The 121,896-nt window shown below is 38.8% G+C and overlaps 1 protein-coding gene across 2 annotated transcripts; it reads left to right on the top strand.

Moving 5' to 3' along the window:
- Positions 1-5,780: 5,780 nt before the first annotated feature.
- On the top strand, positions 5,781-90,695 carry PTPN2 (protein tyrosine phosphatase non-receptor type 2). 2 transcript variants are annotated; one of them, XM_046671906.1, is made up of 10 exons: positions 5,785-6,032; positions 25,780-25,870; positions 53,691-53,791; positions 56,457-56,555; positions 61,633-61,770; positions 68,922-69,131; positions 70,519-70,671; positions 76,841-77,022; positions 82,733-82,834; positions 90,326-90,695. In XM_046671906.1, exons 1-10 carry the CDS (start codon positions 5,964-5,966, stop codon positions 90,345-90,347), a joined length of 1,167 nt encoding a protein of 388 aa, XP_046527862.1. In that variant the 5' UTR covers positions 5,785-5,963; the 3' UTR covers positions 90,348-90,695. The 2 variants fall into 2 exon arrangements, with proteins under 2 accessions (XP_046527861.1, XP_046527862.1); XM_046671905.1 differs by lacking the exon at positions 90,326-90,695 and having other exon boundaries at positions 5,781-6,032; positions 82,733-86,636.
- Positions 90,696-121,896: the final 31,201 nt, after the last annotated feature.

Here is a 121,896-nt window from a genome sequence, read left to right as displayed (position 1 = left end):
TATGAGCCTGTTTTTGGACTTTCTATTTAGTTCCGCTTGTCAGCAGGTCCACCCTTGCGTCAATACCACATTGTCTTTATAGCAGATCCTGATATCTAGAGTGATATACTTATTCTTGGCTACTCTTGGAACCTTGAGTTTGTTTCTGGATTATGTTCTGTTTCATTGTATTTGTCTATCTTTGCATGGTTTTAATTATTGTAGCTTTAGAATACATTTTAATATCTGGTAGAGTTAAAACTCCAGATTTCTCTTCCTCAAGATTATTTTGGCTATTCTTGGCCCCTTGAATTTTTATATAAATGTTAGATTCAGCTTGTCAATTTCCACTGTTAAAGTGTCCAGACTAGGCCCAAGAGCGAGTCACTCATGCTGAGCCCCACGTCAGCAAACCAGGATTTACTTAAGTTTCTGCACTTGGCTCTCCAGGAAAACGAAGGCCTAGGTCAACCAATCAGCACTTGCCTGCTCAGCACACATTCTCTGACCCTTCTCCAAGGCCTCCCTCTGCTCCAGATAAGGAAAGTAACCCTGCTGTAACCAGTCAGCAAATGCCCTATATAACTTCCTTGTTACTGCTCACTTTGGTCTATAAAAATGTCACCTTGTACAGCAATTCAGAGCTCCTTTCTATGTGCTAGCCTGGACGCTACTCAATTCATGAATCGTTGAATAAACCTTACTAGATCAGTAAGTTATCTGTGGAAAATTTTCTTTTAATACCACAAAATAAAATTTGGCTGAGACTGCATTGAATCCACAGTTACTTTCAGAAATATTGGTAACTTTACAATCTTAAAGTTTTCAAGCCATGAACATCATATATCCTTCCATTTATTTAGTACTTCTTTTGTTCCTTTCAGTAATAGTTCGTGATTTTCAGCCTAGAGGACTAGCTAATCTTTTGTGAAATTTTTTCCTGAATAATTTATATTAAAAATGTTTAATTTTCTATTTGTTGCTGTTATATAGACTTACAATTGATTTTTTTAAATATTGATTTTATATTCAGTGACGTTGCTAAATCACTTATCAATCTAATAGTTTTCCTGTAGGTTATTTCAGATTTTATGTTTGAATAATCAATTGGCTGTAATAATGTCAACTTTGTTTCATTCTTTGCATTCATTACACAGTTTCTTAATTTTTCTCACCTATTGCTATGGCTATATAATGTTGAACGTAAGTGATGATACTGGGCATCGTTATTCTGTGTCCAATCTCAAGGGAGTGGTTGTAACCACTCAGAAAACTGCTCAGCAATATACGGTAGAGCTGAACATACATAAGCACTATGATCCAGAGCCCGCTCCTAGATAAGTCTCCAAGAAAAATGAGTGTATATGTCTACCACAAGACAAGCAAAAGAATGTTCATAACAGTACTCTTCATGATAACCCCAAAGTGGAAACAACCAAATTTAGAACAAATAAATAAATTGTGATAAAATAATGAATACTATTTAGCAGTGAGAATAAATGAACTATTTTACATGCAACAATATGGATGAATCTCACAAACATGTTGAGACTATCGACTGAGGAAAAATCACTACGATTTGAACAGCAGATATTTATCTGGGCAACTAGAATTGCAATTTGGGAGACATAGATTCAGGCAGAAACCCAATCACAGAAGAGGCGCTTAGGATTTTTAGGAGAAAAAGGGAGGATGAGGTGAGTGGTATTAAAGAAGAGTTCATTGTTGCTAGATGAGGTAAGGCTGGGTTTTTACTTTATAGATTGGCCTGAGATTCAATTATCAGGCAAAAGGGTAGACTTGTACTTCATTGATTGGTTAATGATTTGCTCATCAGCAACGTCCAGCTTTATCAGGCCTTACAAACAGGATATTCTTGTCCTTATTGACTTCTTGGAATGTTGGTGTTTTGGTCCAGTTTGTAACATAAAGAAAACAAGACACGCAAGGCAATCTCTCTGAAATGGCTCTGGTTCTATTTTAATATGGCTCCACTCATGTCATCTTTCACAAGCTAAAGAAGTTAGACACAAAAAAGTATACATTGTATAATTAAATACAGTTCAAAAAGGCGAAACTAATCTGCTGTGTTAGAGGACAGGGTGCTTGTTACTCAGGGTGAGGGTGGTATCTCAGATGGAGCTAGAGGGGGTTTCTGGAGGACGGCTAAAGTTTCTGCTCTTGACCTGAGTAGGGGTATACAGCTGTGTTCATTTTGAGACTATATACGTATTTATTTATTTTAAAAATATACATGTACTTAACTGAAGTTCCATTCTCACTGAAAACTGTGAAACACAGCAAATGTCTGCCCAGCTCTGTAAATGCACATCTCCCACACAGACAGTTGACTTTTGGGTTGTATTTTGATATGTTTGTCCCTTTGAAGTTCCAGCTATGAGGGTTAAGAGTAGTAAGTAGAGTTTGCCCTGAAAAGGGTATAAATTCCTGATGTTAATCATTTGGAGAAGAGGAGCTTCTTAGATAGGAAACTGAAAATTAGAAGGCAGGCCTTGTTCCAGTGAAAGAAGGGATTCTAAACTCTGGTTGTGTCTTTTTTCCTTTGGTCTAGACTAGTGGTTCCCAACCTGTGGGCTGCAGAAGCTGAAGAGGCCAAGACATTGCTATGAATTTGAATATGCAATCCAGCAAGCATTATCCGTAAAGTGAATAAATGTCTCATACATATGTTACTATTATTTTAAAATACACATGGCTGCTTTTTAAAGAAATAAGAATGCATTAGAAAAGAATTTCTAAATTAATTGTAGACTTTATTATGTATTTTCTCAAATATATAAAAAATATATACATATAAGTACAGCTACTATCAAGGAAACTCTAGCAAAAGCCTAGGTATGGGATCCTTGGAAATGGAAAAGCAGGAACTAGTTGGATTGGGCATTATATGCCAGAGAGAACAAGCTACTTGTATGTATGTAAACAAAATACTTACATATTTTGTAAGTAGAATATCTAGAAGCAAGTTACTCTGTTGTTTTCATCCTTGAGCTTTAAGAAAACCTTGTATATCTGTTTTAGATCAATAGTTTTCAAACGTCAACATGCATAAGAATCCCCTGGAAAGCTTTTCAAAGCAGTTTCGTGGATGCCTTCACCAGATTCTGATTCAGTGGGTTGGGGTGGGGCCTTAAATTTGGCTTTCTAATAAGCTCATAGTGGATGCAAATAATGCTTATGTGAGAACCACTGCCTTAGAATCTTAACTGCACTCAGCAAACTAAGACAAACTGTTAGAGGGGCAAGTACTACTCCCCCAGACAGGGAGGTTGACAAGTGAGTTCCAAAGAGATGGTAAATACCTAGTGACAAGAATTGTTGCTTTGAGACCAAAACGCCCTTGCTTTGAGGGAAACATCCCACCACTGCTAACCTTGGGGGAAATCAGTTGATTTTAAGTGGGCAAATGGGTTGCCTTTCCTTCATAGAATAGTATGTATTTTCAGGCTGGCAAGCAATCTGATGAGCTGATTGATGCCAGCAATCATGGGGTACACTGGGAGATACCATGCTTTTAATCTAAATGATCAGTTTCAATGACAGAATTTCAGAAACCAGGACAATTAGATTGTGGGATATTTCTGGAAGGAGCTTTCATGTATTCCTTAATTACACTATGTAAGTAGAATGGTTGGTTGACTGCTTAATTTTCTGTTATTACGATTTCTTCTAGCTCCTATAGCTTACTCTTTTCTCTGATCAGTTTTCATTATTTTACATGTATGTGGGTTTTTTTGCCCAACTACTTTTCTGCCCAAGTATTTTAATCCTCTCAGGCAGCTCTATCTCATAGAACTTCAATGATATATGCCCTCTGCAATACATTAGCCACTAGCCACATGTGGCTATTGAGCATTTGAAATGTGGCTAGTGCAACTGAGGAACTGAATTCTTAACTTCTGTTAAAGAAAAGAATTATTCATGACACTTGTTGAAGAGGATAAGGTGGAGAAGACCTTATTCAAGGTGTGGGGGAGGAGCAGTGTGATAGTATAAGGACCACTGCCATGGGTCTTGCAGTGGGAGAGAGATTGGGCTCAACTCTGAATACAAAATGGGCAAGTGGGAATTCATAGCTGCAGCGCAGGGTAGGGGGTCAGTGGATGGAAAATTACAAAGAGGTGTTTAAATACAAAATTCAACTGAGTAAATTTTAAAGATCTTATCGGCTTTATTCAATGATTCACGAATCTGGTAGCAATCCAATCCAGCAGGTAGAAAGGAGCTCTGAGGAACCATACAAAATGAAAGACTTTTATAGGCAGAAGGGAACAGGAACAAGTTAGTTATACCAGGCAAACAATTGGATTGATTTATTGCAAGGGCACTTTCCTCTAGGAGATGGCAGGGCTCTATCAAGGCAGATCACCTACCTAGTACTCACCAGGTGATTCCTGATTGACTTGTTTAAGATTCCATTTCTGGGAGAGCCTAAACTGTAATTATGTCTAGGTTTGGTGATGTGGAGCTCAACAAGCAACTCCATTTTGGGCCTACTGTCTTGTTTTTAACAGAGGAAACATCAGGAGGACTCTGGCTAAACCGACCTAACAGGATTCTTGCTGAAGGCAGGCCACTATGATCAGATATCACCTAAGGGACGTTGGAGGATGAAGAACCTGATTAAATATCAAAGTGACCAGATATTGAGAATTGGCAATTCTGGCTAAACTGACTTAGCAGGATTCTTGCTAAAACTGGACAATGCAGAAACAGGGAAATCCAAGAGTCAAGGCCTAGTCGAAAAAGAACTCAAGAGAAACCTGAGTCGAGGAGAGAATCTTTATTTCCTTAATCGAAATTTAAATTTCAATATTGGACTGCACAGCTAAAATTTTTCTAAGCCTTCACACTTCTTATGGAGATGATATAAGATATTACAAGCACATGAGTTTACCAACAATGAATTATCTTACTCCGAAGCAAGATGACTTTCATAACCGTCACATTTGTTTGGTAAAAGATGATGTTCTTTTTTTTTCTCTTAAGATTGGCACCTGAGCTAACAACTGTGGCCAAACTTTCTTTTTTTTTCTGCTCTATCTCCCCAAATCCCCCCAGGTACATAGTTGTATATCTTAGCTCCAGGTCCTTCTGGTGGTGCTATGTGGGATGCTGCCTCAACGCGGCCTGACGAGGTGTGCCATGTCCGCGCCCAGGATCTGAACCAGCGAAACCCTGGGCCGCTGCAGCGGAGCGTGGGAACTCAACCACTCGGCCACCGGGCTGGCCCCCTTGTTCTTTTTATAGGTAACACTAACTTTTAAGTTGTGTAACGTTTACTTAACAAGCTGTATTTTCCCTAACTCTAGGAGTGGTTGCCTCTCCTTTTGCCATAGTGGTTTATTTGGCACAAAACCCGCAGGCATACAGGAATTAGCATCAAGGATGGTTTACATTCTCTGAAAGGGCTGAGAAATCTGTCCCAAAGTTGAACACAGGTCACCAAACTGACCTAGATGATGTTTAAAATAAATTTCAAATACCGCATTAAAAAAAAATCAAGACTAGGAAGGAAAAGAGAACTGGGACGGCAAGAAGGAAGGAGGTCTTCTCACGGGACTTCCTTGGCCTGCTGCACTCCTGGGAACCTCGCGGTACTCCACCTCCTCCCTCCGACCAGCCCGAGCGAGTCCTGGGGGCGGGCCACCTTCGACCCAGACTCTCGGGACAGCAGCCTCTGGGTGGGGCCTTTGGCCCCGCCCCCTATCCACCTGGGCTCCCTCTGGACCACGCCTCCCCGAGCGCCCCGCCCAGCCGCAGTCGGACCGGCTCGGCGCGAGTCAGCGCGCTGACGTCCGACGCTCCAGGTACTTTCCCCGCGGACGGCCCGGACAGGCGTGGGGGCGGGGCGGCGAGCGGAGCGCGCATGCGCCGCAGCGCCAGCGCTCTCCCCGGATCCTGAGGGGCCTGAGCCTCTCCGCCGGCGCAGGCTCCGCTCGCGCCAGCTCGCTCCCGCCGCCATGTCTTCTACCATCGAGCGGGAGTTTGAGGAGCTGGATGCTCAGAATCGCTGGCAGCAGTTGTACCTGGTGAGTCGCGGGCTCGCGCGGCAGCCGCTGTCCTCCTCGAGGACCCAGGCTCGCGCCCAGCGGCTCTCGCCCGCCTCCCCCGCCTCCCGCTCGGGGCGGAAGTGGCGGCGCGCGGGCCGCGTCAGGGGCGCGCTTGCGCCGACCGAGTCTCCGGTTCCTTTTGAAAAAAAGCCTCGTTGAGGGTGCTAGTCTTAAGCGCAAGCGCAGAGTTAGTTCTGGAAGGTGGCGCCACAGCGGCGCCTTGTGGCGGGCGCGGACGTGTTCTGCGGCCCCTGGGGACCCAGGGGGGCGGGGGGCGACCGGTGAGACCTGGGAGCGATCAGAGGGGCCGCGGGGGGCGGTGGGGCCGCGGGGGGCGGTGGGGCCGCGGGGGGGCGGTGGGGCCGCGGGGAAGCGTGGGGAGGGGCGGGGGTGGCGGGGAGCCGGCGGCAGCCTCGCGGTCGCTCGCACGCCCCTGCGCCTGGCTCTGCCCACGGACCCCTTTTCCCCTGGCCAGGTGTCCTGGCCGAGCGGGCGGAGGCCGGCCGCGGCGCCCAGTTCCGAAGCCGCGGCCGCTCGTGCCTCGGGTGCTGGCGGTGGCTCCCGGGCCTCTCGGAGCGGCAGTGCCGAAGCCGCAGAGTCGGCCAGAGCTCCTGGCGCCTCAGCTGTTAATTTTCTCAGAGCCCCGTGTCAGCGTGTGGGTCGTCCTCCACAAAGAGCTTGCAGGAACGAGGATAGGTTTTGTTTGTATTAGTTAAATAATAAGGATGTTGTTCTATTTGAATTTGTTTTACTAAGGCATACTTTACGTACAGTAAAAGACATGTATGTAGTTAAGCAAGTTTCATAAATGTATACATCTGTGCGAGCGCTACTCAAATCACAATAAAGAACCTTTCCACCACCCCAGAAGGTGCCCTCATGCCCCCTTCTCCACCCTATAGGCCACCACTGTTCAGATTTCTTATCACCATAGAATAATCTTGGCTTTTCTCGAACTCATAAGTGGAATCATGTATGTAGTTGAACTCTTGTGACTAGCTTCTCTAGATCAACTAGAGAACCTTTTAATTAAAACAAGTTTGTCTCTGTTAAAATGATTTAACTGCCTGTTCTTTACTGTTTAATTATTAGTATAGTATTCCCAAGGTTGAATTGAGTGGTTGACGAGTTAAGTGCTGCTCCTGCTGTTCGGTTCAGTCTGTGTACAGTAAAAGGGAAAAAAGAAAAGGGCTTTCCTGTAAATCTGGATGATCCTGGGTTTTTCCCCCTTCCATTTAATTAGATGACAGTAAAAAATGTTTCTTTTGTCATTATGTTTAGAATCTAACATTTTCTTCTTGAACACATTAGCAGGAAGTAGAGTAAATACCCTGACTCACATGGGTACAGAGTATGTTAGAATAGGGTACTAACTTTGAAGAATGCTGGTAAGGACTTTCCCAATTATAGAAAATTTTAAATGCAAATTTTAGTAGGAATCTTAAAGTGAGAGCCTGCCAGCTGTCTTCTCTAGTTACATTTGTTTTAGTAGAGGCTGCTGTCTCCAAGTTGCTAGTGATATATCAAAATACTGATTTGAGAACAGAAAGGTGAAGGCTACAACTTAATTCAGCTTAACATTTTGGTTAAGCAATTTGATTTTTTTTGTTTGGTATCTTTAATATCCTTGAAAATTCAATGAAAACTGTAATCCCTCACGAGAAAAAGGCATTGACTTACATCTGCTGAAAATTTCACGTTCAGTTTCGAGGAGTTCAGGAAATCCTTCCATGGACTTGTGCCTCAGAATCCTTTAGTTTAGTGGGTTGGTCAATGCTCTTATTTTTATTTTTTCCTAATGGAAGAACAAGAGCATTGGTTTGGTCAGTAGAAATCATGCAGTACACACTGGTGTTATAGTAAAAGTAGGTCACAAACCAAGAAAGTTAGTAACAAAAAGCAAGTCTAGGAAGAGTTTAGACTAAGTGTTTTCCTCTGACCCTGGAGTATCCATTCAGCCCTTCTATAGCTATGTACTGAGCATCAGTGGCATGCCAGCCCCTGCTCTGGGCCTTGGAGATTCAGCAGAGAATGCCACAGACGAAGCTCCTGCTCTTGAGGAGCTTACATTCTAGGGCTTGTTCTCTTGAGGGCCTCCTTGCAATTGCATAATTTCATTCATTCACTCTTAACACACCTGTTATGTGCTAGTGTTAGACTGAGTCCCTGCTCTCAAGGATCCAGACTCATGGGGAGTAGTAAATACGTAAGCATGTTAAAACATAAAAGTAATAAATGCAAAAGCTGTGTTAAGCACGGGGTGCTGTACATTCCCAAAGGGGCACACCTGGGAGTTCTGGTGACACTTCCTGGAGGAGAGAGGGCCTTACCTAAGTCTTGAAGGACAAGTAGGCCAGGTGAAGCGAATGAGGGAGGAAGAGAGAATTAGTGTTCCCGAGAAGGAAGAAATGTGTGTAAAGTTCCAGTTCATAGAATGCCAAGAGAACTACCAACAATTTAGCCTGGCGAGGAATGGGGTGTGAAGTTGAGGAGCTAGAGAGAGAAGGCCAGAGAGTAAGACAGAGCCTATGAGGCCCTTGAAGATCAGACTCAGGAATCTGAGCTACTCCATAGGACTCACCAAGGAATTTTAAGCCTGGAAGTACCGTGATCTTAGTATTTACTTTTTAGTGTGATCATTCTACCAGTGGGTTGGATGGGACTAACTAAAGGCCCGTAGCACAGGGAAATGGTCTGTTGGAGTAAACCTGAAGAGAAATGTTGAGCCCTTGAGCTAAGGCAGTAGCAGGAGGAATGAAGGGGAGATCGAGATTTGAAATGGTAAGGGGATAGATGTGTTTGGTTTTGAAACTGTTCAATTCAGTTTAAGGTACCTGTAAGACATCGAAATGGAAATAGTTTAACATATAAATTTGGAGTTCAGGAGAAGTCTGAGCTATAAATGTGATTTTGGAAGTCATGAGCACGTAGGTGATGTTTCAGGTCCTAGACATGGATAAGATCACCCAGGGAAAATATAGAGGGTTTAGAAATGCTAAAGTCCAAGGACAGAATCCTGACAGACAACAACATTTAAAAGCGTAGGTAGAGAAAGAAGAGCTTGCAAAAAAGACTGGAGAGGAATAGTCATGGAAATGAGGAGAAAATCAGTGGTGGGGTGTGGAGGGAGTTGATGGTCAGCAGGACTGCATGCTGTGGATGGGACAAATGAGTTCAAAACTGAGAGGCTCCATTGAATTAACGACTAGAAGATCAACAGGTATCTTAAAGAGAGGAATTTCAATGGGGTACAGAAGTCAGATGCCAGGCGTTGAGAAGAGAAGGTGGAAAGAAGTAGAAACCAGCAAGAACAAGTGTAGACCACTCTTTTAAGAAACCCAACTTGATGGGATAGAGTGAGGAAAGGTAGCTAAAATGAAGCATGATTATGTGACTTCTCTACTTAAAACTTTCAGTGGTTTCCCATTGCTCATAAAGTAAAATTACACCCCTCCTATGGCTCACGAGACCACATGTCCTGCCTCTCCATATGACTTTCTTCCCTGTTTTCCAGTGGGTTCTGTTCCTTGAAATGTGCAAGTCCATTCTCCCTTAGAGCCTTTATAAATGTAGTTTTCTTTACCTTAGTACAACTCTTCCCAACCCCCCCCCCCCCGCCCCGTTTCTTTTCCCTTTTGCTTAACTGCCTCCTACTCATCCTTGAAGTCTCACTTCCTTAAGGGGGCCTTCCCAACCCTCCCATGCAGCGTATGATCCCCTGTTACATACTTCTATGGGATCCCATGGACTTCCTCTTTCATAGCAGCACATTGGATCTAATGGAGCAGCAGATTAGGGAACATAATTTGCATTAAGCAAACTGCTATTGCTTGAGTAGGGAAAAAGTAGTTAAGTGGGCTGTCTGCTTTGTATATCCTAACAGTGGGTGATATTTATGATAATGTTTGAGGAGAGTTGTGCTTTTTTGGCAATGCTAATTAGACTAGGAAAAGAAAGGCTTTACACTTGAGCAGAAACTAGATATAACTAAAAGCTAGACTTGCTTAGTGGTATGAGAACTTTACACCTTATTGATAGTCTTGTAGGAAAAGCGAATTTATTATTTTGAGTCTGAAACACTCTGGCCCCTTACTCCTTTTTACTCCCTTTGAACAGTTGCGTTTGTGTGTGTGTATGTGTGTGTGTGAGGAAGATTGTCCCTGAGCTAACATCTGTTGCCAATCTTTCTCTTTGTTTTTGCTTGAGGAAGATTGTCACTGAGCTAACATCTGTGCCAGTTTTCCTCTATTTTATGTGGGATGCCGCCACAGTGTGGCTTGACGAGCAGTGCTAGATACGCACCTGGGATCCAAACCTGTGAACCCCAGGCTGGCAAAGTGGCGTGTGTGAACTTAACCACTACGTCACTGGGCGGGCCCAACAGTTGCCTTTATAACATAACTTTCGATAATAGGAGGTTTCTTGGGAATGAATTACTGAGTTGGGGCAGAACAGACTATTAGTTTGAGTTTATCTTCACTACCTCATCAGAGCTTCATGTAGGCAATGCCAGTACCTTTTGCAAATTAGGCACTTAGTAGGCACTGGATAAATATTTGTTGAATAATGACTTCTTACTAGAGAAGGATGACTTGATATGTTTACATCATTAGGGGATAAACCTAAAGAGAGAGGTTGGAGGTTGAAGAAATAGAAGGGATGATTGTTGGAGCCAGAAACCTCAGAAAGCAGGAGCTGACGGGATCAAGAGCTCACAGGAAAGGGCACAATTGGCAGAGGTGATATTACTGGAAAAGTCTAATTTGATCTGACTGACAAACTAGTAGCATTATTTTAGTCTGAGGTTAATTCTGGCTTTTTGGGAAATGTTCATGATTGCCTTTTTGCCTTTCCTTTAGTCACTGCTGATTGCCGTCTGAATCAGGCTGCAGCATGAGAAGGGCAGAGAAAAGGAACGGAGTTTAGTAAGCCTGTTGGGGAAGCGAGTAAAACTGTAGGGAAATGGGAAAAGCTAAGTCATGGAATAATGTTCCTAGTAAGTGGTGGCTCAGAAAGAATTTGGTTGATTAATCAGAGTTTAGGAACCATGTTCTTAACTGTTCATTTTTTTTCTTTCTTTTTTTTGGTGAGGAAAATTGGCCCTGAGCTAACATCTGTTGCCAGTGTTCCTCTTTTTACTTGAGGAAGATTGTCACTGAGCTAACATCTGTGCCAGTTTTCCTCTGTTTTCTATGTGGGATGCTGCCACAGCATGGCTTGATGAGTGGTGTGTAGGTCCACGCCCAGGGTCCAAACCTGTGAACCCTAGGCTTCCAGAGCAGAGTGCACGAACTTAACCACTATGCCACTGGGCTGGCCTCTGGTCATTTTTCTTTATTAGAAATTCATAGTTCAAATATTGTCAGAGTAGCAGCAGTTTTTACCATTTGTGGGTCAGCTAATTTTTAGAAGTAAGATATCAACCAAGCTTTATTCTTTTAGTACTTACAGTGGGCAGCCAGTTAGGCAGGATGAATTAAAGCTGTTTTGTTGTAAAACACTCCCCAGTAGACATTCTCCTCCTGTTGTTTAATCTTAGTGCTCAGTGCTTTTACATGGTTGCACAGGCTCTTCCTGTATCAAATTCCTTGAATTTCCTTGAAGATCGCCTGCTTTGTCACACAGTAGAGTCTTTGCACGTGTTGGATATACTCTGTGCCTGCCTTGTCTATCTGGGAAACATTTTCCAGGCTAGACTCTAGTCTCCTCAGGCAAAGCTATATGCTCCTTTTTCTCTGATTCCTGAGCCCTCTCTATTCTTTTATTAGGGTATGAGTCACATTGTTTTATAACTGCTTGTCTGTGTAGCTCCTTGAGAGTTGCCTCATTTTTTTGTTTCACCACCATCTGCTTGTAGGCCTGAGAACCTGTGTAGATGCTCAGTAAGTATTCACTAAACAAAAGAATACTGCTCACTTTCTAGAATGTCAGCACCTTGGTTTATTCCATTTCCACCTCCACCCCATTCACAGCTGAGGAAACACTCTTCCAGCATGAAGTTGTGACTTACGTAAAGTTACCGTATCCATTAGTGACACAACTGGGAGCCAAATCTAGTCCTTGTGATTCTCATTTCAGCGTTATCCTAATTTGCCAGTGTGACCGCCTATGTTGTTTTCTTATGATCTACTTGAGATTAACAGCACTGAGGGAATCACTTAAATTTTTGTGGCAAGGAGGGAGTGGAATATGTTATAATGAATAGGGTCATTTTGGGACTGGGGGCCTTTAAAACAGTATCTGGGATCCATGAATCAGACTGGAAAGGGATTTCCAAGTCCCCTGAAACTGTATGCTAAATTATATATATGTACCTGGGTATTTAGTTTCTAGGTGATTCCATAGGTTTTGGGAGATTCTTAAGTGGATCTCTGTGACTTCTCAAAAGGACCACTGCTTTAAGGGAAAGCAGCCTTGGGAATGGTGACCCAACAGAGAATACATCACTAGAAATCAGACTGTGTTTTGCCTTTGACATACTTTATGTAGGTTACTGATACCTATAATTATGGAAATCCAGCTTGTGTTTGTCTCCCAGCCTTTTTAGCTTGCCTCTTGTTCAGTTTCCTGATTTTAACCAGAATCTCCAACAGCTCTTTTTGGCTTCTCCCACGTCATTACTATGCACAGGATTCCCTAGTCCCAGTTGGAGAACTGTTACGGGTCTTTTGCAGTCTCCTGCTCTTCTGTCTCCCTGCTTAATCTCTTTGTTCTGTTACGCTGCTCACTCTCTTCCAGAGAGTAAACCAGAGATAGGGACAGATGAGATCTAGGAAAGAGAAATTAAAATGAACACAAGTGTGCTCTTCACTTTCTCAAATAAGCATACATTTGATTTGTTTCCCCTCGGAGTTCTTATCTAGCTTCTCTATGCTCTCTTCCCTGTCAGCAGCCTGGTAGTTCCACTTAACACTCCATTATGGTCTTTATTTTTTGTTGGTAAGCTGTTAGGGACAGAGAACATTTAAACCAACTGCTGTATTTTTTTTTTTTTTTTTAAGATTTTATTTTTTCCTTTTTCTTCCCAAAGCCCCTCGGTACATAGTTGTATATTTTTTGTTGTGGGTCCTTCTAGTTGTGGCATGTGGGACGCTGCCTCAGCGTGGTTTGATGAGCAGTGCCAGTCTGAGTCCAGGATTTGAACCAGCGAAACACTGGGCCACCTGCAGCGGAGCGTGTGAGCTTAACCACTTGGCCACGGGGCCAGCCCCACCAACTACTGTATGTTTTACCACAAAAATATTTAATTGGATGTCTACCTCATTCCTTATACCTAAATAAAATCCTGGTTGAGCAATGATATAAACAAAAGAAATGAAGCCATAAAACTGGATAAGAAAACACTGGAGAAAATTTTTTGTAATCGTAGAATAGGGAAGGCCTTTCTGAGCCATGATGCAAAAAATCTTGAAAAGGCTGATAGAAATCTGATTTTATGAAAATTTAAATTTTCTACATGAAAAAATACCATAAGCAAGGTCAGAAGATAATAAATTGAAAAAATATTTGCAATATATGACAAAGGCTTAACTTCCTTAATATGTAAAGAGCTCCTACATGTCAAAAAGAGAAAGGAAGTACCAATGGCTTTTAAAAATAAGGGAAGCTGGGGGCTGGCCCCATGGACTAGTGGTTAAGTTTGGCACGCTCTGCTTCCACAGCCCAGGTTCGGTTCCTGGCCATGGACCTCTTCCACTCGTTGGTGGCCATGCTGTGGCGGTGACCCGCATACGAAATAGAGGAAGATTGGCACAGATATTAGCTTAAGGCAAATCTTCCTCAAGCAAAAAGAGGAGGATTGGCAACAGATGTTAGCTCAGGCTGAATCTTCCTCAGCAAAAAAAAAAAAGTGAAGCTGTTCAACTTCATTCATAATGATAATTGCAAACTATAAGTACAATAAGACCATTTTTCACCTATCAAAGATCAAAAAGTTTGACAGTATAACAGCAGATGAAGGTATGGGGAAACAGCTATTATAGAAGTGTACATTGATACTGCTTCTTTGGAGGGTTATCCCATGCAGCATTATTTGTAGTAGCTAAAGACTGGAAATAACCTACATGTCCATTGTAGAAGAGTGGTTAAATAATGAATACTATTCAAGTGTTAAAATAGACATGTGAGATCTATGTGGAAGGATTTCCAATATATGTTAAGTGAAAAAAGCAGGGTGCAAAACAGTATGCTAATATTTGTTTCATAGGGGTGGGATAGATAGAAGGAGGGAGGGAGGGAGGAAGGCAGGTGACCACTTATATATGGATAAAGTATCTCTGGGAAGAAGAAACTAGTTAGTATAACGAAATTTGCCATTTTAACCATTTTTAAGTATACGATTCAATGTCGTTGATTACATTTACATTGTTGTGCAACCAACACCACTATTTCCAAAACCCTTTGAGCACCCCAAACAGAAACTCTGTATCCATGAAGCAATAACTCCCTCTTCCCCCCTCTGCTAGCCTCTGGTAACATCTACTCTACTTTCTATCTGTGAATTTATCTATTCTAGGTATCTCATACAAGTGAAGTCATACAGTATTTGTCCCTTTGTGTCTGGCTTATTTCACTTAGCATAATGTTGTCAAGGTTGAACTATGTTCTAGCCTATATCAACTTCATTCCTTTTTATGGCTTACTAGTATTTTTTTGTATGTATAATACCACATTTTGTTTATCCATTCCTCTGTTAGTGGACAGTTGGGTTCTTTCCACCTTTTAACTGTTGTGAATAATGCTGCTATGAACATTAGTGTGCAAATATCCATTAGAGTTTCTGTTTTTAATTCTTTTGGACTTAGACCTAGAAGTGGAATTGCTGGATAATGTGGTAATTGTATGTTTAGCTTTTTGAGGAACTGCTAAACTGTTTTCCACAGTGGCTGCAACATTTTACATTCCCACCAGCAATGTTTGAGGATTCTGATTTCTGCACATCCTCACTAACGCCTGTTTTCCACTTTTTAAATTATAGACATGCTAGTGGGTATGAAGTGGTATCTCCTTGTGGTTTAGATTTGCATTTCTCTAATCACTAAGGATGTTGAGCATCTTTTTAAGGTGCTTATTGACCATTTGTATATCTTCAGAGAAATGTCTATTCAAGTCTTTTGCCTTTTTTTTAATGAAGACTTTATTTTTTTAGAGCAGTTTTAGGTCCACAGCAAATTTGAGGGGAAAGATACAGATATTCTGATATACCCTCTGTCCCAACACATATACAGCCTCACCCATTATCAAAATCTCCCGTCAGAGTGATACATTTGTTACAATTGATGAACCTACGTTGACATTGACACATCATAATCATTCCAAGTCCTTAGTTTACCTTGGGGTTCACTTTTGGTGGTATACATTCTATGGGTTTTGACAAATGTACGTGTATCCATCATTATGACATCAGAATATTTTCACTGCCCTAAAAATCCTCTCTGGTCTGCCTGTTCATCCCCCCTCCCCATCTCCCAGCCTCTTACAACCACACTGATCTTTTTACTGTCTCCATAGTTTTGCCTTTTCCAGAATGTCGTATAGTTGGAATCATACAGTATGTAGTCTTTTCAGATTGGTTTCTTTCATTTAGCAATATGCATTTAAGTTTCCTCCATGTCTTCATGGCTTGATAACTCATTTCTTTTTGGCACTGAGTAATATTCCACTATCTGGACGTAACACATTTTATTTATCCATTCACCTACTGCAGGACATCCTGGTTACTTCCAAGTTTTGGCAATTATGAATAAAGCTGCTATAAACATCCATGTGTAGGTTTCTGTGTGGACATAAGTTTTGAGCTCCTTTGGTGTAAATACCAAGGAGTGCAATTGCTGGATCATATCGTAAAAGTATGTTTTGTTTTATAAGAAACTGGTAAACTGTCTTCCAAAGTGGCTGTACCATTTTGTCTTTCTACCAGCAGTGAATGAAAGTCACCGGTGCTCTACATCCTTGTCAGCGTTTGGTGCTGGTCCAGATTTTGGCCATTCTAATAAGTATCTTTGCCAATTTTAAAATTTTTGTCCTTTTGTTGTTGAATTGTAGGATTTTTTAATGTATTTTGGTTATTAATCCCTTGTCAGATATATGATATGCAAATATTTCCTCCTGATCTGTGGGTTTTCTTTTCACTCTATAGTGTCGTGTGATGCACAAAAGTTTGTAATTTTGATGAAGTCTAATTTATCTATTTTTCTTTTGTCACCTGTGCTTTTGGTGTCATAATTTAAGAAACTATTGCCAAATCCAAAATCATGAATGTTTTCAATCTCTATGTTTTCTTCTAAGAGTCTTATAGTTTTAGCACTTACATTTAGGTCTTTGATTCATTTTCAGTTAATTTTTGTATATGATAAGGGTCCAATTTCTTTCTTTTGGATGTGGATATCCAGTTTTCCCAACACTATTTGTTGAAAAGACTGTCATTTTCACATTGAATGGTCTTAGCCCCATTGTTGAATATCAATTGACCATGAATCTAAGGGTTTATTTCTGAACTTTGTACTCTATTCCATTGATTTATATGTCTGTCTTTATGCCAAACTACACTAATTTGATTACTGTAGCTTTGTAGTAAGTTTTGTAATCAGGAAGTTTGAGTCCTCCAACTTTGTTACTCCTTTTCAAGATTGTTTTGGCTATTCAAGGGTCCCTTGAAATTCCATATAAATTTTGGGATGAGTTTTTCCATTTCTGCAAAAATTGTCATTGGAATTTTGATAGGGCTTCTATTGAATCAGTATACAGGTAGACCTCAGAGATGCAATCACATGAACTTAAAGTAAGTCACATGAATTTTTTTGGTTTCCTAGTGCATATAAAAGTTATGTTTACACTATACTGTAGTCTGTTGAGCATACAATAGCATTATGTCTAAAAAAACAATGAACATACCTTAATTAAGAAATGCTTCACTGGGGGGCCGGCTAAGTGGCATAGTGGTTAAGTTTGTGTCCTCCGCTTCGGTGGCCCAGGGTTTGCAGGTTTGGATACTTGGCATGGACCTACACACCACTCGTCAAGCCATGTTGTGGCGACATCCCACATACAAAATAGAGGAAGATTGGCATAGATGTTAGCTCAGGGACAATCCTCCTCATAGAAAAAACCCCAAAACAAACAAAAAACTTTATTGGGGTTTGCTGGATGGTGTAATGGTTAAGTTTGCGTGCGCCACTTTGGCAGCCCAGGGTTCGCGGGTTTGGATACCAAGTGTGGACCTACACACTGCTCATCAAGCCATGCTGTGGCAATGTCTCACCTACAACATGGAAGAAAATTGGCACAGATGTTAGCTCAGGGACAATCTTCCTCTCCAAAAAAAATTCTTTATTGCTAAAAAATGCTAACCATCACCTGAGCCTTCAGTGAGTTGTAATCTTTTTGCTGGTGGAGGGTCTTGCCTGGATGTTGATGGCTGCTGACTGATCAGGGTGGTGATTGCTGAAGGTTGGGGTGGCTGTGACAATTTCTTAAAATAAGACAACAGTGAAGTTTGCTGCATCGATTGACTCTTCCTTTCATGAACGATTTCTCTGTAGCATGAGATACTTTTTGATAGCATTTTACCCACAATAGAACTTCTTTCAAAATTGGAGTCAGTCCTGCTGCTGCTTTATCAACTAAGTTTATGTCATGTTTGAAATCTTTTCTTGATATTTGAACAGTCATCACAGCATCTTCACCAGGAGTAGATTCCATCTCAAGAAACCACTTTCTTTGCTCATCCGTAAGAAGCAACTCCTCATCTGTTCAAGTTTTATCATGAGATTGCAGCAATTCAGTCGTATCTTCAGGCACCACTTCTAGTTCTCTTGCTGTTTCCACCACGTCTGCAGTTACTTCATCCACTGATGTTTTGAATCTTTCAAAGTCATCTGCGAGGGTTGGAATCAACTTCTTCCAAACTCCTGTTAATATTGATATCTGACCTCTTCCCATGAATCACGAATGTTCTTAATGGCATTTAGAATGGTGAATTCTTTCCTGAAGGTTTTTAATTTACTTTGCCCAGATTCATCAGAGGAATCATTGTCTATGGTAGCTATAGCCTTATGAAATGTATTTCCTAAATAATAAGACTTGAAAGTCGAAATTCCTCCTTGAGCCATGGGCTGCAGAATGGATGTTGTGTTGGCAGGCATGAAAACAACATTAATCTTATTGTACATCTCCATCAGAGCTCTTGGGTGACCAGGTGCATTGTCAATGAGCAGTAAAATTTTGAAAGGAATCTTTTCTCTGAGCAATAGGTCTCAATGGTGGGCTTAAAATATTCAGTAAACCATGTTGGAAACAGGTGTCCTGTCATCCAGGCTTTATTGTCCCATTTATAGAGCCCAGGCAGAGTAGATTTAGCATAATTCTTAAGGACTCTAGGATTTTTGGAATGATAGGTGAATGCTGGCTTCACCTTAAAGTCACCAGCTGCATTAGTCCTTAACAAGAGAATCCGCCTGTTCTTTGAAGCCAGGCATTGACTTCTCTCTAGGCGGCATCTTCAGCCAACCTTTGCCAGCCTCAAACTTTTCTTCTGCAGCTTCCTCACCTCCTAGCCTTCATAGAATCGAAGAGAATTATGGCCTGGGTTTGGATTAGCTTTGGCTTACGGGAATGCTGTGGCTGGTTTGATCTTCTATCCAGACCACTAAACGTTTCCATATCAATAATAAGGCTGTTTTGCTTTCTTTTCATTTGTGTCTTCAATAGAGTAGCACTTTTAATTTCCTTCAAGAACTTCTCCTTTGCCTTCCCAACTTGGCTGTTTGGTGCAAGAAGCCTAGCTTTCGGCCTATCTTGGCTTTCAACATTCCTTCCTCACTAACCTTAATCATTTTAGCTTTTGACTTAAAGTGAGAGATGTGCAATTCTTCCTTTCACTTGAACACTCAGAGGCCCTTGTAGGGTTGTTAATAACTTCAATATTCATGTGTCTCAAGGAATAGGGAGGCCTAAGGAGAGTGGGAGAGATGCAGGAATGACTGGTCAGTAGAGTAGTCAGAACACACACAACATTTATCAATTAAGTTTGCTGTCTTGTGAGCATGGTTCATTGTGCCCCAAAACAGTTACAATAGTAACATCAAAAATCACTGTTCACAGATCACCATAACAAATATAATAGTAATGAATAAGTTTGAAATATTGTGAGAATTACCAAAATGTGACACAGACACAAAGTGACCAAATACTTTTGGAAAACCGCGCCAATAGACTTGCTCAATGCAGGGTTGTCGCATACCTTCAATTTATGAAAAATGCAGTATCTGGGAAGTGCAATAAAATGAAGTGCAATAAAATGAGGTATGTCTGTATTGCTTTGGGTAGTTTTGTCATCTTCATATTAAGTCTTCAAAGTCATGAACATAGGGTGTCTTTCTGCTTGTTTAGATTGCCTTTAATTTCTTTCAGCAACCTTTTGTAGCTTTCAGTGTACAAGTCTTTTACCTTCTTGGTTAAGTTTGTTCTTAAGTATTTTATTCTTTTTGATTTACCATTGTAAATGAGATTGTTTTCTTAATTTCCTTTTTTGGATTTTTCATTGCTAGTGTATAGAAATAGAACTGATTTTTGTGTGTTGATTTTGTGTTTTGCAACTTTCCTGAATTTGTTTGTTAGCTCTGACAGTTTTTGTGGAATAAGTTTTCTACAAGATTATGTCACTCGTGAGTACAGATAGTTTAACAACCCTCTTTCCAATTTGGATGCTTGTTATTTCTTTTTTTTTTTGCCTTATTGCTCTGGCTAGAACTTCCAGTACTATGTTGAATAGAAGTGGTGAAAGTGGGAATCCTTGTCTTGTTCCTAATTTTTTTCTAAATAACTGCTTGCTTTTATAATACTGTTTGTTGAATAATCTATTCCTCCTTCCCCCTCCCTCTTCATTTACAATACCATCTTTATAATTTGCAGGACTCTTTTATGTGTATTGGGTGAGTGAAGCGTGAACAAATGGCTGCATTATCTGATCTCTCTCCACCTGTTCATCCTCATTTCTTCCATTTCCCTCTCTCGGGTGCCACAAGTCTTGTGTTGCTTATACTTCTTGCAAGACATCAGTTATTCGTTCTCTGATTCATTTATTTTTCATGTACTTTGACATCTTTGTGACTTTGCATAAGCCATTTTGTTTGCTTGGACCTGTCTTTCCCTGCTTGTTTACATGGCATACTCCTGCTCATTCTTCAGGTCTGTTCATGCACTGTACTCCTCACACCCTCAGGCGAAAATAAATTCTTTTTTTTTTTTTGGAGGAAGATTAGCCCTGAGCTAACATCTGCTGTCAATCCTCCTCTTTTTGCTGAGGAAGACTGGCCCTGAGCTAACATCCGTGCCCATCTTCCTCTAATTTATACGTGGGACGCCTACCACAGCATGGCGTGCCAAGTGGTGCCATGTCCGCACCCGAGATCCAAACCAGTGAACTCTGGGCTGCCGAAGCAGATCGTGCACACTTAACCACTGTGCCACCAGGCCGGCCCCTAAATTCTCTTTTGGTGTTTACTTTAAATGTGAGCATACTTTTATTATGGCACTTATTAGACTGGCTCCTTGATAGCCTGAAGGGAAATTCTGAGGTCTGATTTAAAAAAAGGGGGAAAGTTGTCAGACACAGTTGTACTAATAGCAGTAAAAATTGACACCAAGAATAGTGATAGAAAATGAGAAATGGATATAATTTTCCAGGTCCTTAATCCTATGCAGTAGAAGCTTTTTTGTTGTTGTTCTTATTTATCATTGACATGACCAAAATGAAATGATAAGAAAAAAATCTACATTGTTATTTGACCCCAGAGAAGGCCTCACCCACGTGTATGAGACTCAGAGGATTTTGGTAGTAAACAGTGTGAGCGAGCGTCCAGAAGAGCGTGGGCAAGGGCTGACGCCTGCACTTTCTCTCTGTAAAGATGAACAAACAAATGTTAGAAAATTCTGAAAAATTCAGCACCTCAAGAAAATGAGACTAGTTCGATCATTTAGAACATGTAAAATAGTGTAAGAAATAGAGAAAATTGAAATTCAGATTCTCAAAATGACAAGAGTGGGTTGTAAAGATAAACTGAGAACAGGAAAAAGTCTTAAAGTTATAAAAAATAATTGTTTAAAAGTTCAGGACTCTCTAGCAAAATAGATAGTGCAGAATACCAAGTGAGGTTGAGAAAAATGCGCATTCAGGAAAAAGATCTTAAAAATGAATATTGTGAGAGAGCATTTAAAATACACGAAGGAGGATCTCAAATCTCTGTGATAGGAGTTACTGAAAGAGAGAACAGAGGAAATTGAGATGAAGCAATAACCAAAGAAAAAGCAGAAGAATATCTCTGGCTGAAGAAAGCCTTGAACCTCCAGATCAAAGGGGACTGCAAAGTCTTCACCAGGAATATATTTAAAAAGCATAACAACCTAGGTGCATCTGTTACTGAACCTGGTTGGTTTTTGCCCATAACCCAGAAAGCCAAACACCGAGATGACGAGATTGTAGCAGAGAGAGTTTTAATCACAAGGCAGCAAAGTGGGGAAGTGGGGGAATGAGTCTCAAATTCATCTCTTCAGAAATGGGGACTCAGGGATATTTATGGGGTAGGGGGCAAGGTGGTTTGAAATGTGGAGATAGATGATTGGAGGTAAGGAGAAGTGAGGTAATGGATGATCTGTGCAAGCACAGACCAACTTCATGCCTCTTCATAGGACACATGTTCACAAAATGGCAGTGTTAGCATGATCTGTGGGTGAAGTTTTTAGCCTCTTGATGTCAGAAGGTCACTTATCAGGCATTTGCACAGGCCCAGTTGATGGGTTGGGGTCTCGGCCAGCCTGAACTGGACAGGGGCTTCCTAATTCCTGAAAAACAGCTCAAACATCCATTACCATGGTGACCCAGGCACCAGGGAGATTTTATCTATATGAACCTAGTTGGAGTCAGCTAGCATATTGCCTAAACAGCACAGTTAACAGTGGGCAGAGGAATAACTAAAAGCTATTATCAGTAATTGCAAAAAAGAAAAAAAAAAAATCTAGTTACCAGCTACCTACTCATCAATGGCTAACTGTTTACCAGTCTCACATCCTGATGAGTGTTCTAAATATTTAGCATAAAGAAAAAACCCTGCAACGTAGAAAAACAAATTATCTTTAGAGAAGAACAAATCAGATTTGCATCACTCTTATGTACTCTGGTATTGGATGCCTGAAGATAATGAAGAAGCGTCACCTAAATGCTGTGAGAAATGGAATAGATATAGAAAGTAGGTTTGGTCAGTGAAGCCAAGTAGAATCTAGAGTTAACTCTAAATAATTATGGTTGCGAACTTTAAGTTGTGAATGTTAAGAAATATTTTTGAAGTAATTGAAAATTTAAAAAACTCTGTATCCAAAGTTTTGGATTATTTCAAGAAAATATGGAGGATTGAGCTGTAGGAAGAGGAAAGTAAAACCCATGGTAATTGTACCATATATTTTACTAATAGAGATTTATTAGTAGATGCTTTTATTAGTAGAAAAATACAAGTTCAATGTGCTTTTTACAAAATTTTAAGACTAATCTCCAATAGAATAGAAATGATATTTTTACTTCTAAATTACTAGAGGGAAAGAGGAACAAAGAAAACCTTGATTAATACAGTAAAAAAAAAAATGGGGAAAAGGAATTAAGCATAATATGTAGAAAACAGCGGTCTTATCACTTTTGGATGAAAGAAGAAATCAGTACTGCCATTAGAGACTCTAGAAAATAATGAGATGACAGTATTCTAAACTTAGAGGATTTGGCCAGTCTTTATTAAAGCAAGAAAAAAAAAGAATACTAATGAACTAAGCATTTTATTTAAGCTAGGAAAATAACAGTAAAATGAAACAAAGCTTTAGAAAGGACAGATCGAATACAAATGAAAAGCAGAAGTAAATGAGTTAGCATCTCCTTTCCCCCTTGCAAACAGGCAGTTCAATTTGACCTACAATTATCCTTCCAAAATTCTAATATATCATCAACAAATACTGTTATCAAACCTGAAGTGAGCTCCCTCACCCATCGCGCAGCAAGCTAATCTCTGACACGAAGTGTAGTGGAAGAAAGGAGGAATTTTATTGTAAAGCGCTGAGCAAGGAGAGTGGGCAGCTAACACTGTAATCCTGAACTCCCCGCAAAGCTAGAAGCAAGGGTTTTTCTTTGGGGTTTTAGGGAAGGAAGGGGAAGTGTGTGGCTAAAGTTTACAGTCATTGTAGCTTCTCAGTGCCCCTGCTAGATGCTTAGTCAGGCACGGGCTGTCAGCAAGCTACTCAGTCATCACTGGTCCTCCTGCTGTTCTGCAAGGCAAGCTCAGAAATTTTGGTTATTTGTTTCCCAAGTTAACCTTGTGGGTACCAGGCATGGTTTCACCCTAATCCAGGGAAATTTTAACTCCTTCATCCTCAGTTTCGATATTATCTAGAAATACAGTATAAACACCATTCCCAAACTTATCCTGGGAATATAAAAATGGTCAATATGAGGGAGTCTGATTCTGTAATTCACCATAATAGATTAAGGAGAAAAAACAAGTAGTCATGTTGATGTCAGTTAAAATAGCAACAAAAAAAATTTTTTTTTTGAAGATTTTATTTTTCCTTTTTCTCCCCAAAGCCCCCCGGTACATAGTTGTGTATTTTTTAAATTGTAGATCCTTCTAGTTGTGGCATGTGGGATGCTGCCTCAGCATGGTCTGATGAGTGGTGCCATGTCTGCACCCAGGATTCGAACCGGTGAAACCCTGTGCTGCTGAAGCACAGCATGCGAACTTAACCACTTGGCCCCGGGGCCAGCCCCAGCAACAAAAAATTTTTAATACTTAAGAATAAACTTAACAAGAAATGTGTTGGGTTTATTTAAATTAAAAAAGCGACAAGGAAGACTTAGATAAATGAAGAAAAATACCTGGTTCTTGATGGAAGAATTGGTATTATAAAGCTGTCAGTCCTCCATGAATTGACATATATGTGTAATATTTATATGTAATTAGAAAAAACAACTCAGCCTAAAGAAGATTTAAATTTAAGGTTTGTCTGAAAGAGTAAACAGTCCAGAAAAATCAAGATAATATTTGAGGACAAAAAAAAGATAGGACTTTAGTCCAACTGGTGTTGAGAGTGAGACAAAACCTCATTCCCAGACCTTCTTGAGAAATATTGGTAAAATATGCCCTTGATCCGGGAGTTCCATTCTTATAGGGTTATCAAGAAATACTTGGACATGTATGTATGATCATATTTAAGGGTGTTCATCACATTGTTTTTAATAAAGGGTGTTGACTGGAAACCTAAAGCAAATATTACACTTCGTGATTGAACCTTAGAAGCAGTTCTTTCAAAATCAGAGGAAAAAATGTTTCTATTTGACGCTGAATAGGAAGTCCTAGTCAATGCAATTAGATAAGAAAAATAAGAGGTAAGGATAAATAAGAAATATGAAGTCTAAGGAAGAGACAGAATTATCAATTTTTGCTCATATTAAGAAGTTCAGAACCAGCTACAAAATATTAGAGAGCTCAGCAAGGTTGCTGGATGTGAGATAGCTTTCAGAAGTCAGTAGCAACAGTTGTAACGTGCATGTATGTATTTGTTTCTTTTTCTGTCTGTGTGGCAAATTGCGTTTTCCAAAATGGCTGTACCAACGTATGTTTAATCCCACTTGCTCTTTGCACACTGTGACTGAGATTCCTCCCACTGAGAGGTGGTCTGTGTTCCCTACTCTAGCATCTTGGAAAGCCCACTGGCTAAAAATATGAACTAGAAAGTTACCTGTCATTGGGCTGGTGGGAGTGGTGGCAGGCAAGAGGATGAGGAAACAACTATAAGGGCATTCCTTAAGAAATGACTTGAGTAATTTATGCTTAATTTATAGAACTGTCTGGTACCTAAATTTTAAAATGCTTTTTCTCACACGTGGTAGTGTGAGCAAAAGCCCAAAATAATTTTTGCTGTTAATACACAGCTTTTTTGGGGTATGTTTTTGTTTTTACCAGAATTCTTAGAATAGTATTCCAATTTGGAGAAAAAAACCTGGTCATAGTGGATACACTAGATAGCTGAGTGCCTAGTGCAGGCATACTTTCACAGAATCTCCTCCGTAGTAGAATGCAGAGAACCATAAGTGTCCTAAAATGAGCCTGAGGCCTAGTGATTGTTGCTAAGTATTTATGGCTCTAGAAATAAAATTTTAGGATATTTCTGAGCTCAAAATAAAGTACCAGTTAAATGCCACGAAGATCAAGGAACAGATTAAAATTTTAAGATAGAAACTCCAAAATACAGGTAGATTAAGAGAGTTTGGTCAGCAATTTGAGTATGATGTGGTTAACCTTAGATACCTCCATTGCATTAATTCTCTTATATAAAGTGTTTGATCATGCTTGTAGGTGTTGAATATATCATGGCAGTAAATAAAGATATCAAAAGCAGAGACTTTGGTGTCTGAAGGTCCCTGATTCAGTCCTGGGATCTGCCACGTACTTGTGACCTTTGGCAGATTATTTAACTTCTCAAAGCCTATCATCCCTCACATATAAAATGGGGAAGATAACCATTCCCATTGGTGTTGTGAGAATTGAATGCGATAATGTAGATAATGTGCTTTGCATAGTATTTGGCATATCGTAAGTGCTCAATAAATATTATTTTGTACTGGCTGGGAAAGTATCTGTTTTGCTGTATAAAATTTAAGAGATATATTAAAATATATTTTTGTTATTTTAAGGAAATTCGCAATGAATCCCATGACTATCCTCATAGAGTGGCCAAGTTTCCAGAAAACAGAAATCGAAACAGATACAGAGATGTAAGCCCCTGTAAGTACTTGAAGGTTTGTGTGCGTGTGTTTGTTTGATGGTTTGTTTTAGGAGGCAGGATATGGTGGAACAGAAGGTTTGGGGTCAGAGTTGATAAGTACAGTAATTTTTTTCAATATTAAGGTAATACATGTTCTTTAATGAAAAATTTCAAGGCATAGAATAGTAGAAGGAAAAAAATTGCTCATAATTATTTCATCCTTAAAACGCAGCCACCGTTATTTTGATGTATTTCCTACCAACCTTTTTTTCTTTTCTTATGCATAATTTTTTAAAAAATAATTGTAATCATATATGTATGTGTATTCATATACATATACACTTCCTTTTCACATTATTCTGTAGCTTTTATAAGTGTTATTTAATATATTTATCAGTGTAGTTGGTTTTTTCCTTCCAAATTACAAAAGTAGCATGTAGTCACTGTGGAAAACTTGTAAAACATAGAAACGTGTTGTCAGGGAGGGAGAAATTTTCTCCTTAACCCTCTCGATTTCTTATGGTTCTAATAAAATTGACACAAGACCAGATTAATAGGAGAAAAACTGGTTTAATACATGCACATAGGAGGTCATAGAGAAATGATGCCCTCTGGGATGGGCAAAGCAGGCTGCTTTTATATCTTTTACATAAAGAAATAATAAATTTGTAAGGAATTGACAGGACAAAAAAACAGGTTTGGAATATGTAATTAATGAGGAATTAGAGCAGTATTAGCAGTCTTAAGGTAGTAAATTAATAAAAGTAACAAGGTGTGTTTATATAGGGTTCTCAGCCCTGAATGCTCTAGCTCTGGTGCAGGGAAGGTACCTTTCGCATGGGAGATTTATTTCCTGCCTTGAGGGGGAACAGAAAAAGGAGGGTCCAAACTTTACTTTAAGTCAACACAGGTAACTTTAATTCAAAATAATCAATATGCTGTTGTGGGATATTTGGGGGCAACCTGCCCTGGGCCCCAATAGTGTAAAGGAAAAAAACCTCATTATTTAAGAACAAAAATTGGGTTTATTTTCTTTTGGTATTTTTTTCTGTATGAACATATACAAATATTCTTTTATACTCAAAATAGAATCCTGCACATACTAATTTGTAGCTCTTAAGCTACTTAGCAGTATATTGTAAACGTTTGCCTATCCTAAACACAGTCTTTTAGTAGCTTTGGATATGCCATTCTTTTACATAGCACTTCCGCCCGGTTGGACATTTGGATTCTGATGTGTACACACACACAAACACACACACACAATTATGTGTGCAATTGTAATACCAGGGTTTTAAAAATGAGTTCATCATAAGGTCATTTTATGTTTTGTTCTGATTGATACCATTTGTTGAGGTATTAAATCAGGTTGCCTTACTACTCCAAAATGTTTCCCTATGTTTGATTTTAGTGGGTTAAACATAGACATTCTCTGTAGGGCTGCTTGTTAGTAGGAACTTTTAAAAAAATATTGAATCTATTGCATTTTGGCTTCTGCTCTTTTGTGTTTCCTTCTTTTAGTTGACAAGGGTGTAGTGTTAGTGTGCCAAGGCTTCCAGTATAGGCTGAATAATCTCATTCTACTCAAGGCCACAGGCTGCATACCTTTATAGATGATGTACTCCTTGTTAGGAGAATTTGGATATACCACTGAACATCTATCAATTACTGGGGAAAAAATCTGTACTTTTATTCTTATATGAATAGAATGTTTTTCTTTATGTTGATCAAGTACATTTTCATGAAGAACGTATTGGCTGATTTTAGACAAATCAAATGAGCACTTATCTCTTAAACTATTTCATGTTTGTTATACATTACTTATTAAATGTTATGTTTCTCTTGCATGCTTTTTTCCTTACGAATTAGAAGTGTTTGTAAAGATTAAGTAGCTATGAGAGAGTGGTTTTTCATTCTCCTTCAGTTGCATACTTGAAGACATGACAAACTTCCTCTGAAACCTGTGGCTTCCCATGGCAACAATTCTGGTGTGGGTATATGTTCATGGAATGGAGGTTCAGGCAGTAGTTCTAATATTTAGGGGCCCCTTCATCACCTCCAAATTTCTGGTTGAGGATCACTGAGCTAGAGAGACTGATTCTCTAGTCTTTACCAAGAGTTTTGAAGATGGTATTTTCCAATCGTACACCTTGCCTTTAATTAAAAAAAAAACCAACAACTTTATTTTGATAATTGTAGATTTGCATGTGATTGTAAGCAATAATACTCAGACATGGTCTATACCCTTTACCCAGTTTCCCCCACTGGTAAAATCTTGTATTACTAGGAGCTGGCCACCAGTGGTTAAGTTTGGTGCACTCTGTTTCAGCAGCCCCAGGTCCCAGGTTCGGTTCCCGGGAGCAGGCCTACATCACTCATTGGCTGTGCTATGGCAGCAACCCACATATAAAGTGGAGGAGGATTGGCCTGGATGTTAGCTCAGGGCTGATCTCCCTCGAGCAAAAAAAGAGGAAGATTGGCAGTAGATATTAGCTCAGGGCTAGTCTTCCCCCGGGGGGAAAAAAAATCTTGCATAACTATAGTATAATAGCGCAACTAGGAAATCGACAGTGATACAATCCATCCAGATTTCACTGGTTTTATATGGACTCATTTGTGGATGTGTTTAGTGTGTGCAGTTTTATCACATGTGTAGATTTGTGTGATCTTCACCACAGTCCGGATACAGGTGAGTAGAATAGTTCTATCGCAAAATCCCTCCTACTATCCTTCTATAGCCACAGACCTCTCCCTCCCTCCCTCCCTCCTGGTTGCATTTAATTTTTTATGTATCTGTTGTAATTGCAGTCATTAGATGTGATAAACTACATTTGAATTCCCTCATTAGTTTTATCAAATTGATCTAAATGGAGGAACTTTTAAAAATTGGAACTGAGACATTTTTAAAAGTAAGACATTTGTGACTTAAATTACTCTCAAGTATACAAATCAATAAAACTCTTGTGATTTGTCTCCTAAGCATTAGACTTCTATATCCAACTGCCTGTTGGACATCTCCAGTTGAAAGCTGCAAGGAGACCTCTGTTTACAATGTACTTACCAGCCCGCCTCCATCGTCATTAGCTTGGGCTGTTTTCCCTGTACCCCTTCTTAGGAAGAGAGCGTTCACCTTGTCTTGGTACCTAGTGTTAGGAAGAGGCATTTCTTTCTCGGAGGAGATGCTGCCTAGTGCCTCCTCCTGCCACCTGGTCCCCTCTGCTGCCTTTCTTGCCACCATTTCCAGTGTTCACAGGAGCTGCACTCTGCTGTGAACATGCCACTCTGAATACTCTCAACCCTTCTTCATCCTAGTTGAAGTCTGGCTCTCCCCTGAGTTAACTGTCTTTCTTTCTTCCTCCGGTGGAGGCTGCTCATTCTTGCTTCCTACATGGCCAGAGTTTCCTAGTCTAAGCTATTACTCTCCAGCTTGCAAATTAAAATGATCTCCTCTAAGGCTTGTGCTGTCCGGATGCATCACATTATTGCTCTTATATCTATTCTTTCCTGAATTCATAGTCAGTACTTGTCTTGTAGCCTCCTCTCAGACATTTGCTGAAGGCTGGAGTGCTGAGGATGCCGTACACTATCTTTCTCTTTGCCCTCGTCTTCTCCCTGTACCTTCTTCATTCTGGGTGACATCGTGTCTCTGGGAAGGAAACATACAACACTTGCCTCATAGTCCTAGACCTCTTCAGCTCTCAGCCTTCAGTCATCTTCACCCGTGCAATCTTAAACACTGCTACCTGAAGGGCTACTCTGTCTTTCCAGTTCTTTGACTTCATCAAGATCTTTAGTTCTGACTTTTTCATTTATTGTAGTATATTACTTCCTTTCTTATCTTATTACTTGTTAAGTTTCTTGCTGTTCTTATCTGTTAAAAAATAATCTCTGTGGGCCTTTAATTTTACCCATGCTATGAAAGCCCAACCTTGGAATAATCAGTCATTCAGCTTCTCTAACGTTTGGGCTAGTGTGTGTATGCTGGGTAGACTCCAGTATGAGCCAGGCCTGCTGTTGCCTTGATGTCCTCCTACATGTCCTCATCAATTCACTGCCGTTTAATCTGGTTCTTCCCTGCCTAAACCATAACTCGAACCCCACCCACCCCCTCTCTCACTCAGAATGTGATCTTGCCTTCAATTCTGCAGAGAAAAATTTTGAAAATCAGGAAATAGCTATTCAACTTCATGTTCTACCACCTGGAAACTTGTTTTTCTTCACACTCATCCTTTCCTGAAGTCCTGGGAGAAAAACCTTCCCTCCTCCTGTCCTAGGTTTGTACCCCAATTCCTCGTTCCTCCTCATGGACCTCACTCTCTCATCGCCACTCTTCTTGTGTCTTCAACCTCTTTCTCTCTAATACTCTTTTCCCTTGTTATATAAATGTGCTCCAGTCTTTTCAGATCTCAACCCTCATATCCCACCTCAGCCCCCACTTACTTTATTGCCTACATGGACACATCCACATGTGTGCATACACATATGTACACACAGAATCTTAAAAGAATACACCATACTATTTGTCTCTCCATTCTTATCACCTATGCATTGTTCAGCCCAAGATTCTACCCCAGCCTCCTCACTGAAACTTTTATTCTAAAGTACTATTAGCTTTCTAGTTTTCAGATGCAATGAGGGACTTTCCATTGGTTTCCTTTCTTATCCGTCTGTGACTTTTGACATTGTTGACCATGCCTTCTTCCCTAACACCATATTTTTTTCTAATTTTGCTATTACTTCTCTGGCTGATCACCCATTTTCAGAACTTCTCTTCCTAAGTTTGCCTTTGTCGTCTTCAGAATTCTCTCTCTGTCTCTCCCTCCTTCTCACTCCAAGACTTGTATGAATGATCTCATCTTTGATGGGTTCAGTTACCATCTCTCTGCTTATGACCATAAATCTCATCTGCAGCCTAGGTCTCCCTTCTTAGCTATAGATGCATTTTTGTAAGTCTCTCTGTACAGATGTCCTCAGACTCAGTATGTCTAGACATTGAGCTAACATTCTTCCTGAACACAATCCTTTGGTCTCAACCCTAAAACCTGCTCTTTGTGCTTTATTCCCCATATTCATAAATGGTACCACTATTCACACATTTGCTGAAGCTAGAAACTCAGACTACTCTCTCACTTATCTCCCACCTCTAGTTAGTAACTAAGTAATTATAATTCCATTTCCACAATATATTTCAAATCTGCTCTCTACTCTGTTCATATTGGTTTGGTTCAGGCCCTTAGTATTCTTTTCCTGAATTAGTACAACAGTCTCTTAATTAGTCTCCTTGTCTCCATTCTATTCCCACTTCAGTCTGTTCTACACATGGTATCCAGAGTAATCTTTGTATAATGCAAGACTTTTTTCCACTCCTCTCTCCAGTAATGCTTCTTAAGTTTTATGAAACGTTAAAGTTCTTTAGCATTATCATACGAACCTTTTGGGGACTGACCCTTTAAACATCTCTCTAGAATTTTTGTAGCCATTTTTCTACAAATTAGTCATTTTGGTAAAACTGAATCACTTGGGGTTCTCCCGCTGTGAGTGGGTTTTAATACCTCAGCGTCTGAATGTCATTCCCTTTTTGGAATATCCTTCTCTCCCTGACTCACTTCAGTCAAAGTCCTCTTCCTCTAAATATCATATCAAGGACCTCTTTCCCATGGGTGTTATTCTCACCTGATAGAGAAGGTCTTGGAACTGGTGAGTCTCATTAGATTTAGATGGACCCAGGAATGCGTATTTTTTAAAAGCTCACAGGATGATGCTGTTATACCTTTCTTGATTGATAGTCATTAGTTCATTTAAAAATGTATTTCCATACATAGTAGATACTTCACAATTAATTGGTTTGACTCAGGAAATGTGTATTGTGAACCAGCTACATATCTAACGCTATGCTGTGCACCAAGAATGCAACTAATATAGTGACAAAGGCATCAAGGCAGAGTGAGCTCTTCCCTTAGATTCTCCCCTCTAAGATACAATGAAAAGGACATTCATAAACCAACAGAGGACATTCACACAACACAGAAGATATCTGAGAGACCCACACAGCCATACACCTGAAGGTGGGGGTGATGGACCCCTGAGAGGGAGTGGAAGAGGGTAAGGGGATCTCCTCTTCCTCCCGCAGTGGCAGCAACCCAGGGAGTGGGACCACATGCAGCTCTGAGAAAAGAGCGGGGAGCGTTATCTCTCCACAGGAACACCTTCACTCTCCAAGTTCCCTCACAGCCTAGGGGAGAGCCCCACACAGAGGTGGCTAAGCTGTTGCAGGGATGTCTTCTTCAAGCCAGGACACCAGAAGAGCAGATAGTGAGGGCAGAGTGAGAACGCCCCCGGGATCACACAGGCGAAAGAAAGTACCCTTCCCCCTATCTGGTGGTCCAGGATAACTGGTTGGCCAGAGTGCCCACACATATGTTAGAAAAGCAGGATCTCTGAGTGAGCAAGCTGGGGATCACAGCAGCCTCACAATACACAGCTCTTGACCCACACCCAGTGGCAGCAGGTGGAAACTGTGACAAGATAATATCACTCTTTGGAGGCACAAATCCAGACTGTCAAACAGTATGACAAGTTATATTAAATCTCCAGACAAGAAGGAACGTGACAAGCACCCAGAAATCAATCCTGAAGGGACAGAAATTTATAATCTAAATGACAGAGAATTCAAAATAGCTATCATAAAAAAACTCAACTCTTGTAACTTTACAAAAAAATACAGATAGTTCCATGAAATCAGAACAAAATTAATGAACAGAGGGAATTCTTCACAACAGAGATGAAACTATAAAGAAAAACCAGAAAAACCAATCAGAAATGTTGGAAGTGAAAAACACAATGGATAAGATAAAGAAAAATCTGGATGCCCTCAATAACAGATCTGATATTATGCAGGAGAGAATTAGCAATCTGGAGGACAGAAATATAGAAATGTTTCAGATGGAGGAGGAGCGAGAACTAAGACTAAAACGAAATTAAGAAATTCTTCAAGAAATATCTGACTCCCTTAGGAAATGCAACATAAATATTCTAAGTGTTCCAGAGGGAGAAGGGAGGGAGAATGGAGCAGAAAACTTCTTCAAAGAAATAATAGCTGAGAACTTCCCAAGCCTGGGGAAGGAGCTGGAAATACAGGTAAAAGAAGCTAATAGAACTCCTAATTATATTAATGTCAAAAGACCTTCTCCAGGGCATGTAGCAGTAAAGCTGTCAAAAGTCAATGACAAAGGAAAAATATGAAGGGCAGTAAGGTAGAAGAAAATAACTTGCAAAGAAACCCCTATCAGGCTTTCAGTAGATTCCTCAGCAGAAAACTTACAGGCTAGGAGAGAGTGGAATGATATAATCAAAATTCTGAAAGACGAAAACTTTCAGCCAAGAATACTGTATCCAGTGAAAATATCCTTCAGATATGATAGACAAATAAAAACTTTCCCAGATAAACAAAAGTTAAGGGATTTTATAACTGCAAGAGCCCACCTACAAGAAATGTTCAAAAAGGACTTCATAATTGAAGAAAAAACAGAGGGGGAATACAAAACCTGGGGCAAGGAGATGAATAGGCAGACACAGTCAGAAAATTGCTGCTCTCTATCAGAACAGGTTAGCAAAAACTTAACTATAACATTAAAGATAAAGGGAGTGTTGGCCCCATGGCCAAGTGGTTAAGTTCACACGATCTGCTTTGGTGGCCTGGAGTTTCACTGGTTCGGATCCTGGGTGCGGACATGGCACCACTCCTCAGGCCATGTTGAGGCAGCATCCCATATGCCACAACTAGAGCAACCCACAACTAAAATATACAACTGTGTACTGGAGGGATTTGGGGAGATAGAGCAGAAAAAGAGAGAAGATTGGCAACAGTTGTTAGCTCAGGTGCCAATCTTTAAAAAAGATAAAAGGAAGGAAAACATCAAAAATAAATATAATCTTGTCATTTTAACCACAGACTCGCAACCAAAATAGAATAAGTTGTGACAATAATAACATAGAAGGGGAAGAGGAATGGAATGGAATTGGCTTAGATTAAGGAAATAAGAGGCTATCAGAAAATGGACTATCTCATCTATGAGATTTTTTTTATACAAACCTCATGGTAACTACTAAACAAATAATCAGAACAGAGACAAAAATGATAAATAAAGAGAAAACTCAGAAAACCATCACAGAGAACTGCCAAACCGAATTGGTAGTCCAAAATACATGGGATAAGAAACAAGAGAAATGCAGAAGAACTGGAGAACGAGTGAATAAATTGGCAGCATTAAGCCCACATATAACAATAATCACTCTAAATGTAAATAGATTGAATTCTCCAATCAAAAGACACAGAGTGGAGGGATGGATTAAAAAACAAGACCCAACAATATGCTGCCTCTAGGAAACTCAGCTCTAAAGACAGACACAGGCTCAGAGGGAAGGGATGGAAGATGATACTCCAAGCAAATGGCAAACAAAAGAAAGCAGGTGTTGCCACACTTACATCAGACAAAGTAGGCTTCAAGATGAAACAGGTAATGAGAGACAAAGAGGGACCGTATATAATGATAAAAGGGATACTCCACCAAGAAGACATAACACTTAAAAATATATATGCTCCCAACACAGGAACATCAAAGTACATAAAGCAACTATTAATAAACCTAAAGGGAGATATTAACAACAACACAATAATAGTAGGGGACCTTAACACCCCACTTCCATCAATGGATAGATCATCCACACGGAAAGTCAACAAGAAAATAGTGGATTTAAACAAAAATCTAGACCAGATGGATGTAATAGATATGTCCATCTAAAAACAGCCAAGTACATAATCTTCTCAAGTGCACATGGAACACTCTCAAGGATAGACCATATGTTGGGAAACAAGACAAGCCTCAGTAAATTTAAGAAGATTGAAATCATATCAAACATCTTTTCCAACCATAATGCTGTGAAACTAGAAATCACCAACAAAAACAAATCTGGGAAAGTGACAGATGGAAACTAAACAACATATACTAAACAACCAGTGGATCATTGAAGAAATTAAAGGAGAAGTCACAAAATATCTGGAGACAAATGAAAATGAAAACACACCATACCAACTTAAATGGGAGGCAGCAAAAGCAGTACTAAGAGGGAAATTCATAGCAATACAGGCCCATCTTAATAAACAAGAAAAATCTCCAATAAGCAATCTCAAACTACATGTAGCATAATTAGAGAAAGAAGAAACAAAGCCCAAAGTCAGCAGAAGGAGGGAAATAATAAAAATTAGAGCAGAAATAAGTGAAATTGAAACCAAAAACCAATAGAAAGGATCAGTGAAACTAAGAGCTGGTTCTTTGAGAACATAAACAAAATTGACAAACACTAGCTGGACTCATTAAGAAAAAGGGAGAGGAGGTTCAAATAAATAAAATTAGAAATGAAAGAGGAGAAATTACAATGGCTCGACAGAAATACAAAGGGTTGTAAGAGAATACTGTGAAAATTATATGCCAACAAATTGGACAATTTAGAAGAAATGGACAAATTCTTAGACTTATACAACCTCCACAAACTGAAGCAAGAAGAAATAGAGGATCTGAACAGACCAATCACAAGTAAAGGGATCAAATCAAAAACCTCCCAAAAAATAAAAGTCCAGGACCAGATGGCTTTTCTGGAGAATTCTACCAAACATTCAAAAAAGATTTAATGCCTATCCTTCTCAAATTATTCCAGATACTTGAAGAAGATGGAACACTTCCTAACACATTTTATGAGGCCAACATCACCCTGATCCCAAAGGCAGACAGGGACAACACAAAGAAGGAAAATTACAGGCCAATATCGCTGATGAACATAGGAGCAAAAATCCTCAACAAAATATTGGCAAACCAAATACAGCAATACATTAAAAGCATCATACACCATGATCAAGTGGGATTTATACCAGGGATGCAGGGAGGGTTGAACATCCACAAATCGACCAGTGTGATACACCACATTAACAAAATGGGGAATAAAAACCACATGATCATCTTAGTAGACGCAGAGAAAGCATTTGACAAGATCCAACGTCCATTTATAATAAAAACTCTCAATAAAATGGGTGCAGAAGGAAAGTACCTCTATATCATAAAGCCTATATGTGACAAACCCATAGCCAACATCATACTCAACAGAGAAAAACTGAAAACCATCCATCTGAGAACAGGAACAAGACAAAGGTGCCCACACTTGCCACTCTTACTCAACATAGCACTGGAGGTTATTGCCAGAGCAATTAGTAAGAAAAAGAAATAAAAGGGATCCAAATAGGCAGTGAAGGAGTGAAACTCTTGCTCTTTCTAGATGGCATGATTTTGTACACAGAAAACCCTAAAGAATCCATCAGATAACTGTTAGAAATAATCAACAACTACAGCAAAGTTGCAGGGCACAAAATCAACTTACAAAAATCAGTTGCATTCCTATACTCTAATAACGAACTAATAGAAAGATAATTCAAGAATACCATTCCATTTACAGTTGCAACAAAAAGAATAAAATACCTAGGAATTAATTTAACCAAGGAGGTGAAAGACCTATACAATGAAAACTATAAGACATTATTGGAAGAAATTGATGATGACATAAAGAAATAGAAAGATAATCCATGCAGATGGATGGGAAGAATAAACATAGGTAAAATCTCCATACTACCTAAAGCAATCGACAGATTCAGTGCAATCCCAATCAGAATTCCAGTGACATTCTTCATGGAAATAGAACAAAGAATTCTGAAATTCGTATGGGGCAACAAAACACCCTGAATAGATAAAGCAATCCTGACAAAAAAGAACAAAGCTGGAGGTATCACAATCCCTGACTTAAGATTATACTACAAAGCTATAGTAGTCAAAACAGCACGGTGCTGGCACAAAAACAGGCACACAGATCAATAGAACAGAATTGAAAGCCCAGTAATTAAACCACATGTCTACAGACAGCTAATCTTCGACAAAGGAGCTAAAAACAGGCAATGGGGAAAGGAAAGTCTCTTCAATAAAGGGTGCTGGGAAAACTGGACAGCCACATGCAAAAGAATGAAAGTAGACCATTGTCTTTTGCCATACACAAAAATTAACTCAAAATCGATCAAAGACTTGAAGGTAAGTCCTGAAACCATAAAACTCCTAGAAAAAAATAGGCAGCACACTCTTTGATGTCAGTTTTAGGAGGATCGTTTTGGATACCATGTCTACTCGGACAAGGGAAAGAAAAGAAAAAACAAACAAATGGGACTTCTTCAGACTAAAGAGCTTCTGCAAGGCGAAGAAAAACAGGAGCAAAACGAAAAGACAACCTACCAGCTGGGAGAAAATGTTTGCAAATCATATATCTGACAATTGGTTAATCTCCAAAATATATAAAAAATTCACACAACAATAAAAAAAATCGAACATGGGCCAGCCCACTGGCACAGCAGCTAAGTGCGCACGTTCCCCTTCAGCGGCCCGGGGTTCACTAGTTCGGATCCCAGGTGCGGACATGGCACCGCTTGGCATGCCATGCTATATGGTAGGCGTCCCACGTATAAAGTAGAGGAAGATGGGTGTGGATGTTAGCTCAGGGCCAGTCTGCCTCAAAAAAATGTATAAACAAACAAAAAATGAACAACCTGATCAAAAAATGGGCAGAGGATCTGAACAGACATTTTTCTAGAGAACATATACAGATGACCAATAGGCACATGAAAAGATGTTCAACATCACTAATCATCAGGGAAATGCAAATGAGAACTACACTGAGATATCACCTTACACCCGTTAGAATGGTTATAATCACCAAGACTAAAATGTTGGAGAGGATGTGCAGAAAAGGGAACTGTCATTCACTGCTGGTAGGGATACAAACTGGAGCAGCCACTATGGAAAACATTGTGGAGATTTCTCATAAAATTGAAAATAGAAATACCATGCGACCCAGCTAACCCAGTACTGGGTATTTATCCACAGAACTTGAAATCAACAATTCAAAAAGACTTGTGCGCTTCTGTGTTCACTGTAACATTGTTCACTATAGCCAAGAAGTAGAAACAACCCAGGTGCCCATCAACTAATGATTGGATAAAGAAGATGTGGTGTATATATGTACAATGGAATACTACTTGGCCGTAAAAAACGATAAAATCATCCCGTTTGCAACAATGTGGATGGACCTTGAGGGTATTATGTTAAGTGACATAAGCCAAACAGAGAGACAAGCACTGTATGTTTTCACTCATGTGGGAGGTAAACTAACACATGAACAAAGAGAACAGTTTAGTGGTTACCAGAGGGGAAGAGAGTTGTGGGTGTGCACAAGGGGTGAAGGGGCATGTTTATACAGTGACTCACAATAAGGTACAACTGAAATTTCACAATGTTATAAACTATTATGACCTCAGTAAGGTTTTAAAAAGAAGACTACAGCAAATATATGCACTTTGCCCTGTAATAATTTACATCGTAGTAGGGGAGATACATACCTATTGTATATATCATGAGATGACAGTGTACTGAGAAGTGGAACTGAGAAGAGGCCCTCAGCCCTGCCCAGGGAATCAGGGATGGCTTTTAAGAGAATGAGCAGTAGTCAGCTAGATAGATAAAGGGGAACTGAAAAGGAGTTTTTTTTTAAATTCAGAGTCCTAAGTCTTTTCTAAATTTTGATTCAGTGGTTCTGGAAATCTGTATTTTTAAGTCTCTTTACATGATTCTTGTATACCCAGCTTGGTACCAGTCCTTAGACTGATATGTAGAAGCTACATTTCTAGGTATGAAGATGAGAAACATTCAAAGAGGGACATTTTGAAATAGAAAAAATTTGAAGAAGTCCACCATCTTCGTATAATTGCCATGACCAAAAGATGCCTCAGTTGTCTCAATTAACTGAGACAATTGTCTAAGAGATAATAGGCAAGAACTTGTTTGGTTGAGAAGGAAGAAATAGGTTGTAATAATCACTTTGAGAATCACATTTATGCTATTAGAGACTACTGCTGAATTTTGAAATCTTCTTTACTATTTGTTTTACAGGTGGAAATCCCAGTTTACTATTTGGTCTAAAAGGAAGTGCCAGCAGTTTCTTAGTGAATGTTATCTCTTTGTTGGCCATGAAACAGTTTTTTGGTTTTTTTTTTAATTATATAAAAAACATAACATAAATTGACTCTCTTAATTTTTAGGTGCACATTATAGTATTATTAACTATGTGCACATTGTTGTACAGCCGAGCTTTTCGTCTTACGTGACTGAAACTGTACCCATTGAATAGCAACTCCCCATTTTCCCTCCCTCTAGCCTCTGACAACCACCATTCTGCTTTCTGTTTCTAAGAGTTTGATTACTTTAGATACCTCATATAAGTAGAATCATGCAGTATTTGTCTTTTGTGGTTTGCTTATTTCATTTGGTGTAATATCCTCAAGGTTCATCCATGTGAAATTGTCTGTTTTTAAAGGAAAGTTAAGAGAAATTTCTGATTGTGGTACTGTGGCAGGTCAGAGAGTTCATAGTTCCATACTGCTACAAAAGAAGATTCTCAATAAACATACTTTTGAAATGAGTTGCTAGATGGGGAGGAAGTAAGGAAAACTTCCAGGCTTCCTGTGCCCCCTTCCTCCTAAAAGAAAAAAAAAGATCTCAGCATATGGCATAGCTACTCTGAATGCAAATGCCAGTATCAGCTGAGATTTGTATTTATCTAATAAAATAGCCACAAGACGTATTAAGCAAAAATGAACAGAATTACAGGAAAAAATGAACAAGTCTACATTCATGGACTTCTTAATAAGACAAAATATTAGCATGAAATACAAGATTTGGACCACACGATTAAGCTTAATTTAACAAGAAAAATATGTAGAGTCTTATGTCCAACAATTAGAGAATGTACATTCTTCTAGAACTTACATGAAATATTTACTTAAAAAATGGACTCTCCAGGGGCCAACCCTGTGGCCAAGAGGTTGGGTTTGTGTGCTCTGCTTTGGTGGCCCAGGGGTTTCGCGCAGGTTTGGATCCTGGCCACGTATATCGCACCACTCATCAGGTCATGCTGAGGCGGCATCCCACATGGCACAACCAGAAGGACCTACAACTAAAATATACAACTATGTACTGGAGGGCTTTGGGGAAAAGAAGAAGAAGAAAAAAGATTGGCAACAGATGTTAGCTCAGGTGCTGATCTTAAAAAAAAGGACTGTCGACTAGGCTGTACAGTAAATCTTAATTTAGTAATTGCTGTCTTACAGGCCATGTTCTTTGACCATAATGCAATTAAATTATAGATTATTAAATTAAAATTCATGTAAATTTGAAAATTTAAAGATTTCTAAATAATTCATGGATCAAGAAGAAATCATAATGGAAAACTTAAAAATACTTAAGTGAACAATACATAAAATATTATCAAAACTTGCATCAAAAACAGTACTGCAAATAAAATATATTGTCTTAAATGTTTGTATTAAAGCAGAAAGTTGATAATGTGCTAAATGTCTAACCTAATTTAGAGTAAAAGTACAGAATAAACACTAAAAAAAGCAGAAAGGAAATAATACAAAAATAAAAGCAGAATAGAAATCAAAGATATAATACAAAGAACCAACAGAAACAAATGTTAGTTCCTTGATAAGACCAAACTCTGCCAAGACTCAACAAAAAAAATAAACAGTTACCAAAGAGAGAGAAAGGCACATGTAAACAGTATTAGGAGAAAAAAGGGGAATATAAATACAGATATAAAAGGAATTAAAGAGCTCATCGAATACTGCAAACAAATGTATGGCAATAAATGTGATCATTTAGAAGAAATGGAACAGATTTCTGGAAAAATACAACTTACCAAAGCTGTTTCAAGAAGTAGAGAGTCCAAATAGTACTTGCTACTTTAAGAACTAGCCACTACAGTAAGACAAGAATAAGAAAGAAAAGAGATAAGGATTAGGAAAAAAAGAAACAAAGTTGTCATTTTATCTGTTGTATAACAAACCACCCTGAAATAGTGGCTTAAAACAACAGCAGTCATTTATCTTGCTCACAAATCCGGAGGTTGACTGGACTCAGGTGATTCTTGCTCCAGATCTTTTTTGCAGTTGTGGTTCAGATGGCGGCTGGGGCTGGAGTCGCTCCCTTCTTCGCTCCGTTGTGCACTGTCAGCTGGAACACCTACACATGGCGTCTACGTGTGCCCTGGACTTCCTCATAAATAGTAGCTGAGTTTCAAGAGTGACCATTCTGAGAGAGCCAACCAGAAGCTGTATTGCTTTGTGTCACCTAGGCTTAGAAGTCACACATCACATCCATCACATTCTTTTCATTAGGGGTGAGTCACTAAGGCCATCCAGATTCAAGGGGAGAGGATAAAAACTCCACCATTTGATGGAAGAATTATCAAAGAAGTGTGTATATGTTTCAAAACCATCACAATTATAGATAAGATTTTCTTCATAGATAATCCAAAAAATGCACTGACAAAGAATTATTAAGAAATGTTTTGATAGTCTCAGAATTATAAGACATAGATCTTTGAGTTTTTAAAACAGACCTTATATGACAAAAACGTGCTTGTCATCTTTTTCAGTAAGCAGATTTAGATAAAATATTTTGCATAATAGTAATCAGAATAAATATAGCTATAAGTTAAATTTTATGGTAACTATTATATAAATATTTACTAGTATTTTTATGTAAAGTTTAAAAATATAAAGGCCAAATGAGCTTTACATACTCAAAATCCATTGTACTAACAGCTTTTTTACTTAGAAATTTTCTCATTAATTGTTAGGACTTTGGCCTTTGGTTCTATCTTCCATTTTGGTTTTTTCATTTTGTTTTTAATCTTCAATTTTAATCAAAGCTGAATTAAAGCTATTTTGGGCTTTTAATAATTTATCTCTACAGGCCATTGATGCACTGGAGTGGATCCAAGGAATAAGAACTAGAACTCTTAGTGAAGAAGCTAGAACTGATTAGATAGGGAAAGAGGAAACCTAAACCACAGAACATGATAGGTGACTTCAGATCCTTGAACTTTCATGTGGCAAAAGGAATTCATTATATATGTTTTCTTTCCTTTTTTTGCTAAAGATTGGCACCTGAGCTAACATCTATTGCCAATGTTTTTTCTTCTTCTTCTTCTTCTTCTCCTCCTCAGAGCTCTCCAGTACATAGTTGTATGTTCTAGTTGCAGGTCCTTCTAGTTGTGCTATGTAGGACACCACCTCAGCATGGCCGGATGAGCAGTGCTAGGTCCGAGCCCAGGATATGAACTGGCAAAACCCTGGGCCGCCAAAGCAGAGCACATGAACTTAACCACTCGGCCACAGGGCCCGCCCCTCATTATTATGTGAAGCCCAAAACATAGAACTAGGGTTCATAAATGAAGAACACAAGTGGTGAATATCCAGTCAGAGTAAGCAGGATCTTTCTTATTCTGAAGAGCTGTTTAAACATGCATGGGACTATGTGAACTAGTGCACTCACACTGTTGTAGGTATTTGGTGAGTGTAGATTTCTCATCAGATATTCTAAAGAACATTTGTGAATAATTATAGAGGATTGGATTAGATGACCTTGAAGTAGCTCTTGTATGCTTCATTTCTTGCTATTCCTTGTCCCTTTCTTGCTTTCTTTTCCCATTCGCCTTTCTTTCCTCCACTGTTGATTCCTTAACAGGTTCAGATTTTTTTTTTTTTTTTTGACTGAACACCTGTCCTCCAGTAAAGTCCTATTCAGCCTTTAAGATATAGTTAGGTATCACTCCTCTGTGAAGTGCCTCTAGAAGTTATTTTGTTTCTAGAGCGTTTTATCTCTGTTATCTAGCACAAATCTTACTCCCTTATGATTTTATTTACTTGTGTTTACTCTGTAGAGCAGGGTAAACGGGGTGTTTACCCTCTCCTAGGAGACATTTTGGATATTTGTGGGGGCTTGTTTCTCCTGGTGTATTTCTCCTTAACTATTTACATATATTAAAATACATACTATTTTATTATGAATTATTTTGAATTTATTTTTCCTTGTATTTCAGTTAGGGCATTATCAATATTCAAAAACAATTGTATGTAGTTTCTGTTACCTCTGAATAGTAGGATAGTAAATGGGGTATTAAAGATACCATTAAGCCTCTTTTTCTCTTTCATTGAGTAATTCAATCTAAAAGCCCTTGGGGTTAGGAGCCCACATGTAGAAGGCATGTAGGTAAAGGCAGTGTCCTAGAAGGTGGGGGGGCACATGTTTGAAGAGTAGCAGAAAGCTAGAGTGAATCCAGTGATGTTGGATTAGAATTAGTGTGTGAACTCCTGGCTTTCAGTGAATATAGATATACAGATATATAGAAATGTAGGTATATCTGTGCGTACATGTATTTCCTAGCACTGACCACTGAGAAGTCTTGGGAACACTGACACTCTATTGGCATTCACACGCCTAACTTTTGATATCCAAATTTCATTCTCTGCTAAGAGGAAACAGGGCTCCTTGGAGAAGTGGCGGATTCCAGGACTGGGGCAGGGAAAGTATAAGAATAGCCTGGAATGTCTTGTAGTCCCAGAAAGTGAGGACATGCTCAAGAAATGATGAGGGCATGTCAGAAGGACCCAGAAACTAGCTTGAAGCCCACTGACTAAAACTGGGGGTAATTTGAGCATCAAAATAAATAATGATTGGGGCCGGCCTGGTGGCATAGTGGTTAAGTTTGTGTGCTCCGTTTCAACGGCCTGCGGTTCGCAGGTTCGATCCCTGGTGTGGAGCTACACACTCCTCATCAAGCCATGCTGTGGTGGCATCCCACATACAAAAGAGAGGAAGATTGCCACAGATGTTAGCTCAGGGCCAGACTTCCTCACCAAAATAAATAAATATCGTGACCTATTGAATAAAATAGAAATCTATGAATTTATATTGATATAAAGAAATGAATAAATAATTGGAGAGAAAGGAAAGATCTACCTTAGTGTAGGATGGCAACTAATAAGTGTTGAAATACATGCTGAACTTGGTGGGTGAAAATTTGATGAGGAACAAGATATTTACAAAGTCTTAAAGTGTTCCTCTACAAAATAATTTATTAAATAAAAGGGAGGACTAGTAACGGCACAGTGAAGAAACCTGGCAGACGCCAGCCTTATACAGGTTATCATGAGTAATAATGGGACACATCACATTGAAATCCTGAACTGCCCCCATAGAATGTGGTGAGCACAGAGCATCACCCTTTGCTGAACCTGTCAAAAGCATACAACCTGAACTCATTTGTGGGGAAATATCAGACAACTCGAATAGATTGACACTCTATAGTCTTCAAAAGGTTATAGAAACCTTTCCCAGGAAAGACTAAGAAATGGTTCCAGGTTGAAGGAGACTAAAGAAACGCTACATCTAAATGTCACGTGTGATCCTGTATTGGATCCTTTTGTTTAAAGGACATTATTAGGAAAGTTGGTAAAACGTGAATGGGTTTTGAGTTAGTAAAGTATTGCTGTTAATTTTATGATTTTGACAGCTATATGGTGGTTAAGTAGGATCGAGTCCTTATTTGTAGAAAATAGACACAAAAATATTCAGGGGTAATTGGGTATCATGTTTGCAATTTGCTGTCATTTAGAAAAAAAGTTCTTTGTATTTTTCTTGGGATTTTTCTGTAAGTTTTGAAATTATTTCACGATAGAAACTTTAAAAAAATTACTTAAAGGGGGTGCTGAATCCTAACCAACACATGAAGGCAAGAAAAGGAAATGAAAGACGTACAGATTTGAAAGGAAGAAATAAAACTCTTTTTGCAGATGACGTGATAGTCTACATAGAAAATCCCAAAGAATCTACCAGAAAACCTCCTAGAACTAATAAGTGAGTTCAGCCAGGTTGCTGCATGTAAGATCAGCATATAAAAATTATCTTTCTATATACTAGCAATGAACATGTGGAAACTAAGATTAAAAACACAATAGTATTTTACAGGCACTCTAAAAAAGTGAAATCTTTTGGGATAAATCTAACAAAACATGTATAGGACCTGTATGTTGAAAACAACAAAACACTGATAAAATAAATCAAAGAAGATTGAAATAAATGGAGAGATATACCATGCTCATGGATTGGAAGTCTCAACATAGTAAAAATGTCAGTTCTCCCCAGATTGTTCTACAGGTTTAACAAAATTCCTATCAAAATCTCAGGAATTTTTTTTTGTAGATATAAACAAGCTTATTCTCAAATTTATGTGCAAAGGCAAAGGAACTAAAATAAAATAGCTAAAACAATTTTGAAAAAGAATAAGTTGAGGAGGAATCACTGTGCCAATTTTAAAACTTACTATATAACTATAGTTATCAAGACAGTGTAGTATTGGCAGAGGGATAGAAACGTAGATTGGTGGAACAGAATAGAGAACCCAGAAATACACAAGTACAGTGAACTGATTTTTGACAAAGGTGCAAAGCAATTTGAGGGAAGGAAGATAATGTTTTCAGCAGTCTATACTGGAGCAGTTAGACATCCACATGAATGTCTAACTTCATTCACTAAAAGTGAATCTTAATCTAAACCTCACACCTTATACAAAAATTAACTTAAAGTGAGTCTTAGACTTCAGTATAAAGTGTAAAGTATAAAAAGTTTTAGAAGAAAACAGGAGAAAATTCAGGACCTAAAGCTAGGTGAAGTGTTCTTAACATTACACTAAAAGCACAATCCATAAAAGAAAAAAAATCAATAAATTGAACTAAACCAAAATTAAAAGCTTTTGCTCTGCAATAGACCCTGATAAGAGGATGAAAAGATGCTGACAGACTGGGAGAAAATACTTAATAAACCACAAAGAACTCAAATCTAGAATATCTACCAAACTCTCAAAATTCAACAGTAAAAAACCAAACAGTCCACTTAGGAAATGGGCAAAAGATTATGAACACAGATGGCAGATAAGCACATAAGCATATGAAAAACATCATTAACCATTAGGGAAATGCAGATTAAAACCATGGTGAGAGATCAGTACACTACTAGAACAGCTAAAATAATGAGGCCACAAGAATTGGAGAAGACCAAGAATGCAGAGAAACTAGATTCCATACAAGGCTAGTGAGAATATAAAATTGTATAGCCACTCTAGAAAACAGTTGGCTGTTTCTTAAAAAACTAAACATACACTTACCTTATATGACCCAACCATTGTACTCCTGGACATTTATCCCAGAGAATTGCAACTTATGTCCACACAGAAATGCGTACATAAATGTTCATATCAACTTTATTTATAATAGCCCCAAATTGGAAACAACCCAGATGTCCTTCAATGGGTAAGTGATTAACAAACTGGTATATTATACCGTGGAATACTACTCAGCAACAGAAAGAAATGGAACTGTTGATGCATACAGCAAATTGAATGGATCTCAAAGGACACATGGTGAGTAAAAAATCCAATCTCCAAAGGTTACATACTGTAAGATTCCATTATACAGCAGTGTTGAAATGGTAAAATTATAGAGATGGAAAACAGATTAATGGGTTAGGGACGGGGTTGGAGAATGGTATGACTATAAAAGGTTGCACAGAGGATCTTTGTGGCAATGGAGCAGCTTTGTATCTTGATTGTGGTGGTGGTTACATGAAACTACAAATTTGATAAAATTGCATAGAACTGTACACATACAGATGAGTGCCTGTGAAATGGGAAATTGGAATAAGTTCTGTGGGTTAAACTAGCATCTTTCCAGGTTTTTGAATTTGATGGCTTGGGTAATGGGTAATGGGCAGGGCACTGTGCTGGGCAGTGGGAATATGTGATGAACATGACAGGGTCCTTGGCCACAAAGAGCTTAACCCTAACAAAGAAGGCTGCAAATGGCTGGAGGCCTGGGTGCTGCTGCCGCCGTACAGGCTGAGTGGATCAAAATCTTGCCCTAACAGTAAGTAGCCTTTTAACAGAGGCTCCTAGTGTAGCCGCAGTTCATTATGTGGGAAGCTCTGCTGCAGAGTTCCTACTTATGTTGGGGACTGGTGGGAGGAGCAGAAGGGTGTAGGGAGGGTGCTTAAAAGTCATGGGGGAGAAACATGGCACCTCTTCCAGGACCATTAGTTATACTCAGAATTTGGTGGAGGGCGGAACATGAGCGGTTGTTTATATATTAATATGCAGATACGTAATGAAGCAGAATTTTTAAATTCCTGTAACTTTTTAAGATAAAATAAGACTTTCAAGGAATTTTGTACTTGACTCTTTGAGGGTATTAATGCGAGTCAATTAGTAAAATAATCGAGAAGGACTGGTCCAATCCAGCCATTTCATCTTACAAGAAAACTGAGACCCCAGGAGTACTAGTGACTTGGCCATTATCACAGGGTGTAGTGTCTGAGTAACTTGGATACTGATAGTATTTCTCAGGTAGTAGGTTCTGCTTTTCTCTATTAATCACAGCTGTGTCTGCAGTCATGTAGGTTGGTAGAGCCAAAGCAGACAATTAAATCTGCCTCTTTAGGCCCCTTTTCTTTCACCTGCACTGCAGAATTCCAATACCTACATTAAAAAGTCTTGAAGCTTTCTGAGCTCTTCTTTTTGCTGAATTAGTTCACTGTTAAAGTTAGTTAACATTGTTTCACCTCCTGCTTATGTTTCAGAATGGTTTAGTAGTGATATACAGCTTAACAATTTGAATACGAAAGTTTTGTGGAATTCATTATATAAACAATGCTTGAACACTTGCCACCCTAAATTGTTATGACACTGTACTAGGTAGGCGCTATGAGAAAATGGAAGTAGAAACCCTTTTCCTCTGATAGTCAGATTTAGGGGGTGAGACTAATGAATCAATACAGGATTTCTCAACTCTCTGTGCCTAAATTGTAGGTTGCTTCTCTTCTGTTTGTTCATTGGGCTCGAGCCACGTTCTTTGTGTCCCTCAGATAAGTTAGACATGTACTCACCTTAAGGCATTCACTCTTGTCTGTGTATGGAACACTCTTAACCAAAATATCTATATGATTGACCTCCACCAAGTCTTTGCTTAAATATCACTGTCTCATTGAGGCCCAACCTGACCACCCTATTTAGAATTGCAACTTGTACCCCTCAACAGCACGACTAATCCCCTTTACTGTGCTTTTTTCCCCATAGCATTTATTGCTGTATAACACATAATTTACTTAGTTTTGCTTTTTGCTCTCTCCCCTTCCGAGAAGGTAAGCTCCAGGAGGGTGTAGATTGGTCCTAAGTGCCTGGAATGTAGAAGATATTTAATAAATATTTGGTCTGCATTGTTTGCATGGTGATCCATGGACTTTTCGATGTAAGGAAAGTAGCATTCTTTCCTCCAAGTCTCTCTACCCTCAATTTTTGAGGCTCTAACTCTCCTAGAAGGAGAAATTCTCAGTTTCAAGGAAAATGGTGAGATGCTTACTGATTATATTAACCTGAAGCTTAGTATGTATTATTTTATTCAAACTGTCAAAGAGGAAAGATTCCATGTTCCACACTACATTAATGAATTTTACCCCTTTTGTAAGGACACTTACCAGGTGTTCTTGCTATTGCAGAGACTCTTGGGAATAGATTAAAGAGGGCCTTTCCAGTTTGGAGATGCGTGGAAACAATTTAATTAATTAACATTGTCCTGTCAAGTTTAGGAACTTGAAGTCATGATGGATTGCAAGAGATTGAAGTCCTCAGAGAAAGTCAACCTATTGTTTAGAAAAGATTGAACCTGCCAGATGTTTCTAAAACAGCATATTCTTTCAGTCCATGATGATGTGCACCTGGGAAATTGTTCATTAGTAAATCTTTCCATTCCCACTGCCACTCTTTGGTTCAGTACTCAATCAACCGTTGATTGAACTGTTAGCACATCAGTGTATTAAGTTGTCTTCCTCTTGTTCCAGTCTATCCTCTATGATGCTAGTAGTTACTTCCTTGAAAATCAAATATGCTATGACCATCCTTTAGGGAGCTTCATTGAGGTTGGCTGTGCCCATACCACAGCACAGAAGGCCCTTCAGAGTGTGGCCTCAACATGGCCTCTCTCTCATCTCCCCAGCTCTTCAGCCTTTCTGAGTTTTCCAGTCCTTCATGATAGGCCATTCCTTTCTAATCCTCTTTATGTGTGCTCCTTCTGCTGGAATTTTCCCTTCTTCACCTGCATGGCAAAGCCTGCTCATCTTACTAGGCCTACTCAGGCATCAGCTGGTCAGCTTTCTTCTGACAACATATAATGCAATTAGTTATAGTACTGGGAGTTATTACTTAATAGAAATTTTTTTCTTTTAAAAAGCTTTAAACAGATACTGTCTTACCTTTGTGTCCCTGTTGCCTGGCTCCTAAAATATATTTGTTGACTGGAAATTCTATATGAATATTGAAGATATTATATGTAAAGAAGAGACCGTCAAGGTGGAGGTTCCATCAGAGAGGCTCTCTGGAGTGGAAAACTCATAGGTTGGATCTTTGGGAAAGTAAGGTTTGTGTGACAGAGATGAAGGTGGAGATTATATCTGAGGTGAAGAACAATATGAAAGGCGATGCCAGGAAGAATTTAGGGTGTATGCTAAAGGAACCAACTTAGATGGAACAGAGAGAACGTAGTGTGGGAAATATGTATTCTCTTAAGTTACACAAACCTAGATTCTCCTCTTGTGCTTCTCTAGTATGTTATTTTAGGCTAATGACTTGACTTCTCTGCGTGTCAGTAGAATGAGCATAATATCAGCTTCATAGGGTTGTGAGGATTGAGAGACGTAACCCAGTAAGATGTGTCATACAGTATCTGACACGTCATAGGTACTAAATAATCTTCTACAGTAGTTGTAGTTGGTTATGTGTTCAGTAAAGGAAGCATTTATCAAATAGATTTTTCTTTGCAGAGCAAACAATTGAAATGTTAATACTCTCTGTATACTAAGGTTTGTGTTTCTTCTCTTCTTTAATATGGTAGTGCTTATGGTGACTTGGGTTTTAGTTCTAGCTTTGCTTTTGGCTCCTTGCTTGATTTATGACGGAAAATTCATAACGTTTGTGCCTCAGGTATATTACTTGTAGGGTTGAAGTGGGTTGACATATCTATAAAATGCTTTCTGTTCTTGGCAGGGACGTACCATGTAAGTATGGACAACAGTATTTGAAAACTTATGTTTTTCCCCCCTGATTGAGAATAAGAGAATGAAAGGGGAAAAATCTGTTAATGCTGTATTGATAGAGTTGGTCGTCTTCTTGCCTAAATTATATTAATTATTCTTGATCTCTGCCTTGGTGTAACCTGTGGAGCATGGTTATTGTGAATATGAATCCTCCTTCTTCTTTGACCTTGAAGACTTTCCAAAAGGAGATGTCTTTACAATAATGATACATTAGGTGAAAACAAGGTGGGGGGAGGGGGTGTTTATAAAAAAAGCTTACTTGGGGCTGGCTCCATGGCCGAGTGGTTAAGTTTGTGCGCTCCGCTGCGGCAGCCCAGGTTTCGGATCCTGGGCACCGACATGGCACTGCTCGTCAGGCCACATTGAGGCGGCATCCCACTCCCACAACTAGAAGGTTGTGCAACTAAGATATACAACTGTGTACAGGGCGGGGGTTGGGGATATAAAAGCAGGGAAAAAAAAAAAAGGAAGATTGGCAACAGTTGTTAGCCCAGGTGCCAATCTTTAAAAAAAAAAAAGCTTACTATGACAGTATTGAAAGAGGAAGCTAGTCTGTATTGTCAGCTCAGGCCACAGCTAGAGCTAGTCATTTCTTGACAGATGAAACCATTTCTCAGAAAACATGCTGTTTGAGGGTAGGAGGTGAAGGGACTCTTCATCAGAAGTTTCCTTAACTTTTATCCAATTTATAAGGCACAGTTCTTTTGGGTATTGTATTTCTTCATTCACTTGGTGACAAGAATTTAAGAGTAGATGATGCCCTCATAGAAAAAAGTATATTTTCTTTGTAGTTTTTCTATTGGTGTTTATTAGCTATTGAGAAATAAGATTTCCTGTGAAGTGTGGTTTGGTTGCTTTTGTGGTATCTCATGCAATATAGTTTGAACTATCTTCATTTTTCTCCTTTTGCTGGATCCTTTAAAAGAAGGTAAAGAGGGAGATAACCATAAACTTAGAATGGTAAAGTACTGTGGGTTTTGGGACTGGCTTACAGTCCGGAGGTTATGGGACTCTGTCATTTCAATAATGTCATTTCAGAGGTTTTTGGGCAGAATAGACTGTGGGAGAGGAGTAAGTATGTAACTTTCTGTTTCTTTCTAATTCCAAAGTCAAAAATTTGGTTTGGAATGAAGAGTTCACAGATTTTGGGCTGACTGATAGTAACGGGGCAGGGAAAGGAAACATTTGACTCAGGTTGTAAGGGGACCTGTGTCCACTCTCACTGATATTTTAAACCATACATTACGGTTCTTAATTGGAGAAGAGGCATTGACCCTTTTTGTTAGCTTTGTTAGAGAAAAGAAATCATAAAGTCACAATTTCTCATAAAAAGGCTTTGATAGTTTCACTTCCTGAAATGCATATACATACTATCTTTGTAGATAGTTTTAAAGTGCTATGTTTTATTTAACACCAGAAACTCTGTTTTTTCTCTGCAAAGATTCTCTTCTGAATCAAAAAGTTGTATATACTTTTAATTTTTTATTAATCTTCTTAATAGAACAGAAGATTTAAAATAAATATCTAATGATGTAGGTGTATTTGAGAGTTTTGTTTTTAGTCAGTTGAGGAGAAAATATAGGTTCAGCCAACATTTGTAGCCACTTACAAGTAGCTGTAGAGTTTTCCCAAGGATTACCTTCCTTTTTTTGTCTTATCTGCTAGGAAAATTTTTTTTTAAACTTTTTTTTCTGAGAAAATACAGTGTTTCTCTGCTTTTGCTAACTCTATATAAATAAATGTTAGAGAGAAGCAGGGCCATGGCTTGGGGGCCAGGCTCTGCATGACCCCAGGTGCCTTTCACGTGGCACCCTGCTCTCCATTGGTCAGATGCAGGGGCTCCAAGGAATGGATCATGCCTTTACAGGTGTGAGAGTCAGTGCTTTTAATGAATCGGAGTGACACTTCATCTAAATTTTAAAGCTAGAGGGAAAATAACAGTGAATTCTGGTTCACTGAGGTCATAGTGTCAAATACTCTTAAAAACAAACTGCTGAAGGTCTTTCTCTAGGCTTATTTCCTCAGCTATGGAAGGGTCTGGGGTAGTGACATGCAGGACAACTGAATTCCCAGCACCCTGGAGAGGGAACTTCCCAGTTTTTATGGATTCTTGCCTTTGTTGGCCAAATTGCTTTTTTCAGTTACGCAATAGACACGATTAACCTTTGGGGTTTGTGTTCTTTCTGTGATTACAGGATGAGGAAATACATTCCTTTGGTATTATATTTTGTATTTTGGAGCTTGAATTTTAGGGATTGTGTGGCATTCTAAAAGCATGCATTCTCTTGATAGATGTTATCTAGGAGATATATGGTCTTTAGGTGGCTGACCTTTTTACTATCTCACATAATATCCCAGTTAAAGGATGATTAAACTGTTAAAAAAAAAGCGTTTTAAAAAAAGTGCTTGCTGACATCATCTTTCCGAGAACACTAGTATAAGTGATTTACTATAACAAGATCTTAGTTTTTCCTGTTGACAGATGACATGTAATATTTACAGAGGTCTTGGGTTCAGTCCAGCAGAAACATCTCAGATAAATTGATGAGTGAAACTAAAGCCATTTAACATTTTCTTTCATATGCAGATAATGTAGACAGTGTTTTTAGTTTAAAAGTCGGGGAGAGAACGGATATTTAGTATAGATTTCCTTAAGGGGAGCACCCTATAATAGAATGTATTCTCTAGAGTTAAACATCAAACGTGTTCAGTTTATAATTCAGTTACAGTCATGCGTTGCTTAACGACGGGGATAAGTTCTGAGAAATGCATCTTTAGGTGATTTCATCATTGTGTGAACATCATAGAGTGTACTTACACAAACCTAAATGGTATAGCCTATGTACGCCTAGGCCATACAAAACTCATCTTATGGGACCACAATCATATATGCAGTCCATTGTTGACTAAAGTGTCCTCATGAGGTGCATGACTGTATATGCTTCTGACAGTTGTATATTTAGAATTCTAAGTTAATGTTAATTCTCTTGTTGTGCACATGCTTTCTATTCCTGTCTCATGCTTCTCTTCCTTTCCCATCAAAATGATAAAAGGTAAAGTTTTATATGCCACATATTTAAATTAGCATAAATTGTAAATCAATGAAATTTTTACTTTTAAAAACTAGAAATATATCTAAACTATTATAAACAATCTAAATAATAAAGCATCTTTAGGTGTCTTTTAAAGAATTGGAATATTCCAACTGTGTTTAAATATTTTTAGCACTTAATCTAAATATAGTTAAATGTTAAAAATTATTTAAATATAGTTGAGTACAGATCTATTGAGGAATGAAGAAAATGAAATGTAGTTACTGTGGAAATCTGCTCTCATCTATTTGAGGCCAGGTTTTTTTTTAGGTAGAACAGTCAGTTCTTAGGCATCAAGAATCTGAATGATCCTTTTACTTTTAGGACGGTAGGTGCTTTATTCGTTTTACTCTTTGATTGATTTTTCTAGTTACAGTAGCTAATCTACAAACAGAAGCGCTTCCCTTCCTACACCATAGTAATAAACAAAAGGATTACATTTTTGTACTTCCTTTAAAAAGATGAATAATTTGGGATTTGACTCAACTCTTCTGTGGTGCTAATTTATTTTTTTCTTGGTTTCTCCTGTCATTTTATAAATACCTAGAGCACTGATATTAAAATTAAAAAGTAATGACAAGTTTGAAATGACAATTATGGTTTATCATTCTCTGTTTCAGATGATCACAGTCGTGTTAAACTGCAAAATGCTGAAAATGATTATATTAACGCCAGCTTAGTTGACATAGAAGAGGCACAAAGGAGTTACATCTTAACACAGGCAAGTTGTGTGATGTCGAGCAGATGCCTGACAATGTAATTTTTGTGATTGGTCTGCTTTAAAACATAGCTAAAAGTATGTCTTGACTTCTTTTGGAAATGAAATGTTATTCCAGTGTTTTCTGTTGTTATGGAATGAATTGTAGACATTATAATGTTTTGCAGCTTTGCGTATTTAAAATAAAAGTAAAGTTATTTTTAAAGTTATATATTCCGTGAAGGAGAAATTTTTAGTGAAATCGCTTAGGCCAGTTCTTTTCAGTTAAATTATCTTCCTTGCTTTATATTTGATACAGAACCTTTGTTAATACTTTAACTTCTTTCGTTTCTCTTCACATAACCTGTGTCATCACCAGAGGACTTCTGAAAGCTCTGCTCCACCCAGCTCTCTGGCATATATTTTCAGAGTACAGATATGCCTTGATGGGTCCAGCCTTTCTTCAGTGCAGATGAGGGTGCTGAGAACTGCTGCCCAGAGGACTGGCTAGGAGGCCAGAGAGCCCGATGGTTCCCTGCGGCGTTCTCCCTGATGGCTTCTTGGCACATTGGCCACACCCATGTTTCAGCACTACTTTTCTTCCATTCTGAGATAGTAGAACTGATTTTGGTTTATCCACACCAGCTACCCTTTATTTATCAAATAACAAAGACTTAATTAACATTTCTGCTAGTTAATGATTTTTATATATTCAAAATATTTGAGATTTTTAAAAACCCAAATTGGATCAGAATAACCTGTTACTGAAAGAGAAAAAAGTTTAATGTGGTAAAAGATTCAATTGAATGTAACTATGAGCTGTCAGACTATTTCTAGTTCACAGGAAATGAAAATCAATTACTTTATTTTACTTGAAATAAAACAGCTCCTGTAAATCAAAAAGAAAAACAGAAACAGTATGTAAACTAGAGAACATAAGTTCACAATTCAAAGAAAAAATTAAAGTTAGATAATATATATATGAAAAGATACTCACTTCTTCTACTATTTAGGGAATGTAAATTTAAACCAGTGATCAGTTACCACTTTTCAGCTGTCACAACATTTGAAAGTTTAATGTACTCAGTGATCAGATACGTACAGACATAAAGATATATGTGAGGGTGTTTATTGCAACTTAATTTTAATAGCATAGGACCAGAAATAATAGGGGACTAGCTAAATAAATTATGAAATAATCTGTAAGGGATTAGCTAAATAAATTATGCATTTATGCCATTAGTACTGGTTATTTCTGGGAATTAGGAATAAATAGAGACTTTAATTTTCCATTTTATGCCTTTCTGTCATATTCAAAGTTTTTCTTATGAGCATTCCTAGTGTTTTTAATAAACTCATTTTTAGAGTTAAAATTTCTGGGGCCAGCCCAGTGGCACAGTGGTTAAGTTCGCATGTTCCACTTCGCCAGCCTGTGTTTCGAGAGTTCAGATCCCAGGTGTGGCCCTGTGCACCACTTGTCAAACCATGCTGTGGCAGGCATCCTACATATAAAGTAGAGGAAGATGGGCACGGATGTTAGCTCAGGGCCAGTCTTCCTCAGAAAAAAGAGGAGGGTTGGCAGCAGATGTTAGCTCAGGGCAGATCTTCCTCAAAAAAAAAAAAAAAATTTACTATTTGAAAAAACTATAATGTTAAAAAATAGAAAAGAACAATTACACTAGATCCCTTATTACTCCCTTCTTTCTATTTCTTTTTTTCAGTCTCATTTCTTGGTTCTTCTTTCTTGTCTTAGTCCTTAAAGATATAGGTGTTTCTGAAGATTCTGATTTAGCAGGGAGGAGGGTTTTCCCTTCTATCTACATTGTAACTTCAACTCTCTGGAACCATATTTTCAACCTTTATATCTTTACATATATATATTTTATAAAACATCGTAAATCCCCACACAATAAAATGCCACATTAATACCCTATGATTATATTTAAGCCTCTTGTTGGACTGTACCTTTCTTTTTTTTTAATTTTCAGATGTACATCATTATATCTGGATTCCTGTGTAGTTACATCATGTTTACCACCCAGTTACTAATTACCATCCATCACCACATCCATGTGCCTTATCACCCCTTTCTGGAAATCTTTTTGTAGTTAACTTGGGTTGGTTGGCTGGCTAGTGATGGCACAAAATTCCTCTTTTGCAGGACTGCCATGATCTGTGGGAGGCAGGGCCTCTCGTTCCACTGGAAGCCTGCCTCCTTTGCAGCTAGAACATGACCAGTCAGATATTCCCACCCAGGGCTTTGATTCCAGTTTGCTTATAGGCTATGGATGAGTACTACTGCCACCTTAGTATGGCAGTGCCAGCCGAGCAAGTCGATAGTAGTGATAGTATCAGGAACTCTGTCCCAAGATCACTCTCCTTTGGGCAGAATCTTGCCTTACATTGGTTCCTACCTAAGCCTGGTTCTCCAGTCTTCATCTCTGAAAGCCACCTGAGAGCCTGAAGAATTCCTCTTCTGCCTAAGTAAATAAAAGTCGATTTTGATCATTTATAGCCAATAATCCCAACTAGTACAGACCTATTTTTTAATTCAAGTGGATTTAAAGTCTTATTTGCTGCTTATGATCCAATACATTGTTCTCAAACCAGAAGCATACTTGAAGGAGTTTTCCTTGAGCCTTCCTCTGTCCCCTTTCTCTTATCTACCTTTTCTTCTCTATTCTCGCAGGGTCCACTTCCTAATACATGTTGTCATTTCTGGCTCATGATTTGGCAGCAAAAGACCAAAGCAGTTGTCATGCTAAACCGAGTTGTGGAGAAAGAATCGGTGAGTAATACTTCATTTTTACAGATTAATGTATTTTCTATGATCATTAGCTTATAAATGTGTTCATATTTCTTTTGGGATAGTCATGCATTAGTTTGGCCTTTAATTGCCAAATAGAGTTCAGGGTATTTCAGATCAGAAGAACTAATGGTATCCTTTTCCTTTCTTACCTTAAATATTTAAATAACAATTGTGGACCACTGCCACCATGATATAAATATAATGGAACAAATACTGACTAGTAGTGATACATAGAATCCCTAAGCTTTATTAGAATCTTTACAATTTGCTATTATCAAAGTCTTGGAAATTTTGTAAACAATTAAAGTGACAGGGTTTTTAAAATCTTTGTTATTGGCTCTTAGGTCATGAGACAGTAATTATGAGAATATAGATTTATTGAAATTTGAAATACAATCTAAACAGTGCTAATTAGTAGTGTAACTTTGGTTAAGTCTTAACTTCTGTAGCTTTAGATTCCTTTTCTGTCAAATAAGCAAATGGAAATTATTGTCAATAAGGTCTTTTCCAGCCTTAAGATCTTGCACTGTCCTTCAGATTCCTGGTGCTTACTTTTTTCTAAGTTCATCATGGGACCGGCCTGGTTGCATAGTGGTTAAGTTCGCACACTCCACTCTGGCAGCCCGGGATTCATAGGTTCGGATCACAGGCACAGACCTAGCACCATTCATCAAGCCACACTGTGGCAGCAATCCCACATAATAGAGACGGAGATTGGCATGGATGTTATCTCAGTGACAATCTTCCTCAAGCAAAAAGAGGATTGGAGGGGCCGGCCCAGTGGCGCAGCAGTTAAGTGCGCACATTCCACTTCTGCAGCCCCAGGTTTGCCTGTTCAGATCCTGGGTGTGGACATGGCACCACTTGGCAAGCCATGCTGTGGTAGGCATCCCACATATAAAATAGAGGAAGATGGGCACCGATGTTAGCTCAGGGCCAGCCTTCCTCAGCAAAAAGAGGAGGATTGGCAGTAGTTAGCGCAGGGCTAGTCTTCCTCACAAATAAAAAAGAGGAAGATTGGCAACAGACGTTAGTTCAGGGCCAATCTTCCTCACAGAAAATAATAAATAAATTTACTTTTGCTGGTTTTCAATGGTGGTGAAAATTTTTCTGATGTATTTCTAATCTGAAGTGAAATTGACACATCAGAATGTCCAGCAGTGTCAGCATAGTCATTTAGAGTGGTTTTTCATGGTTTCCAATGTAATTTAAAAATTAAGTGATGATGACATTGTCAGTTTGAACAGTTTGAGCAGCATTGCAAACTAGAGGACTTATGTTTTATCCCTCATTTTGGAATATAATTGCTATATTAATAAGATTAAGATTGCCACTGGAAATTATAAATCATATTTATAGTGGTTGGATGCAGAAGCTTAATAAGATTCAATTTAATTATTTGGGGGAAGATTACTTCATGGGTGGCCGTGTGTTGTTTATTAAGTTGACCGTAACGTCTGATTATCTTTCTTTTTGTGATGTTAGCAGCCATTATTGGTCAGTGCTTAGTTCGTTAATTAATTAGGGGCTGCAAAATAGTGATATTCCAATTTTATCCTTCCTTCTTGAGTTTTTGTTGGAATAGTTCTATTAAAAAAAACAAAGAAACGTCCTATTCTAGTTAGTTGACCACTTTTGTGTAGGAAAAGTGGTTTTCAAAATAGAGTTGATTCTCTAGTGTCCTCAACAGGTGACCAATTAGGTTCTTTTGCTGTGAGGGCCGTGGCAGGAGCAGATCAATTATTGTGAACTCACGGATGTAAACATACTTGATTAATTTCACTTGATTGCAGTTATTATCCTTCTTAGTACTCAAATTGTCCCTTCATGGGCCAGCTGGAATCTCTTCAAATTGGGCCCTGTATCCTTTCAACACAAACCTAAGAGTCTTTAATAGCTTTCTTGCTATCTGGAATGACTGCATAATGCAGGCTCATCTTAAACTCTTCTTTATAGAATCAGCCATTTCTTTTTTTGTTTTGTTTTGCTTTTGGTGAGGAAGATTTGCTCTGAGCTAACATCTGTGCCAGTCTTCCTCCATTTTGTATGTGGGTCACCACTGCAACATGGCTTGACAAGTGGTGTAGGTCCGCACCCAGGATCCGAACCCACGAGCCCAGACTGCTGAAGTGGAGCACTCCAGATTTAACCACTACACCACAGGGCCAGGCCCAAGAACCAGCTGTTTCTTTAAGAAGGCTTAGTTTCTTTTAATAGGCACTGATATTTCAAGATCACAAAAAAATAGGGACATTTATTGTTACTGAGTTGGTCATTGTTTTTAGAGCTTTCCAGTGAACAGAGCTAAGGAAAGATACTCGTGTGTTAAGATAGCATACCTAGGGCCTGGCCCGATGGCACGGCGGTTAAGTGCTCATGTTCTTTGGCAGCCCGGGGTTTGCCAGTTCTGATCCTGGGTGCAGACATGGCACTGCTTGGCAAGCCATGCTGTGGTGGCTGTCCCACATGTAAAGTAGAGGAAGATGGGCACGAATGTTAGCTCAGGGCCAGTCTTCCTCAGCAAAAAGAGGAGGATTCGCAGCAGTTAGCTCAAAAAAAAAAAGATAACATACCTCAAGAGTTCATAGTGATATTTGCAATTCAAATTTAGGATAATAGGGGTTGGCTTAACCCTTTCTACCTTGTATCTGTTACCTCCTTTTTCTAGATTCCTGAATCCTGGTTCTCAAAGACACTAGGGATGTAGAAGATCTTACAGTGAAACATTTACTTTGTCCCATATTACACACAAAAAATACTCATAATAATAATACCAACTCCATCACCAAAATAATTACTGAAAAAAATTTTTAAATTTTTGGTTTTTCCATTCTCTGTTGTTTTAGTTGTACTTTACTTACATTGTCAGAGTATATAGCACCCTATAGTCTCTCTCTCTTTTTTTTTTAAAGATTTTATTTTCTCCTTTTTCTCCCCAAAGCCCCTCAGTACATAGTTGTGTATCCTTAGTTGTGGGTCCTTCCAGTTGTGGCATGTGGTACGCTGCCCTAGCATGGCCCGATGAGCAGTGCCATGTCCACGCCTGGGACTCAAACTGATGAAACACTGGGCCGCCGCAGCAGAGCACGCAAACTCAACCACTCGGCCATGGGCTGGCCCCTAGTCTCTCTCTTATATCCCTTTTAAAATCTTAGTTCTACATATAAATATGTATTTAATATTCATCATCAGTCTTTGTTGATATCTCTCCAGTTCTGTCTATAGCTCGTTCTCTAGTGGATCCTGAGTTAGCGCTCATGGACATGATTTCTTACATCTCGCTGACAGTTCATCTGCTATCTTAATGCTTAAAAGTCAGTTTGGCAGGATATAGGATCCTTGACTCGTATTTGCTTTTTTTTGAGCAAGTTAAACATATTACTCCATTTCCTTCTGGCATTACAAATTACTGTCAAGGTCAAATAGATGTTTTATTTCCTTTATAGGTCACTTGTTCTTTTTACCTAGGCTACCCAAAGGATTTTTTTCCCTCAAATCTCATTAATTTTACCAAAATATGTCCTAGCATTGGTCATTCTGGGTCACTTTTTCCAGCTGCACAGTGTGCTATTTCAACATGTGATTTCAAATATTTTTCCTTTTTTAAAAGAAAATTTATTGAATTCTACTTGTTAGTATTTATTCTCTTCCCTTGCTTCCTTTGGTGTGTTCTTTGGGTCCTCCTATTATACATGTTCGATTTTCTTTGCCTATTTTTATATTTGTCACATTCTGTTTAAATCCTATTTGTCTCTCTCTCCATTTTTTTTAGCCTTTTTTTTTTTATGCTCTTGGGGAGGGGGAGGAAGATTGGCCCTGAGCTAACATCTGTTGCCAGTCTTCCTCTCTTTTTTTTTTCTCCCCAAAGCACCAGTATGTAGTTGTATATCCTAGTTGCAAGTCCTTCTAGTTCTTCTATGTAGGATGCCACCACAACATGGATTGATGAGCGGTGTGTAGGTCCACGCCCGGGATCCAAACCAGCGAACCCTGGGCCACCAAAGCAGAGGCAAACTTAACCACTACGCCACTGGGCTGATGCCCTTCTTTTCTTTTCTTTTTTTATTTTTTATTTAAAAAAAAATTTCCTCCTTTTCCTCTTCTTTTTGTCTTAAGGCATTATCTCTTATATTTATTCATGCCTCTGTTCCTTTTAGTTTTATTAATTTTCATTTCTGAAATGTGTTCTATTATTTCTAATTCTTTTCTGCTTCTGTCACCTCATTTCTGAGTTGTTCTAATTTCTCATTTATGCTCTTTCACTTCTTGTATCATTTTGTAAGTGTTTTTTAGCACCTTTTGAAGTATTAGCTCATAGTATTCATTTGTTTTGGAGGCATTTTTCTTTGTTATTTGTAGCTATTTGTGATTTAGAAAAGGAGAAATGGCCATATTTTACAAGGAAGTTTCTCTGGTGTTTTTTCCTAATGAAAGACTCTTTATCTCACCTTGCCTCAGCCTGCTGGCTTCAAAATTTGGCTTTGGGGAAGATGCTTTTATTGTCACAAATATGAATTCCATATCAGCAGTTCTGCCAAAATATCACAACTCTAAGTAAAGGTGGCTTATCTTCTGATTCTCTCCCTTGATTTAATTTTAGTAAGTAAATGTGCAGTATTATTTCTAGATACGTAGTATTTAGTAGCAGATTCATAGGTATTTGTGGAAAATACTTGTAAAAGCCTTTTTAATACTGTTTGAAGATAAGATTCTTGCAAGAGTTTGATACTTTTAGAAACATGAAGTGAATGCCAGTATGGTGTTAAAATATAGGTTGTCATGCTTTAGAAATGACATTCATTTTTATTTTATGAACATGGTGTCTGTTTATAGCTTTTTTAGTGTATAAGTTATGGGAACATTTTACAAACCTGATTTTATAGAATGTCAATCTTATCAAAATGTATTAAACATCAAATATAGTGTGACTATTCCTAGATTTGGGTACTTGAAAAAATATGGCTTGTATGTATCTGGTTTGTTTTCCTTTTCCAACTTTTTATAGTTTCATAATGTCTATAAACTAAAAAAATCATATACATATTCTTAAATTTAGGTTAAATGTGCACAGTACTGGCCAACAAAAGACGACCGAGAGATGCTGTATAAAGAAACAGGATTCAGTGTGAAGTTCTTGTCAGAAGATGTGAAGTCATATTATACAGTACATCTACTGCAGTTAGAAAATATCAATGTAAGACTTTTCATGACCAAAAGATTGGACTTTGTATGATGATTTTAACAATTATTGTTTGTTATTAGATTTGAAGTTTGGGGCAGCACATACATTTTGATAATATCTATAATAATATATAGTCATAACCATTTGTTTTTAGATTGTGTTCCTATATATGGTAGCTCTCTAAGGACTCTGAAGAAACCCTAGAAAGTAAGAATTTTAAAGTTCAGGTTGATAGTTGAGGATTGAAATTAATTTATTAAAATTATTTTGGGCATTAAGAGAGAGGATTTTAGAATCAGGCCGACCTGGATTCAAATCCCAGCTCTGCTACTTAGTAGAAGTCTCCTTGGGACCTGTTCTCAACCTCCCTAAGCCTTTCCTTATCTGTAAAATGGAGATTATAATATCTCCCTTTCAGGGCTGTTTTGGAGATCAGATGAAGATGTGCATGCAAAGCACCTGATGCAGTGTAGGTGTCCAATAAACAACCGTTCCTGGTATTTACTACTGTTGAGAGTAGCAAGGTATTTGAGAAAATAACTTAGCGGAATAGTGTTAATTCAAGTAATTCACCACACAGAAATTTGTCCTTATTGAGTTGGGTAAAATGGTGAAATAAGTTTAGCATTTGGTCTCAAGAACATTTCCTTGGGTTTTTTTCCCCAGAAATATAAGAATTGTTCCTTGGTGTTTGGTCCAGATCCGTGTATATAGTAGATTGTGAGCCTGCTGTTGTCCGGCTGGGAAGCAAGACATTTCTCCCCCTTTTCCCGCTTACCTCTTTTACCTTCATTGTGTTGTAATTAGAATAAGTAGAAAATATGAAATGAAAGTGATTCTGAGGTGCTTTAGAAACTACGAAAACGAGAAAATAGGAAAATATTTGTTTGCCCAAAAATGACTTCAGGAATATATCTAGTCTATAAAGTGAGATGCTGTTTTAGTTAACTCTTAAGTGAATTAAGTGATTAGCATAGGATCATTAACAACCAAAAAAAAGCTTTGCAGAGAAGAGAAAGGGTATAAATATAAGTACTTTTTAGATACATAGAAATATGTTTTATGGTTGATCTCTGACTTTTATTGCATACTGTAAGCACAGGTGCGTACTGTGTGCTCAAGGCCCAGGTCCAGTTTCCCATGACATCCCTAACTAAGCTTATTATCTAATCGCTTGGGTCATCTAACAAGGGTCAGGTTGAGAATTACAAGCCTTAGACTTACTTATAAATTTCCCTTACTGGATTTATTTTGCACCAACTATCCATTTACATATGTCTCAAACTGCATTGAGATACATCCATAACTATTTGGTACTGGATTGTACCGTGCTCATTCCCAGAAACAGAACTGCATTTCCATAAACTTCTCATGGTTCTCTGAATCATCTTCTCTTGGTATTTATCCCAGGTACCTCATCTGCTTATGGCATTAAAATTGATTTAGATGGAGAAGAGCGTAGATGTTTTTCCTTGTTTCTGAAATCTATCCTAATTGAGAATTGATTATACCTCAAATAGTAATAAAATAGAATGACTTTTGTGTTTTGTTTATCAGTTTGCAAAACACTTTCACATAAATATCTTTTGGCCCACGGTCTTCTTGTAATTTAGATAAATATTCCTAATAATCTCGTATTTCATATTTTTAAAAAATAATCCTAAAATCCATTAGGATAGGATTTTTTCCACAAATAGATTACTTGGGTAATAAGTGACTCAGAACTCAAATCCTGATCTCCTAACTTCTAATGACATGAGGCTGTCTTTTGAAAAAGATGCTAATCTTATCTACCTCAGGATCAAGTGATTTACTGCTATAACATACCTAGACTCAGTGCAAGATCCATAATTATTAGCTTTAGTTCTGTGTATCTGTTTCTTTGTAATATTAATGAATTGGGAGGGACTGCAGGAGCGAGAGCAGTTGAAAAGAACAAGTTGAGGGAGAAGGAAATAACAAGGGGTCGAGAGAAGGTGATGATGAAGTAGGGGAATGATAGCCAACCTCACCTGCAGACCTTTGTTGAGATTCCTGAGGTGCAGAGAACCAGTTTGCTTCTAAAGGAGCCTGGCTTGTAGCTATTAACAGATCTGTGCAGGCCTTGCTCTTTTAGAGACTTCCAGTCTAATGGAACAGTAAAGCTACAAACCTGCAGCCCTTTCCAGTGTGTTGATTAGAGCTAAGAATTTGAACTTTTGCCTCTGAATGGTGAGAGTCCATCTCTGCTTTTAAGGTGGCCCTGCAGCTTAAGCTATGGAGCTGGGTTTAGGGGCTTTTTTAAATCTAAGGCCATCTAGAGTACTTATTTGTCTTTAAGGTTTTTCTTTTTCTGTTGCCCTTAACTATTTTCCATAATATTATTGACCAGCTTTATGTTTATCACATTTCAGGAATACTGTTGTAATGCTGACTGCCTTCTATTTCTCTGTCCTTGTAGATGTGCCCGAAACAGAATGAGTGCCTAATTATTATGATGCTCAACTGGGATTTGATTCAAAATAGTTTAATCAGTTTATCCCACCTAGAATGTCCTCCTCTCTTTTCTGCCTATTTATATCCCACACATCCTTTAGCACTACCTTGTGCCCCATTTCTTACTTAGGTCTTAATATATCTGTGATGCATTCATTCCTAACAGCTGTGAACTTCCTGCACTTCTCTCCATAATTTAAATTTTAGCCTTTTATTGGCTTGTTCAATACTTGTGTATGTCTGTGTTTTGACTCCATAACAAGGTTTTCAACTCCCCCTGGGCAGGGTCCTTGCCCTTGCCATTGTCCTCCCTTCTGCAGTTGCACCGAGTACATTGTCAACCACACTATACCCGAGTGGTTGATCTCAAACACAAGAGTGATCCTTCTACCATGCTCTAAAAAATCCTTGCAGAGCCAGCACAGAAGTCCAAGACCAACCCAGCTTGGTCCTTGCCTCCTTGTCTACCTTCTTCTCCTTCAGGCACTCAGGATTTGTTCTTGCTAAAAGACTTACTCCTCAAATAGCTTGTTCCTTGGGTGTCCTGCCTCTGTATTGCTTTTCTCTCTGCTTAGAAGCAAGCCCAATGCCTAACTATTCCTGTCAGTCTCCTCTCCTCCTGACCTGGTGAGTTCTACTTACCTTTCAAAATAAATTGCAGTAACTAAGTGTTTAACACAGACAATATAATGATCCTGGCAAAAATTGATGAGGGACTGAACTAAGGCAGTGACAGTGAGGGTACAGATTTGATAGATTAAATCTGTATTTAGGAGATAGGGTTGACAAACTTTGCTGCTGTCCAGGTATAGAGGAAATATTAAGTGAAGAGACTGAAAATGTGGAGAGGTTTACAATTATTGGAGCTTATTAGGGGCTAAAATAAAGGCAATTAGTGAGTATAATGTGTTAAGCATTTACCACGTGCAGGCATATATTAGGCGCTTTAGAATGATAGGCTTATAAGGTAAGTACTATTTTTAACCCCATTTAAGGATGACAAAACTAGGGCTTATGAAAGTCTTTTGGAAGCATAATCTTGGTACCTTCTATATGTGCCTAAAGTGTGACAATAACTGGGCCTGGCACCATAGAGCTGTGTAGATTTTTTATGATTATAAAATTGGTGATCATCTTAAATATATTGATGATAATAATAGTTAACTTGAATTTGAATAGCTTTAGACAGCATACACTTAAATTGCCATAAGCCTAAAGCTCCCCATTGTCTTATACCACCTGCTCCATTCATAGATTATATAAATATGAATCCATATATAATGAGCTAGATATCCCTATTCAAAGACTTTAAATTTGAATTCTCCTTCAAAAAATGTACATGAGATTTTGCCTTAAAAAGAATGATGAACCACTGACATTTTCATGCAGAGTGTGGTATTCATAATGCAGTATTTTACAAAGAACACTTGGCAGGCGTGTGCGGGATGGCTGGAGATGGAGACAGCCACGCTATTGTGGATGCAACCCGGTATGCATGGGGTGTAAGGTGCAGCAGAGGGAAAGAGATGGAAGGGCCCAACTGGACCTCACAGAAGGGAAACTGATGTGACTCGGTGACGTAGGAGAAGGAAAGGGTGCTTCCACAGTTTTGAAAGAAGGAGTTTGTCAAAAATTGTAGCGTCTAAATGTAGGGCTTGTTTGGAATAAAGATGAATTTTGTATTAGCTTTCTCTCCTTTGGCAACCCTTTTTTCCCCTCTCATTTTTTTCCAGCATGGAAAAGCGGGAAAAGGAGTCCAGTCATACATATGCACATTTCATTTGTACCATAGTAGTAAACATAGACATCTTATTACCTAACGTGGTCCTTTGGGAATTAGATGATTTTTATGAGCTGCTGTTTTTGAATCTTCTTTCAGTAGGGGTAAATTAATAAAAATTATCCTCTCAAGAAGTTCTTTAGTCTGGTCCTGTAGGGAAAGAAAAAGACTGATTTTAAAAATCTATTAGTAGGGAAGACTGTATTATACAAACAGTCGTGAGCATTTCTGGGAACTGGCTTTGAGTATCCCAGACAGCATGACCTGAATTTGAAAAAAATCAAGAGACCACTAGTCTTGAGCCAAAATTATAGAAGCAAAGAAAAAGCAAGCAGTTGCTCAGAATTTTGGGGTAACCATAGGTTTTGAGCCAAGAAGTGATGCAATAATTGAGCACACAACCATATAGGAACACTGGGCCACACCCTAGAGAGCACAGCTTGCACTGGAGCAGGGTCCTGGCACCACACCTCCCAGACCCAGGAGCTCCAGCAGGACTTGGTTTAGGCTCCCATGGGCCAAGTCTGGCCCTGCTCTGCATGGTCAGCACTACATGGAGGCTGATGAGCACAGCAGGGTGATTTGTCAGGGAAGAAAAGGAGTTAAAAACACCTCCTGGAAACTTAGACCTCATTAAAAGAAAATAGGACTTTAAGTATACCCCTGGGCTAATCAGAGACCAGCCTCTTTAGCCCATTCCTATGTTGGTATTGTGTTGTTACCTGTGCATTAATGGCTTTGTAAAAGGAAACTACAATTTAGCCTTCTTAATTTGGAATGTTTTAAATACTTTTTTTAATACAGCAAATTTAACTCCCTTTTTTACATACAGTAAGATTGAGTTTTTTTGGTGTACAGTCTGTGAGTTTTGACAATGCATTCAGTTGTGTAACCCCCTCCCATCAAGATAAAGAACAAGTTCTATCATCCCCCAAAATTTTCTCCTGCTGCCTGTGTACGGTCAGCCCTACCCTCCACTCCTAGCTCCTGGCAACCACTGAGCTGGTTTCTATTCCTATAATTTCGCCTTTTCCAGACTGTCATATAAATGAAATCATATGGTATGTAGCCTTCAGAGTCTGGCTTCTTTCACTTAGCATACTTATTTGGAATTTAAAAAGGAATGTTTTGAAATCTAGTAATCACAATGATCATTTTAATTCTAGTACCTTCAGTATATCAAGCACCTGTGGATCCCAGTGTATTTGGAATTTGGAATTATGAAAGCTGAATGATAAGAAAAATTAGCCACTATAATTAAAAAAATTTTTTTTTAATTCTGCAGTGTGTTTTATCAGTGTTAATGCCTCATGTAATCAAGTCTAGGGCTTACGAGTCTTAATTTCTACTGAAAAAAGGGAAAATTTATATTTAAAGAATGAAAGCTAACTTTATTTTTGAAAATTTGTATTGAAAGCAGGATGCTATAATAATAGTCCCTAGCTGGTAGCCATTAAAAATATCGTGGTTCTTTTATGTTGCTTCTATGTCTCTGTTAGGGAGGGGGAAATTGCCTCCGTCTATCCTTCTTGTGTTCTTCTGGTTGGACTAATAATAAAATTGACACAAGACCAGATTAACAGGATAAAAACCTAGTGAGGAATGACAGGGCAAAGAAACTTAGGTTTGGGGTATGTGATTAGTGAGGAATTCAAACTTGAAGTAGTAAATTAGCAAGTTGTGTTTACATAGGCTTCTCAGCCCTGAATTCCCTGGCTGTCATGATAAGGATGCAGGGAGAGCATCTTTCAGCTGGGGGATTTATTTCCTGCTTTCAGGGGGAACAAAGAAAAGAGTGTCAAAATGCCTCTTTTTGTATTGGCTGCTTCTCGAGTAATTTCAATTCAGAGTAATTACTATGCTATTGTGGGATATTTTGGGGTCGCCTGCCCTGGGCCCCAACATCTCCTCTCTCCAAAAAAGTTCTATAATAAAACTGAAAAATTATGCAAAGACATGTTGGAGGATTGCTGCTTCATTTAAAGAAATGAACAGTATAAGGTACAGAAGTGCTCCTTGGGGCAAAAGCAATTGGCAGAAGCTAAGGAACATTTTCATAATGAGTTAGTCAGAAATGAAGATCATCAGGCATATCCAGGAAGTGATAGTGAATGCCAGGCAGGCTTTAAGAGACAGGAAACATTTAGCATGTTGGTAAACCATTTTAGTACATCAGCAAAGGCATATAAACAGTTTTAGGACTGGAAATTATTACCATGGAGTAAAGCAGCAATTAGAAAAGCAATTTCAATTAAAACTGTAAAGATTGTTTCTTTAAATTAATTCTTGAGTTGCTCCTCTGTGCCTGTATAGCTAAATGTAAAAGGTAACTCATATAATAGAAAAGATTATGTCTAAAAAAACTTTGGAATTCTTAAAAAGGAAACCATTAAAGAATGCAAAATTGTACTGGTAGGAATTTTTAAAAATAGGAAAAAGAATCCACTCATCATGATGTATGAATTAAAGAAAATATTGGCAACATGTATGGTAGAGGTCAGTGGTTAAGAACCCCAGTGCTGCACCAGGCTGCCTCTTCAAATCCTGGCTCTGTCATTTTCTGAAGGTGTGACCTTGGGTAAATTATTTAACTTTCTGCCTCAGTTGTCTCATCTGGAAAATGGGTTTTAATAAGATTGTTGTATGGATTGAGGTAATGTATAAAAAGCTTAGAACATGCCTGCAAAATAATGTGTTATAGAAGTGTTAGTTCTTATTATATTCCAAATTCTCCTAGAGAAAATCTTCCCAAACTTATATAAGTGATTATAAAAAACCAAGTGAAAAATCATGGTACGAAAAGCCCATAAGGATTAAAAGCATTACACAAAACACATAATCTTTCTGAAGTAGTTTTTTAAAAGAAAAAATTAGAACTAACTTTTCCCCCTTGATTTTCACTTTTTAGAGTGGTGAAACCAGAACAATATCTCACTTTCATTATACTACCTGGCCAGATTTTGGAGTCCCTGAATCACCAGCTTCATTTCTCAATTTCTTATTTAAAGTGAGAGAATCTGGTTCCTTGAATCCTGAACATGGGCCTGCAGTGATCCACTGTAGTGCAGGCATTGGGCGGTCAGGCACCTTTTCTCTCGTAGACACCTGTCTTATTCTGGTAAGTGCTCCTTATGATCTAATTATAGTCTTGTTTTCTTTTTTTATTGTTTCTAATGTAAGTATCCCAGAACTGTTTTTTTCAAACTTAAACTTCTTCTTTTGGAAAACCTAAAAATCTCATTTACACCCTTTCAGCTGCCTCTTATTTGTGACCGGTGGGGCTTCGTCCAAGATAATTCTAGAGATCTCCAAGAAAACATTTTTTACCTAGTAGTTTTATATTACAGAAATAATAGGTCCCTCCCCTCCCCTTATTCTTCAAATGTAAATTGATATATAATATTCAATTCCTTCCTCCTCAGACAAGCACTTCTCTTGTCTTAATTTCCTTATTTACAAACTAAGGATAATGATAGTATTTTCCTTACAGGGATGTTGTGGGAATTAAATGAATAAATACATTTAGAACACTTAGAAGAGTCCCTGGTATTTTCTAAGCACTCAATAAATGTCGGTATTGTTGTTGTTCCCCTGAGATTCCTATCTGTACCATCAAGGGCTGCATTCTTTCTCCACCAACCGATTCCAAGCCCCAGACTGGATACTGGTCTATGCCTTTTCTCTTTTTAGGATGTCTGTTTTTCCTGCCTTGGGATATAGGGCACTTCTAGGCTATAGAAATGGTTGAGTCTTAACATATCTACTGCATTACCTTACCACTCTGCCTGTATAGAGAATACTTCAATCAAAGATTGGATTGTTACATTAAAGTGAACTTTGACATGTTTAAAAACTCTAGTGTCTACTTTGCAAATGGTGTATATTAAAACTGGATTGTGTGTTTACACCTGTTCCCTACTAAATATAACAACTTTTTTCTTTTTCCTTGAGGTGGGGCCATTGTGGTTATAATACCAGATCAGTAGTCCAGGGCTGGTGCAGTGGCTCTACAGTGTCATTGTGGGTCTGGACTCTTTCTTCTCCACCATCTTTAGAGGTCTGCTGTTCACAGACATAAAGGTGGAAGGGCACTGGGCAGAAAGGTTTACTCCTGCTAAAACTTTTCTTTTTTTTTTTTAAAAAAAAGCACTATTCTCAGTGGATTTATCTTTACGTAAGCCAGAACTGCTCATAAAGCCCTCCCTAGACCAAACACTGGCCGAAGTGAATGAGATTAGTATGATTGCTTTGCGTTCAATTGTGGATCAGCTAAAGGACCAGAAGTCCTCCATCTACTACTTGAACAGTTGAGGTGTGGTGTGGGTGATGGATGCACTGGGATGACCGTTTTGTGCATAAAGAGTTAGAGCTGCAGTGGTAACTTACCTTGTTCTTGAGGAGGAGGAACACAGCACATGCCAAAACTCTTAACAGTTATCTAGTATTGCTTCTCTTTCCCAGACTCTCACAACGAAAGGTTTGACTAATTTTTGCCTTTCTTGCAGATGGAAAAAGGTGATGATATTAACATTAAACAACTGTTACTGAATATGAGAAAATATCGAATGGGACTTATTCAGACACCAGATCAACTCAGATTTTCGTATATGACTATAATAGAAGGAGCAAAATTTATAAAGGGAGATTCAAATATACAGGTAAACCTTTTTAGGGGAAAAATAGTACCTTTGTATGAGATATGATTAGCACCAAATAACAGCACTCTGTTGAAGCATTTATCATCTCCCTTCCTTCCGAAAAGCATATTTACATTAATGTAGTAAATCCAGCTGCCCATCTTAAAATTGTAAAATTTAAGCTCACTTCCTCATATGTAGCTCAGCCTCATGTTAAATCCAGCCTGTTCTCAAAAGCCCTAGTGGAAATAAGATTTCATTAAAGAAAGTAAAATTTTTATGTAAAGAGAGTTTAAGCATTTAATCATTAAAATAAACCAGAAAATTTAGGTACTTTTACCCCATTAAAAACTTGACCTGGGATTTTAGAACACTTAGTTTATATAAGATATTTCATTTTATAACAATGAACGACTCAAGTACTTATCACAAACATAATTAAATTCCAGTAGAATGTTATATTTTCTCTAGTTTGTGGCTTTATTCTCATGAAGATATTTTTATTCCACATCTGCAAAAGCTGAGTTCAAAGACTGATTATCAGAAATCTGAGTTATATACTAACATAACATGTAAACTAGAAACAGAAATAACAACAGACCCCCTTTTCTTGTCTGATCTAATCACGTAGTGTTGGATATAAGTAGATAGAATCTCTTTCTTTATATATCTCTTATATGAACACATTTACTAGCCCTTTTATTTCTGTGATTACTAGCCAAAACAGGAAAATTCTGAATAAGCCTTTTATAACTTAGAACAGACCATCTGTCATGGTGGAATTAAGTATAAGAGTTAAGTATTGTATAGATTTCAAAGACATTAAAATTCTTAAGCAATTTTATTTATCAGTAGCTAACTTTTTTGTTCTGATCATTAGTGCTATTTTAACTGTTCAAGACAAACTATCAATAAAATTTTTGTTTTATTAAAAAGTTTTTTTCAAATTTTTACATAGAATTAAAGAATAATTTTTAATGAAGAGAAACATTAGGTTACTCAATGCCATCAGTCAGTAAAATAGTATGTAGAAGATTAAGCTCACAAAACAAGAGACCCTACTTCATAAATCATATTTTGGGAACATTGGGTTTGCTGGGGCCAGCATTGGGTTTGCTTGGCAATGAACAGTGATTTAGGAGAAGTAAAAGTTATCTGAAATGTTTAAGATTAGGAAAATCTCTCTCTCTCTCTCTCTCTTTTTTTTTTATCTCAGCTTCTACCAGCTTAAATCTGGAATTTAAAAAAAGTTAAGTAGTTATATCAAACTTCCCCCATAATAGTGTGCCTTCACTAGTTGCCGTTTATTGCTTATTTCCTGGTGGTTCTTACAGACTGAGTAATTGTAGGAATGTGGTATCCTTTGGGTAGTATCCCTCCCTCCACTTTAAATGTTTTCAAGTTTTGTTTCTTTAGTTTTAGAATATATATGTACTTGGAGGATCTTTTTCACTATAGAGATGAATTTTATGGACCTACTTTTTTGTGGTCTTTATTATTATGACAGTGCAGTCTGTGGCTTAGAAGAATTCTTTCTGTCCCAATTTATTTGATATGGTAACCATCAGATTCTCAGTTTACTCTTAATTTATCATTAGCACCCCATTCAAAGCCAAGGCATTCTCTGCTCCTGTTCCAGATAAGATGTTGCAAATGTCTCTGTATTTTCTGGGTGCTCAGCATCAGAAAAGCCTGTTACCCATTCAGAGGGGTCAGTTTCCACAGAAATGATCCTAGCAAGTCTCTAATAATTTATGTGGTGCTGTGAATTTTCTCTATTATAAAAATAATGAGTACATGTTAGGAATAAAAGAACTAAAAAAATGTGGAAATATATCATGTACAAAGTGGAAGTCTTCATTAGCTTACCCACCCCAAATTTGTAACCATTTTGGCATGCATGTATTCTTCCAGGAATGTGTATTTATATATACAGTTTATTCACTTTGCGTAGATATTTTTCTCATCCTAGAACTCCGCTGTTCACTACTATAGCCATTAAGCACATGTACTGTTGAGTACTTGAAATATGGCTAGTCTGACTTGAGATCTGTTTGAAGTGTAAGAGACATATCAGATTTTAAAGATTAAATACAGGGAGAAAAAGTTTTAAGTATCTTAGTAATTTAAAGAATATTGAATATATGTTCAAATGACAGTATTTTTCATATATTGAGTTAAAACATACTGTTAAAATTCACCTTTTTTTTAACATGACTGCTAAACATTTTAAATTATATATGTGGCTCACGTTATATTTTAGTGGACAGTACTGTACCAGAACTTTAGCTTAGAACAGAAATCTAAGAGTAGTTTCTTGAAATCTTAAATCATCAAAGTTTACTGTTACAAAGATTGAGGGGCCATCTTGTGGCCTAGTGGTTAAAGTTCTGCATGCTCTGCTTTGGTGGCCCAGGTTCATGGGATCGGATCCCAGGTACGGACCTACTCCACTGTTGGCCATGCTGTGGAGGCATCCCACATACAAAGTAGAGTAGGATTGGCACGAATGTTAGCTCAGGATTAATCTTCCTCAAGCAAAAAAAAAAGAAGATTGGCAATGGATCTGCTCAGGGCAGATCTTCCTCACCAAAACAAAACAAACCGAACAAAAAAAGTTTACTGTTACAAAGATCGAAAGTTACTTTGTTAATGTGGAAATCCCAAACTGCATGAATATAACTGTAGCCCATAAAAGTATCTCATTTGACATACCAGGATGTGATAGCCAATTTATCAAAAAGCTCTTTCTGCTCTCCATACATCTACCTCTGCCTCTTTGCCTCTAACTTGAGGAAGAAATTATTTGTAAAAGGAAAGAAGGAAGCGTCTTTCTAGTGTGAGCACGATGGCAGAGGGTGGGGAGGGCACTTCCTGAATCTGTTTATCTCCAGAGAGCTGTCTGTTCAGTAGCACCCAACCCATGTAATTCTTTGTCTCTGATGCTTTTTCCTAAAGGGGACATCTGTCTTCACCTTTAGTCTTGGCTTAGATTTATATGATGTGAGTGATATTTTCATTATCGGATACAGTTTCCTGTTAGTTTTTCTGTGAATTTTTTTGGCATACGTGGATATAAAGTGATTTAGAACCTCTTGGGACAAAGGAGAGCTGTTAATATTTATGTCTAAAGTGATTGCATCTAAGATCAGTAAATATATGTATGTAATTCTAATCACATACCATTTATTCATTTACAGAAATCTCCAGTGACCTTGACCTACCTAGATAAATGTATATAATTTCCAGTCATCTCTAACAATGATATCATTTACCTTACATCTTTCTTGGCACAAAGTCAGGCATAAATACGCAGTGTTGTTTCTGGTATTACCACATATTTATTAGCACATTCCCAGTATCAGTGATGACAGTAAACCTTGCAGAGTAAGTAATCCACTTTGGCAATTCAGAATTGATGTTGTAAGATCTCTAGCTGGTAATTTGACACTATTAATAAAGTATTAAGTAAATGGTATAATTTTAACAAATAATAGTAGGTTTCAACTTTAATTACATCACTTTACTGCTCCTCCAAGGGGCTTTTTTCAGTGAGAAATGGGTAGGATGGGGCTGCAGGCAGTGCATGGGGTGTTGCTCATACCATGTGTCACGCAGGAGAGTGTGGTGCAACATGAGTATAGAATTAGATGAAAAACTCTTGGTCTGGTTAGCTGTATTCCAGGCCTCAAAATGAGAGCTTGAATGAGGTTATAGCTGGGAGCAGTATTGATTCCGTGGCTTCACCAGTCAGCAGTGACAAGCCAAGGCAGGTGATTTTGAAGTGCCTGCTTACTTGTCTGTCACAGGGAAGGCAAAGTTGAGTGAGTTTGCTGCCCAGAGACATGACAAAATGACATTGCTTTTTTTTTTTTTTAATTCACTAGCGTTAAATCTCTCTCTTTTTTTCCCCCCTCTTTGCTGAGTGCTTTTCTTGTTGACAGATTCTGAATTTGTTGCATATTCTGGGAAGTGTAAGATTTGATTTTTGGCACGGTCTCATTTATTGCCATTGTTGAGTTTTGTCCAAGTATAAGGCTGGAGTTGCTATAACTAGGTTTCAGTGATGAATAGAAACTTCAAAAATTGACCAGTATAAATTCTGGAGACAGTGTAACATTTTATTGGATACTCTCTTAAAACTATGCAGTGACTGAAATTAATCAGCCTTTCAGAAATACAGACAATCAGGAGAGGTTGCAACATAGTCAACCCAGACCACCTGGATTAAAATTCTGGCCCTACTGTTCATTAGCTGTATACCCTTGGGCAAGTTACTTAAACACTCTCAAACCATCTCATCTGTAAAAGGAATATAATAATGACAATAGTAGTACCTACCTCCTAAAGTTCTTGTGAGGATTAGGGGCTGGTACATTTGAAGCATTAGAACAGTGTAGGGTATGGTAAGTGCTTACTAAATATCTTGTTGCCCCACTTGCATTTTCTTCAATGTAAAAAATGCTATTTGGACCAATAACAAAAATTTAAAATAGGGGAAGAAAGAAAATTGACGCAGTAATCTAAAGTGAAAACATCTTAGGTTCCATTATAGTAGTTTCTCAAGTATTTGCAAAATATTCTTTCTGGATATGGTTTAAGTCTTATTAGATCCTTGCCCAAGAGAGTTCAGTTCCACTTCAGTGTTTCTCAAATTAAGTTCAGAGACTTCTTTTCTTGAGGTCTGTTTCCTTGTTGGCGTCATCTCTCAGGGTCAAGCTCAATATGTTCTTCATCTTCTGGCCAAATTGTACCAAGCTGTACTACTCACTGTCCTCCAAATATAAAAAATTACAGAATTTTACATTCTCTAAGTCTTTTGTGAACCAACTACTATAAAACAGAAAGAGATATATTAATTATGCAACTTAATAAAACAGCCATATCTGGGAAATGTGAAGTGTGATAAAATGCCTTTTCTTTTTCATTCCTGTGTTGTATGATGAGACAAGTTAGAAACTAGTTTATCAGTGCATCAATGAGTTTTCCAGGGATTTTTTTTATCTAAATATACAAGCACTGTTTTTAAGAATGCCATTATTGTAACTCCAGGGAATGCGCATTCCGTAAGTTCCTGAAAAGTGTAAGTTGCCGTGTTATATCTCTGTTCAAAATCATTAAAATCCTCAGACAATAAGTTATAGAATCCCTTATTCATTAGATCTGAGACTCCATGCTTCCATGATAGGATCTTCTAAGAGAGCCACTCCTGTCTATACCAAGTCATTTTGCATCAGTGTCAAAGTCATAGATAATCAAAACTCTCAGCTCTCACTGCCATCTCCTCTACTGCTCTTGTTATTGGCAGGGAGATGGATGGTTGTGTTCCCCGCCCTTTACGGACTTGGAGAGCCAGTGGTCCCCCGTGCTGAGGTTATACTTGCCTTCTCCTTCTCTGGCCTATACTTTCTCACTGCCTGCACCTTCCAGGGCCCCAGGTATACTTTGCACCTCTTCTTCCTCTACCTTTCTTCGTAGGGATGGTGGCAGTGAGGGCAAAGGAAACTAACATTTGCCAGGCATGATGCTAGGCCCTTTCACATATCATCTCGTTAATCACAACAGGCTCCCAATCCCAAGGTAGGTGATGACATCTTGTTACTTAGATGAAGAAAATGGAATTTCTCTTTGTCTTGGTCTGAATCTTGCCTACTGTGAAGTCCAGGCATGTGAGAGGAGTTTTCTCTAACCCAGTGGGCTAAGCTGCCTGGAACTGCTAGTATACCTAGTAGGGACAACCAAACTAAAGTCCTCTGTCAACATACGGACCTACTTGGAGATCTCACTACTGGTTCCTCATTAGGCTAGATAGTGGCAAGGAGCACAGAAACACTAGATCACATCTTGGTCACTGTTTCCAGTGTTACATCCCTGTGGATTAGGAGTCCAGCAAAATCTGGCTTTGACTAAAATCTTCTTACTGTGACTAATGTTTTAGTGAGGTCTTAGTATAGTTTGTCTCAAATAGGTTAAAGGCCCGCTAAATTTTATTAAGAGATGTCCATAAATATTAAATGAATTTAAATAGACATAGCTAGACAAGGTGGTATGGTAAAACACCTTTTTCTTTCTCATTCGTCTGTTAGCATCACAGGGTTTTCTTAACATGCATATAGAATTTCAATTCATAAATCCTTTTTATTTATGGAAAACCAAAATTTTAGTGTTTTCGTTTCTCTTCCCTACCTAGAAACGGTGGAAAGAACTTTCTAAGGAAGACTTATGTCCTGCTTTTGATCATTCACCAACCAAAATAATGACTGAAAAATATAATGGGAACAGGATAGGCCTAGAAGAAGAAAAACAGGCAGGTGACAGATACACAGAACTATCCTCTAAAATGCAAGATACTATGGAGGAGAACAGCGAGAGGTAAGCTTACTGCACTAACATGCTTAAAAAGATGAGACTTCTTGATCTTAATAAGTTCAGTGGATGTGAACTAAATATAGGCCCTTTGTGTATTGGATTAACATAACTATTCATTTATTTATTACCTGAGGGTATTTAAGTAGTCTGTGATGACATCATCAATCTCAGAGAGCTTTTAGTCCTATTAAGAATTCAGTACCTATGGACAGGAACCATAGAGAATGGTTTAACCATAGAGTTAGAAAATGGTTTAACACAATACTAATTAAGTGCAAAAGTAAATATAAGTAGATGCTAAAATATAAGTATGATACAGAACATGAATACTATGAATACCTGACATTTGTACAGTTATTTAGTGTTTGTACAATAGTTATAATGTAATAATTGATAACATGCCTTTAATAAAATTATAAAATATTAAAATGGGTGTTTAAACTTAATTCCATTATTGGGAGAAGAAAAAGGTCTTTTTCAAAAAAATCACATAAAATGCCCTTTTATACTTTTCAAGTTTTGAATCCATATGAATGTAAACTATTCACGTTTTTCAATTAAAAAAATTACATTTCTAAGGCTCTAATTGGGGCTGGCCCCGTGGCTGAGTGGTTAAGTTCATGCGCTTCGCTTCAGCAGCCCGGGGTTTTGCTGGTTCAGATCCTGGATGCAGGCATGGCACTGCTCACCAGGCCATGCTGAGGCGACGTCCCACATAGCACAACTAGCAGGACCACAGTTACAATATACAACTATGTACTGGGAAGCTTTGGGGAGAAAAAGAAGAAGGAAAACAAAAGAAGATTGGCAACAGATGTTAGCGTAGGTGCTGATCTTTTAAAAGAAGAAAATTACATTTCTAAGCCTCTAGTTATCTCACATGCATTAGGAAGCTGGTATCCTGAGGTATGAGTCACTTAGCAAGGTGACTTCCTCTCTTTGGTCTTGTTGAATGACTTTTTTCTTTTCTTTTTGTGAAATATGCTTTTTATTGTGTATAATTTTATGCTATCATCATATTTGTTACATTGGGATCTTGGGATGTGCTGTGAAAATCGTTACAGTCTCCTGTATGTTATAACTTTACTTCTGTATTTCCCCAATATAAAAATTACCTGAAATTTTATAAAAGGTAACATATTGCAATACATAGTGTATGTGTTATTATATATTATACTGAAGAGTTTGTTATAAGTTAGCAATGTTACTCCTTGTTTATGGCTTTGGTGGTTTTAGACTACAAGTGAAAACATAAAGTTGTTTATTCGTTCCTTCTTTCAACTTAAATATAATACTTTTAAATCACGAAATAATATTCTTTTACATTATCTTATCTTTTTCAGTAATAAGACACTCCAGTTCCTAATGTTGTTGTTTTGGCTGGTACTGTGTACAGAATTAATTGGAAACAAGCTTGATGATTGAATTAGTGTCCTTAGTATTTCAGAGGTATTGAATTCTAATCTTTAAGGACACAGACCAGCCGTATTAACAGTCTCAACGAGGTAAACCTCTCATTGTCCAAGTTGGGCAGTACAGAGATCAGTAAAACCACTCAGGAATTAGAGTCACTGCAGAAGGTGGTTTTATTGGGTGAAGGGGGAGGCAGTGTACACATATGTTATTGTTTTCTTCCCTCTGGGATAGATGAGACTAGAGCATGTTTGAAAGCAGGGGGAGAGTCCCAATAGGAAAGTAAGGACTCTGAGCAGAGAGGATTAATTGAGGAAGCAAGGTTATAGAAAAGTAAGGGAGGAGCCAGCCCCGTGGCCAAGTGGTTGGGTTCCCGTGCTCTGCTTTGGCGGCCCAGGGTTTCTTCGCTGGTTCCGATCCTGGGTGTGGACATGGCACTGCTCATCAGGCCATGCTGAGGTGGCATCCCGCATACCACAACTAGAAGGACCCACAATTAAAAATATACACCTATGTACCAGGGGGCTTTGGGAAGAAAAAGGAAAAATAAAATCTTTAAAAAAAAAGAAAAAGAAAAATGTAAGGGAGCATACAGTAAAGATTACTCTCAAAAGTTCTATTGTTTAGTCCTAATGAATTTTAATGCTGATCTATTGCTTTGTATTAGAGTTGCTAATAAAATAACTCAAAACCTTATTGAAAGAATTTCAGTTTCAAAGGGATAGAACACCATATTTTGTTTTCATCATTTTCATTATTAAATATCCTCCAAATCAGTGTTTTTCATATTGAAGATCACATTCCCATCGTCATGAAAGCAATTTAGTGAGTTATAAAAAGCATTTTTTAAATAATAAAATACAGTAAAATAGAAATCAGTTTAAATTAGACAATAAAATAGATGAGTGTCACAAATAGTAACTAAGTCTTTTAACGTATTTTATATATGTACAAGTTATATATAAATTCTCTGTTTACATAGAAGTGTACATATATGAATGCGTATGTGTGTGTAGTTGCTCTGTTGTGATTGTAAGGTATTTCTTTCTTTAAGGTTGCCATCAAGGTTTGAAAGCCTGTGTTCTCAATTGTACTGGAATGCATAAACCCAGATCACTTAGAGTGGAGAACAATTTGGATAAGTGAAAAGTCAGATCATTCAGCTCCTTCTCATGTGTTTTACATAGTGTGATTACGCCTGTTGAGACATGATTGGCAGGAGCCTGATATATGTGCCACCACGAGGAATTTCACATGGGCTTCCAAGGGCAAGGGTCCACTTGAAGCATTCCCTGCCAGTTTATGGCCTAAATTATGTAAACATATGGGAAAACCAGGTCCTGCTTGGCAGGTAATCATACAGACATACTTTCCTTAGGCCCAACTAGATGAAAAACAATTTTATTATATCACAAATTGAGAATAATCCTTCCTTCGTTTGAATTGCATTCTTAAACTAAGTAATGGTCTCCTTTGGTATTTGTATTCACTCCATTCCTGTTACACATGTATAGTGCATTTTTGGAAAGCAGGAGCCTCTATTCCGTTATTTTAAATGGGAAAATTGTGTGTTCTTAGCCCAACCAAAACCATAACCAATTTCCCCAGATATCGTAAAAATCCTCTTGAATTCCTATTTAACAGAATATTTAAAGCACTAATTATATAATCATGTAACACTCACTGAACGTATTGGGTTTATATGATACACAGCAACACTAGATAAAAAATATAATTGTCTTCTATACTGCAATGAAAATTTAAAATGAAATAATATGTTAAAAATTGCATCTCAATTGGAACCTGATTGTTGGTGGCCCCAGGCTCCTAGCAGAAGCAAATATAAGGACTAAGCCCTTGAGTGGGAGCTCCATATTCTTTTATGTATTTTATATATGCTTTGCCTACACTTGAATACAGCTTCAATTTTTTCACTGGCGGGTACACAGATTTGTTATAGTAAATTTTCAGTTCAGAGAGTGAATTCTGGGTAATAATTTTTGCAAGTCATTATAGCAAATATTGAGATAGCATTCAGATAGCCAGAGATACCTATGTATAAGTAAAAGCAAAGAAGACGTTAGAAAGCACCATAGGACATACAGAGATAAGCACAGTGTAGTTCCTAAGTTGCTAAATAGGGAGTAAAACAAAAACCCAAATTAGCAACATAAATTATTTGCTGTAAGTTAAAAGCCATAAGATGAGAATAGAAGGCTACAGGGGATGAGAGGTGGGAGAATTGAAGAACAGAATTGAAATGATGGGACCCGAGAGAAGAGAAGGTTTCTAGTTAGAGTGGGGAACAAATTTGGAGAACAGCAAAATACCGTTTGGGCAAGAACAAAGTTGTGCATAGCAGGGGAATATTGGAAATGATGTGGACATATTTTCAGTTCTCTTGGGTATATATCTAAGAGTGCAGTTGCTAGGTCATATGGTAACTGTATGTTTAACATTTTGAAGAACTGCCAGTTTTCCACAGCAGCTATATCATTTTACATTCCCACCAGCAATGTCTGAAGCTTCCAGTATTCCAAAGAAATTTAACATTGATAAAATCATCTAATGTATACTCTATATTCAGATTTCTCTAGTTGTCAAAAAAAAATCCACCTTATAACTTTTTAAAAAAATAACTTTATTGAGGCCCAGCCTGGTGGTGCCGGGGTTAAGTACTGCACGTTCCTCTTCAGCGGCCCACGGTTCGCTGGTTTGGATCCTGGGTGCGGACATGGCACCACTTGGCAAGCCACGCTGTGGTAGGCATCCCACATATAAAGTAGAGGAAGATGGGCACGGATGTTAGCTCAGGGCCAGCCTTCCTCAGAAAAAAGAGGAGGATTGGCAGCATTTAGCTCAGGGCTAATCTTCCTCAAAACAAAAAAATAATAACTTTATTGAGATATAATTTATATACCATTAAGTTCACTCATTTAAAGTATACAGTTCAGGGGCCGGGCCGGTGGTGCAGTGGTTAAGTTCGCATGTTCCGCTTCGATGGTCCAGGGTTGGTCGGTTCAGATCCAGGTGCAGACATGGCACTGTTTGGCAAGCCATGCTGTGGCTGGCGTCCCACATATAAAGTAGAGGAAGATGGGCATCGATGTTAGCTCAGGGCCAGTCTTCCCAGCAAAAGAGAGGAGGATTGGCGGCAGATGTTAGCTCAGGGCTTTTTCGTCAAAAAAAAAAAAAAAAAAGTATACAGTTCAATGGATTTAGTATATTTACAGAGTTGCGTAGTCCTCACCATAATCTAATTTTGGAACATCTTCATGATCCCAGTCTCTATAACTATTTAAGAAATAATTCAAGGTGTAATCAAAGATCATGCAATGTATTTGGTTGATGTAATCCTTTAGTCTCCTTCAAGCTGGAACTGTTCGCCACTGTTGTTTTTCCTTGCTTGACATTGGCATTTGCACCTTCTAGACCTTTTAGAATGTCTCACAATTTGGATTCCCCTGATTATTTCTCCTTATTCAGGTTAAACATTTTGGCCAGGAAAAAAGTTGGCTCTTAACATAGTAGACACTGAAGAGGCATTCGAGATTTTTTATCAAGCTATGCAATCAGAGCTATGCTTTAAAAAAATTACTGTGGCAATAATATTTAACTTGGAAGCAAGGAAACTGATTAGGTTTTTGCTGTAATATAGGCAATAAGTGAAAAGAGGAAATGGATTTTGTCAGATTTTTTTTAAAGGGAAGAAATAGTAACTTACATATTGCTATCTGCTATTCTTCTTTATGGTGTCCTAGAACCGTGTGTCTTGAGAGCCAAAGACCTTCCATTGGAACAAAATTTCTTTGTTAATTAGCGAAATGGGAGCTAGAAGTATGCATGGACAAACAGAGCAATTGGCCCTCCCAAACAGAATATTCATGGAAATATTTAGTAGATAAGCTTTTATCAGGAGGCTTTGTGAAAAGTTAAAAATCTGAAAAGGGATTAGATGCTGGGGGACCCACTTGTCTTTCCACTTCTGCTAGCTGGTTAGCAAAGAAAAGAAAGAGAGAAAACTGGCTGTCACCAGTTTATGTTTCAAGAAGGAAAGCACCATTCTTATTTTCAGGTTCTATTAAAAGTATTTATTAATATAAAATTATACTAAAAACTTTTGCTGAGTTATCAGTGCATCTCTGGACAATTTAGAATATTGAGGCTTTTTCCTTTATCTTATTCCAGTGTTTGAATGAGTTGAAAAATGCGGAGGGGGGTATTTGAGCTGAGGTCCTCTGTGGTAGAGTGATTAAGTCCTGCTGTGCACTTCCTTTTATTTGTTTTTGTTTATTCCTAGTGTTCTACGGAAACGTATTCGAGAGGACAGAAAAGCTAACACGGCTCAGAAGGTGCAGCAGATGAAACAGAGGCTAAATGAGACTGAACGAAAAAGAAAAAGGTGGTTATATTGGCAACCTATTCTCACTAAGATGGGGTTTGTGTCAGTCATTTTGGTTGGCGCTTTTGTTGGCTGGACACTGTTTTTTCAGCAAAACGTTCTATAAATAAAAAATTAATTCTGCCCAGCAAGCTTCTGCACTAGTAGCTGACAGTGTGGTGTTAATCACAACAGTTTGTCTGTTAGCAAACTCCTCATACCCAAAAACGGTGCAGTAGAATAGACACCAACCAGATAAGTGACATATTCAGTCCCCAGCGCAACATCTCAGGGCGCTGCCCCCAGACTGTAAATGGCTATCTAAAATAAAGACTTTAATGCTTGTTAAAAACTGGTACATTTTGCAACTGTATTCGTATATGTTAAGCGTAAAATTTCACTTGACGAGATTGAGAAATCCTTTATCAGAAGGATTTGTTTTTGGAGGCTGTCTGGATTTTGACCTGCACTTGATATAAGCAATAAATATCATGGTTTTATCTAAATTATTACTGGAAAGAAAATGACCTTTAATGTGTGTAATGTATAATGTACTATTGATATGGGCATCAACATTTTATATTCTTAACCATTTCAGGGTAAATATATTTTATAAGTACCTATTTAATCTTACTTTTGTAGTTAAATGTACTTTTTAAAAGCTCAATTTGCAAAATCTGTTACCATAAAAAATAAATTGTATGTTGACTCAGTTGTACTGGATGCATTTTCCTACAAGAAGTTTGATATGAGCAGTTAGATCTCTGAATAAGCAATTTTTACTATATATTTGCATTTCTTTTATGTTTTACAGTTTTCCCAATTTTAAAAAGAAAAGCAAACAAACAAATATTTTCCTTAAAAATATCTTTGAAGGAAAATCCTCCTTACTGACGTAGTCAGGTAACAGTTGATCAAGACTTTGTAAAGAAATCGGTTTCTATAAAGCCCATTATTAATACCATTTATTTTTCATGAAAATTTCAGTGTAATTACCGTAATTTATAATTGGGGTAAATCATGATTTGGGTAATAAAAATAAGGAGCAGCATTTTATTATCCATGATTTCAGTTTACTAGACTGAAGTTTTGAAGTAAAAATTTTTTCAAGTTCTTTCTACTTCAATAAATAGTATGATGATGTACGAACCTTACATTGTCCCTTTAACTTCTTAATGCGTATTTTTAAAGCCTATTGTTTAATGAATTTAACTGCTCATTTGAGTGCTAGCTTTCGTCAGATTCCAGCATTTCTTTCAGTGTTTAACTTGTTTAACTTAAACTTTAAATAGTTGTTATAAATTTAATTGCTGAAATAATGAAATCACATTATTTCACTGGTTTTCAAACTATGCTCATGGGATTTCTAAGGGGTCGCCAAGAGGTGGTAGGAAGGACTCCAAGTTTTCAACCCTTACTTTTAACCAGACCATCTCTGCTTTATCTATTTTATATACTACATAAGATTTCTGCATGAGGTTTAATTATTTTAAAAGTGCAGTTATAATTTAAAAAACAGTTTGAAAACCATTGGTATAGATAGGTATCTTGAATTGATTTGAGTAGCCTTCTTGAATGTGTTAAATTATGCTGAAAGTATGAAAGCAGGATGTAGGTGGTACTACACATTAAATAAGATTTGTATAACTTGTGCCTGTGTCCTAATTCAGTATTACTGTGTCCTGTAACCTTTAAATGGAGAGGAGGTAAGAGGGACGTTTTCTTATGTCTGTCTGCGTTAAACCTATGCTCAGGCAGCAAACCCTAACATTTTAGGTCATTATTGGTTTAAAGTCTTTCTTTCCAATTTACCTTGATTTATCTTTGCTAGAATACAGTATATTACTTTGCAAGTCAAATATGAATAGACCATATTAAACTTCCAATTGAAGATAGCCTTCCTTTAAACAAAAAGGTAAAGACTTCTTATACAAAGCAAATGCCGACAATGATGCACACTGCCCCTTTGCTGGGTAAATGCGCTTCATTGGATTCGCTATTCCCGCTTTGCTTTTTGTCTGCTCTCTGTCCTTCTGGATGGCATCTGTTGTAATATATTTTTCAATCATATTCAGCATAGTGAACACTTGCTGGACTTCTGCAAGGGTTAGTCATCTTTCCTCCTTCAAGCAGATCCTTGAGGATAATGTGTTAAGTTTTTACCATTAATAATATTTTTGGTGGGTGCAATGTACTAATTATTGAAAATATATGGCAACGTGCTGTGGTGCCCACGGTCATCGTCCTGACCCTTTATTAAATGAGGTATGCTACTAGGAGAGGAGGACACAGCTATCATTCTTGCCTTCTCAGGTGACGAGCAGAGGAAAAGTTGGTAATCCTTGACGGGTTCTGCAGCTTTATAAAATTTGTGTATCCTTAGGTCTTCATCATATTTTCTAATTATAACAAATTTTAAAAGTCAGTTGTGTAGTTTGACTTTGAGGTAGTATTTTTTAAATAAGTTAAGGAGGAAAAAAAGATTTTTTTAAAAACCAGAGGCTTTTATTATTTTAAGAAAGAATATTTACATTAATATCGACTTCATTTATGTTCATATCTATCCCTGCTAATAAACTGACAGCAACTTTTGATTTAATGCCATCTTTTCTGGCTACACCAACTGGTTATATATTCGTTTCCAAGTTTACCCAAGTATTTCATGCTGTCCCACTACTCATTTTTAGATATGCTTGCACGTATATAATATGTAAAAATATGATTCTCTATATTTAGTTTATCCATATATAAAATAAAAATAATACCCTTTTCCTGAATTCTTGGGTTAAAAAAAGTAATATGTTAAAGTGCATAGAGAACTTTAGAACAATATAAAGACCATTTCTCATGTTTAGAGGATATTTTATGTGTTTGCTCTGTCATTTTCCTCTTCTATCTTTTTGGTTCATTTCACTATGTATTACTATTTCTACCAAGGAATGAACAAAAAAAAGAGAAAGAAAGTGAAAACTTGTTAATTTTTTTTTAAATAGCTCTGCTTAACAGGTATGTCAGAGGAAGGAGTTGTGACTCTTAACTTTATGTACACTTCTGCTTGTTCCTTTGTTTTAAATAAATTAGAATTGATGGTATGAATCAAAAAAGATGTATCAGTTTAAAAAGTAGTTTATAACGTGGAGCAGTCCTCCAGTTTTTACATCAATTCCTTCTTTGCTTTCAGCATCAGTTTACAGTGATGGTTGCTACCATTTACTGATCGTTTCCTATTTGCCAAGCACTGTGCTAAGCAGTTTTCATATATTATCCTATTTAATCCTCACAACAAACTTTTGAGGTAGGTGGTGTTATTATTAAGCCATAATCAACCTGAGACTTGATACTTCTATATTCTTTTATGGTGCTACCATTGAAAAGTCTCATATATATAGTATATTTTAGAATTAGATAATTCTTAGAGAAAGACTTACCTTCTGCAAGTCATTTCCCTCTTAGAAAAATATCTCTGACTAGATTCTATATTAATAGACACAGGCCAGAACCTGATTATATTAGAAATATTTTTATGAATCATTATATACTCTATTTTAATGAGTACTTAGATTTGCAAAGTGCCTGCCTGGTTATTGTACAGATTTTAAAATCTAGTCTGCCTTGATTTTTACATTCAGATACAAATCATCTAGAGATTTTTCTTAAGTATAGTCTATTATCATCTAATGCCGTTATGTATAGCGTCCATTTCTTCCCATGTTCAGGCAGGAGCCTAGGAATCACACCTTCTGTAAGCATTGATTTATTTTTTCGTCTCATGGGCCCACGTGAGTTTGTCAGTGGGGTAGAGAACATGGACCAAGAGCGTGATCTCTAAATCTGCTGTGCGCTAGTGGGGGGGCGGGGAGCCGGGGGGTGGGGACCGAGGTCAGAACTTGGTACATCAGTCCTGGTCTGGAACTAGCTGTATAGCAGAAATGTCTGTTCTGTGTTCTTATTTCTACATCAACAGCTAATTACATCTCTTTTACTTTAAGAAACCCATTTGGCTTTGACTTAATTTAGATGATGGGACACAAAATCTTATAAATAAAATTTTGAAGAATAGAAGCATAATATTTTTCCACATAATGAAATTAAGTTCTCCTGACTTAAAATACAAGTCTTCGTCATTTCCTGAATGGTTTATTCTGGAATTGACCTGTTTCTTTAATTCGTTTGTCTGGATTTGATTCCATTTTTCCTTATTCCTATCTTCAAAGTACTGTTTGTGGGACAACAGCACCAACAGCCCTTACAACAGTGGCTGTGTTAGAAATTGTAGCTCTCTCTTCTTCTATTCAATATGCGTAAATGATAACACGCATTGGTGGGAAGAAACTCACTTTTGTAAGCTCCACAGTGCCTGCTCTACCCAGGAATCCTCAGAGAGATACTGCACGCTTACTGGCTGTATTTTGTGTATGTGGCCATAATATAGCCATTTCATTGTTCAAGATTTGGGAGTTTAAGCCTTTCATTTGGGAATTTTAAGCTACCCACTTTCTTGGGTAGTGTTCTGAAGAAGAATCTTCTAGGAAAATGGTATGAGTTTGGCTATCTCCTTTTTTCCTCAGCAGCAGGAATTTTCTCAATGTTTACCACATTCACATTGCTCCAAGAACAGCATTGAGCAATTCTGCACGAGTGCTTTCTCTCAACATTCTTCAGAGAAATGATTGTCTCCTTTGGCTACTGGATTCTGGAAACTTCTTTGAGGAGAATTTTTTCCTTACTGTCATTGCTGATCCTTTTCTCATGTTGTATGCTATTTACTCCATCACAGAGCGTTGTCAAGCGTAAGCAGTGAATCAAACTGAGAAGCTTTTACTTGGTTTGAGAGGCTTTGTCTTTATCAGTAACAACCTGACAAAGAAAAGATTTTAAAGAGCTCTGACCATCTCTGAACAGTCCATTGGGAGAATGAAAAGTCCAGTCTTTTGAAGTCTTTCTATTTTAATAGGTTTTATAATTTAGCATGGGATATGGGAATTACAGGATTTATCGTTTACAGAGTCTACTTTAATACTCTCTGTTTTTCCATTACGTAGTATGTTTTGGGGAACTATAAGGAGAATTGCATGGGACTTTTTTTCTTTATTGAGACCGTTTTTTAAAGAAAAGCATCAGCTCTTTATTGTTGCTCTAATATCGCATAGATTTTATAGATACATGATGATGTTGATAGTTCAAATTACTATAAAAACGAACAAGTTATTTTGAGTTTGATGAATTCAGGAAAGGAAAACTAGGTAAGTTGATTTGATCTATAAGGTAATACTTTGCTCACTATAGAGAAGTTTTTATGTTTCTTTTCATTAAAATATTAGTGTGAAAATCTGTTGACAAAAACTGCTTAGGATGCAGTTTGACATTCTATGACTTCAGATGGGGAGCTAGCTTGGGAAGATGATGCTCTGTCTGTAAAGCTGGCCTGCATCCCCTTCTAGAATAAGGATGATTGGCAGTGTGCAAGGGCCGCTTTCTCAAAGAAAGCACCAAGCGTGGCTAATTCCACCTCATTTGTTTGGCCCCGTTTTACTTTTGCCTTGTTAAATAAAACAGCCAAAAATGATTCAAGTGAACTTATATTTTCCTAAAATGAAGCCCATTTATCTTTTCACTCTTGCAAGTAGTCTTTTAAAATAGTTAACACTTCCAATGATTTCATCTTATTTTCTTATCTCCCAGAATAATATTTACAAAGAAAGAAATAAATGAATTTTTAAAAATGCTGTCAAATTCTTCTAGTTGTTATAGATGATAGTTCATCCTTGGTAAGTGTATTTTTAACACACTGTTGGGGAAGACAAAGTGTATGTTGAACACCTACAGTTCTGCCAGTCAGTTTAAAGACATAATCTAAATTTAACCCACTTAACACTTCTAGATATATCACGTTACCCCTATTTTCAGGTAAGAAAACTGGTCAAAAAATAAGTAACTTGCCCAAGATTGCACAGCTAGTACCTGACAGAGCTAAAATTTAAACTCCAGTCTGTAGAATTCCCAAAACCCAAACCTCATACTTTTTCCATTATGTCACACTGACTCTTTTTATGGAGTATTTAAACCAAATGTTTAGACAACTACTTTTACCTGTTAAAATTCAAAGTAACCCTCTTTATTTTTTAAGTGAAACAAGTCAAATTTTTTCCCTCCAAAAAATTTTGTGAAATGATTTGAACTACCAATGAACCAGAGAAACGCTGGAACATCAGAATATTCTCTAAACCAAACCATTTCATTCACTTTGATTGCTTAGAGTAAATTTTTTTTGTTTTAAAGAGCAGACTTCTGAATGTGTGGCAAACAAGTATGTATCTTGCAGCCATCAGAATCAATAAGTACCTTTCCCTATTTTGACCACTTTGGTTCAGGTTGCCGTAGATCCCGGCAGTGAGCATACATAGAAGGTTTTATGACCACAGATATCTAATGAGAATGTCTTCTTGATGACTTGACAATTTCTCTATCAGTGCTGGAAAATCAGAGAAAAGGGTTATTCAGAACAGCAAGGTCATTGTTACTGTTATTTTTTTCCTTCAGTAGAAGGAGCCAGTAGTTGGAAGAAGCCCAATTTGCAGTATTTCGAGGTTTTTGACTAAATGTTTTGGATAAATGTATGGGTGTGGTTTATGTTTCCTATTTATATACATGGAGATACCATAATGACAAATATTTAGGTTTTTTTTTTTTTTTGTCGTAGCAAGGGATGTTGGGGGGAAAATGGAAATACCATTTACCTCCTCAAAAGTTCAGCTATTTGCAGATATTGTGAAATAACATCAAAAACTCAGCTGCCCTTCAAATAGTTATTTCATCTGTCTATCACATGTTTAAACTCTCATTTATCTTTACTTTTTGGCATTAAAATACAATAAATCTCTCAATTATTTTATGTCTGTGTTTTCTTTTATAATGATAGTAACTTAAATCGTGTTACTTCAGTTCTGTATTTCTATAACCATTAGTATTACCTTCAGGACAAAAAGCATGCTGCTAACAGTCCATGATTAAAGCTGTAAGCCAACTTTATGTTCAAACATTACGTTCATAATATTTTTAGCAGTATGATACAGTGGAGGTCCAAATTGGATTAGACTTTTGCGTTGAATTCCAAAGTATTGGTAAGTCTAGCGCATACCATATAATCTTGCTAAACTGTTGTGGGTACATTTTTTTTAAACCTGTCTGTCTGTCAGTATCTCACATGGAGGTCATTTCTTGAGTAATAAAGGATGGCCTGAAAAAGTCCTAGTCATTCTTGACAAACAGTATGAGTTATGGTGCTTTAACATGAGTCTACCTCACACCACCAATTCTGTTTGAAAATCGAGCACTGAAGCAGTTTTACCAAGATAACAGTGAAGCGCTTAGTGTGGCTGAATGTGATACGTTGGAATGTTTTTCAGTTGCCTTTTTAGTTCCTTGTTAGTCCTTTTATGTTTGTGTGTATCTGTCTGTCTGTGTGTTTGGTAAATATGAATTGAATAGATGACTTCTTATTTTATGTTTTAGGCCAAGATTGACAGACACCTAAATATTCATGACTTGAGAATATTCTGCAGCTATAAATTTTGAACCATTGATGTGCAAAGCAAGACCTGAAGCCCACTCCGGAAACTAAAGTGAGGCTTGATAAACCTGTAGATTGCCTCACATTTGTCTGTTTACAAAGTAAACTTTACATCCAGGGAATGAAGAACTCCACCAGCAGAAGACTTTGCAGAACCCTCTAATTTGATGTATTGTTAAGTTTTTAAATGTGTGTATGAAATGTAGAAAGATGTAAAAGAAATAAATTAGGAGAGACTACTTTGTATTGTACTGCCATTCCTACTGTATTTTTATACTTTTTTGGCAGCATTAAATATTTTTATTAAATAGACTATGTTGGTTTGTGTGCATTATCTTAGGACAGCTCTGCTTCAGATAATGAATATTTTCTTAAGGGTGTACTCTCAAATTTTTATACCTAGCAATTGACATTTAAATTGAAATTCGTTCAAAATGTTGGCCCCTTGCTTTTTAAGTTTTTTTTTAGTTGCTCCTCAATAGTCTTCCTGTCAGTATAGGTTAGGTGAAAGCAACAAAAGAAAAGTTATTCCTTGTCTTACTTAGAAAAGTAATATGGATAACGGTATTAAGTTAATTTCAAGTAAATACAGCAACTCAGTGCTGTTTTTTAAATTGCAGTGTGATCCTGTGTGGATGTTGTGCTTTCCCCAAACATTTCCTGTTAGAAACAGATCAAAGATTGCTTCCTGAGTGAGACTCGGCCTCTTTGCCATCTGATTTCCCAGCCAACTGATGGGTTTGGACTATGTGTCCAGTCAGTTGCTGGGTTATCGGTGATACTCTTGTTGTCCAGAGACACTCAAGCCTGTGTGTCACGTGAGCATCACCTTAATGGTGTGATTGTTAATAAACTCATAATTGTTTTTGTTTTGCCAATCATGAAAGTTTTCCAATACTGTTCATTGAATACATCTATTTCATCTTTTAAAAATTTAATGACTCAGCTTATGTTTCTTTTGGCCTTGTTTTCCAGGATTTTTTGATCTGTTTTAGGAATAAGCAAACTGTTAATCCCTGGTAAATCTTTCCTAAAGAATGCATGAAAAGTTTATTATTCCACACAGTAGTACAGTAAGACCATCCTCCCATTGTGTCAACAAAGCTTCTTGAAACAGTTATCTGCACTCAGCTACCTCTATTTCCTCGCTTCCCAGGTACTCGTCACCCTACTAGTACTATCTGACTTCCTCTTGTATCTCTCCACAATGACCCAGAAAGGTCATCTTAGCCAATGTAGCTGACCCTCTTCAATGCTTACCTTATGTGGCTTCTTGACAGCAGGATTAGGAACTCCTCCTTTGCAGCTTTCTCCTTAGACTCAGTAAGACCTCTCTCTGGGTTTTCTTCATCTCACTTCTTCTGCCTGACTCGTCTTCTTGTTTTAAAATTTTATGTAGTAAGAACACAATTGGAATTTTATCCCTGTTGATTAGTAACTCCCCATATCCCCCTCCCCCCAGCCCCGGCCACCACCATTCTACTCTGATTCTATGAATTAGACTATTTTACATACTTTATAGAAGTGGAATCATCCAGCATTTGGCTTTCTGTGACTAGCTTGTTTCACTTAACATAATGCTCTCAAGGTTCATCCGTGTTTTCACATAGTGCAGAATTTCCTTTTGGGGGTTGTATAATATTCCAGTATTTGTATATGCCACATTTTCTTTATGGTCAGATGAATGGTCATCTGTCAGTGGACTGTTACGTTGTTTCCACATCTTAACTATTATGAATACTGCTGTAGTGAACATGGAAGTGCTAATATTTCTTCGAGAGCCTAATTTCAGTTCTTTTGGATAAATATCCAAAAGTGGGATTGTTGTAGTTATGTTTTTAGTTTTTTGAGGAACCTTCACACTGTTTTCCATAGCACTGCACCATTTTGCATTCTCACCAACAGCACAAGAGTTCCAGTTTCTCCACATCCTTGCCAACCCTTGTTGTCTTTTGGTTTTTTTGATAATAGCATCCTGACAGGTATAATGTGGTATCTTATTGTGGTTTTTATTTTAATTTCCCTGATGATTAGTGATACTGAGCATTTCTTCATACCCGTTGGTCACTTTTATGTCTTCTTTGTGTTACTGAGCAGTGGGCTTGGTCTGCTTGCTGCGATCTGAGCCAGTTAGTCATGAGTTAGAGATGGAGGAGGGAAGCTTTAGTTCTGTTCACTGGCATAATCAGAATATTGGTGACTACGTCTCAAAAAACTTGTCTTCAGAATTACAGAATCTTGAGGTAGTTCTATAGGGAAAATGGGCAGTAAGGAGGAGGGTTAGAAATGTTGGCCTTCCTGCATTACAGACTCCAGGGTCTTTCATTGTTCTTTTCTTCTGTCACTGATGATGAATATCTTGTAGGTGTGTTTCCTGCCTGTGGTCAGCCTGTTCCTGGAGAGAAGCTCATAGAACAAAGTTTTAATTTATCAAGCTATAGTGAAGTCCAGACGTAAGCGGAAGCCATAAATCAGGAGAGCACGTGAATTATTTTAGAGTACGTGCCGAGCAGCGAGTAGTCACACAGAGGAGAGGCTGGGATCATTTAGTGTAACAAGATGGCCTCACTTGTGTTCACTTACATTTGGAGAAATGTCTGTTCAAGTCCTTTGCCCTTTAACTGGGTTATTAATTTTTTTGCTCTTGAGTTGTAGGAATTCCTTATATATTTTGGAGACCAACCCTTTATCAGATAGATGGTTGGCAAATATTTTCTCCCATTCACTAAGTTGCCTTTTTACTCTGTTTCACTTATGCCTGACTCTTGAATATTAGAGTTCCCAAGGACTCCATCTTTGAGCCTTTGATTTTCAATTTAACACACTTACCTTGGATAGTCTCATCTTTGCCCAAGTCTTTATCTAATACCTCTGTGCTGATTATATACAACTTCAACTTCCAGCTAGATGTTACTTCTGAGTTATAAGTCATATATCCAATTCCATTAATGGTCATTACATAAATTCCTTAAACTCCAAAGTTGAATATTATCTCCCTCATCCCCATCTCACTTTGTTCCTGTATTTCCCAGTTTATTTGGTGGCACCCTGCTTTAGTTTAAACCTTTATTACAAATGTGGATTACAGCAATAGATTTTCCTGCCTACTGTGGCACGCCTGTTTGTGCCAGTGCACTCTGCACAGCCTCCCAAGTGATTTAAAATACAAATCTGATTGTTAGTCTCCTTAAAATTCTCTGACGGCACCTTAGAAAATTTTGCCTTCATTTTAAATCCCAAAGCCCTGGCATGCTGTCTTGTGCCCCATTTCATCTTTTGGCTGTTACCTGCCTGTCCTATCATTTTTTTAAAAAATTTTTTCCCAGCTTTATTGAGAAATAATTGACATCACTGTATGAGGTGTACAGCATGGTGGTTTGACTTACATATATTGTGAAATGATTACCATAATAGGTTTAGTTAACATCCATGATTTCATGTAAATACAATAAAAAGAAAAGAAAAATCTTTTCTCTTGTGAGAGAACTCTTAGGATCTACTCTCAACAGCTTTCCTGTGCGCCATCCAGCAGCGTTAAGTGCAGTCGTCATCTCGGACAGCACATCCCTAGAACTACCTGTCTGATAGCCGCAGGCTTCTGTCTTCCGACCACCCGCCTCCAGTCCCCTCCTCACCCCAACCCCTCTGGTAACAACAGATCTGATCTCTTTCTATGAATTTGCTGCTTTGTTTTGGATTTCATATATAAGTGAGACCATACACTTTGTCTTTCTGTGACTTATTTTACTTAGCATGATGCCTTCGAGTTCCATCTATGTTGTCACAAATGGTAGGATTTTCTCACTTTTTTATGGCTGAATAATATTCCAATGTGTATATACACCACAACTTCTTTATCCATTCATCCATCAATGGACACTTAGGTTGTTTCCCGGTCTTGGCTATTGTAAATAACGCTGCAGTGAACATGGGGGTTCATATATCTTTTCAAGTTAACATTTTCACTTCCTTTGGATAAATACCCAGAAGTGGAATAGCTGGATCATAGGGTAATTTTATTTTTTATTTTTTGAGGAACCTCCATACTTTTTCCATAGTGGCTGCACCAATTTACAATCCCAACAACAGTGCCCAAGGGTTTTCTTTTCTCCACATCCATGCCAGCATTTGTTATCTCTTGTCTTTTTGATAATGTCCATTCTAACAGGAGTGAGGCGATATCTCATTGTGGTTTTAATTTACATTTTCCTAATAACTAGTGATGTTGAGCATCTTTTCATGTACCTGTTGGCCATTCGTGTATCTTCTTTGGAAAAATGTCTATTCAGATTGTTTGCCCCTTTTTTTAATTGGGTTATTTGGTTTGTTTTGGTTTTCTGTTTGATTGCTTGGCATTTTTTTGCTATTGAGTTGTGTGAGTTCTTTATATATTTTGGATATTAACCCCTTATCAGATGTATGGTCTGCAAATATTTTTTCCATTCTGTAAGTTGTCTTTTCACTTTGTTGATGGTTTCTTTTGCAGTGCAGAAGCTTTTTAATTTGATATAGTCCCACTCCTTTTTTCTCTTTTTGCTTTTGCTTTAGGTGTGACTGCCTGTCCTCCTTAATGGGCACCCTACATTGCAGCTATGCCAAACCATTTGGAATTAGTGGAATGTTTCTTGCTCATTCATTTGTTGAATGAGTATTTGTTGAACACTTATTTGCTGGACACCATACTAGGCATTGTATATTCAGTGATAAGGGGGAAAACATGGTTGTGGTCTACTACAGTCTTATGGGAGAGTTAAGCAGCAGTCATATAAATAAGCAAATACATATGCAGTTCAAACTAGTGGTGAGTGCTATGATGGAAATGAACAGAGGTACTTACTTAGATGTGAATAAAGGGGCTTTCCAGATTTGAGAAATCAGAAGCAGACATATTATTCAGGAATACTTGGGCACTCACTCTGCTGCTGTCCTTGGATAAGGATATGGCCTGACAAGAAGTTTGGCTCAAAAAAAGGAGATTCCAGTGTTTGAAGGCATTAGGTTAAAGAGAAGTGCATAGATTGCTAGTGTAGCTATGTTCCTTAGGAACAGCAGTGTAAGCCCCCAGTTTGGAAAGGGCAGTGGCAAGGCAAGAACCAACGTTTCTAGATCTGAACAGACCCTACCTTGTGTTCTCTGAGACCACTGGTACATAATTCCTGAGGTTTCTGGAGACCATGGAAGCCCCTCTAAAATCAGCTGTATCTGCCACTGTCCTGTGTGATCACCTTACTTTTGATGAAAGTTTTTCTTAATTGAATCACAGATTTAATGTAACCGTGTGACTCTTTGGATGGATCTCTTCCCAACAATTCTTAGCTCACCTGAAAGGCTGCAGCTACTGTCAAAATGGGATTGATGTAAAAACCCCCACTACTGTGATTAGACTTGGGACAGAGTATTGGGAAACCCAAGGAGTGAGCTCAGTCTTCCCAGGTGGGGACTAGACAGCATGTGGCGTGAGACATTTGGGTGGTTGAGGGACTCTTCAAGAGCAAACCAAACAGCAAAATTTGCCCACTGTTCCAGTACTTCTGATTATCTGGCCCAGTGAACACCTTAAGGAAGCTGAGATGACCGCAAGGTGGCCCAATGCACAGATCCCAGCTTCTAATGAAAGCTGTAGGAATACTTAAATTTCTCCCAAAAAGCTGGTAAGTGGGGTAGGGGAGGTCCCAAGGACGCCCTCTTTAGCTGCTGTACAGCGGCATTCCAAGCAGAACTGAATAACTGCCGTTTTAGGTGTGGAAGAGAGAATGGAGCTGAGAAATGCTCAAACTTTCCATAGTTAACTTTCCATGTCCGGGGCGGGGTGGGGAGTGAGGGGATTGTGCCATAGGGTACAGAAGCAGATTACAAGGGGGAAAAAGAAATCAGAATTACTTTGAATAGTAATTATATTGGCCTTTGTGAACCAACCTTGCTGTTTTTACGGATAATATTGGAAAGATCTGTTCTGAAGCTCTGTAAATTGCACAGACTAAATGAGTGAGAAAATTTTTACAGAAAAATTGATATTAAAACAATAAAAACTAATCTTCAGCTTGGAAGATAATGGCTTCTAAGTAGAAAACTAAAAGTTCTTAATTCAAACGACTGTGGGATGATTCAGTTTAAGTGTTAACAAATCTGATTTCAGGCTAGTTTTGTGAGGGATGTATGGCAGAGACCTCTATCTCTCAGTCTCCCCATCCCCAGATCCCATCCCTGCAGCTGGGCGGGTCATGTGACTAGTTCCGACAGTGGGAACTGAGAGGAAGTGAGGTGGTGACAGCCCATGCACAGTTCTCCCGTAACTTCCCCTGCCCAGGCAGCGGAGGAGGCCAGGTGTTCTAGATGGTTTAGTTGCAAGATGGTGGAGTCTGCTGGTCTAAGTCCCTAAGTGACGGACTAAATGCAGTCCCTTGCTAGCCTTCAGGGGACATGTAATGAGAGAGAAATGAGCTGTAGTATTAAGCTACTGCTATTTTGGGATTGCTTATTATACATAATGTAGACAACTGAGAAGCAGAAAGATGGTAACACACTAGAAGTCTTGGATGGGGAAGTATGTATTTTGCACTTTTATGGAAACTACTTGAGTCCAGGGCTTTTGATCTCAAGAGAAGAGACTACCCCATTCTTAATAAAAGATTACAGTAATGCAGCCAAGAGCTTCTACCAAAAATTATTTGTATTGATCCATTTGAATAACTCTAGTTTTTAATCTGTCTCCTAGCTTTAAAATGCAAAGATGGACTTCCTTCTATAGGGAGAAATTTAAAAAGATATATTAGGTGTGGAGGTATACAGTAGAAGACTATTACAGAGAGGGAAAAATGTTAATGGACAGTGTTGTGTGAAGGGGAAATCAATCATGTTGGAGAAGGAAAAATTATTGGTGTTAGTGAGAATATGTAACAGTGAAATCAGGAAAAGCAGTACCTTGTGAAGAGAACACACTGAGGCACTGGAGAAAGTGGACGTAGAAGCGCCAACCCACCTTTGAGAGCTTAGGAGAGAGGAGCAGCCGCACAGAGAGGCCTCGGGAGAGGGAGGCTCACAGAGCCCTGGGAGACCATCGTCCCTGAGTTCCCAACCAAGCCGTGCTGCTGTCTCCGTCCTTGGAAGCAGCTTATAGTGCCTGTCTAGGCATGACTCAGTGGGCTGAAAGACAGGCATGACAGCAGGAAACCAAATGAGACGTGGGTGGAAACTCTGCACTCCTCCACTCTCAAGGGAAGAGAAATAGAATCAGGTTCAGATGTGTTGCTGATCAGAGTAATGAGCCCCTAGAAGGAGATGTCAGCTGAGCTCCCTGAGAGCAGACCAAGGTCTCATAGTCTTCTCACCCCAGGAAACCAGTGGCCATTTGCGGAAGTGACAGTAGAGTAGGTTGGGACTGTCACATGATATATACAGTAACAGCTCCAATGCAGTAAGTTAATCTGAAACATGGAACTACCTCGGGGTCGCATAGTGTATCAGTTAAGAACTATTGTGGCTACTCCTAACAGATTCAAAAAAAGAATGGCCTGTACAAGATAGAAATTCACCTATGTATAGTTTAGGACTGATAGGGCAACTCAGAGACTCATACACTATTTTTTCTACTCTACTATACATGGTTCTTATCCTCAACATTATCTCAAGGTCCAAGATAGCTGCTGGAGACCCAGTTATCACATTCACATTCCAGGAGAGCAGCACCCCTCCTGGCTCAGTCAGCTTCCATTAAGCAGGCTTCCTTGGAGTTGGCATTCCACTTCCACTTACATCTCACTTGCCAGAATTTGGCCACATGGATGCGTTTAGTTGCAAGGAAGTCTGAGTATGTCAGCTGGGCATATCGCCACTCTGTTTACATGGAGTTGAGTCACCTACACAACCTAGTATATGCAGTAAAAATAAATCCATGGCCCTTTTCTGCTGAGATCCAAGCAGGAAGCTGAATGGCTGATAAAGGTGTTTGGTTTGGGGGGAAATCACTCAGCATGTTCCTGGGTCCACTCTACCATGTAACACAAGAGAAAGTGGCTGTATTTCACCTCTGTGGTGCTCAAGCAATAATCCCAGAATGAAAAGATAGCACATTTTATCCATGTAAGGATTCAGCCTTTTGCACTGAATTTTCTGACTGTCCTGTACTTTCTCTAATAAGAAAAACAAAGGCTATCACTACTCTAGCCAGGATTAGGATGAAGGGTAGTACACAGATATAAAGTAAATATAACAATGCAACTGATATGTATTATAATCCAGATGTGTATGTGTCTTCTATGAATTGATTCTTGCAGAACCCAGACATCATTAAGAAAAGTATAGAAATCAAAAGAAATTATTCCACTGAATTTTCTTGAATAAAGTTACTAAAGTACCTGAATAATTCTTTTTTTTTTTTTTTCCTGAGGAAGATTAGCCCTGGGCTAACATCTGTGGCCAATCTTCTTCTATTTTGTATGTGGGTTACCACCACAGCATGGCTGACCGTGGTGTTAGGTCCATGCCTGGGAAACGAACAATTCGAACAATTTGTAATATTAATTAGCTTGTTTTTCTGATTTTTTAAAAAGATTTTATTTTTCCTTTTTCTCCCAGAGCCCCCAGTACATAGTTGTGTATTTTTAGTGTGGGTCTGTCTAGTTGTGGCATGTGGGATGCTGCCTCAGCAGGGCTTGATGATTGGTGCCATATCCACTCCCAGGACTCGAACCAGCAAAACCCTGGGCCACCAAAGCAGAGCTTGTGAACTTTACCAGTTGGCCACGAGGCCGGCCCTCTGATGTTCTTAAGGTTTGAGGAAGTTTGATAAAATAATGAAGTAATGAATATCTGTATCAAAATCTGTTAAGAAATTGAAGTTCAATATTTATAACTTTAAGCCATAAAATGAAGAGTTAGAAAAATTTGAACGATCTCAAACACTTTCTTTTTTCCCCTTCATTGTTTTCTGTGTTTATGGGGTTCTCTCTGAAAAGCTAGAGCCTTTGACCTTTGTAACACTACCCTGTATTTCTGGTTTCCTTCATATTCCATTGGAGAGAGGTTGGGACTCCAGACAAGGCTAATGACACTGCTGAGTGGTTAACAGTGAAGAGCTCAGCCGGAAGCACCTAAACGTAAATCTCTCAAGTTTTCCTAGTTGCTATTATAATTGTTGAGTCTTTGAGAAGCTCCTGCATACTGTCATTTCTCAGCCTGCAGCATGCAGTCGTTGTCTCGAGTTTGCTGGAAAGCCGGGGATCTCTTCTGTGTTCGTGCATCAGATTGCAACTGCCGCTTGAGAATAATGGCCTCGGCTTCGCTTCCACACTCGAAACTCTGTGGATGGTTCTCTCCCTTGCAGCCTCTAAACTGGGACTCTACAGGCAAGGAGATCCTAGGAAGCGTTGTCCTCAGCCTCAGAAGGGAGTGGTGGCGATGCCACATCCACAGCGGACAGCCCAGCCCCGGCGTGTGTCATGGGAACCTGCAGGAGTGCAGACTTTAGAGTTCAAACATGCTCTCTTTCAGAGCAATAAAAAGTAAAGATCTCACAATGTATATGTATATCCAATCATCGTGATATACACCTTAAATGTAATTTTATTTGTCAATTATATATCAATAGAAGTAAAAAAGAAAGTAAAGATGAAGATAAATTAGAAGCATCAACATGAGCCATTCTGTCCCCAAAGAGGCTGATTACATTTTGGCCACAGGAATATTCAAGATGGCCTGATAAATTGGAACCGTTTGAATCTTTAAAGACCTAAAGACTCTGGTGGTGCTCAAAAAGAAGAAAAAATATATAACATTGGGAAGAGGAAAAGTTCTGGACATAGTGATGGTTGCAGAACACTGTGAATGTACTTAAAATACCACAGGACAGTGCAGCTGAAAATGGTTAAAATGGTAAATTTTATGTATACTTTAGCACAATTTTTTTTTAAGATTGGCCCTGAGCGAACATCTGTTACCAATGTTTTTTTTCTTTTTCTCCCTCTCCCCAAAGCCCCCCAGTACATAGTTGCATCTTTTAGTTGTGGGTCCTTCTAGTTTTGGCATGTGGGACACCACCTCAACATGGCTTGATGAGTGGTGCTAGGTCCACACCCAGGATCCAAACCGGCAAAACCCTGGGCCATCAAAGCAGAGCGTGCAAACTTAACCACTCGGCCACAGGGCCAGCCCCTACTTTAGCACAATTTAAAGATATAAATATGTGTGTGTGTCCTGTGGGAAAGCTCTACCTGCCTGCCTATTCATTTGTTAAATGGGAATAGTATGAGTTACCTGTACTTCATAGGGTTTTGAGAGGAATAATTAAGAGGCATCTAAAGTGCTTAGCACAGTTGCTAGCATTTAACTATTCACTAATATCAATATTACTATTACCTAAAGGATAAGTGTTATTTATATTACAATAAAAAATATGTTAGGCCCTCAGCCAGATGATCAAAGTTAACATCAACAGTGGTAAGTCGTGTTGATAGTGTCTACTCTTGACATGATATGAGAATGGCACTTTACCTCTATGATCTTCCTCCCCAAAACACATAACCCCAGTCTAATCAAGAGAAAACATCAGACAAACCCTAGCTGAGGGGATACCAGACCAGTATGCCTCAAGACTGTCAAGGTCATCAAAACGAGGAGAGTCTGAGACACTGTCACGACCAAGAGGAGCTAAGGAGACATGATGACTAAATGTAATGTGGTATCCTCAATGGGTTCTTGCAACAGAAAAAGGACATGAGGTAAAAACTAAAGAAATTTGAATAAAGTATGAGCTTTAGTTAATAATAAGGTATCAATATTGGTTCATTGATTGTGACAAATGTACTATTCTAATTTAAGATGTTGATAATAGGAGAATTGGCATGGAGTATGTGGGAACTTTCTGCACTGTCTGTAATTTTTCTGCAAATCTAAAACTATTCTAAAATACAGTCATGCAGTCACATAATGATCTTTCAGTCAACAATGGACTGTATATATAATAGTGGTCCCATAAGATTAGTATCATAGCCTAGGTGTGTAGTAGGCTATACCATCTAGGATTGTGTAACTGCATTCTGTGGTGTTTGCACAGTGACGAAATCCCCTAATGATGCATTTCTCAGAACATATCCTCATTGTGAAGCAGTGCATTACTGTCAAAGTTTCTTAAGAAGAAAAAATAAAGGAAGACTTCAAAAGGATTCAAGGGGAAGTGACAGTGTTGAAGACGGCCAAAGCAGTTTCCACATGCGGGCAACAGGAGCCCCTGAGGAAGACATCCAAAGTGAACAAAACGCTAACGTTTATGAAGCAAGAAAAGTTTCCTGAAATAAAAATACTTGAAACTATATATGAGAGAGTACATTTGAGACTGTCAACTTAAAGCCAGCAAAATTGTCATATTCTAGTAACATTTCTAACTTTGATAAGAATCTGACTTGCTTTCCTTTGTAAGTCACTTGTTCCTCTTGCCTACACACCCGAAGGAATTTTTTTTCTTTAAAGTCCAGCAACACTTCATGCCAGAAGAAAATTGTGTATTTAGGTATTTAGAAACTCAGGTGAAGCAAATGGGAGCTAAAATCCAGCAAACTGACTTCATCGTGCCTTCTTAGAAACTTCTATCCTAGTGTTAGTGACAAAAGCCCTAGGTGCCTAATGCTGCTAAATTGGTAGTCAGACTTTGCTTAACTAATGTCTTTATTATTTAAATCAGAGCCAGACTTGACTGTTGATATTTTTTAATGGAAAAAAAAGAAAAAGCAATGATTGAAATTGAATTTCCTCGTTCCTATTATGCCTAAAATTCTCACCATTTTTTTGCGTTAAGGTGGTCAGTGTCTGGGGGTACCCATATAAAACCCAAATTCGTGTAAGTGGTAAACAATCACTCAGTTAATCAGGATCCCTCCTCATTAGCTTGAGGGCAGTGGTGGTGGGAGTTGGAGTTCAAGATAAACACGAATCCTGGGGCTCAGCGAGGGAGAGGAAGCGCAGTCACCTACAAGTGCTGCTCAAGTGAGAAACCTTACAGATCCTGGTGGAAAACATGAGGAGAAGGGCCGGCGTCAAAGGAGTCCAGTTTAAGGAAACTGGACTGAAAATTAATTACTGTTACATAAGCTGACCACTAGCCAAAGTGAGTCAAATTCATTCAAATTCAAATCTCCGTCCTCAGTCAAGTGGCCACGTCCTCATGGAACTTACTTGTTCCTTCTTGACCTGCTCAAGTCTGATCTCATAAACTCCACTGATGACAGAGTGCTGCTGTGCACATCAGGTTTTATAGCTCAGTGGGTCAGACGACATCCGGCTCACGATGGACAGCTCATGTCACATGATAACGTGGTGGCTCATGATCAAGTATTCAGTCTCTGCTAGGGCCTGGTAGCTGGCCAAAAGCTATTTCTCAAAAGGAGACTATTTACTTAGGATAGCATGGGTTTTGTTTCAAAATTCTAAGGATTTGCACTGTCATTCACCTGTGAAGCCCTGCAAAGCTCCGTACAGCAACCTTATCCACCACTGATGATGAAAGCACCCTCAGATCTGCTGGTTCGTATGGCCCAAATGCAGAGCAGTTTGCATGGCAGCTTGGACCTGTTGCAGAAACATCTCGTACTCAAAACTGGCAGGTTTAAAGGTTACTTGGTAAGCGGGTGAGCATGCCCTAATAAGTTATAGGTTGCCTCCAAGATCCAAAGAGGCCCACTAGGCATTTTTATTATTTCTCAGTGGTAGTAGGGGCCAGTTGCAGAATCTTGTCCTTCACTTCGGAAGGGATATCTCAAGATTCCCCAGACCACTGGACTCCTAAAATTTTGTAGGGTTTATTTCTCACCAGCTTCTTACACTTGCCAATGTTTCTTTTCTCTCTCTCTCTTTTTTTTTATTGGTACTTGAGCTAACAATTGTTGCCAATCTTTTTTTATTTCTGCTTTTTCTCCCCAAAGCTCCCCAGTACATAGTTGTGTATTTTCAGTTGTGGGTCCTCCTAGTTGTGGCATGTGGGGTGCCGCCTCAGCATGGCTTGACGAGCAGCGCTATGTCCATGCCCAGGATCCAAATTGTCGAAACCCTGGGCCGCTGAAGGGGAGCATGTGAGCCCAACCCCTCGGCCCTGGGGCCAGCCCCTACAGATGATAATTTGAGTAACTGTTTTGCCAGTGCATGCCACAGACTACCAGTGTTCCTGTTACCTCTGGAAATAGAGTCATGTGTATCTTTAAATCTAATCAGATCAGACAACCAATTCCAGAAAACCTAAAACCAATTCAGAGAATTCATCTTTAAGATTCTGTTCCTCTGTAACCACTCCCCTTTCAGTATCAAATTCTATTATCAGTCAGGGATCAATCGGAGAAGCAGAACCGCTTGGAGGTATGGGTATAGGTAGGTATAAATGAATCTATTTGTTACAGAGATGTGGCCTTATGCAACTGTGGGAGCCAGTTAATCAGCCTCTCTAAAGCTGTTGTCTTAGCATCTACAACTGGAACCTGAAGTCCACGGGGCAGGCAGTGGTGCAGGGATATAAAGTGGGAAGGACAAGTGGGAGCCCACAGGCCTGAGCTGAGCCCATGAGGATAGACTGAAATCTGTGACAGCTCTCATGGCTTCTAATGATCCTGGTGTCCTGCAGGAGAAGCTTGGTGCCAATGGTCACAGAGCTGGTGTGCATACCTGCCCCAGGGCTTGGCTCAGGGAAGGTGGAGCAGTGCAGCCTGCTGCTTTCCCACACCCGTGACGTGAGCCCACAGGTAGGTGACAATATGTACAAGCCACATAATGCCTACTGCTTCATGTCTACTCTCCAAATCTCCTGTAATTATGTCTCATACGGCCACCTTTAACTGGAAACATACGAGGAAGTGAATTCTGGGCAATGTAGTTCAGCTTATGAAAGTTAGACATATTGCTGATAAATATTAGCCAACACTGCTGATATTTACATACCAGGATTAGATATCACAAAGGAGTTTTGGGAACTCCTAATGTATCTAGGTATAGTTATATACCTAATATACCTAGGTATAGTTTTTTGGTTACCCGTACTTGGTGTTTTCTGAGCTTCCTGGATCTGGGGTTTGGTATTTAACATTAATCTGGGGAAAATAATCATTGTTGCTTTAAATATTTCTTTTCTTCCTTTCTCTCTTCTTCACCTTCTGGTATTCCTAGTAGGTGTATATTACACCTTTTGTAGTTGTCTCAGAGTTCTTGGATTTTCTGTTCTGGTTGTTTTGTTTTTTCTCTTTGCTTTTCAGTTTGGGAAGTTTCTATTGCCAGATCTTCAAGCTCAGAGAGTCTTCCCTCAGCTGTTTCCAGTCTACTAAGAAGCCCATCCAAGGCATTCTTCATTTCTGTTATATTGTTTTTGATCTCTAGCATTTATTTTTGATTTTTCCTTAGGATTTCCATCTCTGTTTACATTGCCCCTCTGTTCTTGGATGCTGTCTGCTTTTTCCTTTAGAGTCCTTATCACAATAATCATAGTTGTTTTAAATTCCTGGTCTGATAATTTCAACACCCCTGCCATGTCTGGTTCTAAAGCTTGCTCTGTCTCTTCAAATTGTGGTTTTTGCCTCTGGTATGCCATCTAGTTTTTTCTTTATAGCAGGACATGATGTACTGGGTAAAAGGAACTGGAATAAATGGATCTTTAGTGATGTGGTAGTAAGGTGTGGGGTAGAGAATACATTGTATAGTCCTGTGATTCTCGTCTTCTAGTGAGCCTGTGTCCCTTTAGTGAGAACTGTCACCTTCACAAGTGCTTCTGATCCAACCCGTCTCCTCCACCGCCTTAGGTAAGACAGGATGGCTAGAGTGAGCTGGAGTTGAATATTTCCCTTTTCCTAGGTAGTGTTGGCAGCAGATTAGGCTCTGAGAAAATAGTTTCTCCTGAGGACAGATCTTGTTAAGAAGAACAGAATGCTCCAGTGAATTTCAAAATGGTTACTTTTCTTCTCCCCGTGCCAGAAGCATGAGGATATTTTTCTCTGACATTCACTTTGAGAAACTAGTAGAGCGCTGGAGACGAAACTCACCAGTGTGTGGTGGCCCCCTGACGACTGAGTCACCCTGAAGTTTTTAACTCAGACTTGTCCACATTAGCCTCCAGCAATCTTTCAGTTACCATTCCAGCTTTCCTACCCCAGCACGGTTCCCACAGAGCTTTCTGCACATGAGTTTCCGCTCTGGTAAGTTGTGATTCTCTGTATCTGCCTTTCTGTCTCTCTAATTTGGGGGGCGGCGGTTTGCCCTGTGACCCCACTTCTCTGATGTATCTAAGCAGGGTTGTTAATTTCTCAGTTTAACTTTGTATTAGTTGTTAGGACACAGTGACAACTTCCAAGCTCCGTCCGTCTCAGGCTGGAGACCCGAAGGCCTCTCTGCTTTTTCCTCTTTAATATTTTCTTCATTTTAGTGTCGATGATGAAACTGAAGAAGCAGAAACTGCTGAAAGTTTTAAATGTTCCTTTAACTGAGTCCTTTGTTGCCTCATTCCAACCTTATTCTTCCAGATTCCTTTAAAGGGCTTAAACCAAAGCTACTGCTGATGAAAGGTATTGTCAGCTGTGAATTCCCTGGTAAGATGAGCTCTCCAAAACTGGAGACAACTTAGATGTCCATCAAGAGGGGCACGGACTAAACAAATTGTCAGACATGCATAAAGGAATACTATATACTGGCGTGGAACAGTGTCCATAATATATTGCTTAGTTAAGAAAAATAAGTTATCCCAAGATGTCTATGATATAATCAACTTTTGTATAAATAAATAAACAACTACACACATTCACTCATACACAGAAACATATAAGTAGTTTTTATATTCATTTTAAAGGTCTTAAAGGAAAGACATCACAATATTGGCAGTAGTTTCTTCCGTGGAGAAGAACTACGTGGGGAGGGCGGGGGTGGGGGAGGTAGGGACTTTGCTAATAGCTATATATGCTTCTGATAGTTTATTCATATTATCATTCAATTTTGTTTCACTTCAATAGAACAAAGATAATCTTTTGGATTAAATAAAATTCTTGGACCTTATAAATCTGATGTAAAATAAATAACTGAGACACTCAGTGACAAATGCAAAATCCAGGGAAAAAATCTTTTAATTATCGTGGCCTAAGAGTAGACTCATGCGGTCATATTTCACAGAGGACATTTGCGTATCTGCGAGCAAGCCATTTCATATTTACTTTCACAAGTGGACAAATTTTCCCCAGTCCTAAAACCAGATGTTCGTGCAACGCCTAATCTGCTCTCTCTTGCCTGGTTCCGGGGCTGGCATGATGTTAACTCCTTTCCAAGCAGCTACGCAAATAAATTCTAAAACCAAAATACTTTATATTTTAAAAGTCATAAAACCATCCAAGCTTTCTTGTCTTCAAACACTGATATGAAGAGGTGAAGAAGTATATTCAGAGATGATCTTCAGGTGTCCCTGAGGCGAAACTGAAACCTGCATCTCTGGTCCTATATTGAGCCATCAGTTTGCATCTTATTTCACTCCTTCTGGGGACAACTTTACTCTTCAGGAACTCTCAACACAGCCAGGAATGACCCGCTGGAACAAGCTGGCCAAAGACATCCAGGCAGATGTGCAAAACTCTTAAGGTAATGTGTACTGGGTTGAATAGTGTCCCTCAAAACTCACGTCCTTCCCAGAACCTTAGTTAGAAGTAGGGTCATTGCGGATGTCATTAGTTAAGTGAAGATGAAGTCATAGTGGAGTAGGTGGGCTTCAATCCAATATGACTGGTGTCTTTACAAAAAGAGGAGGAAAGACACAGACATACAGGCAGAAGGCCATGTGAAGACAGAGACAGAGATGGCACTGTGAGTCTCCAAACCAAGGAACACCGAGGTTTACGGGCCACCACCACAGGCTGGCAGAGGCAAGGAAAGATCCCCCCACAGCCTTCAGAGAGGGCGTGCCCTGTTGACTCCTTGATTTCGGGCTTCTGCCTCCAGGACTGGGAGAGAATAAAGATCTGTTGTTTTAAGCCGGCCAATTTGTGATCATTTGTTTTGGCTGCTCTAGGAAACAAATATATAATGTCCATCTTTTAATTTTAGAAGTATTAATAAAACTATATAAGATACCTTATAGTTCTAGCAGAACTTCATATAGAAATGTTATGATAGCATTTTATAAGAAAATTATTTTTGAAAATACTTGAAAATAATTTATGTATGTGTTTATTTTTTTAACTTGTGAAAAATTTAAGTACAGAGAATAGAGAGAATTATAGAAACATATACCCAACTACTAAAGAATTATTTTCCCCATATTTACTTTATCTGTTGTTTGTAAAGCACTGTGAAATAAATTATATACAGTATATATATACTCCTACATACCTCATTATAAAACCCTAAAAAAATGCAGAAAATGTCCTAAAAAACCACAATACCATTATAATGTCTAACAAGATTAAAAATTCCTTAATACTATCTAACACCCAATCCATATTAAAATTTCTTCAATTTTGTCATCAAAGTATCTGTTATAACTGCTTTGTTTAAACTAGGATCCAATCAAGGACCGCATATTGCATTTGGTTTTGTAGGTATCTTTTCATTGGCTCCCTTACCTTTTTTGTTTGTTGGTTAATGTCATTGACTTGTTGAAAAGACTAAACAATGAATGTTGTTGAATGAATGAATGAATGACTTGTTAAGGAGACTGAACAATGAATGTTGAATGGACTGAAGTGTGTTGCCCAAAAACTCACATGTTGAAGCCCTAATCCCCAACCAACTGTTTGGGGACAGGGCCTTTAGGGAGGTAATTAAGGTTAAAGGAGGTCATGAGGGCAGAGCCCCAATCTGATAGGACTGGTGTCCTTTTAAGAAGAGGAAGAGGCACCAGACCCCTCTCCTCCTCTCTCTCCCCTTGCGCACACAGAGGAAAGGCCACGTGGGAACACAGCAAGGAGGTGGCTGTCTTTGAGCCAGGAAGAGAGATCTCATGTTGCTCTTGGGCTTCCAGCCTCCAGAGCTGTGAGAAAATAAGTGTCTGTTGTTTAAGCCCCCCAGTCTGTGGTCTCTTGTCGTGACACCTGAGCTGACCAATATACCTATTGTCCTATAAAATGTTACACCCTGTAGATTGATCTATTTCCTCATGGTGTTGTTTAACTCGTTCCTCTATCCCCTATGTTCCCTGTATATTAGAGGTTAGATCCAAAGGCTTACTTAATTTTATGTTAAAATTTTTGGTCAACTCTTCTTGAGTTATGCTATATACTTCATATTGCATTCTATTTGACGCAGAAGTACCTGATTGTGCCACAATTAATGATGCCAAATCACTCATTTAAGGTGGCGCAAGCTGATCTCTCCACTGTAAAATTATTTACATGGCTTTTAACTTTTGATTGAATTATTTCAGATATTCATAAGTTGCTTTCAGAGTCCAACATTGCTTCAAATGTTTTCTATTAATAAGCTGAGGTAAATCAGGATAATTTGTTAATCAGGGTAATTTAAAACAAACTATCAGGTAGGAGACATAGCTAAATATTCAGGTTCATAAAAATTTATGATTTAACAAGGATATCATTTTAAAAAAACATGAATGTGCTTTTGTCTTCTTTTACCTTTCTGATTATAGATCTATCAGGATGTTCTTGATGGCAAGCAGCAAAAAATGACACAAACTTGCTTAAATAATAAGAGAACTATATTATCTTATAGAAGGGTCTAAAAGTAGGGCAGGATCAAGGTTATAACCATGGCTCAGTATTGACATGGGGCCCTAGATTCGTTCCATGTCCTTGTTCTGCCCTCCGCAGTCCTGACTCACTGTGAGGCCAAGGCCCGCTGAGATCACTAGATGATCAGTGCTGCATGCATCCTCCTCCAGGCCGGTGAGGAGAAACACTAAGAAAGTAACATGATCCTTTAGTCCAGGACTGGATACTGAAAACAGAAGCCCTCTTAGTAGCTCTTAGAGCTGTACCTATTGGGGGGGGTGGGGGGGGTCTCTGCTATTTTTGCCAGCCTGACATCGTACCTACTTCTTTCTGCTGTAGTTCTTTACTTTCCTCATGCATCCTCAGAGTATGTGTTTTGGTGGGGCTGCTTCTCACCAATTCCCATCTCTTAAGTGCATGACCTGATCAATCCCAGACACAGTCATTAGTTCAGGATATGACCTGAATTCCCAGGCTTATTTGACCCCTTGAAGAAAGGGAGCATTTTCACTGGACATGAGGCCTTGAGGGTGTCAGCCTAGAGTTGCTAGGACCCCCTACTGGAGAGAGCCTAACTAAGAGTGAGGCCAACACAGTAGAAAGCCAAATTTAAAAACGGAGAGGGACCAGACCTAGATGACATCATTAGATGTGTCTGAAGCTAGGTTGACTCCCTGTACTGTTGTTGAGTCAAAAAAATTTTTGCGGGGCTGGCCCCGTGGCCGAGTGGTTAAGTTCGCGCACTCCGCTGCAGGCGGCCCAGTGTTTTGTTGGTTCGAATCCTGGGCACGGACATGGCACTGCTCATCAAGGTACGCTGAGGCAATGTCCCACATGCCACAACTAGAAGGACCCACAACAAAGAATATACAACTATGTACTGGGGGGCTTTGGGGAGAAAAAGGAAAAAAATAAAATCTTAAAAAAATTTTTTTTTTGCTTTTATTCTTTAAGCCATTTTGAGATCTTCTGTCATTTGCAACCAGAGAGTCATATTTGTGCTGTACTATACTATACTATACACGTTACTGAACCAGGTTCGTTTTGCCCACTGCATGATTATGCCAATCACTGAGACGATGAGTTTGCAAAGAGAAAGAGTTATAATCACAAGGTGCCAAGCAAGGAGGTGGGAGAATCAATCTCAAATCCGCTTCCCCAACAGTATGGGGACTCAGGGATGTTTATGGGGTAGGGGGCAAGGTGGTCTGAAGTGTGGGGATAGGTGATTGGAGGTGAGAAGGAGTGAGGTAATCAAGGATCTGCACAGTGTACTCAAGCTTCATGGCTCTTCATAGGATGCATGTTCTCAAAATGGTGGTCTTAGCACGATCTGAGGGTGGAGTTTTCAGCCCCTTGACGTTAAAAGGGTCGCTTATTGAGTGTTTACGCAGGCCCAATTGATGGTTTGGTGGTCTCAGCCTGAACTGCAAAGGGGGATCCTAATTCCTGCAAAACAGCTCAAACACCCATCACCGTGGTGCCCCAGGCACCAGGGAGATGTTGTCTGTAGGAACCTGGTGCAAGTCAGATGATATGTTGTCTAAGCAGCACAGTTAAGAATGGATGGGCGAACAACTAAAAGCTGTAATTAATAATTGCAAAAAACCTTTAGTTTCCAGCCACCTAATCACTAATGACTAACTGTTTGCTGGTTTCACACACACACACGTTCCAAAGTTAAAATACAGCAAACTACATGGAGTGTCCTTCTCGCATTTGGAGTCAGCCATTCTTAACCAATCCTCTTGCATGTATTCACTCACAAGTTAAGGAGCCCCTCCGTGTGTGTTTGGCCTGGTGGTCTCTGACTATTTTTTCATGGTTCTGGAGCACAAGGTGGGTGGGCAAAATCAGGCAAGCCGTGCCCTCTCAGAGCTTCACCTTGGGCTTGTTTGGTCTGGGAATTCCGTGTGTCCCTAGCAGTGGGCCCAACACATTTTCTTTAGTGAGAGAAAGGGTAGAATTATAGGGCTTCACTTTTTTAAAATGTAAGCTCTTAAATGGTTGGCTAACCATTTTCAATTATTTGTCTTAACTGGCAATTGATGGGCAATTCCATTAGGCCCTTTTGTTCTCCCAAGCACATATACTTGAGTATAGGCTCTAGATTCTCTTTCCCTCAAACCCCACTGTGATGCAGGAGGGAGCATTCAGACGAGTTCAGGCAATGAGGAGCCGGATGCCCAAATCCAGTGCTTGCTGGGGGGGTGAGGAAGAAAGACCCAGAGCCAGACCGAGGGAAGCACCTGTCGACACAGCCTCGGGTGCACAGAGGTAGTACACCCTCCACAGGGTGGGAAGTGTGAGGCTATTAGCATGAGACCTTGCCCTGAACTCCCCAAGTTCAAGGCTTCATGTTTTATGCCCAAGTCCCATCTCCAGATTCTCCTGGAATCAGTAACAACTCTATGTAAAACCATGGTTAATATCCTGCATTTTTCTGAGAGTTATAAGATGAAGAAGATAGGAGGTTCCAGAAAAAAGGACGATCACAGATCAGACGTGGAAACAGAATCCGGCAAGGACTGCTTTGTCTCTTCCTGATTTTGCCGGGCATGGCCTTACTTGTAGGTCATACTGACAAAGTCTCAAAGATTTCATGCATTTGCAACAGCTCCACTTTTGCGTATAGTTAGAGCTTTGGGCTGACCACTCTACTTCTCCGTAGACCTTGGCATTTGACGCCACTCTTTGTCCACTTGGTTCCTAGGGGCTTCCAAATGATCATTTTTAAACTTTAAAAAAAAAAAAAAAAAAAAACCTCACCAATTAGTGCCTTAATTATGTTCAGCTTAAGATCAGAGCAGTTTTAAGCGGGTGCTACTAACAAAACCTTATGGTTGCGGCTGGGTTTTCCTTGTGCAAATCCCCAGGTGCCCCAGAGCAGGCTGCTGACTGTGCCTGGACACCTTTTGCAGCCTCTCCTCTCCATCCTTGGTGTTCCACAGTCGCTGAAAAGCAATTCCTCGAGGAAAAGTTCTTGAAGATGTCTATTGACGTTTACTGCTTCTTGGAAAAGAGCTTCTCAGGCTCTGAACTGTCATGACGACATTCAGAGTTTTTTGTTCTGGCCTTGGGTATGGCTGTGCAAAGTAAACTGAATTAAACTAGACTTGTTTGACAGCCGTGATAGAGATTTGATTGAATGGGATTCTAATTTCCTAAGACCCAAGCAGGACGTAATTTAGAATTTTAGAAGCAAGCAACCAAAAATCCTTTACAGAATGCTTGCAGAGAATAATAACAAAAATTACAAATGGCTTGAAAATACGATGTCTTATGTCAAAGCGGTTTTATAAACAATTGCTCAGAGATTGAAGACAGGTGCTTGGCAGATAGAATAACAAAACCAGCATTCATCTTTCCTTGTTTATCTCCTCCAAGAGCAGGGGAAGAGGTTTGGTACACCAATTTAGAAGTTATAAACAAACGTCTCTACTTAATGGTTTATCCTTTGTTTATTCAACAACAGGAATTTTTCTGAGGACCTCCTGTGTACACAGAAAGCAGTTGAGTTCAATCCTGCAGCTGTTCCCTCAGGGAGATAATCTATACTCATGTTAACAATTATTAAGCAGCAATTCAAGAAGGCACACAATAAGGGCCTGAATGTGGGGGGCAGACGACAAACCCCAGGGAGTTGAGAGGTCCGATGAGCTCTGTGCGTCCTGCAGAGGTCCCAAAAGACTTTGGGGAAGTGGGCCACCATTTCTCATAGGCCACATCCACGGGGTGGGAGCACATTCTAAGTGTCAGGAAACAGTGTGAACAATGGCTTGGAGCCTGGGAGGGCGTGGGAGGCTATGAGGGTCCAGGCCTGAGTTTATGTAAATGACCCAATACCAAATGAGGTGGGAGGGTAGGCTGGGAGAAGACAAAGGCCTGGGTGACACACTTAGGGAAGCAGGAGATATTTCTGAGCAAGACAGTGACATAAAAAAACAGTCTGACAATGGTGACGGTATCCCAGACTAATCTACTTTTTCCATAGTACTTAGCCCCTTTCGCCATGTCATGCAGGGTACATTTTTATTATGCTTCTCATTCCCTGCCTGTCTACAACATTAGCTCCCAATAGGGCAAGGGTCCGCGGTGCCTGGAACAGCGCCTGGCACATGGGAGGTGCTCAATGACTATTTACTGGATAATTACTATTTTCAAATTTGTCTCCAGACCAAAAATGTTTAAAATGTCAAATACTGAAAGGTGAGATCCTGAAAAGTAAGAGTGAATTTCTCTCTACTGAAACTCATCTGTCTGACTTTTTCAAAAAGGCCCTGACAGAGAAAAGGATGTTTTGGTTTGGAAAATGCTGGCCACAGCAATGTTGGAAGGAATTATTTTACACTGAAAGGGAAGTGGGAAACCATACTGGAGGTGGGAATGAGTAGGCGCTGGAAGAGACCACAGTGTTGGCTTCTGCTCAGAAACCACTAATTATTTTTCCCCCAAATGAAAGTACAGTGAAGAATGGCCACTCAGCATGTTGAATTTAGTTGTGAACACTGGTCATTCAGCACAGTATAAAATAGCCTTAAAACATGCCTAAATACTAAAAATTAAGTGTATTATCTTACATTTAAACTCTTAGTAAGTGTGTGTGTGTGTATGTGCACATGCTCTCACAAAAGCACACATCACTTACTTTAGATAAGAACAGGCTGCCCACGTACAGATGCTGCTGCTCAGTGCCCCCCACGCGGTGTGCACTTGTTTTTCCGGCACTGGCCATGGATGTCATCAATACCGCCATGTTTCCTTGGCAGGTCCCTTTGCGACCCCGGTATGAATTTGTAAGATAGCTGTCTCCACTCACCCCCTTGTCATCACTGGGTACCAAGCCCACCTCTCCCCACCAGCCTCTCCCCTCCCGGTGCCACAGTGTACTTAAATACCTTAAGTGTGTCTGTAACGTTACCATCTTCCCAGCATAATATTAAGTGGGAAATGATCTTGGGCACCTTGACTGCAAGTACAATTTCAGTTTTATAAATAACTAATGCAATAAGAGTCTGACCAAAGGTGATACTGTAGGAGTTCAGAATATGTCACCCCCAAATATGCCACTTTGGGGCAATATGATTATTTTGAATTAAAGGCACTTGAGAAACAGCTAGCGAGGGAACACTCTGATCCTCCTTTGTGCCCCTGAAAGCAGGAGATAACTCTCCCATGTGGAAGGTGCCCTCCCAGCACCAGGAGGGTAGGAGGTGTCCTCATCACCAGAGAAGGGGAGTTGAGGGCCAAGAAGGCCGCACAAACCAAGCTTGTTGCTTCTTCACCACGCTAATACCCCTAGCCCAAACCCCTTTGTCTTGTCAATTCTTCACAAGTTTATTGTTTCTTTGTCTAAAAGGTATAAAGATTTCCTGCTTTGGTCATTTCTTTGAGTCTCATATCTTTGTGGGGCTCTTGTACATATATATGTTCATCTGTAATTAAAGTTGTTACTTTTTCTGTTGTCAATCTGTCTTTTATTATGGGCATAGGAGGGTTCTCAGCCAAGAACATAGATGGGTAGAAGGAAAATTGGTTTTTCTCCCCTACGATACTTTGTACACTGAAAATCCCACACAGTGGGTCGTCACCCTCTTCTAGTATGAGGTGCTGGCCCATTGAGTCTGTTAGCTCCTGCAGGACCCCCCCCCCCCCCCGCCCCCGGCTTCTTTGCCCTGTCTCTCTCCTAGAGGGCTGCCCTGACTGGACCACATCTGCAGGCTTCATGGTCCAGGGTGGGTTGGCCTTCGGGGTTCTCGAGCATGGAGGGCGGAGAGGTGAGTCAGGACAAGGAGACAATTCTTCTGATAAGAGAGGATGGCGGCTCGCACAGTGAGCCACAGTCAAATCCTGGATATGGTGGGAATAGAGCAGGGTTTGCTGACAGGACTTATATTTGTGAAAGGCAGGAGAAAGGAAGAGTACCCAGGTTTTTGGCCTGAGCAACTGGAAGGAGAGAGTGACATTTGTGGAAACAGGGAAGAGAGGAAGGAACAAGTTTGGGAAGGACGGTGCGAGTTTGGTTTTAGACGTAGTAAAGCTGAGATACCTCCCAGATGCCCAAATCCAGGCGTTGAGAAGGCAGTTAGATGTTAGCCCAGAGTTCAGGGGAGAAGCTGGGCTGGAAATATGAATCTGAGAATCAGGAGCATGTAAACGCCATTTTAAGCCGTGAGACTGAGGATAAGTATTGAATTTAAAAATCTCTGTCACTTCAAATACATATTGATAAGTAAATAGTAACTGTTCTAAACCCTGTTCATAATTCAAAGTATCCGAAATCATTTATTTATAAGTAGAAACACAGAGCATGTTCCGTTTGCTGTACCTATGGCCTTGTACTATCTTCTTCAAGTCATTATACTAAAGATGGTACGTAAATTTATGGCTACATTACAACCTGTTCCCTGGGCAACCACATTAAGTTCAGAATTTTCCCCTAAATTGTTATTACTTTAATTGAAATTGGTCTGCTTTGTCCCCTTGAAATATCAATTCCCTTAGACTAAAATTTTCCCGTCTTTTGAATATAAGGAGGATACTATAGCTGGAGCCAAGAAAGAAATATAGAAAGCACAAGTAACTCCTGCCACTTACTGAACAACATTAAAAACAATGAGAACATCACATTGATTTCAACAAACTGCTACTTTTAAGAGCCTGGTTCCTTCGCAAGTGGTGGCAGTGTCACCCATATATATCCATGGCACTCCAACATGTATCCTTTTTGTTTTGCTGAGGAAGATTTGCCCTGAGCTAACATCTGTGCTAATCTTCCTCTTTCTGCTTGGGGAAGATTCACCCTGAGGTGACATCCGTGCCAATCTTCCTCTGTTTTGTATGTGAGTTGCTGCCACAGCATGGCCCACAACGAGTGGTGTAGGTCCATGCTGGGGACCAAACCCAGGCCACCAAAGTGCGCACTCTGAATTTAACCACAAGGTCACAGGTCTGCCCCCGCCCATGTATTCTTACTAGAGAAACTTAGCTTTGGCCCATACCGGCCATTTTCCTTTGAGATGTTTTTCAGTTATGCTTCAAAGAACCTACTGCTGTAAACTGCCCTAAACCAGTTCCAGCCCGGGAACTGGAACCCTGGGAGCAGCGCCTGCATAGAAGGACCCGGAGGCACCCTGGAGTCACCTTTACCTCATTCCCATACTAAGAACCCTGCCTGGGGGGGGTAAATGTACTCCGACAGGCACATTTAGCGCCATGTGCCGAGGAGCCGGAGGACTGCGCATGTACCGACTGCGCATGTACCAACTTCTCCTGGACGTCTCTGCCCCTTTGCCAGAACCCTGATGATGCCACGGCCCTCTGCCCTTTAAAAATTCTCCGTTTCCCTGTCTTCCGGGAGTAGATGTCTTTAGAGCGTGAGCTCCCCCTTTGCCATTCCTTGATCAATGAATGAAGTTTCTGCTGTGCTGTTCTGAACCCGGTCTTGTTCTATTGGTGCGAGTGACTCCAGGCAAGAGGACCCACTTGCAGGTAACTGGTCCCTTGGGGCTTGGTGACAGCAGGACTTTGTGGGCCTGCTGCCAGGGTCAAGGGTGCCCCCAATGGCTCAGGCACTAAACTTCTCTGAAGCAAAGTACTCTGGGATACAACATTGCTTCCTTTGTTTCAAAAGAACTATATGTTAACCCTGGAAGATACAGACTTTGCAGGTAAACAAGCAGAAGAAAGTAAAAAGTTACCCATAAATAACTGCTGCTAGCATTTTGGTAAATAGCCGTCCCAACTTTTTGCTATGCAAGTGCATTTGTTTCTTCCCTCCAAATTGAGATTATATGATAAAGAGTGTTTTGTACCCCACTTTATTCGTTTAAGCATATGGTTAAGTGAGCCTTTTCTTTAAGGCATTAAATATTTTCCATAACATCTTTTTCTGTGGTTAAAAAAATTAATATGAGTTCATTGAAATTCAAGATTTATAAAATAGATATTCATCTCATAGCTACATCATTTCCAACAGTTTCCCATGGATTTCTCCAAGTACATCGCTGTGAACTGTTGTCTAACTGTTTTAAACGGTGAGTGATATTTATCTTATAGATGTCCCCAAGTTTATTTAAGTAATCTCCAGTTTCGATTGTTTTTTAAGTTTTCACTGTTATAAATAAAGCCTTGTTTAAAACACGCTTGTAGATAAGTTACTCACAGATTTCACAAATCGCCCCAGTCTTGGACTGCCCACTTCAGAGGGTTGAGTCTGTGTCTTAGAGACAGCGATGGCTGGCGGAAAGCTCCAAGGCCCACGTTCCTTAGACCTTCGTTTTGAGCTCCACTGGCTGCTAATTAACTGTTACTTAATACAACTTTAATAAATAGGCTTGCCTATTTTGTTTTGTACACAGCAGATTAGATGTGACAAACTAAAGGAGTAAGTTTGGCAGATTATGGAGGGGAGAGGAGAGAACTCAGGGTAGGAATGGCTGACGTGGGGGCCGTTAGTTACATGCAAAGTGACAGTAGGAGGACACTCTCATCATTTATTTTTTTCCATCAAATATTTCTTAAGCAAATCGCTGATGCAAATAATCCATAATCAATCTATAAATCAAAATTGGGATGAGTTTATTATACGAGCCAGTTTTGAGGACGACAGCCCAGGACAGAACCTGCGCCAAGGAGGGAAGCACTCTGAAGAAGCAGGGTGAACAGCGTGGTTACATATCGTCTTGGAACAAGAGACATACATCAAATATGACGGGAATATCTCTTTTATGACAGTCACAAGACGTTTTGCTAGTACAGCATGTCAGTGGTCACAAGATGAGCATAGTTAGGTCAGTATTTAGTCCTTAGTTTCTGGGAAGAAACACTTATCTTTAAAGAAATGCTGATTTGGGGGGAGGCCCACATCCCTATCTTTAAGGGCATCATTCTTGGTTTTGGGTCATTGTAAACATTTAAAGCAGATGAACAATGCGTGCTTGACAGACCACGGTCAGGCCTTTCTGGAAAAACACAGGCCAAATTAGGTTTTTGTTGTTTGTTTGTTTGTTTGGTGAGAAAGATCGGCTCTGAGCTAACATCTGTGCCAATCTTCCTCTATTTTTGGTATGTGGGACGCCAGCACAGCATGGCTTGATGAGAGGTGTGTAGGTGGCACCCGGGATCCAAACCTGCAAACCTCAGGCCGCCAAAGAGGAGCATGAACTTAACCATTATACTACTGGGCCAGCCCCTGGGTTGAATTAGTTTTAAACCAAATGGCTTCTTCATATGCCTCAATATTTTAACTTTTCTTATTGCTTTTCATTTATTCATCAAAATGATATGAACTAGCACTCTGAAGACACATCTAGCTAGCTGGAGAGAGAAAAACAAATCAAAGTTCACACAGACAAATGTATAGGGATTAGAAATACAACGTAGTCAACAATAACAAAACCTAGGTTCAATATCCTCTATTTAAGAAGCTGAGTAGACCATATAATACTTGTTGGAAAGATTTTCTTCCAATGGTTAAAAATGAAGAGTGTCAGGGGGCTGCCTGGTGGCACAGCAGTTAAGTTCGCACATTCCGCTTCAGCGGCCCAGGGTTTCGTGGTTCGGATCCTGAATGCGGACATGGCACCGCTTGGCAAGCCATGCTGTGGTAGGCATCCCACATATAAAGTAGAGGAAGATGTGCATGGATGTTAGCTCAGGGCCAGTCTTCCTCAGCAAAAAGAGGAGGATTAGCAGCAGATGTTAGCTCATGGCTAATCTTCCTCAAAAAATAAATTAAAAAAAAAAAAAGAAGATTGTTGGCATTTGAATGAGAGTCAGCTATTTGGAAAGTTCTCATAACTAGGACACCTCATTGCCTAACCACATCATTTTGGGGTATTTTAGTTAATCTGCAAGTCCACAACAGCTGTGAGAACAAAGCCACCACAGCATCAACACAATAGACTGAATATGCTAGCAAGTGTAGTCGGCTTCTCTTAATTGAGAACTGCTGTGGAAATGAAAAAATAACATATATATCACTTACATAAAATATTGTTGAAATACTCATATGCACAGAATTTGTCATCTTGGAAAAAACAAATATTTTCAGAGCTCTAAATGTAAATGGACTCTATTCGATAATTCTAATATATTTAGAATTTTAAATGGCATTACTGCCAAGTGAAATAAAAGTTTCCTCTTCACCGCTTATTTCATTTTATCTGATTTCTCTTCCTCTCAAGGGAAAAAACAATATTTCTGCCAACAGCAAGGATTTTTTTCCCATTAATATACCCAGTAGCCAATATCCTTTAAAAACCACACAATTTCAAGGTCAAAGAAAACAAAACAAACAAGCCAAGGTGAAGGAAGAAAATAAGATTTAAAATTTTTATTTACGTTAGAAAGTGCTAGCAGTAGAGCTAATATATTTATAAATTGATAAATATATTTATCAATTCTGCATTGTGTAACATCCAAGACACTTAGATTTTTGTAAAGAAAAAAGAAATGTAACTTACATATGAAAAAAGAAAATAGTCAAACAGTTCCCTCTACTGGGTGTTTTAATAGAAATCCAGACATAGTGAACTCTTGCATACTGGGCATGCACAGAAAGGCCTGAGGGGATGTGCGACCAAGTGAGAATCGTGGTCTCTCTAGGGAGGGGCATGGCGGGAAAGACGAGCTGACAGGCCATTCTACATCTGTGGTGTTGGAATTTTTCATAGTGAGAGTGTATTCATCACATACAATTAAAGGTTTTTTGGGGGTTTTTTGTTGTTGTTGAGGAAGATTGGCCCTGAGCTAACATCTGTGCCAATCTTCTTCTATTTTATGTGGGATGCCACCACAGTGTGGCTTGAGCATCGGTGCTAGGTCCGTGCCCAGGAGCCGGACTGGCAAACCCTGGGCTGCCGAAGCCAAGTGTGTGAACTTAACCACTATGCCACCAGGCTGGCTCCTAATTAAATAATTTTTTAAAACCAGATGCAAAATTCTATATGCAGTATAATGTCATTTTGTTTTAAAAATATTTATACATTTATTGAAAAATACATTCAGGTAGAATGACACTAGGTCAATAGTTTTTAATTTTGTTTGTAAGGATTACAGATGATACTCACTTTCTTTTTATGCTCTTTTGTATTTTCTGAATGTTTTATAAAAAACGTTGTGTTGATTTTATAATTAGGAAAATATTCTATTTACCAATAAAAGTTTTAAAAGCCTAGTAAAAATTAGGTACATAAAAGTGTTTTAGTGAAAAGGATATTGTTTCAATTATTATTGTTAACCTACTCAGTCTCTCCTCTGGGCAGTTATTTAGGTAAGAGCTTATTCCCTGAGAAATACATATTGAAAAATAGGGACATTTGATACTCAAAATCATCAAGTTGTATGACTGAAGTAACTCATGCAATCATATGTAGGAAGTTCCCAACGTATTTGTGGATTGTGTGTTTCTACCATGTAGTTGTTTAGAACTCAGAGCATTTCAGCATAGGCATAATGCGCTAAATGCACTTCTCAAGTTGGGTCACAAAAGTCTACTTTACCCAAAGCATAGCTAAACTAGTATGTTAATCGCAATAAAAAGTAGTAAGCAATATTTGCAATGAAGAAGAGTAAACAAAATGTCCTTAATAGTGGAATAACTCAAATGAGAGTTGGGACCCTTGGTCTGTGAGCTGAACAAAATTCCTAAAACCCCAGTGTGATGGGGTGGGGATGCCCAAGGCTCTAGAAGTTTTCTGTGAGTTCAGAGGGACTTTTTCTCTCATGCTCTCAAGATCAAAAGAGTGTACTCAACAGATCCGTGAGTGGTGGGGGTCTGACTCCAGATTCTGCAGGGGAGGAGGAGGGGAGCCTATATCACTCAATTTAAGGGTCCATTTTAGATCGAAAACTTTTGAGCATCAAAAGACTCTATCAAGAAAGTAAAAAGATAACCCACAGAATGGGAGAAAATACTTACACATCATATATCTGATAAGGGTCTGTTATCCAGAATTTAAAAAGAATTCTTACAGCTTAAAAATAAAAAGACAAATATCCCAATTAAATAATGGGCATGGGATCCGAATAGATATTTCTCCAAAGAAGATATGTGGATGGCCAATAAGCACATGAAAAGATGCTCAACATCATCAGTCATTAGGAAAATGTAAACCAAAATCACGAGATACCACTTCACACCCACTAGGTTGCTATGGCAAGGATGTGGAGAAATGGGAACCCTCATACATTGCTGGGGATCAAGTAAAATGGTGCAGCCACTTTGGAAAACTATTGATAGCTTTTTTTTTTTTTAAGTTAAAGAGTTACCATGTGACCCAGCAATTCCACTCCCAGGTATAGATCTGTGATGGTTAATTTTATGTCAACTTGACTAGGCCATGAAGTGCCCAGATTTTTGGTCGAATGTCATTCTGGGTGTGTCTGTTAAGGTGTTTCTGGATGAGATGAACATTTGAAATGGTATTCTGAGTAAAGCAGATTTTCCTCCCCAGTGTGGGTGGGCCTCATCCAATCCGTTGAAGGCCTGAATTGAACAAAAAGACTCAAGAAGGGAGAATTCACTCTCTTTGCCTGACTGTCTGAGCTGGGCTATCAGTCTCCTCCTGCCTTCAGACTCAGACTTGGACTGGAACTTACACCCGCGGCTGTGCTGGGCCACCAACTTGCTGACTGCTGATCTTGGACTTCTCAGCCTCTATAATTACATGAGCCAGTTCCTTATAGTAAATTATACACATATACGTGTGTACATAGATACATATATATCTATAACTAAGACAAATGACAGCATATGTTCATATAAGAACTTGTACACAAATGTTCATAGCATTATTCACAACAGACAAAAAGTAGAAACAACACGAATGTCCATCAACTAATGA

The sequence above is a fragment of the Equus quagga genome, chromosome 9 (assembly GCF_021613505.1).
Source record: "Equus quagga isolate Etosha38 chromosome 9, UCLA_HA_Equagga_1.0, whole genome shotgun sequence".
Lineage (NCBI taxonomy): Eukaryota > Metazoa > Chordata > Mammalia > Perissodactyla > Equidae > Equus > Equus quagga.
The sequence above is the reverse complement of the archived record's forward strand: the minus strand, read 5'-3'. Positions and strand labels throughout refer to the sequence as shown.

Coding starts and splice junctions, on each gene's coding strand:
- PTPN2 (XM_046671905.1), top strand. CDS start 5,964: ATGTCTTCTACCATCGAGCGGGAGTTTGAGGAGCTGGATGCTCAGAAT. Junction 53,792..56,456: donor GGAGTTACATCTTAACACAG/GCAAGTTGTGTG, acceptor CTATTCTCGCAG/GGTCCACTTCCTAATACATG. Junction 56,556..61,632: donor GAGTTGTGGAGAAAGAATCG/GTGAGTAATACT, acceptor TCTTAAATTTAG/GTTAAATGTGCACAGTACTG.